This window comes from Acanthopagrus latus, chromosome 8 (assembly GCF_904848185.1).
Source record: "Acanthopagrus latus isolate v.2019 chromosome 8, fAcaLat1.1, whole genome shotgun sequence".
In the NCBI taxonomy this organism is placed as follows: Eukaryota; Metazoa; Chordata; class Actinopteri; order Spariformes; family Sparidae; genus Acanthopagrus; species Acanthopagrus latus.
This window is the reverse complement of record NC_051046.1, coordinates 2,703,964-2,848,142: the sequence shown is the minus strand read 5'-3', so window position 1 is coordinate 2,848,142 and position 144,179 is coordinate 2,703,964. Positions and strand designations below refer to the sequence as shown.

Below are 144,179 nucleotides of genomic sequence, written 5' to 3'. Positions count from 1 at the left end.
ATTTTTATTAGGAACTGCTCGACCTCCACACCAGCTGAGCCACACACACACACACACACACACACACACCGGGGCCAGACGCACAAATAAAATAATACTGACGCTAGAAGGCTATAAACACAAGCATTCATTCACTAAAGCAAACAAATAGGGAAACATGAAAACATGCCAAGCCTGGGAAATAATTAAGCAGCATTTCCTCTCTTTAATATGTGGAAAGTATTCTGAGAGCTGAAGGCCTGAAACAGCTGTGGACGCAGCTTTCACTGAGATGTTGTCTCGGATCTTTATCTAATAAATAAAATGTTAAAAAGGTAACTGATGTGTCTGAATGTTTGGGTAAGACACTCAGCTGAGGTTAACAGGTCACAGGACCGGAGTTACGTATACGTGGGTTTGGAGGGATCAGTTTAAAATACAGTTTCTAGTTACTTGTTCAAGTAACTCAATATCACCAACATGACTTTTATTTAATAAGTCAGTAAAATAGAATTGTAATCCTGTTAATGTTAAGTGAAGGGCATTATGGGACATGTTGTGATGTTGTGGATCCGAACCAACACCAGGCCGGAAAAAAAACATTATGTGATCCAAGAGGTACACATGTTTCTAAAAACTATTTTATGTTTATGTATAATATTGTCAACGTGTTCAGGAGACCCGGCCTGCTTTGAACACGCATAGAGCTGTTGAACTGGTGATCAGAAGGTCACTGGTTCGAATCCCAGCTCCCCTACATCTTAAAGCATTCATGAGCAAGGTACTGAAACGCAAAGTTGGCACAGCGTGTACCCTGGCCTTCGGGTCACAAAATGTCAGAAAAAGAAGATATTTATCCATTTGAATGATCAGTTTCTCTGTTTAAAGAACTAAAATTAGCATTGACGAAGTAAAACCCACCAACTCAGCCTCGGTTCGTCCTTCCACCGTCACCTCTGGTTGGATCTCGTCTCCCGTCCTCGCCTTACATTTCCTCTCGTCTCCCTGGAGGCGTTGTCCTGGTCAGAACTTCTGTAAATCACCTCTGTACTGTGCGCCCCAGTATTTAAAGTGGCAGTGTCACTCTGAGAGGCTACGTTCAGTCATCAGAGGTTGCAGAGTAAACAGACCCCATCTACCTGAGCTACTCTTTATCAGGAGCTAGTTGCTGTTGATGGTTATTTGATGGTTATGCTGCCCCCTGCAGTTTCAGAGCTGTGATTGGACGATGAACACGGGGCCAAAAACACGCCGTATACGACCGTTAGTGCTCGAACTCTCACCTCCCTGTCGGCTCGAGAAGGTGGCTGTTCATTTGTTTTCCTCACAGCCGGAGAACAGCAGCTTGAACTCATTCTGTTAAAATGGATTCCAATAGTGACAAGCCTCCATGGTGGAAAATAAGAAGAAAAAAAAAGAAAAAAGAAAAAGGAATCAAAACACCCACAGGAATTTCTCCATCACGTTGTATAATCCGCTTCTCTGCCGTCTGCCCTGCGTGTTCAGTGCGATCGGTTTCTTTTTTCCCCTGCGTGGGATCAATAAAGTCGATCTTATCTCCTCGTAAAGGCAAACCAGAAGCTGCGTTCGTGTGTCATTAAGATTCCCTGCAGGTGAGCTCAGCCTGAAGGGGTTTTTCTTTCTTTCTTTTTTTTTTTTTTTTTTTTACAAAAGATGACTTACATAACAGACTGAACAGACTCAACCTGCAGATGATAAATCTTGTTAGATTTCATGGTCAAGTGGGCACAAGACCTCAGCGGTGACCTCATCGGGGGAGTCACAGCGGGCGATAAACCAGGAAAGACAAGGGCTCCAGCTGAATCATGGGTAGGGCCCCGGCTCCGAGGTCAGAGGTCACAGTATATCACAGAGCCTGACTGTGTTTCCCTCATGGAGGAGAGCTGCTTCTGTGGCCGGGTCAAGGTCAGAGGGAACCTCAAACGCCATCCAGAAGGAGCAGGAAGTGGACCGGGCCAGAGATTAGAAAAGACAAACAGGCGTTTGCTTTTAAAGCTCCCCACCTCGCAAAACCTTACGTAACGCGTGTTACAATATAACACCTAATGTTATCCAGATTTTCAATTATGATTATCTGCAAAGCTGAGTAAATGTCAGACCGGCTCTGTTGCGTCTCCCTCCTGCTTCACCAAATGATAAATTCTTTTTCCTTCGCCCTCGTCGAATGAATGAGATGAAACACGCGGCCTCGACGAGCGCAGGCTGAAAAACAAACAGGCGTTATCGCACGCTGGTGGATGGAAAATGTGCCCGGGAGTCGTCGAACTCTTAAAGTCGGTTATATAAGCCTTCAAAACTCCTCTGAGTCTCCCCAGCTTGATGCGTTTAGGGCTGATGATTGCTTTCAGTTGCGCGGCGAAACAGAAACCGTCACATTTTTTCCTCAGTAAAACCCATCTTAAGGAAACTCTCGCAGACGCTCAACCATCAGCGGTATGGCAGAGAGCGCAGAGGAGAGGCTTTTTTTTTTTTTTTTTTTTCCAGGGGGGGTTGATGGTGGTGGTGGTGGTGGTGGTGAGGAATGTCAGCATCTGTGTTGGGGATATTTTCTGTTTTATAGCTGTTTTCTCTGAGATGCCAGTAAAGCGCTGTGGTGAGAGTGCAGGGACTGGGCTCCGGTCCCGGCCTCCCTACCTCATGTCTGTCCACGTGGGCAGGAGAGGAAGGGGGGGAAGACACCACGGCAGACATAGTTCTTAATGTAGTCACCGCAACTTAATAAAAGTAGGATTGTGTTTTCCTTTTTGCTCCTGCAGCGCTCACGTCCCTTGTTTACAGAATCCCTCTCTCATGACAGGACGCTGGTATCTGGTTGCTCTATAAATACCCACAGAAGAAGTCCTGTTGATCTTCCGTCTAAGAGCCATGGAAGATATTGTTTCATGGCACAACACTGATCGTGTAATTGCTTTGTAAGCAAACTTCGCTGACGTGACCCGAAGGCAGTGAAAGCAGAAGGAAACGATGTGGTGAAAGAGGCAGAGATCCCTCCATGTTTAATCCGTCTGCTCACGTGGGCTCGCCGTCTCACCGAGGTCGGCCTCGTGGTGTGGAACGTTCTCCCGGGTCGACACATGAGAGAGAAAGGTGTGTGTGGCAGATGTGCAGGTTTTAAACTGACAGGATGTTGATCATGGGTCCACGCTGTGGGGTCACCCCGGTCTCCCCCCCGTAGCTAACAGACCGGTGATGATGTGGTAAAGAGACATTTTGCTCTGGTGGCCTCTGACTCTCCCTGTCAGCTCTGAACGTAACGTAATGTGACCGCTGAAGCTCAAATAAACCTAATATTGATCTGCTTTCTCATTATTCTACACGTTACAGCGGCTTGTCGGATGCTTCTGCTATTTAATTATACGTCCGACACACCAGTGATTTAACACATCATATGTAGTTTGTCAGCACAGGAGACAAAATGTAACAGATAATGTGGTTTTCACGGGAGGTGAGGCTACGTGATGGACTGTCCTCCAGTTTCTGAAGAAATAATTCAGCTCAGCTACAATAAAATGTTTGGTACATTTGCCCACAGTCAGAGATGAAGCAGACTAAACAGTGATTTGTGAGGTTCACAGGTGAGTTCGACGGACAGAAACAAGCTCTCCGGGCTCTTGTATCTGGTCTTTGTATCGTGTTCTTTAAGTTAAGCTAATGTTGCTTTTCCACCAGTATTAACAGGTTTTTCCAAACATGAGTGAACCAGCAAGAAAATCATCTTCACTCTGCAAAATGGTGGATAAAGTATTGTGAGTGTCACAACCTTTTCGCACAACGACTCAGTTTCACTGTCGCAGTTTGAGCCATTCGGTTTAGTGTCGTACGTTTAGATCAGAGTCAATGAAAGCCCGTCTGCTGCAGAGTCAGTTGGTGTAAATGCCGAGTTCACACATCCATATAGCACAAAAGCCCAGATGTTAGCAGGATTTTTGTCTTGAGGAAAAAGGTGATAAAACAACAAGTTTATGAGAGAAGCTTCTATCTTCTCCTCTGACTCTGGACTCTGCAGACATTTTTCCAAACATGTTGCACTTTTCCTTTAAGCCTCATGCTGATGCTCTCTGGTCTTGTGTCCTGTTGATTGGGCAGATGAAGTGATGATGGTCCACATGTTACTGTTAAACGCTCATTAACAGACGCGTGTGCGCGCCGGAGGAAATCCTCCTTCAGACGATTGTTCGAGGCTCCACTTTTGTTTTGCGTGGGGGAGGAGAAAGAAGCAGGGGAGGGAGAGAAAAGAGGGAGGTGTTCCTCCTTAACTCCTCCTCCTCACCCACTATATGCGAAGAAAAAAAAAAACTTGACCAGCCCCCTTTCCATTCCCATGGATCGTATTACTGAAGCCTCCAGCTCTGAGACATCTGCTCCACCGCTAACAACAGAGCGCGTCCCCGCGTCCCAGACCTGCGACCGATCCCGTCTCCTGTGGTGCCCCCTCCTCCTCCTCCGCCTCCTCCTCCTGCCCTCCACCCCACAATTGTGATCTCTCCGTTATTTGTGCTAACGCGGCGATCATGAGGAGCCACGGTGCGTGCGCCCTCCACGTTTTCCGGCTGTAGTGTAGTTCACCCCGGCCCCCTCTGCTCCATCCATCCCGGAGCGAGCAGCCAGGAGCGGCGGCTTCCCTCCCGGTGCCATCGAGCAGGCAGCAGCGTTTCTTTTTGTCTGTGCGGTGCGCAGGCTGCGGGGCTGCTGAGAGGCTTCCCATCATCTCCGCTGCTTTTTTTCGGGGGAAAGAGAGGACGAGGAAGGGCGGATGAACAAAATAAAAACCCCCAAAGCTCTCCGCGTCTGATGCGTAAAGACGCGGATATCTGATCCGATTTAGTTTTTCCGCTCAGTCTTTCTGCGAGCTTTTTTTGTTTTGTTTGGTTGTTTGACACCATGGAGTCGGTGGAGAAGGAGTGCGGAGCGCTGGGTGGATTATTCCAGGCCATCGTGAACGACATGAAGGTAACACACATGTAGATTAAAGTGATATGTGACCTTTCTGCGGGCGCACGATGGCTGATCACAGGCATATTTTTTTTAACTGCCTTTGTCTGTTTCACCGGGTCCTCCCCCCCTCCACACACACACACACACACACACACACACACACACACACACACACACACACACACACACACTGGAAACACCGCTGCAGGACAAACTGAGAGATGAAACATGTTTCCCTTTGTGTTATTTGCATAATGTGCAGCAGGTCCGTCAGCGCCACTGCTCACATTCAAGAGTCCAAATCTGTGTGTGAGAACAACTGGTGTTCAGTGTTCAGTGCAGCAGAATGTGAACATGGTGGTTCGGTTCAGGGGTCAGAACCTGACCCCAACAAGAGGTTATGACAAACAATCATTCATTATCTGCATCTCACAGGAGGAGGAGAGGAGAGATATTAACCCTGCAGGATGATGTTAATGTTGTGCACTTTTCTTTGGTGCCATTTGACCTCGAACAACTGTTCCTCCTGCGCCGCTTTCTCCAGATTAAATGTCAGACACAAGAGGGATGCTCTGACAGAAATCACCCAGCTGCATCGCCTCAGCCCTCTGGACTGAAACCGGCACGAAAGGTTATTGATCGCTGCCCGTCCGCGTGTTTGACCCCCCCAGCGGCAGGAAACCTCCAGCTCCAACAATATGCCTGTTCAATATACGTCTGAAACGTTCCTCCTCCACCAGAATGATGTTTTCAGACAGCAGCTACATGTCTCCCATTATCTTCCTCTCACATGTGTGTGTGTGTGTGTGTGTATGTGTGTTGGGGGAGGGGGTCAAGTCAAGGAAGTTGGAGCAGGGTGGTCTGTTGTTCTCGACAACAGATGGAAAGTGTGAACGTATTCATCGGGGGCCCCGGCTGTGGTGGCTCCTCATTGTGGCGGACGCTCCCGCTGCACAGTGTTCGATGACACTGAACAAGTGAAGCGTCGGCCATCACTTTCCACCCAACAGATTTCTTATTGATCCCTGGCTCTCCGGGGCCACGGTGCCTTCAGACCCGACTATTTATGGGCCCTTGTTCGTCAGGCTCCGATGAAATCAGCCCTCAGCTATTGGCAGCGTCGGGTTGGTTTCATATATTTCTCTTTTGTGTTGAGCCAGAGAGAGAGAGAGAGACGGGGGCTCTTGGAGAGAGGCAGCCTGTGTATTGATAAGCAGTGCAGATGAATGAGAGTGAAGCCCTTAGTCAGCACAGTGTCCACGTCCACTGTCTGAGATCTGACCTCATTCCTGCCGCCTGGCTGGGCCTCGCAAGCCTGTCAGACCGGCTTTAACCCCCCTCCGGGAGCGACGCGGCGGCACGGCTTTCCTGTGCTGATCTCGCTGATTGTGAACAATGTTACAGTATGATGCACAATCACCTACGTGACACCCGTTTGCAGGGCCGCTAAGTAAACTTAAAAAGCCTCGGACAAAATGTGTTGACACGAGCGAGCGCCAGGCGGTCGAAAGGCCACGACGGAGCTGGAGGGAGAGGAGGGGGAGAGAGTCGGATCAGAAAATCAGGAATTAGGTCAGCGATGGATGCCATGCGTGGGAAAGCAACCACCTCCTTCTTCTTCTTCTTCTTCTTCTTCTTCTTTTTGAAACATGTCCTTGGGCAACACTTCCAACCGGCTCCAAGGATGATGCTTTTGACCTCACCCTCCTGTGCATGACGAGGCGTGGGAGGAAGAGCCTCTCTGTCTCCTTCCTTTCCTCTGTTTGTCTCGCCTCCCTGGGAGCTTCTGGGTGTGGATGAGGAGACAAATGAGCCCCCTCCCTCCCTCCCTCCCTCCCTCCCTCCTTCACTGTAGCTCCTCTTTACCCGTTTCTTCTCCCTCAGCTGTCTTGGCAGCACATCCCTCCCCTCCTCCCCCCCTCATGGGAGCCACAGGCCACACAAGTTAATTAGACACCTGTTGGAGTCAAGTGCAGACAGGGAGGCGGGGAAGGAGGTTCATGGCAAATATTTTTGTTCGGGGTGATGTTGGAGGCAGAAAGCGAAATGATGGCGACCGTTTCCAGACCGCACAGTGACTTCACACGGTCAGGATGTGCGGCCCGGCTCGGCTCCTCACCGGGGTTGAGCCCTTCCTCTCCTCTCTCCGGCGCTCGGGCTCTTGCTCTAATGGGATCTCAGCTCCTCGAATGTGTTTCGCGTTTGGCTTCTGCTCTCGTAGCTCAAGGTGGCGTGTGATGATCCCGGGGTAAATCTTAACCAGACTTTATTTCAAAGACTGGCCCGTACTACCCGCCCCCTGCACATAAACACTTGTGATATAAGAGCTTATGCAGATCCAGCGTATGAACACGTGGGTACCAGACTGGAGGGAGGCTGATTGAGGACGATAATAACACGTGTGTGCTCTGAGAAATCACGCTGACCTTTTATAAAAGACAAGTCAGAGCACGGAGCTCGAACAGCAACCTGTGTTTAACCCTCAGGTCGAGACGCCCTCTTTGATTTATCGCAGCTTTATTCCAGCCCAGCATCTTATTAGAGGCAATTATGGAGAAAATACAGCAAATCCAGCTGATTGAAATGTTATTAAACCGCACCAGATTGCACGATCTGTTTTAGAGAACATCGTGTCTCCACGCACTTAAACGTCCTTGTCGAGTTTGTTTATCCATCTCACTTTTCCTTTCAGAGCTCGTACCCTGTGTGGGAAGACTTCAGTGCCAAGGCCACGAAACTGCACTCGCAACTCAGGTGAGACGAGGTTCCAGTGAGCAGAGAAGGCTTGTTGAAAAGAAATCATGCACAACATTTATAGACTTACAGGTTTTTTTATGTGGTCGTGCTGCAGTGAACATGTGCCTCATGTATTTACAGGACCACAATTCTGGCAGCTGTGGCCTTTTTAGATGCCTTTCAGAAGGTGGCCGACATGGCGACCAACTCCAGAGGTAAGCTCGTGTTCTGTAAAGACGCGTTTGTTCTGTCTCTTGCTGAAAATCTCCAGTTACTCTTAAAGTGATGACGGAGTTCCACCAGCATCATGTTCGGTGCTGAGCGGTTTGTGTGAAGCTCGTCGTTGCAGCATCTATTAAAAGACGAGTACTTGCGGTTCTTCCATCAACACACATTTTCTCTTTTCGATTTATTTTGCACGACCGCTCGCAGGTTCCTGTCGTTGCTAGGCAGCTGGATTCAGGAGGCCTCTCACGAATCCACCTCGGCAGGCTGAAGGCTCTACAGTTACATACAGTTGAATAAGTGTTGTGACCTATCGAGTATATTTGTATGATATTTGTTGTCATCCTGTGCGACAGGAAGTGGAATTTTATTTTGAAGTGTTGAGTGCCAGGAAGCTCTAGCCTTTGGATTTCCTGGTTGCGTCACCAGATGTTTTACCCTCACGTCATGATTTCTGCCGCCCAGACCCGCGAAAGTGACGATCTACGCCACGCGATGTCGCCATTTTTTCTCTTTCTTTCTTCTTTTTCGGGCGTGCAAAGAATCTTGGGATATGTGAGGCCACGATGGATCGTAGCGGTGCATCCTCTAAAAAACAGGGAGAAGAAGGAGCAGCTGGAGGAGCCTTCAGACTGGGACAGCCTTCACACAGTGTTGTGATGTAATTGGCCTTCAAATGCTCCTCTGAAGGATGCAGACCTGAACTGAGACACAACAAGTGTGTGAAAGTGGTCTCATGTCGCCCATATGTAGCTATGTAGCGTCATCACAATATGATATTATATGGATTCTTTGCACAGCGACATGATACACGATGTGATTTGTACTCGATGCAGGGATGTGTGATGTCATACGCCCATTTAACACAATCAGTTACATTTAGGAAGAATTACAGGATGAAGGTGCATCTTAACAATGGCGGCGATATGAAACGATGTTCTCACTTTGCATCGATGCTGTCGGGTCGTTGATCATTGAATCTAGTTATTGATCCAGATGGATGTATCATTTCACCCCTCGTGATAACGATAAGAACGGTAAAATAAAGCCACTACAGACGATGATGGACTAATGGTTGATCCAGTCACCTGACATTACTTTCTCTTAGAAACTCGTCGACAGGCAGCAGCAAAGACACAGTTCTGCCCCTCTAAGATGGTGGAAGTGGGGTCAGCTCGGGGGGGGAGTCGGCTCAGAGAAGTGAAAATCTGAGCTTATTGTTTCTTCGGTCTTAACGAGGTCTGCTGATCTGCTTTGTCACCCTGCTAGTGGCAGCAGACAGGCCGGCATGAGAGGCGGCTGATTAACACAGATTTCTCTGGAGCTGATCGTCGACAGCAGTATGTAGGTCAAAAAATCCTGCGGAACCCGGAGCGGCGTGCGATGGTTCCCAACACACACACACACACACACACACACACACACCAGGGATATTCAGAGAGTGACAGCTGGTAGCTGGTCACCTGACCTCGCAGGTCACATGCCAACATGCTTTAAAACAGTGCGCACTGGCACAGCTCATCACTGACCACTTACCGCGGAGAGAAAGATGAGTTTGTGTGCCGCGGCGTTCACACATTCTCACCACTTCTTTTACTCCCAGTAACAGAAGAGTTTATTGCCGCGCCGATAAATCAAGTCACCTTAAGTGATTCCTGATGCGAGCGCGCATGAGCGGTGCGAGATGAAAACGAGGTAGAGCGGGGTCAGCCTGCTCGATGCTGGCAGCTGGCAGCGCCGCTTCAATAAAACATGGGGATAGACTGTTCAGGCGGGGCCGGGCTTCAAAGAGAAAAGAGTGTCTACAGTAAAAATGGAGGAAAAACATCAGAATGATAGATGGACCACAGAGAGATGAGAGAGGAGGGCGTATTGAGTTTTACAGCTGGAGATGCATGAAATCCTCAGTAAGTGTGTCACCCATACGCCCACTCACTCTTCTGCTCCTCTCCCAGCGACATTAAACTTCAGGATTAACGTCATCCTTCTCAGGCCGCGACTGTACGAGGGACGCTGGGGCGCTTCTGTGCAACGAGAGACTAATGAAACACGCTTTAGATTAGTGCTGATGAACGTTTGATGGTTTAAATCTCTCGGCTGGTTCCATGTGATTGTAAGTTGGAAGTGGTCGTAGTGGCGTGTCGGTTTTGTTGTCACTTTGTTTGGCACGACATGTCGTACAGATGTCCACGGCGCTCAGAGGGTGAACTGGAATGACTTTAGAGATAGCCTGATTTTTCATCCAGTGAGTTTAATTCAGTACTTTCTCTTCATTGCGGCCGGTTTAACATCACGATCGATCTCGTAGGTGTCGACAGTCCACAGCTCAGTAACAAGCAGATCCACACCAATAGATTCATGCAGCCAACTAGAGGGCTCTGGAGGACGAACTGTAAATAATGCAACATGAGTTATAGTTAGCAACATGGAAAATGAGGAGTTTCAACCCAAAAAATCTTTAATGCAATATTGTGTTCATTGGTACAAATGGAAAAATTCACAGACTCTACAGTCTTGGTGTTAAGCCTGGATATCGAATTTGCCTCAGATCTATAGAGTTTCGAAGAAATAGTTCACCATTCTATACCAAACTTAAATACTGAGGGAGTTAATCTCATGAGTGTCAGTGAAAAAACACCAGGTTACACCTAGAGACGGTGCTCACCTCGTTCATGTGATGTAATCTTTTGTTGAAGCAGATTTTATGAACTTGGTAACAAAGACAATGTCCTCCAGGAGCCGTTATCAAAGTCAAGGTGTTGCTATCTGGAGCTGGACCTTCTTTTAGACATTTAATTAGGAAATAATTGAAGGTTAAATGATTCTCAGCTGCTAACCAGGGACGAAATATTATCAGAATCACAACATGGCTGAGTGTGATATCCAAATCACAAGGAGGAAAAGATAAAATATGTAAAAACACGAGCCTGGTGACGACTTCTTCCTTCACACCTGGACCACAAGTCGTAAACAAACTTCCACAAGCAGTCTAACTTAAAAACTGACACATTTATTTGTGATGTTTCAGCACTAGACCTCCAGCAGGCATATTAAAAAAAAAAAGGATTTTTGCAAGTCAGACAGCGTGCGAGAATCTGCTCAGAAAGTGTGAAAGATAAAATATGTGAGGAAACAGGATTATAATAATAAAGTAGTGTGGAGCTGCAGAGAGGCTCTGGCCCACACATCGCTTTCTCCAGATGGAAGAAAAGATGTTTTGTCTGATACAGACTGAATAATGTCACATCATCAGGATTTTAATTGAAGGTTAATAGTTTCTTCTGTTGAAAGTGTGATGCAAAAATGATTCCAAGTAAAATAACTGATCATATCGCTGCCGCAGTATCTGTCAAAACAACTGCAGCATAATGTTTTGGTTTTATTTTTTTACCACACTTTGCAGTCCTTATTTTCTATCTTCTGTCCTTTTATTGTAAAATATTTTCAGTTGTGTGCACGCAGCATTAATTGGGGGGTGTGTGGACTGTAATTGTAAAAGACTCCGACAATAATGTCGAGCAATCTGAAGGAGGTTTCACAGATTCAATACGCTCTTAAACAGCAGCACCACTTCACTCCCACTCTTCCCGTGGGAGCCGTGTTAGTCTTTGCGTGCTTGGAAACCCGGCAATTAATTTGGCGGTGGGAGGAATGTCGATATTTATTGGAGCTGGCTGGAAGTGGACTGGGACCTTTTGATCCCCAGGCCGAGGCAACATTTCCCCCCTCGATGCTGACACGATGTCGAAGGTATCCTAAAACATATCGTCATCCAGATGTTTGACTCTTTGCGCCTGCTGACTAACTCAAGACAGTTCAGGAAACGGAGATACATAAATAGACTTCAGAGATTACTTAAGTTTCTGTCCCTCTCTGTCTCTCTCTATCAGTCTTCCTCCACATGTGTGCGTGGGCCTGTCGGCCTGCAGCGATCATGTTTGTCTCGGCGTCTGCAGCACCACATAGGGCTGATTGCACCGCAGGAGACGGCCCTAAGCTATGAACTGTTGGCAGTCGTCGGCGTCACCCCGATTCCCCTCTCGTGTTTGGGGGACGAGCTACAGCTGCTGGCACAGCTGGAGGTTTCATCGCACTCCTCGTCTGTTTCCTTTAAATCTACCTTTGACACACTCACCCCATCACCCCTTAAACTCTCACACACACTCCGGCCAGACGGTTTGCACGTTTCCTTGCCAAGTAAAGCGACATTTTTCCCCCTGTCGTCCGGTGCGTTTTGATTGGTCCAGAGAGAGAGAGAGAAGCTGGTGAAAGAAAGAGGATTTTATGATTTCCTGTCCTGGACTTTTTTGTTGCTGTGTCTGACTGGGAGGGCAGAGCTTTTCATACATGCCCATAACAGCTGTATTATATTTGAGAGCTCCACCTCAGACATCCTCCGCTCTGTGTCTCCCCGCTCAAAAACCTGCCCCGGTCTGCGTTCGCGTTCGAGGCTTCCTCTTGCCCGTGTCGTCCGTTTTTAGAGTTTACGGTCACGGTCATGGCGTCAGCGTCTGTGTTTTATGAAGCAGCTGGAGGAGTCGGCTGCCAGCAGTTTGGCATCGTTTTCCGACAGCGCTGTTACTCTAAGCTGCGCCGATGGATCTGTGTCTAAATGCTCGTCTGTCTCAGTAAACCGGCAGCGCACATCTGGGTTCAATGAAGGTCCGCCAGCCGGTCTATATGGCATCAATGTGTTTAGAGGGTTTTAGCCTTTTTAAAGATAAATGTTTCATGTTTCAGCACCCATCTTTCTCGGGACTTAGTTTGCGGCCCTGCAGCCCTCCGGGGTGTTTTTAGTTTTATGCTGGGGAGCCTAATGGTTTCTGGTGTGTTGTCGAGGCCGTTTCTCTCCTTGAAGTGAAATTGTTGTGTGATGTATTTAAGAGGAGCGGACTCCTCTGGAGGAGAGTGCGCTCTGTGTTTGGTGTTTCCTTGTTGCTAGGCTGGATGACATGTGTGTTTTTAGTGGAAGATTGACTTCATTTTTTTCCCATTTTTGGACATGGTTGAATTAGATGGAGGTCAGTAGGAGCCAGTAGTCCACGGCTAATGGTCCATCAGGGTATGAGATACAAGCTCCATATTTTGGAGTGAGGTGGGTCCGGGGTGGGGGTTGTGATTGCAGTGGGATTTCCACAGCTCTGGGTATCCAGGCTAGGCAGAGGCGTTTAGCTAATCCTCTTAGCCCCACTCTGTAACACACAGACACAGCGTGCCTTCCCTTCCCTTCCTGATCAGCCACCCCCAGCTTTAAAAATTCACACTCCGGGATCAGCGGCCAGACTGCGACACGCTGCAAGTTCAACACTGATGAACCTTCCTCTCTTTTACATCTGTGCGCCAGAGCCTGAAGTCCGCAGACACCGTTACGTACACATAGACACAATGTTCCAGTGCGTCTGTTTCTCTTTCTCTAGCTCATGCTGCCCAAACTCCAGAGGAGGACTGGAGGTATGCTAGTAGATCAGTGTCTCAGTGAAGCAGTAATCTGCTTGGCCTCCTGCGCTGCTCTGGGCTGGCAGATGGGACGGATATCCCTACCCGCCATCTGGACAGCCTGGCATGGACGAGATGCGGTCGTGGCCTAGTGCAGAGCGAGATCAGGGGATTACTGTCGTCCACACTCTCCCAGCGAGCGCAGCTATTTTTACGGACATGTCAAATAATGAGAGTGCGCCCATGTGACCCGCACCGACATCCATCAAGCTCGACATGTTCAGGCCTGACGTGAGCCTGTATTGTACTTAGTGTGTACAAGGGCAGGGATGTTATTTCTCTGCATCTTATGTGGGTTTGACTTCATCAAATGAGCTTATAGATTATTTGAGTGTTTTTGATTGGACGTCACGGATGTGCGGCTACTTCAGCGAGCGTTGCATCATGGTCCAGTCTGATTGCATGCCAGGATCTGCAGCTCAGGGAACATGTCATGCTCATTTTCAGGTTCATTGTTTTACTTTTACTGTCCATTGCTGCAGCTTTCTGTTTTAGCTCCTGTCTCTTTAAGGTTCGAGGTTTAAGTTTCAAGATCTTTTACATGCACAAGAACCTGTAAAACACTGAAGCGAATGCCTGACTCAGTGGAGCTGAGATCTGAACTTCCCTTCATTGGCTGACTTCCTGCTTGACGTGTCACTCTGCCCACATTGCTTCCAAAGAGCGTGTTTACATCACAACAAAAGGTGCAGTTCATAAGAATTGGCCACCTTGAAAATTCATACTCTCAAAAAACAGGGGCAGCATATCACCACAATAACAGCTAACTGCTGTTAACTGTAGTTATATTATACATCCGTGACTGTAGCTACTGTTAGCTTACTAGCTCAGTTAGCCGTGCAGCTAGCTGGACTACCATATTTGCAGAGAAGCTTTGGACCGCTGGGAGAAAGAGGTCAAATTTACATTCATCTGATATTGTTAGTTCATTTTTTTTATGTTTCTAACCTTTTAAACAGCAATTTGTATTATATAAATATCAGGAAGACCAAATTGAACCTCACAGTGGGCCCAGATTTGGCCCTCGGGCCTCACTTTGGGCAGCCATGCTGTAGTTTTTATAGACTTCAACCTCAAAAGTGAACGCGGTCGCCCGGCGAATGTTTTCCAGCTATTATGAATACTACAGTCAGAACAAGTAAAGAGGGAGAAGTGGCTGGAACAATGATGTGAGGAACAGACGCTGAAGTGGGGGAGTAATAATGTGAGAGAAAACAAATCTTTGGCTCTGCGTAACTTTTCATTCTGAGGCCGAATACCAAAGTAAGAAGACAAACACGAGCCTGGAGGAGAACACGGTGTTCAGCTACATCCTGAACACAAAGTCAGCGTGGACGGGGGGAGGAGAGGGCGAGGAGAGGGGAGGAGAGGGGAGGAGAGGGGAGGAGAGGGGAGGGAAACACACACAGGAGGAGGGAGCCTGACACAGGAATTTAAGGGAGGACATTAAAAGAGGGAATAAAAGGGATACATGCATAGTTTTGATGAAGTGATGTGGCACGATTTCACAACACGGACTTAAATCCTCCTTCCTTCATTATCCCGTGCAGGAGGCTGATATCCTCCCCCTCAAAGTTTGTCTGCTACCTGCACAAGTGCTGGCATCAGTGCAACAACACGATTGGCTGATGTGTTTCCCAGTTCCAGCTGTCACAACGCAGATGATTGGCTCTTGGTTGAAGGCGCCGGATACGCGTCACAGCCGCCATCGCTGGCATGACGGAGGTTTCTACTGAAAAGGCTTTAAAGCGAAACTCGTATAAAAGCGCACCAGCCGAGAAGTATCGATCTCCGAATGCGACTTAACATGCATTCTGAGATCGACACTTCTCCACTGGCAGGACGGCGGCGAGCAGAACAAGCTACTGCTAAGATTTGACTCGGGTACATTCACAAAAAAAGCCTTGGTTGCATTTTAGCGAGAGTTTTGCTTTAAGTGTGATGATCAGTAAGGTGATAAGTTTGAACGAAACGCTGAAGTAACATAAAGAAACTTTATTCTAACAGTGATTCTGAATGTGAAACACAAGAATAAAAACCCCAGAAAGCCCAACTGATCTTCTGGCAATGGAATAGCAGATTTTCCATGTTTTCCGTTGTACGTTTTCTATCTTTGCTGTCCAAACAGCGTAAGAGTTCTGTCACAAAGAAACTCATCTTGGTGCAAACACCCACATGGAGAAGTTGTCTCATTATGATGTGTAAAGTTAGTACAGAGTTTATATCTGACGTCTTCAGTCCGACTGGTTCCTCACCAGCGACGATAACAAACCTCCCTGCAGGGCTCGACTCTGGAGGCCACAGGTGGGAGGTGGAGCGTTGCACCAGCAGCACCGTCAGCATTGTTTGCAAATGAGCAGAGCTGCGGGAACTTTGTCGGAGCAGAAATAACGGGCAGAACTAATCGGGGGTGAAGGGGTGTAAAAGCAGGGAACAGCCTGAGTCATCTGATTGGCTCGCAGGGTTTTGCTCCTTTCTCCTCTTCCCTCCTTCCCTCACTCTTCTTGTTTTCGCCCCTCTTTTTTTTTTTTTTTTTCCAGCTCCGATGAAAAAGCACATCTGGACGAGAGGCGGCGGTTATTTTTAGCAGCATTAATGTCCCTGAACAGGAAGCTCCTCCAGGAGAAAAATATCACTTCCTCCTTGTTCTCCTTCTCCTCCTCCTCCTCCTCCTCCTCCTCCTCCTCCTCCTCCTCCTCCTCCTTCTCCTCCTCCTCCTCCTCCTCCTCCTCCTCCTCCTCCTCCTCCGGCTTCAGTCTCGTCCTAATGCACTCCAGAACATGTTTACAGCACACACACGCACACACAGTCTGTCTGAGGCGGTGTGTGTGTGTGTGTGTGTGTGTGTGTGTGTGTGCTGGCCAGACAACAATGGCTGGAGTGTGTGCGCTCTGAAACAATCGATCCTGAGGTCGTTTCCGCTGCCTTTCATGAGCATTGTTGTGAGGACGAAGTGACATTCCACATGACAGGAAGTGACACAAAGGGCCTGGACGCTGTTTGGATTTCTACCACAGACTCGGTACATAAAGAGCACAAGTTCACGCATAAACGCTCTCAAGTTTCATAGCGGGTCAGAGTTACTCTCTGGGTTCACTTCCAGCTGCTCAGATGTGACAGTTTGCTCCTTGTCTCAGTTTCTTCACACTCTGAACGCAACATCTTTTGTTTTTTAGACTGTTTCTCAGGCAGAACGAGCAGTTTGAAGACGTCGTGAAGTTTTACAGACAAAATGATCGCTCAATTAATTAAGAAAATGTCAGACAGATTAATTCACACTGAATATTTGCAGAATAGTCTCGTCTACGTGAGCAGATCTTCATGTCCGTGTCTGTTAGGATGGAGGGCCAGGTCTAAAAAAAAAAAAAATGTATGTTTCATTTTGGGTTCTGCAAAACAAGAAGCTTTTAAACTGGTTAAATTGTTTTAATTAGGTATGTTTTTAAAAACATGTTAGTATTTGGATGTTGTAAAATTGACAGTACAGATGCAACAATTTGCTCTGACAGACTGAAGGAGAAAGCAGGAAACTCCAGAAGCCAATAAAACAGAATAAACACCAAACAGAAAGAAGCTCAGACTCAGGAAAAGTTAAAACAAGAAACACAAGATGTCCACATGAATCAACACAAACAACAAGGAATAAAAGAAATAAAAACAGCAAAAATTGCATAAAATCAACACGGACAGAATAAAAGCAGTGAAACGATGATAAATAGAAAAACATCACGTAAGAGCAGTGGAGAGAATAAAAGGAGAGTCTATAAAAAAAAAAAGCTTTAAGAAGCGATTTTAGATGAAGTTACTGAGTTTGGAAGATTCTTCTCCTCCACTTTGATTCCAGCAGGATCACGTTTCCCTTCAGATTCAAGCTTCGACTTAACGAACCCACCTGCAGATCTCAGGCGTCCGCTGCCGTGTTTTCTTTGGGCAAAACCCGGACGAGCTTCAAAAAGTGATCGGTAATAATATAAATTCCAAATCGTTCAGGGAGCCAGTGGATGGAAAAGCCAGAACTGGAACTGTGAGGCAGGAAGATGACCCGGTCCAGAGTTCTGATTCTGGAGATGGATCTTATTTGAATGAAGCCGGACGATAAACTGCACATTTCTTTGACTGTGAATGACTTTTGGCTCGTTTGGTTCACAGACCGGCCGTATAAGATATAAAACTTTATAAATATCTCCATGTTTGCTGTAATAACAGACTTCTGTGGTTATTTCCTTTATTTTCCTTCCTTTAAAGTTCAAGCCCAGAGAGGGTTACCACCTCAGTATTATTCTACATATTTGGTTTCAGCGTTGTAAGAAATATATCTAGAATTTAAAAATATGGGGCAATTTTGCAATTATTATTATTAATATTATTATTTCTACACATGCAGCAGCGGAGCCAGGATCAACAGCTCGACGGTCAAAGTGAATTCGGGGTGCAGAATTTGTTTCTGTCTCCCACAGAAGTCGTCTCCAGTGCTTCACGCATCCGACGCGAACACGAAAAACAAAGGAACGCGAGCAGCGATGGCCTAGTTTTCATCAAACAAACTCCTTCTCTCCCTCCAATAAACTCCAACACACCACATCAGGCTTTGTTTACAGAGCACAATATACTTCTCATCCGTCTTTAATCCGTCACTTTGAATATATTCTCAGCTGATGAAATATTTACACAGGAGCTGAAGGGACAGAATGAAATGCAGGAGTCTGTATTTCTTCGTTATACCCACATTTTATGTCAGAGCGATTCTGGGGAGTTTTCTCAGAAGGTCGTCTGTCATCCTCTGCACACCTGCGGCAGGCGTTTTATAATCGATGTCCGCGTGTTTTATCCGCTGCTGCTCTCCAACCAGCAGACACGACGGGGGGGAGGCTGCGTTACTTTTTAATACCGTCTGCTCCGTGTGAGCCGCGGCAGCAGAACTCCAGCTGCGCTTTTGAAGTGAGCGTCTGCTGATGTGATGTCTCATCAGTTTTTGTTTTTTAACGTTCAGAAACTGCAGCTACAGAGTGTTTGCTCGACGCGTAACTAAACAAGAGCAGCTCAGCGTCTCTTCTTTGTTTGTTTCCTTGCAGAAGATTGAAGTTTCTAATGACTTGAACTAATTCCTTCGACTCCTTTTTAAAGATCTTATGCTCTGGACCTTTTGTGGCGGTTCCTCCTGGCAGTGCCTGTTGCACCTGCAGCAGCCAGCTAACACTTCCTCTGCCCTCCTGACTGGCCGAAGCCAGTGTGTGTCCTCTTTCATCCTCCCTTCTCACCCCGCAGCTCTTTTTTTTTTTCATCCATCAGTGGCCTCCGCTGTGTCGCTGCCAGTTCACATTCTGTACCACTTAAAATGAGCGAGGGAGGGTAAAAGCAGGAGGCTCAACTGTCTGTGCCAGCTCGGCAGCCGAGGTGCCAACGAGAGGAATGACTGTTGTCTCACGGATGATGGAATTTCCTTAGCTAAGCGGCTCCTGCGTGAGAGCTTAGCAGCTAAAAAAAAAAAAAAAGGACTTCATATTCCTGGCAGTGTAACTGTGAGGATGTTCTGTACCTTTTTCACTCTACAGCCCACATAAACATGCTTTATTGACACAGGAAGCAGAGAGAGAGAGAGAGCAGCGACGGTCTCAGGAGAACCGGAGTCGGGTCTAACTACAGCAGGAGCTCGTCCAGCACGGTAGTCTCGAGTGCAATGAAACCTGAGCCGAGCTGCGAGGGTTCTCAGATGCTGAGAGAGGGAGATAGTTTAGCTAAGCTCCCATGTTGAAGACATCAAGGAACGAGGCCTGTGGCAGTTTAGCTCCTGGCTCCCGGGGCTCCTGGCAGGAGAGCCCCCTATAAAGCAGGCCCATTAAAACGCTCCTCCTCTCCCCCCTCGAGTTAATCAGAACCAGAGCTCTGGATGGGACCACTCGCGAAACGCTTAGACCACACTGAGCTGGTCCTGGATGCTGGAGCTTAAAGTTCCCAACTGAACCCGGCAGAGTGAGAGGAGGGGGGGCTTGACCTTCCCACCAACAGACCCATGTACTCCTCTACACGCTCAGCAGATCTGCGATTTATCGTGGGGGATATATTGAACCAGGCGCCGTCAGCCCCTCCGACATGCACGGCGGTGCTGTTTATAATGAACCACACATTTCTGCTTCGCTGTTCAAGCTGCTCCCAGTTGTTTGCTCCGTGTCTTAAGATATATGGCTGCGTTGCATAATAGCGCTCCGTTCTGGTCTGTGTTTTGCTTCATTCATGCACGTGTGGGTGTCTGCTATGAGGTCGGCACTGCTCCCCCTAAAGCTCCCAGGGGGGCAGCCGGGTCTGCTAAATAATCACTTTCCCAGCTCCTACGCACTTCAGCCAGGTCTCAAGCTCCTACAAAGACGAATACTGATAGATGGAGAGAAGGTCGAGTTCATCCAAAATCACACATTACAGATTTTTATCAGATAGGGCACCAAAACAGGATAAACTCACACAAAACAAAAACACTTTAACAGTGGAAAAAAAAGAAGAACCATCAGGAATATTTCGTCCATCTCCCTCCAGCTTGTAAGTGTTTGTCACGAGCCTGTGCGTGCGTGCAGGGCGCCGTGGGAGTGAATCACTCTGTCGCTGTCTATCCGGTCGAGGCCAGAGGCCAGCGGGGATCGCGGACACGGCCAGGAAGCTCCTGGACCTCCCCAGGATGTAGCTGTCAGCTGATCCCCCTCTGGGAGGAGAGGAGGAGACGGGAGGGAAGAGGAGGGGAGAGGAAAAGAAATTGGCAGGTGTGGATGGGACAGGAGAGGAGAGGGGAGGAGAGGAGAGGAGAGGGGAGGAGAGGGGAGGAGAGGGGAGGAGAGGGGAGGAGAGGGGAGTGGGGCGTTGGGGGCTCTCCTCGCTGGCTGACAGTGACATTGGGAAGGTCTGTTAGAGAGATAAAAGAGGCCACATTACTGCCTCACCCCCTCTCTCCCTCCGTCTCTCTCCCTCAGCCTCCCTCCATCCTGCCAGAGCTGATTTGCAGCTGTGGACGGCCTCCTGTAATGCTTTTAAGGGGAGAGAGATGTATAACCTGCACACACGTGTCCTCTCCTGGCTTCATGAAGAGCGGCCGCCACATGACAGATACTCAACACCCGTCCTTTAAAAGACGGACGACCGCTCTGGCTATTTATATGAAGAGCTGGGCGTCCCACATGTTAGCTCCATCACTTCCTGCTGGTGTTGTAACGCCTGTGTGTGATGCAGCTGGATGACCTTTCACCTCTAACCCGCCCGTCAGTCACCTAGAAAAAAGCAGCGCAGACCCAGAACACATCTGGGTCTGGAGTGAGATGGAGTCCAGATCTGTTTCTCAGTGTGTTTTGATGCTCTTTGAACTCGGCGGTGTGACGTTGTATCCACTGGCGGCAGTAACCTAGTTTCTTTTTGTGATAGCCGGAAAATAGCGCAGATCTCACCGGACAACCATCTGGAGCGCTCTCTCCACTCGGCGCCTGCTGTTTTGAGTCGTGTTTTCTCTTTTCGTTTCACTCTGTGTCATCACTCTTTCTTTTTTTTTGCCTGTTTTTGCAGTGCAGGTTAGAGCTAGTTTTCCCTCTCTCTCTCTCTCTCTGTCCACCCTGCATGAATGGTGTTTAGGAAACAGAGAGAACAGGAAAGGCAGAGCAGGCAGGGAAGAATAGAGGGATATCCCCTTACAAGGTTCCCTCCTTTTCCCTCCAGGATGGAGGGGGTGAGAACTTAGGAAAGGGTGGATGACTGGGCGGGGGGTTGGTAAATCACACCACCTGTCCACGGGCACACAAACGTTCATTGACGATGAACACAAATACAGTCGTGCATGTCTTTTACTCTGTGAGGCATCCTCTGTCTTTCCCCCTGTGTGTGTGTGTGTGTGTGTGTGTGTGGTGAGACACTCAGATTAGCCCTATGTGGCCCAGATTACAACGGGATCAGCGCTGCTACATATTACACCGGCCTGTGAACCGGCGGTAAGACAGCGGGTCAGCCTGGGCTTCATGCGCCGTAAAACCCCCCATTTTAATTACACTTCAGCAGAGAGGAAAAGTACAGTAGGCAAGTCACACAAGCTGTTATTTAGCAGTGTGACGGGAATCTTCACGCACGCAATGCAATGAATGTTTTGTCCAAAGGGATGGAGTTTAGGATTTTAGTTTTCGGGGAAGTGTGTCACAAAGAAATGGGACATTTCTGGGCTCCGCTGTGAGAATCAGCACTCGTCCACCTAGTGGCTGCAGCAGGAAACACGTCTCCAACCAGGGGAGGAAAAAAACTCCCGGATTTACCCGGGGAAGGTCGTTTTTCTTCTGGCATCACATCTCTCCTGTATTTCCCCCTCTTTTAGTCACCAGAACCTGTTTGTGGCACCGGTCCTCCTCAGTGAGTCAGAGACAGACAAAGAAATGTAAAGGAAAGATTATCTGAGCAAATTTCAGACGCACTGGAGAGACGAATTCACGTCTCTCGCTTCAAAGTTTTGAAGGAAAGGAGCTTTCTATCAATCACACGGGTCACACCACATCAAGCCACATGGAGGGCTGACAGATGTAGGGCGAGAGGGCGTGCAGAGACTCTGTGAGAGGCAAGTTTACATCAGAGGGCGAGTTATTCTGGGTTGTTGACGCCGCTGCAGTTTTCTTTATTATTTTCACACGTTAAATGTCACCAGAGAGCAGGAAACACATTCCTTGAACCTCAGATTTCTCAGAGGTCGGTCTCAGGTAGACGCCTCGTTTGGTTTCCCCGTCTTTTGAAGTCTCGAGGTTGTCAAGTTTGCTGACTGACATGAGAGAATTAGACCTTTTTAAAACCCTCTCCTGATGTGTCTCCTCAAAAACACATTTTTCCAGGCCAGGAGGCTCGTCTGAGATTTTCAGCGCAGTCCTCCTGATGTATCACAGGTGACAATTTTGTTCTGTTATCCTCTCCAAGGTGCCACCAGGGACGTGGGCTCGGCTCTGACGAGGATGTGCATGCGACACCGCAGCATCGAGGCAAAATTGCGCCACTTCACCAAGTAAGTGTCATCTGTGTTTTTCTTTTCTTTCTTTCTCCACCCTCTCCGGTGCAATTTTCTCTCCTCTGTTACCTTGGGGAGGATTGCCGCTTGACCTTCCTCTCACTCTGCCACTCTCCGCTGAGTGCTTTTGTGTGTCGTGGAAACAAATCTATTTGTTATTCTCCCTCTCGTTCACTCTCCTGCCTCTCCTCTCTGCCGTGCAGTGCTCTTATGGAAGGCCTGGTGACGCCGCTCCAGGACAGGATCGAGGAATGGAAGAAGACGGCTAATCAGCTGGACAAAGACCATGCCAAAGGTCAATGAGCAGGAAACACACGCCGTCAATAGTTATAGCTCTGTGTATTGGATGAGAATTGACGCATGTTCGGCTTCTTTTCTCTTCACAGAATACAAGCGGTCTCGTCAGGAAATCAAAAGGAAGTCGCTAGATACCATAAAACTCCAGAAGAAAGCAAGAAAAGGTGAGGAAATGAAAAAGGGAACAAGAAACTGATAATTAATAAACCTGTGGATAAAAACACCCAGTACAACTTTACCGAGTCGTCTTGGCTTCTGCTCTTAACAATCGGTTCAGATTGAACTGGCGCCATCTAGAGCCTCGCGCCCGACATGACAACTCCATCAACTCAACACGCCTGGCACAGTTTCAGAGGCTGGATGATTAGTCAGCTTCTCCCTCATAAATCAAAGAAATGATCTTCCTCCCTGGCTGTGCTTGCGTTAGCCCCGACTGCTGGATGTGATTAAATTCCTATTTCAATCACAGACTCGTTCTACACCTGCCGCACGGCCTCGTCATAAACTTCCAGTGTGCCCTGATGTGATCCAGCTAACACTGCCTGTTCTTCTGTCTCCCCTCCCGCCTGTTTCTGAAACCTCTCCTCTGTTTCTCTCTGGCTCTTTTCCCCGTCGCTGTAGAGCTGCTAGGTATGTCTGCTGCGCTGTGTGAACACCTCATGAGATAGTTTTTATTAGAAAGGCATCGTGATCATCTTCAGATCAAACTGCCAGTCAAAGTAAACCCTGTGCTGTCTTTGCATTTTTGGTTAAAAGAAGGAGTTGTTTGACGTTTTTTTTTGTTTTTATTTTTTTTATTTTTGGGAAAATGCACATGGAAATGTGAGATTGATCCCTTACTCCTGTCTGCCACCACCAGCAGGAATTTAGCTTAGCTTAGCACACAGGTTTGAGCTTAGCTCCGCCCACAGGTAACAAAACGCACCCACCTGCTTCTCTCAGGTTCACTGATAAACATTAATCCGGTTGCTGTAACGTTGCAGAGCGAGCCAGCGTGCTCGTTTCCCCGTCATTTCCTGTATTTATGCTAAGCTAAGTTACCGCCTTACAGATATAACCTCGTCTAACTCCCAGCAAGAATAATAAATGAGTGTAAGTGAACAGGTTTTGAAAATAACAAAGAAGGATGAGTTCACCCAAAAATGAAAATTCCCTCACCATCTCCTCACTGCAGAACAGCGTTGCAGCGCTCTCCAAAACATTCGAAGTAGATGAGTAAAAACAACAGAACAAAACAAAATGGCTCCACACAGCTCGGTGTAAACCAGGCTCACTCCAAAGCTGCCGATGCTTTTAGCTTAGCAGCTGCAGTTGCTGAAGGTTTCAGCACTGCAAGCGGTGAAAATAACTATTTTTATGATCTTGCGGCTCGTGGAGTCATTGGTTACACCAGACGAGCTGTAAGGAGCCACTTCTGTTTTAGTTTTGTTTTATTCTGCTTGTCGACATCTACTTCAGTTGTTCAGGAGAACGCTGCAACTCTGTGTTGTTCCGATGCTCTAGAAATGTTTTGTTGGAACCACGAAAAACTTTAATGATGAATGCAGTTTTGTATTTTGGGGTGAACTCATCCTTTAACTATGGCTCTGTTCTATTTATATGCAGCAGTTTTTTGCACACGGATAGTTAGTAGATGTTTTTTAAAAGTAGCCTTCCTTTTTCTAAATGGCAGGAAACTTCCACTAGTTTGGCGACCGATCAGTCAGACAACCCGTCGCTCCTCGGAGTGAGAATAGCTTCTTTTTTTTTTTTTTAACGAGCTGACATTTGGCCCAACGATGGCGGCAAGCGTTTCAAAGTGTTCCACCAAACACACAAACTCCTGTTTCTTCTGGACTAAATGAGATTCTTAATTTAATGAGAGACAAAGACAGATGTAGTGTTCTGCCTGCTGGAGCCACCGAGAGCTTTCTGCGTGACAACAAATCTGAATTCACTCAAACTATATCTTCCTTCCTTGAGTGCTTTTTATTTTAAGATGGAACCAAAAATGCCAGGATACACTGCAGGGTGTGTTTTGTAAAAAAAAAAGAAAAGCTCATTACTGGCAGCACGACTCATACAACCAGTGAAGCATCTTCATGGTCATCTTCATTAATCACTTTGCCTTCGTTCATCCTCCGTATCGTCTCATGTCACTGTGGTATGCAGGCCTTGAACGCCTCTCACACATTCTGTTTACATCCGTGTGTCTGATCGGGTTCATTTCAGGTCATCAGCATCAGCTCATCATCGAGTGTCCCGTCATCCGTCACACACATGAACCGTCTGAGTGTGCTGTTCGTCCGTGCATTGACCTGTAGCGCACCAGCAGTTCATCATGTCTTCTAATCATCTCTCAATGTTTTTTTTTTTTTTTTTTACTCCCTCCTTCCTCCCTCCTCCACCCCTCGACCCTCCAGGCCGGGGGAACCTGCGCCCCCAGCTGGACAGCGCCATGCAGGACGTCAGCGACTTGTACCTGCTGATGGAGGAGACGGAGAAGCAGGCGGTGCGCAGAGCCCTCCTGGAGGAGAGAGGCCGTTACTGTACATTCATCAACATGCTTCAGCCGGTGGTGGTGAGCGACACTTCTGCCTTTTGTCACGGCGCTGATGTGTACAGATGTGCTCCTCTGATTGCTCTAGTCGTTGCTGGTGGCTGTTTTTAACTCGACCCCGTCCTGTTGTTCCCCCTCCAGAACGTGGAGATCGCCATGCTGGGAGAGATCACACACTTGCAGGCCATTGTTGATGACCTCACCGTGCTGACTGAAGACCCGCACAAGCTGCCGCCAGCCAGTGAGCAGGTAAAACCATCAGAACGCTCACAGACAGATGTTTTTTAAATGTCCGAGGCAAACACAATCTTATGATTTGGCTTCAGATTGATTTGACAGACAAACAGCATCGATTTGAACTTACGGAGCCAACAGTCAGCTTGATTTCTACAGTTGTGTTTGTGCCGATATTGTTGGTTTCTAACTGTTGCCGACTTCTTTTATGTAAGCTAACACTCTGGAAACACTCTGCCAATTGTATTACACATTAAAGGGTGTTTACAGGCCTTGTGGATTCTTTGTATGTGGGGAAAAAGTAGTTTGAAACAATTATAATGATGAAGATGGTCACTTACAAGTACTTTCTGTCTGTTCAAAGCTCAATGTAACATTTATTTTTTACTTCATTTACCTTTATTGGTGTCCCTAATTATAGAAAAAGACCTTCTTAGGTTTATTTTTTGGGAGTATTGAGTTCCACTCGCTCCATCCATCTGCTGTAAATCCTCCTGAGAGCACCACGTGGGGATCAGCCTGGCAGAGGAAACAAATGCACTGTTTTTTCCAGCATGTGCTGTGAGCTATATTAACCATCTGTTTAAAGATATTAGATAACCTTTTTTTTCTGGAAGATGAAACTATATGTTAGTAACTAATGAATGAGCAACAGACAGGCTGGAGGACGGTCAAAGGTTTCGTCTTTTCACGACGTTTGTTGGCAGAATATTAGAAAATAATACGCAGATCCTTCAGCATCCTCAGAGCGTTCAGAGGTTGATGGGAGGATTTTTGTGTTTTCTGTTCTCTCTCCCCTCCTTGATCGTCTCACCACAGCCTGGCTGAGCTGACCTGTTTCCAAATGAATTAATCCTCTCATATGTCCCTCAGCACGGCTTAAATAATAACTTGTTCTGTTTGGGGAAATGTTGGAACAAGTCGTAATCCACAGTAACTTATCACAATCTGTCTGAAACAGTGTTGCCCTCTTGTGTTGTTGCCACTGTTGTCGTCACCGCTCGGTCATGTGTTGCTGCTCGCAGGTGATCCGGGACTTGAAGGGTTCTGATTACAGCTGGTCCTACCAGACCCCTCCTTCCTCCCCGAGCAGCACCGGCTCCAGGAAGAGCAGCATGTGCAGGTACATCCAATAAACACACACAATGTAGTGATTGTACATATATAGACGTGGTGTGTTGGGCCAGATGTGTTCAGAGGGGATGAATTATTAAAGGCTGTCATGTGCACCAGGTGACCTCGCTCCCTCAGCGCTCAGCCAGACTATCAGTGACAGTCGACACGCTGCACTCGGTGTATCTTGCCAGCTTCGCGGCTCTTGCTCCTGGCAGATTTGCACTTCTCAAGCTTCTTACAGCCAGATTAGGACCAAAGCTGTGAAACATTACAGCCTGACAGCCGTGAGCCCGCATGAGAACCAAAATCCTACATTTTAGGAAGTCTAATCGTGATAGTTCAGCAATTTAATCAGGCATATAGGTCAAAAGGTGCACTCCAGGTCACGAAACAGGCTTTTCTTTACAAATGAAACCCCGTAATGTGGAGTTACAGGATCTGTGAACCTGGTTATCACACGTTAACAGCTCACGTGACACTTCCTGTCACAGCCTCTCTGATAGCTGCAGCAATTAGCGCCGCCGCCTGTTTTTTGTCTGTCTTTTACACTTGAATGCAGTTCAAGTTCGTTCATAAGCTGTTACTTTCTCAGTTGATGTTTGGAGGGTAAAATGAGGACCTGGCCTTGAATTTTTTTTTTTTTTTATCTCCGTAATGTCAGTTTTTCTGTTGAACTTTACAGAAACAACCTTGGTTTCAGCTTGATTGCTTTTCAGTTCATCCACTAAGTCTGTAAAAGAGTTCTGACAAGCCAAAAGGTCAAAGAGTTTCTCTCTTCTTGCCACGGTGGAGTTATGGATAGGGAAAAAAATGTTTTAAATCCCCAAGTATAACAGGATTTTCTCAATATAACGGTGATTCAGAGACATTTAATAAATGTGATGGAGAGACGAAGGTCTCGTTGCGAGTTCGAAGAACAACAAGGAGCGTTTCAGTGCAGAGAGAGAACGAGGACATACGGAGATCGTCGAGTTACGAATCATTTAAGGTCATTTGATTTGTCATTTTTAATTTGGCACGTCTCCTTAAGCGTCATCCTCGAGGACGAAGATTAAGGAGATATGGTAATTGTCAGATATGTTCCAGATGGGGAGAGAGCAGCGCAGAGGGAAAGGTTGCACATTTTGAAATGCGTGGGCGACGACGACGAGTGAGAGCGACAGCAGAAAGTGTGAAGACAGCTGTTAGTGTTCAGAGGGAAAGTCAAATCAAAGGAGGGAAAAGTTTTTAATGCTCTTTGATGCACCGAAATTAGAAGAACTGCATCATTTGGACTGTTTCGCTCAACGCCGTCTTCATGTTCTCTCGCTGTTGTGATCAATTTTTCATTCCGCTTTTTTGCTGTTTTCTCGGCGGCTTCAACACAAATCCTGCCGCAACAGGTTTCAGAACAAGAAGAGGAGGGAAAAACACCCTTCATCACAGTCCTGTTGTTATTTTACACGAATACTGGTTTTATAGAAGATCTCTGATGCCAAAATGAAAACAAACGCAGCACAGAAATAAAGTAGACTTTGTATTTGTATTGTTATGAAATGAATTTACTGTGACTGATGATGAACACATTTTAATAGAACACTTAATTATCCTTTTGTCTTCGTTCGAGAATAAGAGAATAAATGTTATTTTTTTATTTATTGAAAAATGTCTGATATAGGATATGAATCCTCTTTTCAGACTCGAAACAAATTGGACAACAAAAAATAACCTCTTTATAATAAATATACTGGTAAACGATCACATTATTTTTCATGAACGATTATTACTCAGCTTTTTGATAAAACAAAATATCCTTTGTCGACCCAAATCTATCCAGCCTGGACCCGGATGTCTGTGTTGTGCAGCAGCGTCGACCCGACGAGAAGAAAAGTGCAAAACACAACCGTTATTTTTCCTCATGATAATTTTTTTCTTTGAGCTCTTCCTGAGATGCATTGTCCCCGCCACAATAAAATACAAACAACCGACCAATCACTGCCTCGGGGGCGGCGGGGGGTGGGGGGGTGTTATGTCCAATGAGTGAGGCCCGGCGCTGCTGACAGGGACTGATGGCAGCTATAAAAGACGACCTTTCACATTAAAAGAGGTTTCTGGCGTGGCGGCTGGCTGCAGGGACGTTTAGCACCGACTGCACATCCAGTTTCATTTATGATTGAAGATCCTTCGAACAGCTGACGGTCGATCACAGATGTGAGGCTCCCAGCCGCCCCCGCAGGGAACGCTTTTAATGTGACAGACTGTCCGTCACAGCTGCTGTCAGGTCGTCACCCCCCCCCACTGTGACGGGACACAGTTGATTGTAATGTTAAAGGTGCACACCGTAGTTTAAAGGAGAAGAGGAAGATCTTTATTGACTGAAACTACATAAAGCCCCTTTAAGTTTTTGTCTTCTTTCTTCTTGTAAACTGAATCGTTGCTGGTTTCTTGCTGCTCTCTGCTGGACGACACTGAAATGCTGTGCAACTTTTCAACTCAGGATGTAAATAGATGTAAATAATGAATATGTAAATCTTCCGTACACGTAGAGTCACACACTGATGTGATATCCTGTCCGCAGCCTCCTCCAGATGCCCTCGGCTGGAGCACATCGGCTCAGCAGCGTCTCCTCCCACGACTCGGGCTTCGTCTCCCAGGACGCCAACACCCACTCCAAGCCTCCGTCGCCCATGCCCTCTGACATCACCAGCCAGGTACCGCAGCAGTCTCTCCAGCCGTCACACTGAAGTTCACACTGTGATCAGGAGGGGATGAGGGATGTTACTGCAGCAGGACTTGTTAGCTCCGCGCGTTGCACAAGCGGTGCAGCTGCAGGGGGGGAAGCATGACACAGAAACTGAAATAATTCTCCGTCCGTTTTCTGGCGCCAGTCTTGTTTGTGTTTCAGAGGTAGAATCATGTCAAGTCTCAATAAGAGCTTGATAACCAAACTCAGCCAGAGCTGCTCGCTGCAGCAGAGCTTGACCAGTTATATCCCTGGACTGAGGTAGTTATTCAGGCTCTCACGGTCTGAACTTATTTCTAGTGTACATAACAAACTCCCCAGCACACCGACTGATGCAATGCTCTTTTCAGAATAAATGATCTTACAGGCTACTTTACTTTCAGTCTAGGCTGCGGTGTGTGTGTAGATCCCCTCAGAGACGAAAATACCTCCCTCCTCCTAAAGCTCATCAACTCTCGCCCTCTTCCTGTGCATCTCTCATCTCTCACACCTTTCTCTCCATTTCCTCTCCCCATTTTGTACTTCATCTTCCCGTTACCAGAAATCAACAAGCTCAGCCTCTTCTGAGGCTTCAGAAACCTGCCAGTCTGTCAGCGAGTGCAACTCTCCTACAGCGGTTAGTACTGCATGCTTCTCATCGCTTTATTGGACACACACACACACACACACACACACACACACAATGTGCTGTGCGTTATTACTCACTGTCATCTATATTGTTAAGAGGCCTGTGGGCTCCACTCGACAGCCGCGGGGCGGTTTGACGTGGACTGTTCACAGGTGTTGAGCACTCTGACTCAGACTTGTCTTGTTCCGCAGTTTGGCTCATGCTCATCCTTCGGTACCTTTCGCCCTGCTTTCTCTCACACTGGCACCATCAGGCCTCTCTCTGTCATACTTCCTGCGTCCCCCACATTTAACCACTCCCCTGGATCCAACACCCCCTCACCTACATCAAAGATTCCTAGCTGGAAGGTTTGTTTTCATTTGCAATTTTACTTTTGGGTTTGCCCTTCTTAAAACTTGTGTTGCTTCTTTGCTTCTCGTGTTTTATTGCCTTCATAACGACTGACCTCGCGGTCGCCATTTAGCTGGTGCTCATCGAGCTCAGTTTTCATATCTTTCCTCGCAAAGATGCGCTAAACTGAGACTGCTCTCTTCACTTAACAACGCTCACATAGCCTAATGTCTGCATCAGCTTCTAACCAGCTCATGAGCCAAATCAGCGGCTTCCATGTTTAACCGACTGCACGCCTGTTTGGATGGCGAGCGCTGCAGACGCACGGTGGGGAGACAGTCTCATTTTTCCTTCTGCTACCGCAGGACTGGGCCAAGTCGAGCTCCTGCGAGCCATCACTGGCCAGCACTCTGCAGCGTAGGAGGGAGTCTGTGGATAAGATGAGAGAACTTGAAGCTCCGCCCAGTCCGCTGGGGTATTCTGGGATGCAACCAGATGATCCGCACCGAGCGAGAGTTGGCCCAGGAACCATTGCAGCCAAGGTAAGAGTGAAAAATGTAAATTTAAGCATATGAATATCTGTGCTGTGAGAATATAAGTGTGGTGAATTGCATATGTAAATATGTGCTAATCTTTATGTATGTCCTGTGTGTGTGTGTGTGTGTGTGTGTGTGTCAGCATGGCGAGCCGCTCTCTCCAGCAGCCAGTACCCTCGCTATGGTCCTGACCCGAGGTTTGAGCATGGAGCAGCAGAAGAGCAGCAGGGACTCTCTGCAGTACTCCAGCGGCTACAGCACCCAGACCAACACCCCGTCCTGCTCCGAGGACACCATACCCTCTCAAGGTGCAGCTCTCAGCCTCAGCAGACATTAATAGCCCAGAGTTTCTATTTTCTGTGTTAATGTGGAGACATTGTTGTGTTGTTCAGTAGTTAATACCCCCCTGCCTTCAGCGCTGACACGATTAAAGTAAACAAGCTGCAGAATAACTTCTAGAAACATGCTCATGATTCACTTTCACCTCCAGGTTCTGATTACGAGTGCTACTCTCTCAACGGGGATGCTGACAGTGAAGGACAGGCCGACTTTGACAAGTCCTCCACCATCCCGCGACACAGCAACATCGCTCAGAGCTACCGCCGCATGATCCAAACCAAGAGGCCCGCCAGCACAGCAGGTCTGCCCGCAGGTAAGACCCTGCAGGGAACGCCAAACGGTGCAGGCAGCTCTGGAGCCATCTCGTCGGGGACGGCCACCATCCGCAGGACGCCGTCCTCCAAAACTGGAGTGAGGCGCACGCCGTCCACATCCGGCCCCATTCCCATCCGGCCCCCCATCGTGCCAGTTAAGACGCCCACAGTGCCAGATTCTCCCGGGTATGCCAGCCCCTCGCAGCATCGCGTGGGCAGCGAGGAGTTTCTGTACCCTGATGACCCATCTAGTGGTGACTACATGAGGGCTTCTCCAAAGCGGATGAGCCTCCCTGACACAGCTTGGGGCTGTGGAGGAGGAGGAGGAGGAGGAGGGGCGGACAGGACTGTTTACGCCCAGCAGGCCCCCGGCATGGCCGCCCACAGTGCTGAGGAGGACCCTCTGCTCGCTGCCAACCGCCACAGCCTGGTGGAGAAGATAGGGGAGCTGGCAGCCAGCGCCCACGCCCTCGGTGAGGGCCACTTCCCCTTCCAAAGCTCACTGCCAGGGGATCCGGCTCTGTGTGCGCCCCAGGAGCCGTCCTCCATGACACAGGAAGACAAAGATATGCTGGTGTCAATACGCCGGGGCGTGAGGCTCCGCAAGACAATGACCGACGACAGGTCTGCTCCCAGGATTCTGCGGTAGCTGAGGGGGAGGAAGGCTGTGACGCAGCAGCTGTGGTGCCCGAACTCACAAACTGAAGCTCTGTAGTGAAACGACACACATGAACTGTGGTACAAAGTAACGGAGAGGATGTTAACATGTGGTGAACGAAGGCCAGTTCGGAGTAATGACCATGAACAAATGTCGAGTCATTTCATGTCATGTATGTATTGCGTACGTACAAAGTAATCCATATTTTTTTGGTTTTTAATTCTTCTGTTTGGTTTCTGTTTTTTTTTTTTTCTCGTCTGTGGGCGTCGTGGCTGTTTTCTGTCTGCTCCCCGTGTGACCGCTCGTCTCAGCCCAGTCTGTCCCTTTTCTTTAGAGCCGGCGGTGACGAAGACGTCGCCACTGTTAGGGATCGAACGCTCCCGTGTCTTTGTTTTTGCTCGTATGATTATTCTAATATTGTGCATTTCTTAATTAACACAGCCACCTGTCAGTGCTCTGTGAGCCTGTCTGTATGTTGTGTTGCTCATCATTACTGTACACGTACCGTATTACTGTTTTTTTTTGTCTCATAAGCTGAACAGCAGCTGTGTAAGTCATGTAAAATAGGAGCAATATGGCAGTGTTTTTATTGCTGTACTGTACTGTCAATATATTCTGCAATTAAACAGGCTTTTTACTGTTGAACGGCTCGATTGTCTTGGTCAGAAAATTAAGTGCATTTATTACTAATTGAAAATCATCCGACCGTGTTGTCTAGGATGTAAATAATCTGATAATCTGCTGATGATGAGGTGCACTCCGCTGTACTTGCAGCTGTTATTACTTTATGCACCAATATTATTTTAATTGAAAAGTATATTACAAAATCTAAAGTGGGTTTCAACTGTTTTCCTCAGGCTTTGTTGGGTTTTTTTTTTTTATTCCTTCAATACTTTCTCCACTCTAGACTTTTTGAAACAGTGTAATTTTATTAAGCGCTTTATTTTTTTCCCCAGCAGCGTTCTCCACTTCTTCTTCTTTTTTTTAATGCTGCAGTTAAACCATCAGTGTTTTACGACTCGTCCAGCACAGTCATCTTAATTTTTTTTTTTTTTTTTTTTATCAGTCTGGACGCTGTAATTTCATCTGAAAACCCCAATTTCAAACTTTTTTAAGAGAGTGTTTTATTTTTCCCAGTTAATTTTAATGCGAGATCACAATGTGCGCCACGCTGCAGTACTGTGGGGCGACAGAAGGGGGCGCCAGAGATCCTCCACTGTGGGTGAGTGAGTGTACAAACTGGGGCCAGAACAAGCAGTAATGGAGGACAGCCAGGAAATCACTGCTTCTGTCAGGAAGTGTGGCAGCGAGCAGTGTGAATGAAGAGAGAGATGAAGAAGAGGAAGAGGAGGAGGTGGTGAAGGAGGTGAAGGAGGAGGAGGTGAAGGAGGTGAAGGAGGAGGAGGTGAAGGAGGAGGAGGTGAAGGAGGTGAAGGAGGTGGAGGAGGTGAAGGAGGTGAAGGAGGAGGAGGAGGTGAAGGAAGTGAAGGAGGAGGAGGAGGTGAAGGAGGAGGAGGTGAAGGAGGAGGTGAAGGAGGTGAAGGAGGAGGAGGTGAAGGAGGTGAAGGAGGAGGAGGAGGAGGTGAAGGAGGAGGAGGTGAAGGAGGTGAAGGAGGAGGAGGAGGAGGTGAAGGAGGAGGAGGTGAAGGAGGAGGAGGAGGTGAAGGAGGAGGAGGAGGTGAAGGAGGAGGTGAAGGAGGAGGAGGAGGTGAAGGAGGAGGTGAAGGAGGAGGAGGAGGTGAAGGAGGAGGAGGTGAAGGAGGTGAAGGAGGAGGTGAAGGAGGACGAGGTGAAGGAGGAGGAGGAGGTGAAGGAGGTGAAGGAGGAGGAGGAGGAGGTGAAGGAGGAGGAGGAGGAGGAGGAGGAGGAGGAGCAGAAGGAGGTGCAGAAGGAGGAGGAGGTGAAGGAGGAGGTGAAGGAGGAGGAGGAGGTGAAGGAGGAGGAGGTGAAGGAGGAGGTGAAGGAGGTGAAGGAGGAGGAGGAGGTGAAGGAGGTGAAGGAGGAGGTGAAGGAGGTGAAGGAGGAGGAGGAGGAGGAGGAGGTGAAGGAGGTGAAGGAGGAGGTGAAGGAGGAGGAGGAGGAGGAGGAGGTGAAAGAGGTGAAGGAGGAGGTGAAGGAGGAGGAGGAGGAGGAGGTGAAGGAGGAGGAGGTGAAGGAGGAGGAGGTAAGGACGAACAACATTCATGTTCCACCAGTGAAACACTGGAAACATGTTAGCATCCAAACATGGCCCCAAACTGCTTTAGCTAGCTGCAATATATATAAACATGTGACATGAACTGTTAAGAGAAGCTACACACATTCAACAGTGTTATTATTATTATTATTATTATTATTATTATTAGTGATTATATCTGTTGTAGTTTGTTTTATTAATATTAATATATCAATTAGTGAAGTGAAGCTGTTATTACTAATGTAGCTGCTGTATCCCCTCTGCTCCCATCTCACCCTCCCTCCCTCCCTCTCCTTTCCTTCTCTCTGTTTCTCTCCTCGACTTTCACCCCCCCCCTACCTTTCTTCTTCCCTCTCTCTCTTCTCTCTCCCCTTTCCATCTCTTTCTCCCCCTTCTTTCTCTCTCCCCTTTAATTCCCTCTCTCTCCCCATCTTCCTTCTCTCTCTCTAACCATTTAATTCTCTCCCTCTCTCTCTCTCTCTCTCTCTGGTCCTTCTCCTGGTTTCTTCCTGTTCAAAGTTTCTTCTTCACGAGTTAATCGTCGTCTCTCTATAAGTAAATTAATGCAGTGAGTGAATTTTGGACCTGCTCGGTTTAGAAAGTGACTCTCGGTGCATCGCACGTGAAGATCGATTGAGATCAGCTGAACAAATCGCTTCTATTTATCTTTGCCAGCACCCTATTTAGTAATGTTGGCTTTTATTTTGAAAAACCAAACTCTCAGAGGCAGGCGAGGTGAGATGTGTGTTTCCTGGGAGCCGGTTAAATCCTCCTCATTATTCTTTAAATGATTGGTCCTGCTGGAAAACAGCCTCCCGTCCTCCCTGCTTAAAGCCTTTTCACCCCGGACAATGGTGGTGATGAACGGCGGGCGTACATTCGCCTCTACTGTATGATGTATGAGAACAAGGTCGGTGTAGAGCTGCTGCTGTTATTAAGAGGCCACTTAAACAGTGTGCTCTGGTTAAAAAAAAAATGAGTTCAAAGAATTAAAAGAAAACTGAGTGTTTTTGAGACAGACGAGGATGTAACGGATCTATTTTAGTCCCTCTGGTGCTGACTCACCACCGCTGACAGCTCTCAGTGGTTCTGCTAAAAAGAAAGATGGAGGCTGAGGAGGACCAGATGATGAAGATCACGCTGGTGGATCCAGTTGGGTCCAACCGTGGATGATGGAGTTGTCCTGTGTTTAAGGCTCATGCGTAAACGATACGTGAGATGCTGCGGGACCACCGCGATGAAGAGAAATTACTGTGAAGTTTTTCTTCACGTGGGCCCCAAACGGCTCCCTCCTCTTAATCCTCCCAACCTCATAAATAGCACATTATTAAATCTGCGCTATTAGTTCGTAGCCTTGAACTGGTCGTGTAATGTGAAACCTGCCTAATTGCCGGAGCTCGCTGGGATAATTAACTGAGAAAAAGGGAGTTCGAGGAGTTTTCATCCTGCATCCGAGGTAATATTCACGCCTTTCAAAGAGATCATCATCTCAGCCTCATCCAAAAAAACTCACCTCGCAGTCGGCCGAAGTGCGAGGAGACACTAATTTTCATTTTCTTTTATTTTTCAATGACTGTCTCCGGTGTCTCTTTTTTTCCATGATGTGAGGTATCTTTTAATGTGCTGGTAGGAAGCAGGAACAAAAAAAAAAAAAAACCCACAAAAAACTGGATACTGTTCAAATCAGTGATCATCTTCTGGGCGAGCTAATCACCGAGGGCCGCACGAATCACAGCGTAGATAGAAACCGACGCGCTCCCCGAGACCGGATGTGGCCCTGAAGTTGTGTGTTTCTATCCAAAAACAACAGGCCATGCATTAATCATTAAATTATTTTTAGGCTTTCTCCTTCAAAAGTGGATGCCGTTGTTCTCATTTTTATTTTACGTGCCGAGTCTCCCGATGAACCAAAGTCAAACCTTCATGAGATGTGGCATTTCTAAGAGAGAAGGCGCTCGATAATGAGAAAGTTTGGATTTTTTTGTTTTTTTCGTTTGCTTCTCTCCTGCATCGCTGACCTTATCAGAGCCAAACGGTGCCTCCACTGCTTTATTATTATTGGCAAAGGTGGAGTCTGAACCTGGCTGCACACGATGCACCACGTAATTAATATCCTTATTAATAAACAGTTATGGTTTCTACAGCTTGAACACTACAGTAGGTGGTGGGAGCCTGGAGGGGATCACAGATCAAATCTAATTAGTCGTACCTAATACAAGAGGGAAGTGTCTTTATGTTTGTCCAGCTCCTCTGACTGCTTTTTGCCTGCAGGTCTTGACGAGGGGAAGACGTCCTCAGGGGCCCGAAGATACACGATGAGCGGCTGCTCCTGACGGGAGGTGTCATGGCGGTTTCCAGAAAACGGCCCTTTGCAGCTCCTTCCAGGGGGAACGAGCCGAGTAGGTCTTCCACAAACCTTACGAGAGAGATAAAAGAATAACGGTGTTCGCAGACGAATTGTGTGTGTGTGTGTGTTGGGGGGGGATGAACCAGAGAGCCGGATGCTTAGTCATCCACTTTAACTCGCCCTGTCATAATAAAACCTTTCCTGTTTCCAGCACGCTTAAGTCACTGTCTTCTGATGAGCCATCTATTTTTAACATTTTTAAAAACACGCCACTTACTCTGCGCCATAAACTGCCTATTAAGTGATGTCAGTGCCAGATCCTCTCAGCGCTGCTCTCCATCACTCCCTGTTTGTTTTTCCTGTCCTGCGTGTGTGTGTGTGTGTGTGTGTGTGTGTGTGTGTGTGTGTGTGTGTGTGTTTACAGGAAGAATAACAGACAGTTGTCAATTTACAGAACATGGAAGTTACATTATGGAAGTTACATTATGGAAGCTCCCCCCACCTCAACAATCCCATCATCCCCTGGTCTCTGCGGGACTCACAAGTTAAGGTAGGAAGCTTTAAACGCTACAGAGCTACAACCTTTGCCTTCAGAAGCTGTCTGCCTCCGTTTTGATTGAAGGGAATGGATTCGGGTCAATTATTCATTAAGTAAGCATGCAAGCTTTCTAATGTTGGTCGGCCCAGTGTACCGCAGTGTGATTTCTCTCTTTAATGCCCTGCAGCCTTCAGTTATCAGTTGGAGAAGAGGGATGATGAGACTGTTTCATGATCCCCCCCCGTCCGTTTTTTTTTTTTTTTTTTTTTTTTTTAAATTCATTACAGCTTTGTTGTTTTTTTATGTGATGTGTATGTCGGCGTTTCATCTCAGCAGATAAGTGCTGCAACCCTCCAGTCAACTATCCCTCGCACTCTGGCCCGGGCCCCCGTGATTGAATTAGCCTCTGCTACCAGCTATCTCCCATGCTGGCAGTCACGGCACATTTCTGCCATGTGAGACAACATGATAAAAGACAGGATTTGATTTGTATTCATGAAGCACTTAGGGAAGTTCAAAGAGAAGTTACAGAGCAGAGAAGAAGAAGAAGAAGAAGAAGAAGAAGAAGAAGAAGAAGAGCGGTCCTCTCGCTCAGACACTGTCTGTTTTTAGATGTCACAAATTCACCTTAAGTGACAAAACCACTGACATCGCTTGAGGTAATTTACCAACCAAAGGCTCCCCGTCATAAATTCACTCCGAGGTCATTCCGGAGCGCGTATCTTTGAAACGCCTTTCCCCCTCCTCCGTCGTGTCAGGGATTGTAAAACACTCCAGTGAGATTGGGGTGGCTTGGTGTGTCCTGGTGACACTGCCCACAGCTTGTGCCATGTAAAAAAAAAAAAAAGAATACAGCGATCAACCAATATGAGCTCTGTGCTCTCAGCTGCAGGCTGCGATTCCAAATTGTCTGGAGGCTCGCTGCCAGTTACCCGAGTTATTGCCTGAAAAAAGAACAGTTTACTGCAGAGAGAGGATTCGGATAAAATTGCAGTGATGGATTGTGGTTTCAAATTGATAAGGATCTTTCTGCGAGGTGCTTTGATGAATTTTCAAACTGAATACAGATGTATGAGCGGAGCAGCATCGCGTGGCATTGAATTACACGTCCAGCATAACGTCACACACACACACACACACACACACACACACACACACACACACACACACACACACACACACACACACACACACACACACACACACACACACACACTCCTAAAGCGTATGAATATTGATCTGTGCACGTCTCAGGTAAAGGTTGACATGATGTTGGAGACGGAACTCAAATGGAGCGTACAGCAGTGCTCTCTCATCCATTATTTCCGTATCTTTTTGACAATTCAGAGCCCTCGATGTAATATTTAGTCCTCTGACTTGTCACGTACGGAGCGGTGAGGGGGAATTGGAGCTGTGGGAATTAGCAGTAGCCACCCACAGATTAGGTTTAGAGTGCTCGGGGTGCTTAGCAGAGTGGGAACAGGCAAGGGTGTGCAATCATGGTGACAATGTTAATTTGAACTCCGGTTGTGTGTGCACGTAACACTGGCTGCAGAGCTGCACGGAGCTGTCTTAAATCATCATGTTTACACAGTTTACACTGCTCAGGTCCAGCATTTGCATTTATATTGAAGCATTTCTCGGTGTGTTTTTTTTTGTTGTAGTTTCTCCAAGCTGTGATTTAAAGGTTGTTTTGTGTGGACATGTGACTGCAGGAACCTGAAGTTCAGAGGGGATTTGTGGACAGAGAGGTCGAGGGTTTGATTCCTCAGAGAGGAGATGAGAGCATGTGCATGTGAGTGATCTTGAGCAAGGCAGCTGTTAATGCCTCGGTGGAGTCCTGGTTGGCTTCCAGACAGCGCGTCGATGGGAGAAGCAGCATATGTGTTCAGTCGACTTGGTGCGGACTGGAGGGATGAGTGCTCTCCTCTCTGTCACCACTTCTTTTACGCTGAGAGCGGATTTGTGGCGGACCCCGTCACGCAGCTGGGGAGGCTCTAGCCGTGTGCGCACTGGCTCATCCGCCGTGGAGAGCTAGCAGCGAGGCGAGGACCCTCCTGACCATCTCACAGGGTGGGGTTCACCGAGGAGCTCCGTCCCCGTGCGCCGCCACGCCCCCGCGCTTGGCGCTGTCCGGTGCTCTGGTGCTGAACGCTGGGTACGAACACAGCCAACAGCCTGCAGCGCTGTGGACTGCCTGCACGCAGCCGTGCTGCATGGAGCCAAGAGACGGACCTCCCGGGATGAAACAGCTCTAAGTTCACGGGGTCTCCTGGAAGGATCGTGTCGTGGATCACCATGAAGGGAATGTTTCTCAAGTGTTTTTATTGTCTTTTTTAATGATTTTTTCTGCCAGCTTGGAGGGACGTAACTTACCACCAACATGATTTGGTGTTTTTTGTTATGCTGCCTTCTGATGCCGGCCGCTGGATATCCAACACAGCGGCGCCTGCCTTTCTTTCACGGGCATGTTTTTGAGAACTCCCCGGCAGCTTCCAAAGTGAACGGACTGAGCGTTCCGGTGCGGCGCATCAACGCGCAAAAATGGTGCCCAGTCTCCGGGATGCACTTCAAACTGTACGGGAACGGCAGCGAAGATTTCCGCGCCTTCGCCCACCACAAGCGGGGGAATCTACTGCTAAAAACTTCCCGGGTCTTGGACCGAGAGGCTCGCTCAGAATACCTGCTGAGCGTGGCTCTGTGCTGCCGGACCTGCGGGTCGGCGGCGGCCGCCTTCGAGGTGGCGTCGGTGAAAGTGGACGTTCTGGACACCAACGACCACCAGCCGACTTTTCGCAGTGCAGACACCGTTCACATAACTTTAGATGACACCACCGCTCTCCGCAGCGTGGTGTACAGGCTGGAGGCTGTCGACGCAGACAGCGGCAACAACGCAGAGTTGACATACATCTCCATCCCCAAAAACGGCAGTTTCTATGTTGTCCCGAAAACGGGCGAAGTTTTGCTGGTTGACTCCCTCCTGGGGCTCCCATCTAAAGTCAAATTCCATGTTTTTGCCAGAGACCACGGATGGCCCCCTCTGACCAGTAAAGGTGTAGTGGTGACTATTGCGCCACAGCGGTGGGCGACGCGTCCTGCCGAGTTATCGGGGTCAGGCAGGGCAGGACGCTCCCCGAGGGCTTTACTGGACCCCGGCACCGTGGTGTCCCTCAACGTGTCTGAAGATGCCAGCATCGGCTCGGTCATAACGAGCCTGAGTCCCACCAGGTTTCAGTCAGCCGCCTACGAGCTGATCTACCCGGAGTCGGAGAGCTCCCCGGTGAGCGTGGGGCGCGACAGTGGAGATATCACCATAACCAGGAGGCTGGACAGGGAGACAGAGCCTGCTGTGGAGCTCTCTGTTAAGATTCAGGATAAACGAGGTGTGTAGAATATTCCTCCATTAATCTGCACTTAAGTGAACCCCCCCCTCCCCTCCCTCACCCCCCTCACCCCTCCCTCACCCCCCTCACCCCTCCCTTCCCCCTGGAATTATTTGCATTGTAGTGGTGGTGCCCTATTTTAATGGTGTGCTCCACATTGCATGCACATGTTCAAACTGTGCTGCCATCTGGACACCTCACTCTTCATCAGCGGAGGCTCTTCGACAGGCCTGACAAATCCATCATGTGCATCGTGTCCATATGAGGCTCGTCAGTGCAGCTGCAGCATCACAGGACTCGTTCCACAGGTGTGCCACGTTATCATCTGTACATCGGCACACCTGAAACACGAGCAGCGTTTTCAGGGTTTCATGTCAGACATCACAGGATGCTTGAGATCTGAGGCAGGGAGAGGAGGGAAACGTCGACATTATGTCTGTGATTGACATAGTTTGCGACTGCGAAGTTGTTTTCACAGCTAATCCTTGCAGAGTGGCAAACCACTTTGACCCTCTCCCTCTCTCCATCTCTCTCTCTCTCTCTCTGTCTCATCTGCTGGCATTACCTCTCTAATCCTCCTCTCATTCACTCTCTAGTCCCAGGGATTTGAAGTGGCACCGCCACAGTCAGTCAACCTCTCAAATTCTTGGAGGATAGGTGAAACTCGAGCGCACGAGTCGCTCTTGAGTTTTTCCTTCGTTCTGTGCCACTGAAAGTTTCCGATTTAAAGCTTAAAAAAAACAAAAAACAACAACAACCAAAAGGAAACAAAGATGAAAAATGATTTGCTTTGTAATTGAGCTACACAGTGTGCAGGAAACAGTGTGCACTGTTTTCATTTTGAAATGCCTGCTGCTGTTACATTGCACAGCATGTTCTAGATTGTAATTGCATGTCTGATTGGGACACATTCTTGCATTGGAGGATTTTTTTTTTCTCCTTCAGAGGGAACAAAAATAGTCAGAATTCGCACTTTCTTCTCACAGATGTGTGATAGAATTGAGCCGCTCCAGCCTGACAGATATTCAGATACCTTCCTCCATTTTACCTCCCTCACCTGTGAAACTCTCCTCTCCTGATCAAAGGCATGGCGTGTCCTTTATCCTGCGACTGCAGCTTCCCAGACAGAATCCTGACGGGGAGTCTGGGCGGACAGGCCTTTCTTCTTCCCGTCTCATTCCCAATCCCTGCGTACGCGTCACTCTGACTGAAGGGGTCCATTTCAGATGTCTTTTAAAATATGTTTTTAGAGATTCGGCCCAATCTCTCACATGAATTCCTGCCTGTCTCACAGATGAAGGAGGGGGAAATGATTGAGATGCTTTGTGTGTGCACCTGTCTTGGTGGGTGTTTGTTTGTATGCAAGTGTGAGACAGCCCAGTCATACTAAAACTGACCCCAGGTGCAGTAACAACAGTTTTAATAAGGCCCCATGAGTTGCATCGTCTCCACTTACTTTACCGCGGTGAACTCTCTGTAGCACAGAGCCGTCCGTGCTGCTGACAGTCACCTGCTGAATGTCAAACAGGAAACACCGTCAGGCAGCAGTCCTCCCCGCAGTTCAAAGAATATTCGAGTCAGCAGCGTTCGGTGCCAGCCTGCATAATATTTACGACACAATTCACGTACAAAGGGCTGGACAAAATAATGGGTATACCCTGACACAAAACAGCATGACAAAACCGAGTCCTCAAAAGCGAGAAGCAGAGTTGAAATAACGCCTCTCAGCGAGAGCTGCAGAGCTGCAGCGCTACCTGTGCTGCTGGAACAGTACAGGAAGCTTTCTTGGCGGCATGGTTGTAGGTGTTCTGTTGAATTGTTCTCTCTTCCTTTCATTTTGTCCACCCCAACATAGATCCTGAAGATCCTCTTTTCATTCTGCTGCCTCCCAAATGCTTTTATCACGGCTACTATCACCTCCATTACTATGAAACAATCTCTCGGAGGCCCGTATGTAAATGTTTGCCTCCATGAGCGGTTTTCTCTTCGCAGTCCATCACCGCTCAGTGTTTGCTCTCCTGTATAATTCCAAGAACACACACATGTTCGCTGTGTTGGTGCTTGTTAGCCAGTGAATGCGGATTTTTGCCCAAAAAAAAAAAAAAAGTGTGGTAAACGTGTTCATTAAGTCACTCATTTGGACGTGGAATGCTAATCACACTGGCGCGAGGCTTTCTTATGTTAATAAGTTTGCTGTTGAGCACGGCGTCGTGATTATTAGAGCCCTCAGAAGAGCTGTTATTTGTGCTGTTCAAATGGAGATTAAAAAGTCTATTTGGATGCTAAGATATCTCCGATAAATTATTCTGGCACGTCGCAGACTCACAGCGGTGCTGGATTACTCGCAGCATGGGGCCCATCCTTATTGACACATTTACCTGAAAGAAAATGTGCTTACCAAAAACTCATCCTCTGCCCCCTTCTATCGCTCCGAGACGTGACATGTTTGAACACTAAGGCTTCTTTGTAGTCTGTTGTATTAGCAAAAAACAAAACAAAACAAAAAAAAAACAGTGTTAAAAGGTTTGATTTGAATAATAAAGGTTGTAATGTGCTAATTATGCCATCAAAATGTTTTTGTTATCAGGACAGAGTGTGGTGCCACAGCCGTTTGCACACATTTTACCCCGGGAATGCATAATTTGTCAGGATCCATTTATAAAAATGATGTACAGGCACACAAACAACAAAATGTGGTCGCTTAAAATAAATCTGTAACTCTCATAACTGCTGCTGATTCCCAGATCTGATGCGCCTGTGATCGTTTAGTGTAACGGTGCGGCGCAGCTCCACGTGTGGCTGCTCAGTGTGAACAGTGACATTGTTCAATCAGTCTTGCTCATTTCTGAGCTAATATTCTTATATTACATATATATAAATATCACGTCGCTGTGATTCATTATGCCGCTTTACTCTTTAATTACTCGCCCCCCCCCTCCAAAGTTAGGAATTACTTTCTCTGTTGCGCAAACACAACAAACATTCTCACTTAATTTCCTTTAATTACACCTCGCTCAAAACTTTCTTTTTATGTAACAAGAAAAATGAGGTTGTTTAATTTCGCAGACTAATTTTAGATAACTGTGTGTGTTCTCAGCTCATAATAAGCATGAATCTGAGACAGGGTTTCTCAAGGCCTCCTGACAAGCTTCAGAAACGTCCTCCTCCCACTCTGATGCATCCGATTTAGTAGTATCACCTTGTTTGCCCAGAGGAGTGTGTTTCCTGCTCAGGGGGCCCCCATGAAAGCATCCCCTCCTTTCTCCTTGACTAGATCCCCCTGCTAATGTTTGGGAAATATTTACCTTCTAAACTATATTCGCTGCACCAAAAATCCCCCGAGAAAACAATGATTTTTTCCGACGTAGCCTCTGTGTATCAAACCAACAGTATAAGGGGGGAGAAAAAAGAAAAGAAGGTAAAAGCAATGGAAGTAGGCCATGACTCATGACTCACAGAAACTGGTTATGTGGTGTTGTTGTGAGGAGAGCGGCAGTGAGGGACCTCTACAGCTCTTCCTGTAAAGGATTTTCGCTGGCCCACAGAGGACGTCAGTTTAGATTTGTATTGTTGGGGATTTTTTTTTTTTTTGTGCTTTCGGTCGTCCCGCCCGAAGAATCTTTTTCTTTGCACCTGAGTAGGAATCTGTTAATGGTATTTGACGTGTTCGAAGGAGTATTGAACAAGTGGTGCAGTCCTTTGTGAGTTGGAGTGGTGGTGCTGGTGGAGGTGGTGGTGTTGGTGGTGGTGGTGGTGGTGAGGGGGGTACTGGAGTGGTTTCTCCCTCTCCTCTCCGTTAGGTATCTGTGGGCAGGGTGGCATTCAGCTCATGGTAATCACCTCTTCTCAGCCTGTTTTTTTTGCAGAGAACCTTCCTCTGCTCTCCTCTCGCTGTCCTCCTCCCTCTTCCCATCTCTGCCTCATAGTCAGCATCTCGCCTCACGCTGTCTTTAATCCAATTTCCCCCTTTTCATACTCGTTTTCTCTCCCCCCCCCCCCCCCCATTATATTTGCATATTCCCCTTGTGATGTGAAATGAATTGAGAAGAGACCCGATCTCATTTTTGTTTGTAATTTGTGACTGTGGGGCTGTTTGTTTAAGTAGAAAACAGTTTCATAAAAAGCTGTCTGCATTTATTCAATTTAGTAAAAAAAAAAAACAAATGCCTGTGGTGATTACGCATTATTTTTGCGTGATTGGCAGCCAGCTTGTGGTCGCCTGTGCGTACACACAAACGTTTTCCTTTAACATGCACGAGTCTAATTGTGTAAATCTGTTTGTTTATCAGTCTTCGCCTGTGGTAAATGTTATGATTGTCCTTCAGATACCCTGCAGCCGAGATTCTGAGATGGGTTGTCTCTGTCGACATGCTGTGAAGCTGCAACATGCCTGCAGCACTTGATTTCTTCTCTGTGGTCTCTCAGATATCAAATGAATGTGTCTAAACTACATCCCTGCAGTCGTCTCTTCTACAGTCTTAGCATGTATCTGATGCCATGTAGGAGGGAAGGGGAGTGTGTTTGCCACAATTTTCAAAGATGGGATTAAGTGGAGAGAACAAGAGCAGCGAGAGGAAGGAAAGTAGCTCCTCTTGCATGTAAAACAGATATTTTTCAATAAACATAAAGCATATGGATATGGATTATTTTCAGTATAAAGGCAGAGTCAAACTATTACCATTTTACACCAAGAAGAGGCAATTTCTTTCCCCCATTGCCAGGAGATGAGTTTGCCTTTCTTTGTTTTTTTTCTGGCGGGTATCGTTCGACATCACAGAAAAACAAGGAGCCGTAGAAAGCAAACGCGGAGGTGCCAATGTTACGCTGGTTAATTTTTGATATCTTTTCCTTCAACCTCTCTTTCAAACCGAACACAGACTGAGTAATGTTCAAGTGCCGCTTGAATGGAGACGGATGGAAACCGGTGACACGTCAACGTCTAGAACTTCAACACGCGTCGCAGCGTTGCAGCTGGAGGAGTGGTGAAAATGAGCATTTTCTACCGAGTGTTGTGTCGTTATCATCACAGCTAATCAGGGCTGGAGCCAATAAACACCCCTGACTTCAGCAGAGTCTCTCGACCTTGTGATATAAATGCCGATTGTACCCTTTCTCGCAGAAGGCAGATGTTAGTGGGTGTATGAAAGGGTTTTTTCAAAATCTTCCAATTTACTTATCCCGTATTCACACAGGATAAATTAAGTCTGTATTTTACTTGTGTTTACTGATTATTATCTCCTGGATACGATGTCAAGGCTCCGTACAACTTTTCAGAAGCGAAGCATCTGTTTATCTTCAGCAGCCACGTTATTAAAATAGTTTATAGTCGGTTTTCCATTGTTCTGCATGAGTAACAAGCAGAAACACCCTTGCAGCGTATTCAGATCGAGTCAAAGATGCTTTGAGGATTGTGTGCAACCTTTTGTTGTTCTCACCCTTCTCTGTCAATGCAGCCGATCTCACAGAACAGCTGTTGTATGTTGACATATTAAGTGTTGGATGGACTGTATTTATCCAGCTCCTTTTTCTTGTCTTACTGAACACACACAACGCTTCACAATGCAAGTCAACATTCACCTATTCACATACACGTTCATGCACCGGTAGCAGACACTACCATGTGACGTGCCACCTGCTCACCAGGAGCAATAACCATTCATACACGCTCACACACCGGTGGGAGAGTTGCCGGGAGCGATTTGGGGTTCAGTATCTTGCCCAAGGACACCTTGACATGAAGACTGCAGGGGCCCCCATCACAATTATCAGCTGCGATCAAATTTCTGCTTAGTTTAACTGTCTGACGGCAGAAAACTGCTTTTTTTTAAAAAAAAAGGAAAAAAAAAAGAAAAGAAATACAACCCTAAATCACAGACGTGCCAATTCACACAGGACTTATATCGTTGTATTATCACATGGCAGCTGCGTTTGGTGAAATGTGGGATGCAATTTGCGGTGGAATTTATTCTTTACAAATTGTGGACACGGCTGCTGCGAGATGGCTGCATTAACATTTAAAATGAGTGACAGAGAGGGTCAGGAGCATCAAACGTTCGGTCATATTAAAGCACAGCTACCAAACATCTGTTACTTGATCTAACTCATCTCCATATGTGCGTTAATGCTCATAAAAATGCAGAAAGTTGGTGAAACAACTATCTTATTAATGTGGCTGCTGAAGAACAGATGCTCTGCTGTTGAGACGCAGATGTAACGCAGAGCCTTGACATCATATCTGGGTGCTAAATGTCAGCAAAATGAGGACAAATACACATTTCATAAGAATTAAAACAAACCAGAGAAAATAAAAGTTGAATTCAAGCAAAGTACATAATTTCTTCTTATCATATAAAGGAGGACCAGGTTGTATGAACCATCCACTTAATGCCTGACTCTTTCCAAATTCAGACGTCATCATCTTTCAAATGAACAGATGAAGGTGATTGTGTTGATTTTAATTCTTATTCTCCTCATCACAGAACTGGTAGTGACAGTGTTGGGGTTCAGCGTTTAACCACATATATGTGAGAGGGATTAAATTTTAAAAAATAGGGTCCCAGAAGTTGTTCAGTGCCCTGACGTGCCCAAATCATGTGGCCCAAAGTGGCATCCGGTACATTTGGGATTTACCGTCGGGTGTATTTTCGCTAATCTAGCGTTTGAGAAATGCGGTCGGTGGAGGACTTTGAACTGACGAGGTCCGATAGTTCTTCCCCCCGATGTCCCCTTCCAGAGCTGCTTTGTTGTCCAACCAAGTAAGGGGCTTAATGTGCTGGCTTGTGGCGCACACTATGGAGATTAGGCCCTTCTCATTCGGGTCGAGATCTAAGAAGCAATGTACTGAATCAACTGGTCAAGGATGGAAAATGCTTTTTTTTAGGGAAACACTTGAGTTGCAAGTATTTAAAAAGGTGTAACCTGTGGATGTTATTGTCGCTACATGCGGTGCAGAAAGAGAAAAAAAAATTTGAAGTCTTTGCCGTAACCAAAGTCTGCTTTTTTTTTTTTTTTTTTGTAAGATTGTGTCCTGTGATGCAGGATGGTGCTCAGGGACACAGAAAGGTCAGGCCGAGCTGTGGCGCTGCAGGGCACGGTCAGAGAGCGTGGCTTTAAGATCAAAAAGGTTAAGTGAGGCAAAGGTGAGAAACCTGGTGAGGACCGAGTAGAGACGGGGGGGACGGATGGAGCTACAAAAAAGATGGAGGCAGTGTGTAAAAAAAAAAAAAATAATGTGCCTGTGTGAGATTGTTTTTTTCCTGCGTGCCTATAAGCTTTACTGAAGATAAGTAAAGGGCAGCCAGATCAGAGGCAGGCAGTTGTATACTGCAGATGAGGTCAGCTTGGTGAAACATAATTGTCAGATGGTTAGAGGGCAGAAGTGAGAAACTATTGGGGTGGTAGGAGGGGAATGAGGTGTGCATGTACTCTAGCCTGTAGTTCAGAGTGGATGGCTACAGGGCACCGGGGAGGGCGGGAAGAAATATAGTTGTGCTGTGAAAAGGGCAATGTGCGCTCATATTTGTCTGAAGATTGTTTGTAGGGCAAATGCGGGGAAGATGAGAAGAAAAGTATGATCTGCCCTTTGCAGCGGCAGGAATAGAGAGAGCGCAAAAGATAGAGAGATAGAAAGACAGAATACTGCGCGTTGTCTCCCGATATGATTCCTGCCGGTACTGACCACTGACGTCCACCTCCGATTAGACAAAACAAGATGTTGGTCACTGTCGTAGGTCGAGGATCACTGCCAACCGGTTACAAGTCACTGTTAAACACTTAAAGGCGTCCACAATCTGCTGTTCCGGTGAATCGAAGCGATCCTGGTGTTTAATCTTCTCTTTCTTCTGTTTTCAAACTTTGCATACCCTCCGTTACTAGCAGATCTCACAGTATATGTGCAAACCAGCAGAGAGGAGATGTAGCCACCAACTAGATGGCGATGCTGATTGGAGGAAGTGCTTCATGTTGCTCAAGTGTCATTAAGGATCCCACCGCTTTAATTGCGAGACTTCTGCTACTCTGCCCCTGATTTGCTTTGCTTCCATCGTGTACATACAGTGAAAAGCCTCGACAGCTTCGCAGTCCTGGTACTTCGTGCTTCGCGCATCCTTCTTGTTCTTTCTAACGGGAGAAGGTGAAATAAAATTGTACTCGCAGCCACGAACTGGTGTCTGTTCACGGCTGTTATACCCGCGTCTGCTGCACAAACAAAGGAAGGCAAGGAACAATGGATTTACTGTTAAATCACACCACAAAATGAGACAATAATAAGGGGTTTTATCTGTGTTTTTCTTGCTATTGGTTTTGTAAATCAAACGGCAAGCAGTGAAGCTGAAACAGCCGTTTATGAACTTCAGTTTCCCCTCGGTAAGCTCCATGACCTCTCCGGCTGTAGCGGTCCGGTTTGTCTGCTCTGCCTACCCTGGTATGAGTTCCCCCGAGAGGACCAGCAGCAGACCAGGAAGGGATCCCAAGAGGTTGGTGTGTTTACTGGGGAAACCAAAGTTCAGTTAGAGAAACGCAGTAGGGCGGGTTTAGCAGGAAAAACAGTGGGATCCATAATAACACACTGCAAACCACGCAATGTGATTGATAGCTGGCAGCACGGCAGATGAGATGCTTGTGTAACAAAACTGTGTTTCAATGAAAATAGTTTTTCTTTGCTGAGTATTTCAAAATTGAGAAACTATCTGCGATCATGATTCCCATGAAGTTGTGATATCGTGTTACTCCTTTGACCCGAACACCTTCTCCTGCTCTTTTTGATAGGAAATAACGTGTAAATTATCTGACGCTTTGATGTTTTGAGCACCTGGACCTCGTCACAAGTCACACTTTCTAACTAACTCTTACAACAGCTAGTGGACTCTGTTTCTTGAGCACGACGCTATGCTGCGAGTGGACATTTGCTGAAATGACCGACGCTGTCCCTTCTCCTTTGAGAGGACTTTTCAGGGATTTATGTGTCACTTAAAAAAACTGAGCTGGTGGTCTGCCGTGACTAAACGATTATAACGGATAGCAAAAACACCGCATGTTATCATGATGACATTATAATGAGAATAAGAGCAACTGCATTTAATGTGAATCGGTCGCGTCTCATTTCCTTAATAAGGTCAGTATCGACCCTGGCGCCAGATCAAATCGGCAAATCCCTTCCACCAAAACAACTGGAGGAGGGAGGGAAGAGAAGGTGTTTGTGTCCTGATGTCAGATCAGGATAAGATATAAAAAAAACATGAGAAGACAAAGACGTGGAGTGAGCGACTTGCTGTGCTTTACGACTGTCTTTCTGTTTACATAAGCAAAGCACATCTCATTAGAGCAGAAACCTCCAACACTCGACCTACATAAATTGAGCAAGTTTTTAGTGTGAGGTGATGCATCGGGTGATGCGAGTGCTGCATAAGGCACAGTGCTGCGAGGACACTCATGGCGACAGGGAGTTTTTATCTGGCCGAGGGTCTGCATTATTGATGCCCATTACCACAGACATTGTCAACTCCAGACATTGCACGGAGGCAGGCGCTGTCAGGTAAATGTCTCGCTGACCTCCAATGGCACAGAATCTCAGATTGCCTTCGTGCAACCTGGAGTCTACCTGTGTGATAAATGAGCTTTACTTGCGCAGTGCACACGGCGCTTATCACCACCGGAGACTGTTTTGTTTTATTAAATCCAACCCTTGTGCTTTGGTGACACCAGCTTTGGAGGAGACAACAGTTTGAGGGTTTTTGTGGATGTCATTTAGTTTTTTTTGTTGCAGTTGTTTTAACTGTGATTGGCTATATTTGTAATGATATGTAAGTGGACGATCATTTCCCTCCACACCTGCCATCTTCATCGTCCATTTTAAACTTTAGTGTTGGCTCCACCTTTTCATGCTTGCTAGCCTTTCTGTGGCGCTTTCTCCTGGGAGCTGAATTGATTTTGCGCTATTGATTAACCAGGAGCTGTTTTGCTCGCAGTCACAAAACATCACTTTAAACAACAATTTATATGTTGCAGAATAGGCTGTGACAGACTGTTGCTGATAGTTTACAAACTGGTGGAGAGGTAGGTGTGTGATTGAGTTGAGAGGCTGATAGAACTGTCCTGAAGCACTCTAATGAATCAGCCTTTCAGACAAGCTCGCCTGTAGGCGAGAATGAGCGGGGGAAAATTGGAGCTAGTGCTGGGACATGTCATGGGAATTCAATGCTTGTGCTTATTTATCTATTTGGTCTTGAATTTCTCAACCTTTTGTACCCAAAGGTCCAATTAACTGAGCATAACAATAGTTGCAGTTTGGCTCTCGGTGGCCCAAGGAGGCACTGATAAACACACAGGACGCAGACAAGTTTGAAAGCTTTGCTGAATGAACTGTGAAGAAGGATATTTTTAATGCAGGGAAAAGATCTCATGGCTGGCTAAGTTGCCCAGTGAGATGTTTTGACATGCCATGAACTTTGCTTTAGAGTAAAGTGCACAAATTGCAGTAATTGTGCGACATCAATTTGCACAGCGTGCGTGCGGCTTTTGTTGAAAAGATGAAAATGACTGCCATGCTAAAAGCCATGTTCGAATGAAGAAAAATACTTTTTCTTTAACATTTTGGGCTGACTGATGATCAAAAAGACTATGGAGAAGGCGAGGGAATTGCGGCCGAGATTAGAAAATGTGTTTGAAGATGATGTCCATCTCATGGTTCAGTTATTTAATCAATTCCAGGAAACAGGGGGACTAAAAAGTCTACAAGTCCATCACAGCCGGGAGGATTGATGATTACAATGGCAGGTGTCTTTGATGCAGAGAGAAAATGTAGTGCCTCTCAGGGCTGATGAGTATCCAGGAGAGAGCTCGGGCTACACGGGCTGTTATATGGATGATTTCAAATGTGACTTTGAGTGTGTTCGTGTGTGAGACAGCGGCAGATATACAGAGAGATAAGCAAACACAGGATCCGAACTGAACAAAGGACCGTTTTTTTTGTTCTAGCTTTGTGATCCGTCTTGGACGGACTATTGAATGCTATTGTTATGTTCTTCCCAGATGTATTGGGCCGTTTCTGTTACGTCCGTTCCAAACTTGGCTCATGTGCATGTGGAGCGTTTCTGTGATTTTTTTTTCCTTTTTTCTCTCCTATAACTGTGTTCCAGCCACCAATTTGTGTCTGTTCTCAGTGGAACTAGTGAACGTGCATGGCTTTCTTTTTATTATCCTCGCTGCCTCGACAGCGTAGGGCTTAATTCTGTGGACTAATCAGACCATATGGTCTCTACAGTCTTATGATGTGCTGAGAAGGGATGGGACAGGGATGCTGCTGTGTCGTTAGTAGCACCAGCCTTGGGAAGCACAGACACGCACCACTGCAACACATGTGAGGATCAAGACCTTGAAGTTAGTGCAGAGAGTTCAGCCTTATAACTTCTTTTACTGTAAACTAAAATGAAATAAGATGAAATATGTAACAGATTTCTAAAGATGGAGCGTGAGGATTTTTCAGTTTTCTGTGAGCTGCGTATCTGCTCTTTAAGACTGTGGCCACAGTTTTGTGCGTCATTTTTCACAAGTTATCGACTCGTAATTACCGCTGCCCTTTCTGCCCCGACACCACAGCCGCTGTTTAATCGAGTAATTTCAATAATTAATTGTTTGAATGTGCGTTAACTTGGTTTTGATGGATATCTCTGACTGAGAAATGGCTTGCGTCTGTCAAGCACTAAATTGAGGATCTGTGCCTAAATGTTCAGTTAGCACTGTGAATAATCATGTGCTGAAAGTTACAGATGAGTCGCTCAGCTTGTCTTAATATTTGGATTGAGTGCGATATCGCCATATATTTAAATCCTACTGATGGAGCATTACTCTTTAAAAGTATTACTATGAGCTCATGTTCATCCAATGTGAATTTGTGAACATTATCGCTGATTTGGGGCATTAAGGTTGATTAATGTCAATCTTTACTACATATGTGAAATATAATCAGAGATTTCCGTTGTTAGCGCAGCTTTGATGGCAGATATTATTATAAATCGTGATGCGTTTGGGGAGTTTAACACTTGGTTTCTCTCGAACACAGTGGGTGATAAACATTGATCTTGTTTAATCTTGCTGGCCTGCTGTTAATGACGGCCGATGATGGTCCACACAGGACAGACTGCTCACTGGATTAGACGTCTAAATGAGGACTTTATCCTCATCCTCCCTTCCTCTTCCCCCATTACCAATAAGCCAGGCTGCAGTCACATGCTGTGTTACAGTTTAATGCATGTGACTAGCAGAGTGTGTGGCATCCTTAATGCACATGTGTGTGTGTGTGTGTGTGTGTGTGTGTGTGTGCAGTGCAGACAATGGACAAACCATGTTCGTTCGATGTTTTGTCGGTGTGCAGTCATGCGAGGGTGCCGTGTTTACGTTGGAGGAACGCTGTCAGAGCTCCGGCACACGTTCGCCCTGCTGCTCCATAATAAACTGCTGTATTTCCACAGGAATACATTTGCGATGTGCAACACATTATTGTACCTGTGCACAACAACAGACAGTGATAGGGTGTTCCCAGAGTGCCTCCCTCTCCCCGTTGTACTAAACAAACACAGGCCCAAGTTCTGGTTGCAGTGATAGATTAATGCTGTCTCACCCATACACTGTGGCTTGTTTTCTTATTAAACCTGTGGGCTCCTTCTGTTGCTTCTGCCTGGCTCTGCTCTGTGTGTTTGTGTGTTGGCTGCCCCCTCCATGCTGTGTGTGCTGGTGTTTGTTTGCCTATATACGTATTTCTATGGAAAAGATATCGAAAAGGGCTCCGAGGACAACCCCCATCAATCACCAACTCAGAGGGAAAATGGAGAAAGGGATGGAGGATGGAAAGAGAGATGGGGGTCGCCGCAGGAAGAAGCATTTGGAGAAAAGAAGAGGGGGAGACAGAGGAAAAGTGGATGAATGGATGGAGCAGTCCAAGCTGGCTCTGATTGAGCTGGGTAGTGTAGTTTATATCCTTTAGAGATAAGGCCGGGGAGCACTGCTCAGCAGCTTCCTCCCCCTGTAGCTTGAACTGAGCATGATAATAAGAAAGCGTGAATGGGGCAAATTGAATTAATGCCGCGGCACACCATAAAAGCCCTAACTATAATGCATTTTAAAATCCTATAATGAGCAGAGAGCTAAAATAATTTCACACTCCAGTGAAGAAGATGGCCCCTCTAACAGATTTTGGGCCTGGCTGACACTGCCTGGGCTTTTGTCATTTAATGTGGCCCTAGGTGCTATGTCGGAATGATACTTACTCTTACTTCCTGGGGCACAGCGGCGTGAGAGGCTAACTTTGCGAACAAATAGCCGCAACGCGTGCAGAGCTCACGTCCGAGCGGCAGGGAGCGGCTGCTTTGCCGGCTAATGTCTCGCTCGGGTCAGTTTTACCGTCTCGGGGCAAAACACAGTTGCAGAGAGGGCACATCTGCCGTGAAAGTACTCCCTCATTACTCTCCATTAACAGTCCATTCAGCGGTGGGGACAGTGGTAGAAGTTGGACCCTGTCCCGCTCATTTCCGCACACCACTCGCTCATACGTGAGCAGATACACACAGTGAAATTGGCACAGATGTGGGGGATTTGTTTTTTTGTTGTTTTTTTTTTTTGTCTATGCACACTCAGAAACACACAAAGCATTTTTCACCGTTTCCCGCCCTCACATGCTCTCAGCTCCCCCATCAACATCATTAGAGTCACACCGTCATAAAGCTGAAATTACCTCTCCATCATCAAACCAGGGAGGGAGAGAAAGATGGCTCTCTGACACGCGCTAACACTAACAGACGGGCGCTGATAGAGACTAATGACCGAATGAAAGCCTCTGGTATGAACAGCGAGCCTTTCCTGGCTGGATGGAGGAGAGCAACATGGTATCAATCGCTTTTTTCTCTTCTCTTCTCTTCTCTTCTCTTCTCTTCTCTTCTCTTCTCTTCTCGACCTTCGTGAGCATCAAACCCAACCCTGCTCAACATTCCTAAAAGGAATACATTTTGTTGTTTTTCTGGAGCACTGCACTGGGTTTCTTGGAGCTCCTTACTGTATCCACTTAGCCTCGGGCAGGTGTGAGCTGAGGGCTGCACGGGAGCATCGGGAGCATCTCACTCCTCTGCTTTCTATTGTAGACACACACAGACACACAAACATGTACACAGCCACTCTCACACCTCAGTGCACAAACAACACACAACATGCATGTCCCGCGCTGACATCACATACATACGTGCACACCCAATTACACATGTGTGAGAAGCCCACAGACATGAACACATGAATGCATGAGAGGCGCGGGTCAATAAACCTTCAATACTCTGACATCAGCAACAGAAATGACATACCACACAAAAGCACACACACACACACACACACACGTGGTGTGAACAAGTCGGAGAGGCGTGTGCTCCACATGTTTCCAGCTGCAGGCGGGAAAATAAAAGCCCAAAGCGAGGTGAAAAGTACATTCGTCTACCTTAGAGGTTAGCCAGAGATTGTACTTGAACACTCCATCTTGCTGTGTCGTCTAGATGAACTGCCTTTCCAAGTGACTGGTCTCCGCTGTGATCTGTGCGACAGGGCATACGTATGTGCCGCTGTACATCCATTTTAATATGTAGAGTAGCGGTAGGGTGGGTGGGTAAGTGCAGCGTGCGCTGTACTTCATGCATGCTTGAGTGCATATTATTCCTACAGTGTACGAAGTGTCTGTTTGGATATCAGGGACATTGTTCCATCACGTGTTTGAGAAGAGGAAGCTTCACAGCCAGATCTGATTTAATTATGTATGATATTACAGATTGTTGAGAAGATGCAATACTTGACTGATAATGTAGTGCTTATGTAAATGTTACCTAATACCTGCCTGTAAAGTTATTTCTCCAGTTTCATTTGAAGAACAGATGGGATCACTTGTACTCTGATTTCATTTTGAAATATCCACCCGAAAGCTCCGTTTGTTTATCCATTTATTCATCTTCACCTGCCCATAAAAAGTTCAGAGGAAACACGGCTATGTGGCATTTATAGATATGAGAAGAGAGCTCATGTAGACAACATCCCTGTTTTAGCTTCGTATCGTGCCTCTCCGTCAACGTTTACACTCAAGCTCTTTCACAGTGAATGAGTCGTCCACAGCCTCTGTTAGGAAACATTTAATTTTCGATCTCCAATAATCTTACAGAATAATTACAATTTTATTTTTAAAAAAAAGCTGTTTTTTTCGGGCTGTTTCAGAGTCTAGATAAGAGACAAAAGGTGATCAAGCAACTTAAATCAGGACCTCGAAACTTTGATTCCACTTGGTGAAAGAAATGCAGATGGCAACAGTGAATTGTCCTATAAGACTCGACTGAACACCTAATTATCTTGCATCAACAGTCAACCTGTTACTGCCCTCGTTATGCTGTAGGACGACTATTGATTTGTTGGGAGCACTGGGTCCTGTTGACCTTGATGGAGTATTCAGCATTTGCTGAAATGGTGAATGGAATGTTTTTTTTTGTGTGTTGGTGGTGCTAATCTGCTCTGCGGGTCTTGATGAGGAAGTGCAGGTTCGACTGTGTTGGCATTGCTGATGTTTTTTCAGCAGTTGTAATATCCAGCCTTAAAAAATAAGTATGCACTGCAGCTGCCAAGATTCAGAAGAGAAGAATATCGATATTAGCATGTGTACATCGAGGGGCACAACATGGAGCCAGTCAAGTGAAACCTGGATACAGTGTCGGAGGAGGAAACCTGTTCATCCTGTGAAAGTTGCTCAGTGGTGCGTGAATCCAAAAAGACACTTCCCGGGTGTGAAATCACCTGAAACCTCCTCACACTTCTGCATTGTGAGACATGTAGCGTTAAAGACATCCGCCGGCTAACTTCAGCTTTGAGCACTCTGCTAACTTGGATGGGAATAAAACAATTTGGGATTGTGGGACTAAAAGAAAAAAAAAAACATGTGTCCAGTGTTGTACAGCTTCAATACTTTGTTCAAAATGTAAGCATATGGGAAAAATGTCTGTTTGGGTCGTGTGATGTTGCACCGTTTGTCAAATTTGGGCTCCTGACGCTGTTTGTGCACGAAGACTGAAAGTCTGGGTTAGTAGATGTTAGCTTAGCCCCAAAACTGTGGGGCTCACCTAGAATACCTGTGTAAATGTTGTTATTTGATTTATTACACCATTTGTATAATTTGTTTGCTTTTTCTCAGACCATCGACTCGGACTTAAGTGGCATTTGTAATTTATCAGAAATAATTGTACTGTTAATTTGAATACAAGTCTTGTTGTGCTGCTCCTGCGTGAGTGAGACGTAACGATCGACATCTTTACTCCGGCAACAAACTTTGTATATCGTATATGAAAAGGCTATGAGGAAACTTCTGAATATTAAAGGACTATTCCATTTTCATAGCACGCAGCCAACACAGTATTTTGTTTAGCTGGTACGTGTTTACTTTGGCAGACTGTTATTTCATACTGTGCTATTGTTTATGATAAGCTAGAAATGATCTATACGCTGTGTTGAGTTTTCACGGTGGATTTGGAGAAATGCCTTTGACTAAATGAGAAGCAAAGAAGCCATTTGTGTCTGCCTGCGCACCGAGGGAATTATATAAAGGGAAACGGTTTGCCTAGCACTGTCAGAAGTCAAGCAATTCGCATTTCAAAAACTATAAAGCTGTATAAATAAAAAATGAGTCACCGGTTATTAAGGAGCTGTTCACGATACTGTATTTGTTTCTGTTAAACCTGCCCGCCGTGTGACACGCTGTCACATGCCAAACAGAGCTGCCTCCAGACCGCTCTGTGGATGCTGAGGGATGGAATTGCTCCTGTGCATAATGTGGTTAACAAGCATGTGTGGCGACTTTTTACTGATCATGTGGTCGGCAGTTCAGTCCCCACCTCCACCTCCACCAGGCAAGACCTAACTGTTGGCCGGGCGTGCACCTCGTGTGGCGGCTCGCTGTGAGCCAACGAGCAGCAAAAACACTGCAAAAGCACTTTGGCTGAACGAGATATGTAAATACAGCAATTTGCCATCTTTTTTTTTTTTTTTTTTTTTTTAAATGTCAGCGTTGTTTTGAGAAAGTGCTGTTATGTAGTGAAACGATCGCCCGCTGGGAGAAATATTGAGACGTGGCAGGCGCGTCTCTGCTCGATCCTGCGTGACACACATTTGACATGCAAACAGTAAATATGACTTTTAAGAAGAATAAGAATCCATCAGTTATCATGCGATGTACAACATGGTGATACTCGTACTCTGCATTTAAACCCATCGCCAAGGATGTAGTGGTATGTGTCATGTACTGTGTGTATTATGTGATCCATGAGTTACATCTTTATGTAAATTTTTATGTTTCAGTCCCACTAATAGCTACCATCGGTCCTACGAGAGGTTGAGTTAGTGGCATTTCAGGAAAACATCTGTGCTCGCCCGCTTTTAATTGATATCAGTGAGTCCCTACCTTTTTTTTTTTTTCAGGACTCTCTCTGATAAAATATTTGACAATCCAACAGTTTTCTCAGTTTGTGTTTTTAGTGCTAAGAGAGTTTCATTCACCTTTTCTTTGGAAGCTCTCGATGCCGATATTAACCGAGCCGTAAGTTCATTTTTATTAAATTTTGAAGTACTTACATTAAACTTTAGTGATTCCTTTATGTTATTTAATACCTCTAGTCAATTACATTCAGAGCGAAGTATCTGTAACTTTGACTCCATTAAGTTTACAGCATTACAGTTACTTTTTAAGATCAAGATTTTACACGGGAAAGATTTGATGAGCTCATAAAACACGATGCATTGTTTTGGATTTATGGCCTTTTCAATGAAATCGCTGAAATCACCGTTTCCTTTGACGTTCTATTCATGTCCATGGTATGACGGCTTTTCTCTACGGTGCTGTACATCAGTCTGTTCTCAGTCCAGCCCGTCACACCTCCTCCACACAGAATATGATCCTCCACTGTAAACTCGGTCGTTTTAAAGATGAATTTGTGCCGACCGTTATCAAACTTTTAAACAAAGCTGCTCGAGGCTGAATGGGTTGTGCAACGGTCTCATGGTGTTTTTGTTAAATTTATCATGGGGTGTGTGCAATATATGTTATGTGCACTGTGCAGCTGGTGCTGTTTTTTTGTTTTATGTCGTTGATTTTAATCTGACTTGGAGGAGTTTATGTGTGCAGCATTTGAGTCGGGGACAAATTCCCCCATGGGGACGATAAAGTATATTGAGCTCTGATAACCAATCAAAGAAGCAAGAATTATAGCTGTGTGACACGACACCCCGTTATGATGATACACAAGGATGATCATCCAAAAGACTTCTTGATTTATTGCTCACTATATAACTATTGTAGTGTCTGTTATATACAGATGAATGTATGAGGAAAGTGTAAACCTGCTGTGCCGTCACACGTTTTGAAGGCTGGATTTGGTGTTACGGCCGTCGCCATCTTGGTTTTTAGAAGTGACCGTATGTAGACGACAGGGTTCAGATTTGTTTTTACTCATGACCACACATCGGTTGTGCAAACATAAAACTAAACACCCAGAGCAGTAGAGATGAGGGACGGCACACACTCACGGTTCAGCCACACCGGTTCCACTAATGAGACGTCTTCAGAGAGACGCCTGTGTGCATACAGACTGTAATTGATTGACATCTCTCTGACCCCTTTTTATCATTTCGCTGCACCTGTCGGGACAGCGGGGGTCCACCTTGAGTTTCCTTTATAACTTCATAAAAGCTCCACTGAAGTTCAACCTGAGCTGAAAAGTGAAAACACCTGGGTGTTTTTTTTCAGGGTCTTCAACAACACATTATTCATCCTTTCCACACATTTAACCTTTATAAATGTACATCGACGCTTTGTCACACTGCAGTTTGATTACATTGCGATCAATAGTGCAACCTTTGTGCTTACACATGCATTAGTAATTAGTGTTTTCTACATTGAGGTATTAATAATCGTACTGAAGTAACATATGTGAGTACTTCCTCCACCTCTGGCTGAATGAGGCAATACTCTCAGTGTGTCTCCTGATATTTCTCATCACATATCTCCTCTTTCCAGTCGCTGCAGTTTTGAATAGTCAAGTTTAATTTGATGGTAGGAAGTATTTTTCATTAGTGTAAAACAATTGGCAACACAGATTTTCTGCAGTAAACTGAATGTATCAGTGATCCGCCTCCATTTGTGTCAGGACGAAGCTTTTGTCCATCCATCATCCACATAGTTTGATTAATGTCAGATGCAAAACTCAATAAAAGCTCCGTCGATGGAAACATTTCTGCAAATGACGCCTTATTTGAACAGAAAGTGGCGCCGTAGGTGGAAGTAATAACCGTGTACAGACTCAGCAATGTGACTCAGTCCAAAATAACATCAGATTTCATTTCAGTAATTTATTTGTTCATCTATAATTAAAAGTGCGAGTGGGGATATGGAAGAGGCTGTTAACTGCATTGATAAATCATTATTCTTCATTGTATGTCATACCGGAGACAAAGTTAAAGTGAAACTCCCGCCAAAATGCAATCTAGACTTTTTCTGTGAATGTATATGAGTCAAAAGCATATTTACGAGGCACTTTTAAGATTTGCTGTATTTTCGTTTTCGGGTCAAACTCATTTTCAATGGGAGTGCTACGGGCACTTTTACGATAACATCAAAATCTCTATTTTTAAAACAGTAAGAAGTCTCAACACAACATGAAACTTTGCTGGTAGCATCACCAGGGTCTCTACACATGAACACCAGCACTGAGAACATTGTTTGTGGACACAGAGTTTAATAAAAAGAAAGTTTTTGAATAACTCACGTTAGCAGTAGCTTGTTCCGCTCGCCGTCGTCACTTCTGGGTGGAGTGTATGTGGTTCAGTTGAGCTTTGTGTAGAGATCCTGGTGATACTACCAGCAAAGTTTCATGTTGTGTTGAGCCTCCTTAGTGTTTTAAGAATAGAGATTTTGATGCTATCGTGCAAGTGCCTGTAGCACTCCCACTGAAAATGAGTTTGACCCGAAATACGGTAAATATGGTGAATATTAAAAGTGCATCTTTCATCGTAATTATGCTTTTACATGAAGTTTTGACTTATATACATTTTGCATTTTGGTGACAGTTTCGCTTTAACGTAGAATGAAATAACACGTAACCTTTGTCAGAGGACATGTCAAGAGAGTTAAGTGGCCAAGCATGAATTTATCTTTATGTTTTGACCTTGAGTTTCTTCATCACAGTAACTGTGATAAGTTATGTGAAAGCACAGCAAAGAGTGCCTGTACTGTGGGTGTGATCAACAGACCTTTATGAAGGTCTGAAGTGGGCAGTTCTGTGCATCACTTCCCATTCAGTCACAGAACCAGTTTTTTGTCCTCATAATGATTATCCACAGTCAAAGGCGAGGATCAATAAAGTGTCTTTTGTTTATGAAGGCTGTAAGGAGGAGGAGAGAAGAGACTCATTTATGACGGAGTAAGAACACAGGACGTGTGACATGTCTCGCTGTTGAACATCGGGCTGCAAATCAATATTTATTCCAACACATTAACACCAAGAACACAGTTTGAATTCTGTCGCAGCCAACGCCACCGTGAATCCTCTCGCAACCGCCAGTTCTTTGTGCGTTGGACAGATACACAGACGTGACTAAAAAGACCCGCGACAGCATGACTCACGTTCCTTTTAAGAGCAGGCCAAACATTTTTGCTGGGATGGAAATCGGAACTGGCTCCACTGAAAGCCATTGACTTGAAAGTAATCTCCCCCTTGTGTTTAAATGAACTACGTGGAGATTGTGTATCAAAAAAAAAAAGAAAAACCTAAACGGATTGTGAGGAGGTGGTAGGAAAGTTTTATCTCTGCGGTGCACAATATACAGTTTATTCTGCCTTGCAGCACAAAATCAGCTGAAACTATATGAAGGGGCTCGATGGGGGTTCCTGATCTTATTACGTCTTTAAAGTTTCTGGCTGTCAAAACCTGCACTCTTTAACAACCTGATCAGACGTATGGAGTTTCATTATCCTGGATTAGAGAGTTCTAGACTGTACGTCTGGATGATGCCAGCAGATTTGGCATATGACAAACAGCAAAACATTGTGATGGACGACGATGTCGTTCTTTGGGCGGGTGCGGAGACATTTTGAAGGAAGGCTGCACACCGTAGCTGACTTCCTCACAAGCTCACTACTGCAGTCAGCACCGCTTTCCTCTTTCTTATCTGACGACAGTCTCCAACCGTCTCAGCGAGCAGACAAAACTCTGGCTCCTGTCACCATCGTCCCATCACATTGTTCACTGCTCTCATCAAAAGAACAGTGAACAACGTTCCTTCAGGCTCTGCAGCCCGCCGAGTGCCAGGGAAAAAATTAAACTGCACTGTACGAGTCGTGAAGAGAATGAAAATTTATCAACAGCTGGAGAGACACATTCTGACTGTGTGCGTTACAACAAAGAGGAATGTTGATGTTATATGGCATCTGCCAGCGGCAACACAACTTATCTGACAAGTGACGTTAGCTAACTAGTGTTGGTAGCTGTAATTGTGACCTGCTCTCCCCGAATCAGTCACATTGACCCAAAAACACATTTTGAGATAAGCTAAGCTACAAAAATAGCAGATTGGAGAGTGGGGGAGTTAGTTCGCCCGCCACGTTTGATGTTAACTAAACCCAACTCATTTGTTATTGCTGCTGGAAATGTTGTCTGACAAATGAATCTGAGTAGGCTCGACCATTGGTTCTCAGACTGTGACCTGGGGCCAGCTCACAGTGTGTGTACGCACAAAGACATTGTTTCGCTGTTTGATTTATAAAACCGTGTCCGATTCTCATTTATACGTCCTTGTCATTGTGGAAACAGGCTTAATTTAAATTCCCACAGTCATACAGAAATAGTTCATGTTCATTTCCTCCACATTCTGTTTTTTTCATTTCATTTTAGCAGTAACAAAGTAATATAAGATGTTACTGATTAACACATTCGTTTGGGTTCCAGGATGTCATATGTTATATTTAAATATATTTTGTACGACCTACTAAATCTATCTGGAGAGCTGCATGCTCGTGACTTCTCTGATAACGAGGGCTCTGGTGTGATTGTATCCCATTTAGCAGCTTTGTAATCCAGCCTTGACCTGCGGTGACGTTGCATAATGATAAACAACACTGAAGGTCGTCTATTTTTTCCGCGTTGGAAACAGCTTTTGTTGTTGGTAGCATCCATCCACTGGCAATTCTATGGTGCACTGGGTTGAGTCTGTTGACCAGTAAGTCAACATCTTGTCTTTTCAAGACGCAGTATGATCTATAATATCACTGCTATGTATGAAATGTTGCTCACTTCCATTTACAGCCGTGCACCTCAGAAAACGAGCGTGAGCAGCTTTGATGCTTGTTTATCAGTGACAAACGGATCCGTTCAGCGTTCATTCACAACACCGACTGTTAACACGGCACAGCGAGAAGAGTTCACACATTCAAGCCTCTGTCTGTTTCTAATTGTTGACTGTGAGCTTCTGGAAAAAAAACGTATAAGAAATTTTCAGCGTTGACGTTCATTCACGACTCGTGTTGGGTTCCTGAATTTGAGGGAATTTGATGCGGAGAGCCCTTTAATTTACTGCTTTGAGGTGAGGGATCCCTGCTGGTAGACTGAATATTTTAACTGTTTTCTGTGTTGTTTTGCATACATTTTATACTGCTGTATAGAGAAACGGCCGCACAGAATCCTGCAGGCTGTAGATGCGTAATTTAGTACAAAATGTGTGAGAATAAAAATTTAATATAAGCTTTAATACAAAGCATGCAAACATCTAATGTTCTGCCCACGTCTTTGTTTTCTGGTCCATAGATCAATTTTGATACTTGCAAAATGTAAATTTCCAAAAGCAACTCAACTTTTCTTGGCTGTAAATAGACTAACTTTCATATGGACTTAAGTGTCCTTGTAATATGAGACTCACACAGTCACATGTCAGATACAGTCGGCTTTTCCACCTTGAGGCATTGTCATTTGCTTGCACCTCTAATAGCAGGAGCATTGAGACTTTATTCAGTATCTCTGTCTTGTCACCACAAAGCCTGTTTTTTTTCATTTGACTGAGGTAACTGGGCTAAAAACGAAAGGTTTCCACACAACGGAGAAATCGGTACAGACATGATCACCTCAGTGATCAAAATGTCTTTATAGCTGGCAGGGGTTTGATGAGTCATGTTGAAAGTGACTAACGTTCCTGCCGTTGATGTATTTTTGCATCTCCTCTCTTCTGTCGCTTCACGTTCGAATGATGTCCAGTCATCACGTTGCTTCAGCATCTTACAGCTTACGAGCTTTATACGACTCCATCTAACTGTCGGAGGCGAATAAAGTGACACTTGTCCTCATTTATGTGTTTTATTTTTTCCATTTTTCCATTTTTTCCATACTGAAATGCTGCAGAATCCCTTTCAGAAAGGAATCACACAGCACACAGTGAAACCTTTTCACAGCAGACATTTCAACTTGTCAAAGCAGCAAAGCACAGGTGGAATTAGTACCATTAACATTTAGGCGGGCCGATTTCAGGGCTCTGGCATTGTGCATGCTCGCTCACTGACAGGGTTTACTGAGGCACTTAATGGATTGGAGCTATTGTTAGGGCTGTTTACACCTGTGCTCTTCCTGTTGTGAAAGTCAAAATGTCTGCTGTGAAAAGGGGTGTATTAACTGACCGAGCTGGAGACCCAGGTTCAGAACAAAAAAATGATAGAGCTAGTGCATCAGGACTTTGGAAATATAGTGTCTGAATGCTGCTGGTGTTAAATGTTAGTATTTTGTATCATATATCCATAACTTAACATGCAGGAAAGTACTTAAAAGCCTTATAGAAGTCAAGTTTTCTCCAAAATACGCTCCATGGCTGACAGTTTAGATTCTTCTGAAACATCTTCGCTTGAATTTGAATTTGGATATCCTGTGAAACAGCTGCTGGTGCTGATCTTATGGTGTTTATGTTGAGCTTTTGTGAGGCTGAAATAAAAATCACATTCAAATGTATAACAAAGCAGATCAGTGAAACTGTGTGTTAAAGCAGAACTGTGTTTACAGGTGCTGCTGGGCTCCGCTGCGCATGTGATAATAATAGTATGAAGCCTGTTGTGGCTCCAGAGGAAGCCGCATGTAATCTGATAAATTGCCTCCGGTAATGACAGCCAGTGCCTAAATTGCATTGTGGGTAATGTGTTGTTCTAGCATCAGGCTCCTATAACACTGCTGGACTCACGGTGTTCCGTTTAAAGACAAATTATCCAGTTTGATACAGCAGAACCAGAGATTTTTTTTTTTTTTTAAATCTCATGCGTCCTTCCTCCTTTTCAAGACCTGGTGCCTACATTACCCACAATGCAACTTAGCCACCAAGTGACATCATTGGAAGTGATTCACATATTACGCACATCTTCCTCTGGAGCCACAACAGCTTTATACTAATATTATCAAATATGCATAGTACTCCCCGAGGAATTACCCTTAAAGTAACACATTAATGGACAGTCAGTGCCTACATTGCATTGTGGGTAATGTGCTGTTCTAGCATCAGGCTCCTATAACACTGCTGGACTCATGATGTTTAGTTTAAAGACAAATGATCAAATTCGATACAGCAGAACCAGAGATATCACCTTTTTTTTATTCCTCCTTTTCAAGACCTGGTGCCTACATTACCCACAATGCAATTTAGCCACTAAGTGACATCATTGGAAGTGATTCACAGATTACATACAGCTTCCTCTGGAGCCACAACAGCTTTATACTAATATTATCAAACATGCAGTAGTACTCCAGGAGGAATTACCCTCATAGTGACATATTAACAGGCGTAGGAGAGCAAATTACTACAGCAATGTTATCAATAACTTGATCACCGATGCTTTTATCAGATACTAGTGAGAAGATTTCTATACATGACTTTAAAAGCAACGAGACAGAATATAGTTGACGTCAGTCCAATATCAGATCAATGAACAACATCAGCGTCGACAGTCGATACCGATTATTGGATCGCTGCTCCAGCTCAGGGCCGCGTGATCCGACATTTTGAAGTCGTCCTTCAAGTCTTCACAGGCTCAGTGTTGAAGAGCCGTCACATATGTTTTCAGAGAGAATATTCCTTGTGAGGCATTTTGTGTTTATAGCAGGAACAGAAACACAAAGTAGAGAAACAGTGACAGAGATTACGTGCAGCAACGTGGAAATCAAACTGGGGTCGTCGCGATTGCACAACCAAGAAGCCCGAGTTTTGTTTTTCACATAATGAGTGTTTTTGCCTCAGAGGTCTTGCGTGAACAAGGGTTATCGTGTGTGTGTGTGTGTGTGTGTGTGTGTGTGTGTGTGTGTGTGTGTGTGTGTGTGTGTGGGCAGTGCCTGCAGTTTTTTAAGTTGTGGATGGAGGTTCTGGAGAAGAGCACACATGCCTTCAAGAATCACTGAGGGAATGTGGGTGGAGGTTCGGGGTTTTTTTTTGTTGCAGGCTCTACAGGATTTTGCCTCTTGTTCAAAAGCAACAACTTTGGAGGTAGAAATCAGCGGTTAATCAATTGTAGGTCGAATTCTGTGTTTTCTTTTTCTTTTTCAGCAGAGTACTAACCGTTTTTTTTAGACGACTAGCTCGTTTCGCTTATCAATTAAAGGGGGTTAAAGCTCAGGATTCACCACGGAGCAAAGTCGGTGCATTCATTATTTAACGTGCACCGCATGTGTGGAAAAATTAAATGTGAAATTGGGTTTCAGAAGCAAAAATACTGAAGTAATTCCAAAGCTTCGAAACTATTGTTATTTACTCCAGTCCAGATCCATAGATCATACACATTAACTTTTAGAGCTGCTTAATATATCAGCTAAATTATATTTCTCGTCCCTGAAGCTACAAAGTACCGGTATTTTATTTAACATGATTTAACACTTGCTCTCGTTCAAATCCTCCTCTTGTTTTTTTTATTCTTTGCGAGTGTATATAAGTCTGTAGGGCTGCATCCTCATCTGCTCAAAGCAATAAGACACTAAGGGTTCGTACGTGTTCTGTGATTCTTTTTGGCTGAACTGCAAGAAAAAGTCAGCCAGAAAAATGACTACAGCTGTCTGCATCTGACGGGAGAGAGCCATCCATCTATCCATTTTTTTTTAAGAACCACTTATGCTTGTCAGGGTCACGCAGAGTCTGAGCTCACCCCAGCAAACACCAGAAACACTGAACACTCAGCGGAGGAACCATTAAGACTAATACCAGGAAATAATAAAGTTTGGGCTTCTGACGTACTAACAGCATAACTCTTTAACTCCTCTTGGCCAGTTTTCCCCCCGTCTGCTGGATTGGTGAGTCAGACGTTAATCTATGCCTCCGTTTGTCTGTTTTTCATCTCATGTCATCATCTCACTGCTGTAGAAGTAGCCGAGTTGGTTGGTCACAAAGCACCGTTCATGGGACTCAATCGGCTGAGTACGTGAGGACAAATAAAAAAAAAGATAATTTTATGCACACAAACATGCTTTTTATGACTCTGTGCTGGCGACAGCTGTGGCTGGCGGTGACATGTTTTTGTGTGTGCCTGTCCCATTTTTGTAAAACGTGATGTCTCAGGGATGCTTTCAGGGAATTACTTTTTTTTTGTTTTTTTTTGTTTTTTTTTTGTCATTGTCATTCAGGTCATTGTGACCTCTTATAACACATTTTAATGCCACAACTTAAGAATTAAAAGGCTAGTCCTGACAAAAACTTCACATGTCTAATAGGAGAGCATGGTGAGGGCAAGATGAGCTTCGCTGTGACATGAAAACGTTTAGGGCTGACTGAAATACTTTTTTCATGATGGTGTGGTTAGTGTATCCATCAACTGTAGTATCTCATCAATAACAACACTCGTACAAATGCTGGGTTCTAGCTCAAATTTACCTGTCAGGCCACAGATGACAGAAAGAAAATGACAGCTTGCGGTTCACCTTAAAGTAGCAGCTGGCGCCAGCGAAGCAACACAGTACGTGAAACAAGCACAGCAGAAATCATCAGAAAGATTACACCATCGTGTTTTAGTATCTGTTGACGTTACAGTTACAGCTGAGATTGACAACAGAAATGAATAATATATCCACGCTCTGCAAATTAACCGCCAGTTGCACCTGAAAGTGACTGTTGCTGCTGCAGCGTCACGGTGATTCAGTCTATTAAAGAGACGGAGACGTTGCGTCAGCTGCACCGACAAAGAGGCAAAAGACTGATAAAGAACGAGAACTGGAACTGCTCTGTGGTGTTTGAGAAATCTCTGAACCCACGGCATAGAAAACAACGAGGGAGAAAATTTCTGCTCCGCATGCACAATTTGATCCGGCAAAACACACGGGGCTCTGATGAGAGCGAGCTCAGCCCTCCACTCTCAATCACTCAACACCGGCGCGCTCATTAAGTTGAATCTTGAGACGTCGGAGGCGGGGACAGCGCTACTGTCGAACCTCCCGTCCTCGTTTGTCATGAGACTCATGGTGGAAATAATAACACGTGAATAATGATCTCATGTTTCATAGCTTTTTGTTGCTTGGTATTCAGCCCTAATAATATTCTGCAAAAAATACTTTTCTGGCCATTTTTCAGCACCATGACTCAGGAGCAGAAGTGGAGTTTGTGACCATATTTCACATTAGGTCGGATACTAATCTCAGACGTCTGGCTGTAAAGTGCAGTGACTGATGAGATCTTTTGTGCTGCGGAGTTAAAAAAAAAAGAAAAGGAAAAAAAAAGTGTGTGAATCATCGTCTGTGTTTTAATTTAATTGTGTTTATTCAAGAAGGAACATCTCAGATTAGTAAAACACATTTTAATACACTAATAAAAATGACAAATATAGCCAACTGTCTCTTGGCCACAGTGTTAAAAAAAGGTTTTCTAAAGAATCACAGTTTGTAGTTTCTGAATCAACTTCGTCAGCTGAGCACGTGGACACATCAGGGAGTTTGATTGCTGGTGTTGAGCCTCAGCTGTCTGCTGCTGCAGTCCTCTGCACTAAAAATAGTCTCCAAGTGAAGACAGCATGTTTCTCACCATTAATTGTTAATTTAAATCATACATGTCAGTGTAGTGATATCTTACATGTGGCCCCAAAATAAACTCGATACCTTCTGTTAGATTCCTTCAGGGTTTTCACCACAGACTTTTTGACAAGTTTGCTGCAGTTTGATCGTTTGATGGAGGCTTCCAACCCTGAGGTGTTAATTCTAGTTTTCTTTCTTTTTTTCCATTACCTACAAATGAAAGCTTCAACACAATTCCCTCAGTATTGCTGTTTGCACATGCAGTTGGTTGAAGTCACCTACTGGCCGCTGCATTGATCATTCCTTTGTGCATTTTCTGCAGCGATGCAGATTTCGAAGTGAACAAAAAAATCGAGCAGGACTTGAAGACGTGTACCGTTTGCAGTTGTTCTGGGATGAAATTTGCCTGCATGTGTGTTTACATGGTTAGCGTGTCAGCCCTTCTAAGTCTCAGAGTCCAGGGTGTGTGGTGTTGCCGGGATCCTTGAGTTAATAGATTTCTGTCCCCAGTGCTTTTAGCCCGTTGATCTCCTGCTGACGGCTTCACACTCAGCGTTAAGCACGGAGATTGGGGGGTGGGCGGCTTAGAATAGAGCCTCCTTAACACCGCAAACATTTAGCTAATGTACCTTATTACTCCCCCATTGAGCTGATTTTCACTTTCCATTCACTTGCTGCTACAAAGCACCCCTGAAAGTCCGGGTCTCGCATGGGCCATTGATATTTATGCTTGCAGATGCAATTTATTTAATTCCACACAGAAATATTTGTATCTTAATATCCTCCCTCGCTGGACGGAGGAGGAACAAGGGACCCATGAGAAGACCCTCTGATATTAATTATACTGTATGTTCTCTCCTGATTTCCTCCTCTGGCGGTCTGCGCTCCGCTGCTGTATGTTTTCTTTACAAACACGGATGCTCTCGGCATCTATTGTTGTGATACTCCGTTTGTTGTGCTTCCCTTGTGCTCTTGTCTCTTGCAATGTTATTTTACGTTCTTTGCTCGGCATCACACAGTACTCCTTCCTCCCCGCCGCCTGCCTCTTCCTCCTCTCTGTCTCTTTCTACCCTCTGTAGATATTTGTGTTTCGGTATCTGTGCCTCTCTCCTTCACTCTGTTTCCTCTCATCCCCCTTCCCACACACACACACACTCACTGTCCTTGTACTGTGGGCAGAGTACATGTGCACAGAAGCACTTGAGACAACTTTTTTTTTTTTTCATACTGGGAAGCCACTTAGCAGCTTTATATAGCAACTACCCAAGGAGAGGATTAACAGCAGGAAACATCAACAGAGTCGCTCGCAGTTATATAGAACACACACTTATGCACGAACGGCGTGCGCACACATGCAAAGCCACCACGCTCATTGCAGTCGCTGAGGCAGTGCAGCCCTGTCAGCCACCTTTTTTAAAGATACATTATTGTTGTTAGTCATTCGGCAGATGCTCTTATCCTTATGGGATTGTGGCGTACAGTGGAGCTAAAGCTGCTGCTTTTCATCCCACGGTGCGAGCACAAAGCATATTTGACTTTGAAAAATCCAGTGGAGCCCCAGAGCCTCTGCTTTGCCCGGTTATTTGATCTGCTGTCTCGGTCAGGTGAGGCAGGTTGTGTCAGTTTGGTGCTCACGAGGCATCGCTCACAGACGTTTCCGTTCTTATCTCAACAGATCAGAAGGAAATCGCACACGTCTGCAGACCTAAAACATGCGGCGTGTTCTCTCTGTGCACACAAACCCACCTCACAAACACACACACACACACACACACTGGTACATTCTTCATTATCATTCCAGAGCTGATAGGCTCTAATTATCTGCCTTGCCTCTGATTAGTCTCCCTGTAACAAGCTAATTAGATGGAGCCTTGTAAAATCATCACCACCATTACCACAGAGACATGGTTGGGAAAGACACCAACAAGCAGGAAGCAAGGAATGTGTCTTGCTCTGCTCCCTGCAAAGATTTGATAGTCAACTAAATGTTAAGTGCTGGAGCTCTGATTTCTTTTTGATTAAGTGCCTTTTAAGCCCATCGTCTTTACTAAAGAATCTTTATCCTCTCTCATTATTCATCAGGAAAGGATCGCTCCGTCTTGCAGGGCAGGATGATTTGGCTTAAACTGCATAAACCGTTGCTGCCGACGTTTTATGAGATAGCATCTGAACATTGATTAGTTTCTCTGCCCCCACGATACAGTGGCTATTTATCCAAAACGAACTATCGTCAGATCCGAGTCTGAACTTTCTTCTCTGCAGAGCAACTTTAAAGCCTGAGCAGAAAGCTAGATTAATTTGCTCCTCTAGCTTCTTCTTCCCCTCTGTTATTATCCCTCTAACAATCCTTTTAGGAGCTGTCACACACTTTATAGCTATTGTGCTCGAGTTGTGAACGCTCCAGAGCTACTCTGGAGTGCAACACATTGTATTTTCCATCAAAATGCATCTTAGCTGTAAGCCAGTTAAAAAAGAAATGGAAGTCGGGATCTGGGCATCTGTGTTCTGCTTTCCAACTCATTTGGATGAACACAAGGTGCTGTTAAAGATTCATGATAGCAATTCTCACAATGTGAAGACTTTATTTTCTGTATGCATGTACCGCTCATTACCGATGTACAGTTTTCTATTATCAGCTATAATCGACTTTGGAGAGATGTTATGCTACAGAATATTAGGGAAACCGACAGAGCAGAACTGTTCTGTAGAGCACAACACATCTGTTGAGTCAGCGCTCATCCAGTGAAAGGATGCACCGCAAACTGCAGCTGCTTTTGTCTTGGATTAAAAAAAGCACATATATAGCCTGCGGTCACACACACAGGGGAGCTTTTATGTAATGGGATTTGAAATCCATAGTTACTTTTAGCCCTTAGGTAACTCCCCCCCCATGTGCGTAAGAGTGCACTGTGTCTGTTCATGAGAGGGGATAGAGACAGGAAGACACGTCAACTGTGCAAGCATGTGTCTGGGTGTGACAGGACGACTCGTCTGTAAGTCAGAGCTCTTGGGATTGTGTTCATATGTCTGTGTTTGTCCTGGCAGGGGGTTACTTCTTCTCTGGGGTGAGGCAGATGGCCTGCGTGGATCGCAGCCTACTGAACTGGTTGGCAGCTCTTCTGACATTCCTCCGTGCCACGATGACATGAGATCACAGCCAACAGTCGCGGAAATAGTGTTCTTAGCTCACAATTCTGTGACTTGCTCCATTTTGCAGAAATAGCTTCTGCACAAAAAAGTGCCCTAGATCGAGCCCATGACATTGTCAGGAGTTTTTTGGCTCTCATTGTTTCCAGAATGTATTTAATGTAGATAATGATGCCCCACTATCGGTTACAGCAAAAGGCACGCCACGCTCCTGTCATGGAGGCAGCAACGCAGTTGTACACCACTTCTCCTTGGGCGCTGCTGTGCACTCTCGCTGTCTGCCCCGGCTCAGGGTTAGCGAGTTGGTAATTGGATTCCTGGAATCTTCTTATTCACTTCAGTGATGCAGTGTGCAGGCGACAAAATGCCTGCAGGCATGAGGCATCATCCCGAGGCCCCTGTGGGAAGATCAAGGTAGCCTTACACAGACGGGGTAGATGAGACTGTGGCTGAGTCTGTGTCCCGTGGGAACCCGGGTGTCTGGAAGCCTGGATGGGTCCGATGATGGAGAATGGACGGATGACGTCACATCCACCAGATTCCACCATGGGCTCAAACTGCCCTCCAGACATCAGCTTCTAACAATCTCCCCCGAAGCTGGCAGATATGGTGAAGCAGAAAGGAAGTGGGGAAAGATAGCGCTTGAATTGACATGTTAAAGATAGTGTAGCAATTGAGTCTGACCAAAACTGTGAGCTGAATCCAGACTGTTTTAGTATCAGTTCCACATTGCAGATACAGGAATCACTGAGATTTATTCTAATCCCGCAGCATTATGTTTTGCCATCTGCCGGAGAGGATTTATGTCTGGCATACCTGTACCCTCGGTTGACTCGCTGCTCAACGGCGCTTCGGATTCCCCTGGCTGCTTGTCTCCCGTCTATACACACAGTTACATGACAGCTGTCACTTCCAGTAACCACAACTCCGTCACTATCTCTGCACTATCCCCCAGGCCCAGACTGGTACCTGAACAAGGTGAAGCTGAAGATCACCGATGTCAATGACAACGTCCCTGAGTGGAGTATGAATCCGTACCCGTACCTGGCTGTGGTTTCCCCCGAGGCCCCTGCGGGAACGCTCGTCTACCGGCTCCAGGCCCACGACGGGGATGAAGGCAAGAGCGGAGAGGTGGAGTACTTCCTGTCAGACGGTGAGCTTTTCGCTGTACATACACGCTCTCACGTACACACATGAGATGTATAGCAGTGAAGAGATATTAAAATAGACAGTGTTGTTGTAAAAGTGGGTTGACAGGCTATCGAGTCTTGGAAATAAACACAACAAGTCAGACACCAGCACAGTCGCTGAGACGGACAGCCGCAGGCGTTCGCACATTCATTCATGCATTAATACACTCTTTAGGTGTCCATTAGTTTCTCTGTCTCTCTGTCACCCTGTCGCTCTCTCTTCCTCTTTCTCTCTCTCTCTCTGCTGCACACACTTCCATACAACCACGCAATCACACACACACACACACACACACACACACACACACACACACACACACACACACACACACACACACACACACACACACACACACACACACACACACACACAGCCAGAAGCCTTAACACATTTGTTTATGCGCTCTTGTCTATCTGTCGGCTTCTCTCTGTTTCACACACACACACAAACACAGAAACACACAATCACACAAGCATCCGATGACGCACACACTAACGCACACAGTGGGCTGTTGGACGGCTGCCAGGCTCGCGGACCCCCTGGTGGCTGAGGGGATAGAGGTTTGTTCGCATGTCAGAGATTTGGGGGGGGCGATGTGCTAATCTCACCAAAGGGGCTTTACAAAACGCTGCAGACTTCTCTTTGAGTAAAAACAGTCGGTTTTTTGCACAACTCCCCGTTGTGAGATGAACCACAATTACCACAAGGTGCTCATGATTATAGCTGAAAAAAAAAAAAAAAACTAAATGAGAAACTAATACTAAAACTTCTTGTAAATTGTGAGTTTTGCCACTACTAACTAAATGATTTCCCCTCAAAGTAATCCAGACCTGATTTCAAGAATCCACATGTATTAATTTGACCCTCTTTCCATGTGTGATTAACTTTTAAGACCTCAAGAGGATGAGAGTAGTTGGCCTTTCAATGAGCAAGGTCAGGCTGTCTGATCCCATTTTTTACTATTAAACAGTGGTGGAAAAAAAAAACCAGATCTTTTATTTAAAGGTGGCCTGTGGAGCTTTTTCTTTGAAACAAACAAAAGTTATACATGCAGTATTTCTCACCAGAAACACGCTCTGTGTTTCCTCAAGGTCTTACAAATGTGTTGAATGCATTTCCTCCCTCATAAATGATTTGTATATCTCATTCTTTGCAAATAGTTAAAAGCTCATGTTGTGTGCACTCGTATCTGCTCGCTTGCATTCTTCCTGGCGACCCTGGACACATTCGGCGGCGCGTCACTGCCTGCAGCTGTCAGTCTGCGAGATGCTGCGAAAAGACAGGATGTGAAACACGTGAGTGATGAAAAAAAGAGAGAAAAACTGGAACCCACAAATTGAAACATTGCTCCAAAAGAGAAACCAGAGGGTTCCCTAAAAACATAGCAATACCACATCGGTATCAAAAGTAACAATATTCACGCTGCAGCATAATGAATATTGCTAGTTTATGCAATGAGAAATATTCAAGTGAAGGACTAGAAACAATCTAAATTTGACATAAAGTGTAATTCTGTTGATATTCTCTGATTTTCCTTTTGTTAACAGAGTCCACAAAAGGCCGCAAACAACAATGAATTGCTCCTGAGAGCCAGAATTGTCTCTGTATCCACAACCTGAAACGGTTTATTCGTCTCTGCCAATTACCTCCGCAGACACACAAAAATAATTCAAAGCACATCAACGTGCCACAGCACTGGATAACATCTTCCATTGAGCATGAAAATTGGAACATTCTCAGTGTCAGTATCGAGTTATTTGATTTTGTTGGCCAATCTTAATATTTATGAAATGCTTTTTAGCAGATTTCATTATAACGAGATAGATAGTTGTAATATTATTGTAAGGTCACAACTTTCTGAGCATACATGCCAACAATTGGTTATTAAAAAAAAAAAGAGAGAGATATTTTCGAGGGTATCGGCAAATATTCTATCCCCGCCGCCCTCGACCCCACATTAATAGAATAGATACAAGGCTGTGGAACTAATATTAATTTTCCGTGGTCATGAATTCGTAGCTTACTGTAAAATACATTAAGGAAACATACAAAATGTACTGAAAAAAAAAACCCCATCAAAAGTTAATGTTCATAAAATTTACATCAAAAAGAATATCTTCAGCCATCGTTACCGGGTAGACTTTCAAAAAGAAGAAGAGGGAAAAGAAAACGATTCATGCTACAGTCTGCTGAGTGGTCGCTCGAGGATGAACACGTGAAACAGAAGGCGAATATCGATAGAACGGAAGGTCACCAAGTTGAGTTAAATTTGGAAGCGTGTGTCTTCTTCTTGGGACCCGTTTCATCCATTTTCAGCAGCGAACCTAGCAGAGCGGGGGGCTTGAGCGAGCGCAGCGACGGGAGGCACGCCAGGCAGGGTCAGAAACTTCAGAGAAACTTCCCTTGTATTTGAATCGCTGTGAAATTAGGGGATTAAACGGGAGAAATTACCCGTCGGGAGGCAAAGCAGGAGGAAAGGGTTAAGGATGGGAAGACTGCTGTGAAACCGGGAGTTCTGGCAGTTATGATTTTGAGCCGTTCCCAACGTACCTCATGTTGCCGCTCAAAATAATCCCCAAAAAATGCTCGAGTTACTCCTGTTTGAGTAACGTTTTCTACAAACTACAGTTCCCAGCTGTGTTTATGTCCGTTTTTAAACAGGTTTTGGTGCTGAGATCCAAGGACAGGTGTGTAAACTCAGAAAATATTGAGAAATAAACCAACATGTTGTTAATTTGGATCATTTTATGGGATTTGTTATATCATAATTTTTGTCCTGATCATTTTATGAGCCTGTTGTGTTTTAATTACGCGTGCAGGTGATGCAACCAGCATCCCCGATGATACCTTCACACCATTCCACAACAGTTAATGGGCGAATAAATTTAGCAAGGGGTTAACGGAAAATGTAAAAAGAGGGCTACATAAAATGGATGTTCACAATGTAGGTTGCAAAATATCTTTATTATCTTCATTTAATTGCATTTTCTCGTTGAGGTCACTTCAGTAAGAGAGACAGCAAATATGGCAAATATTTTAAAATGGGCTTTGCAAAAGCTTTTTGACGAAGGGAAGCGCATTCAACATCTTTGTCCGTCCTCAAGGATACGAACAATAAAGGGAATATAAATGTAAGACTCCGAGCACCTTCAAGTGCTGCCGTGAATACGAGGAGCAGGTTTTGTCTTTTCAAATGTATTATTGCATTTTTTTTTTTGACCACTGTACATTCACATTCACCAGTACCTCAGGTAGGCTGACAGAGTTGTGGCTAGTTCGATTTTTCCCGATTTAATTTGAGGCAGATAAAAGCGATGTCGGCTGTCCTCGAGTTTGAAAATGTGGCAGATGTCTTAACAGTTGTCTCATATATTACAGATTACAGCCTCAGTAAAACTTCTTCAATGTCAACATTTCTCTCTTGACTACATTTTTATTGAAAAAATGTTCTGGCAGTTTGAGAATGACAATGTTTTGTCAGTAATTTTGGACTGTTCTGAGAAGTCAAAACGATTTTCAAAATTTGACTTCTTAATCACTTTTTGCCTGCGGAGGAAGAATGCTACTGTCGACCAAGGCTGAATTTTCCAATGAAACTGCACTGATGTCAGTAATAAGAAGATTGAGTTCAGTGAGAGCAAGTACACCCATTCAGCAGTTCTCATCTTTTGGTGGCCTTTGATCAATCCGACCATGAAGTGCTTCGGCGAATCACCAAATCTTCCTCTCCATCCAACCCAAACCAGGCATCTACGTACCCTATAGAGTGATCATTCAAAGGTCCAAGGAGAGGTTGATTATTCGCACATCTCGTCGGTTCAAGGCTATCAGGAAATTGTGCGGATAAAAAGAATGTTACACCTCCGCAGGGTTTAATGAAAACAATGTTTTTAATCCCACAAAAGGAGTTAAAACACAACTTCCTGTCCACTGGGGTACCGCAGGGATCGGCGCTCGGTTCTCTCCTCTTCTTAATAAACACCACCTCCCTCGGTCAGATCATCTGCTTTAACCTGGTTTTTCTTACCATTTATTTGCCGATGATACCTTTCTCTATTTGACCTTCCCTCGGCACGCTCCAGTGATCTATCAAAATGAACGGATAATGGATGAGTCACCTTCAACTCAATCTCTCCAAGACTGAACTCTTTGTGATCCCAGACAGTCCTTCGATTGAGCACGACATTAGTATACAGCTCAGCTCTGACTTGCTCTCTCCGACGAGTCTGCAACAAATCTGGCTGTCATGACTGATTTGAACCTATTATACTCAGAGGATGGTTGCAGCGAAACAATATGATGAATACGTACAGTATATCAGCTTATACAGTACTGTCTGCTCTGTGTCCCTCACATGAAAACACATTGATGGCATATTGTTTTTTTCATATTGGATTGATCAAGAGAATAAGGAGGTTTTCTTTGCACAGCTAACACTGCAAATAGCAAATAAGAAACCTGATTGTTGGACCATCTGCTTCACTGTCACTTAGAGACGGATTGTTTCTTGTTCTGTTGTTATTTATCATCTCAGCACGTTGCACATTTGCACAGGCACATTTATATATATTGCACATGTCATGTACACACAAGGAGAGTTACTGTATAGTATGTTTACCTTTATTCTAATGGTTTTTATTATGTTTTTATTTAGATTTTTATTCTGTTCTTTCCAGTATCTCCTTATTATCGTCTCTGTTTCTTGAGACTTACTCTTGCGCTGCTACTTGTTTCCCTCTGTGCCTGTGAATTTCTCCCGAGGGGGATCAATAAAGGAACATCTTATCTCTCTTATCTCTAATAATGACAAGGATGAATCACCACTAATAGTAATAACTTGGGACAGCAAGGTGCTCCTTTCATATATGTGAAGTAAATGAGATATAAAAATCACAAGGTGGAGAGGAGGGACACTATTAAAAAACTGATTTCTGGGAGACAACTCAGGTCCAAATACCAGTTTCAGCCTGGCTCACATTAATTTTAAACCACTGATGGTTGTCCACAAACAAGGCACCCGTACCTGAGCCACCTTATTAAGATTTACGAGCGTTCCTGCGACAGCTCGTCCTACTGTTGCTTGTTTCAGGTGAAACATAGACCCGAGTGTTGAGACAAGTATTCTGAGAGGCTCCTCCTCGACCTATTGTGGTGCTTAATTTGTGCGTGGTTTGGGACAAAAGCGGCTGCCAAGTGAATTAATTGTAAATATAAATGCAAATTCATTTTAAACTCACTGTTGAATGTCTACCATACAGCCTGAATACAAAATAGAAATTAAAGAATAGATTTAATAAAGCAGCTTTGAATATCTTAATCCACTGGGACTTATAGTGGAGAGTGTGCTGGAATGTTTTATGTGCCCATACCATTAAGATCTTTTGATAAATGAATGAACTGCACAGAAATATATTGCATTTAAATGTTAACTTCATGTGTTCAACCTTAACTCAGCAAACCCAGCGAGACAGAATCGACCAGGTGCTCAGATTTCCACTTCTGTGTTGATATTCACGCCAGCAGTCGGTTAATATTTCAACCATTGGATTGGTTTGCATCCAGTGCATCGATGTATCATTGTATTTCCCTGCAGGCGGCGACGGCTGCTTTGCAGTGGAGAAGAAGACCGGCCAGGTGGTGACCACGGGGCTGGTGCTTCAGAGGGACAGAGAGTACTTGTTAAGCGTGGTGGCTCTCGATGGTCTGGGCAGCCGCAGTGCCCCCGCCATGCTCTCCGTGGTGGCGGGAGCCAGAGCGCCGCAGTTCACCAACGCCAGCTACGCCATTTCCATACCAGAGAACACACCTGAAGGACAGCCGTGAGTACCGTGCTCCCGACGTTCACCCACACATACATAATCAGGGATGACTTGGGGCTGTGTGATACAGGCAAAACATCATAACACATCTTTTTTCTTTTGTCATTTCCAACATCGTGTGACAGTATTTGGCCTTTTCAGTAGAAATTGCAGTGATGTTGTATCTTTCAGTTACGCCGGGGCTTTTATTCAAATGTGCCCTATTCCCTTTTGTGGCTATCACCAGACACTCTCTGTCACCGATGACTCAATAGTATATTGAAGTGTAATTGCTTGAGACTGAGGAACACAATGCGAGGAAGAACAATATTAAAAACGTCGGTACACCTCATGTCTGTAAACTGTCTCACACTCGGATGAACGAGAACTGATTCGCTGACACGACGGCAGTTTTACACGTGCATCCCTTTATATTAAACCTACATGTGCGACAAGTAAAACAGAAATGCATGCACGTAGAGAATATCTGTCTTACAGTAACTAATGCAGACATGCACAGAGACGCTTGCTACCTGTGAAGATTTATGTTGATGAATATTCATTTGGTCACACCGGAGCACTCGCCCGTGAATTAACAAATCATCATCACACACCATTAGGACAACGTACACTCTCTTAACCGTAAAAACAAACACTGATATCTGCATAATGGTACGACATTATTACACAGAACTGACAAGTACTGATTGACTGTGTTTATAGCACACAGTCAATGGGCCATACAATAATTGATTCCTTTACAGCGTGCTGCTGATGTAGGAATAGAGGATTTCGATATTAATTCAACATGTGTGCGCCTAGAATCGAATAGTAGAGACTGTTTTTCCTTTTTCTTTTAATCACTTTCTCTTTGTTCGGCAGCTTCCTGGTGGTTTTTGCCATTTCCTTCCAGAAGCAGCCGGTCAGCTACAGCCTGCTGATTAATCCCAGCAGCCTTTTCAGCATCCGGCAGGAGACGGGGGAGATCAGTCTGACCAGGACGCTGGATTATGAGAGCGACCAGCGACGCTACCTGCTGATGGTGCGAGCGAGCGAGGAGCCCGGCAGCCTCAGCTCTGCCACAGAGGTTAGTTTAATTAGAGCGTGATACAGGCGCAAAACGTGACTCACATACGAGTTTTTGTGCACTCGGGTCAACTTAGCCCAAAGCGGAGGTCCACTGTGATGTTTCATTATTGTGGCTGTCACACAAGCGTTTACTTTTGCTGCTGAGTTCAACTGAAATAAAAAAAAAAATAAAAAAAAAAATCTGCCCTGTTGCCGACATTTTCTGCCTCGTGTCCTCCCACTGGACTTTTCGCAGAGCTCTCAGACAGACCAGTTCTCACCTCAGTGTTATGCGGCCGGTATCGGATGACAAGGCTGCATTAATGGCAATGATCTGGTCTCGGCACTGACCTATTGACATCACACTACTTGGCAATAACCACAGAGGGAAAGCAGCAGAGTTTGCGGCTGTCTACAGGAATGGCACAGCTGAATGGTTCTGAAATGTTAACAAGTGGACCGCAGGGGCCCAAGTGTTCTTTTTTTTTTCTGTGCGATTTGTTTCACCCTTTTTGTTTCTGTGTCTCAGAAAAGGAGCCTTTTTTTTTGCCATCTGAAGATGAACTATATGAAATATAGAACGCACTCTGAGGCGCCTGGCGTGAGAGCTCCCAAAAAAAAAAAAAAAAAAAAAAAAATCTGAAAACTTCATTCACAAACGAATATTTCTAGCTTAACTATTCATGAATTCAGTATCATTTAAATTATTAATTCCAAAAGATTTTGTTACCCAATTATCATGTCAGGCACTCAGTTCGTAGCACAGATTTAGTGCGCAGAAATCTCCCTCTGCTCAGCTGCATGTTGTGGAGTCGGAGACGGAGACTGGGAAAACCTATCCCAGCTATTTCAGGACTATTACTCAGCTGTCACTTCACACTTTACACACAGTGGTGACAGGGAGCTTGCAGGGCGGAGGGCGGCTAAGGGCCTTTGTAGAATACACACACACATGCTCGGAACATTTTCTATTTTTGACTCGGGAAAATCATGAAGTGGAAGATAAAGGATGTGTTGAACTGGCAACTTGAGAAACTATAAAATGCAATTTAGATTAAGTTTTGGGGTCAGCGTCCTGTAGACAATTTTCTACGGCTGTCTCCTGGATTTGAGGGTTTTTAAGGAAGCTAATTTTGTATTCTTCTCTGATTTCGACTGTTCTCTCTCCTCCTCCTCCTCCTCCTCCTCTCCTCTTTCCTCACTGGCACTAATCAGGTTCAGGTGCTGATAACGGATGAAAATGATTGTGTCCCAGAGTTCCTCCAGTCCATCTACAGTGTAGATGGAGTTCCTGAGACTGTAACCACCGCCACGTCCCTGCTGCAGGGTGAGTCTCCGCTGACTCCATATTTCACATCCGTCTGTTTCATTGTGAAGCGAGGAGGGAAACTATCCAGAAAAAGTCAATCTTTCTAAAGGAAAAGACCAGTTGTATTTTGGGAGAAAGCCAAAGCTTCTATGCGGACGTTGAGTCATTGTTTCGGCTCATAGAACCGTAATGCTCCCGTTTTGGCATGCTGAAAGAAACTAATAGATCCTTCAGATCTGCTAACGTAATCACAATTATTCTGAGCTAATCTACCTGCTACAAAGACGCTGTACCATTTTATTTTGATTTATTATGTACTGTATGAATAACGGCATATCGATTTATCTGTAAATGCCTGAGGCTACCTTATAATTATTAATTATGAGGCAAAAGGCAATGCTTAAATAAATACGCTCCAATAAAGAAACACATTGTGCCAATGGAAGTGTAGATATGTTCTCTACTGAAGCAGGTCATGTGTGTCTGTTAGGTGTTAATCTTGATCAGCTTTAGTCACGGGCACCTTTGCTTGTTGGCTGCTTGAAAGAAAGACATTTGAACCCATGAAAATCAGGTGTTTTTACCTTAAACGAGAGGAATATTTAGCAACAGCCTTAAATAGAAAAGTATTTCAACAGGGCTGAGAATCTTTCAGTCTTTGCCTTCATATCAGAGGTTCAAGGCAAAAGTTCCCTCAGTTCAGTAAACCCAATGCACCATAATTCAGCAGAATTATTTTCAGAATCCACCTTGTTCACGGTTTAGTTCTTGTCAAATGTCTCTGCACCTGTGGGATTTCTGTCCCCCATGGGCTGCCATAGGTGATTTGTTGGGAATCTCTAGCTGGGTGATTGTTTCGTCTGGATTCTGGGTGAGAAAAACGGAACAAATTCAATCTGAAAACGTTCGAATACACAGCCTAGAGCGGAGGAAATTGTTGGCACGGCAGAGCTGGCTCTGGGAGAAAATGGCGCCCAATATAAACCAACGCATCAACAAAAAATAATTCGGCAGTCACCGGCAGGAAGATCTCCATGGTGGAGGGATCAGAGTGAAAACAGGGAGTCTTGTGACAGAGGAACCAACAGAAGAGTTCGATCTTCATGCCACAGATAGACGGCAGCCGATCCACCATGAAAGTGTGCTTGACTTTAGAAGCTCAGGATGCCCCGAGACTCTGAAACAGAAGTGAGAGGAAGAGTTAATTTCTTAATCTGGTGGACTGCACCGCTCGCTAATGAAATGTCAAAGTTTTGCGGCACCAAGGGAGTGAAATCCCCATTACCCCATCAGCTTATATTCTACCCGGGGGCAACGACACAGATGAATACTTCAGAATGAAGCATCACCTCAACTTTGCCCTCCGAAGTTGATGGTCGAGACGATATAAATAATCTTTAGCTGAAGCTGTTGCGGTTGAAGGGGAAACGCACCACCTCGGTTCTTTAACATTTAATGAGACGATCACATTCTTCAGATTATACAAAGAGTGCAGAGTAAATTTCCAGTTGAGATGGAAGGAGGGTGAAGGTTTGAGATGCGCTGGCTGCTTGTGTTGATGCCTGACACAGAGGAAATGAACACATCAAAAGAATATGCAATATGCGAGTGTTATGAGCTGCAGGAGCTTTGTATGAAACAGTGAGTTTAAGTGAAATTCACCGAACAGCAAACTTAGACTAAAATGAGCTCTTCAACCAAGGGTGTCAATATTTGTGTCTGTAGCTCTATAGTTTTTTTTTTTTTTTTTTCTGTGTAATTACCTCAAAACCAAATCATTTCCGAGCACACTCTGCAGGAAGAAAAGAAAAAAAACACAGCTCGTTCATTTCATTTGCGCTCTTTTGCTTGTCTTCGAGCTCATTTCTGCAAATGATGGTTTTAATTCTGGAGGGTCACGGCGCAGTTTATGTGCCTGTAATTGTAGCTGTCAGAGCTTATGATCTATTACATGTTTAGCAGGGCCATAAAGAGATAATGATGTACACAGATGTCAACATATTTATCAGCTGATGTCATCTCATCAGCTCATTTTCGATTAAGTCTGAATTGATGGTTCCTAATGTGATGTCTTATCCCCCCTCCCCCGGGGCAGTGCTGGCCACGGACTGTGACTCCGGGTTAAACGCTGAGCTCACCTATTACACCCTGAGCCCGGATTTCAGCATTTCACCACATGGGACCGTTTTCCCTGCCGGCCGACTCGACTACGAGAGACCCAACCATCTGTATGAGTTTGTGGTGATGGCGATGGACAGCGGCGACGAGCCTCACTCGGGCACCGCCACAGTTCGCGTGAGGATGGCAAACATCAACGATGAAGCCCCTGAATTCTCCCAGCCCGTGTGAGTGACTTCAGCACTTAAGCTTTATACCTATAATGGAGAGATAATCCATGTGAATATAGGAATAAATGGGAATTTCACGTCTGGTCGTTTATGTGGAACAACTCAGACACGTTAACTAACAACGAAACAAACATTTAGGCATGTTAGCCCACCTTCATCCAGCACAGTGCATCAACACATCCAATAAAAACATAAACCTCAACAAAATAATAACCCTCCCGGAGATATGCCACAATGAAAATACCACAAATATACAAACATCCACACAAACATCATCACTGCTTATTTAGTACTCACAATGAAATAGAAAGGTGCAAGGCCAAGACACAAAAGTGCTATGATCGGATCAATAAGCTATTACAAAAGGTATTCACTCTGTGTATGTCTTTGTGCATATAAATGTTGCTTCAATAATACATTTATTATATGCACTTTTTATAAACAAATGCAGCAAGCTCAAGGTATATTTCTTGGCTTACATGCGTTGTGACTGTGGCCCAAATCATAAAAGCAGAAAACTTTCACATGTCATCGCACCGAAGCTTTGCTCTCCGAGAAGTCAAGGTAGTTGCATCACAGATATATAGGTTGTTACATCACACATCATGGACCTGCCTCCCTCAAGGCTATTCATCGCAGTAATATTTGATGCTGGGAGTGCTGCCATGAATAGTGGCCAGCTTGCATCAACACTGCTGTAGTAAAACCACCAACAGTAAGACAAACTCAGTATATTTTAATTGGCGTGTTAATCTCAGCAATCTGGCGTCAAAACGATCTGTTCTCGCTCCTCACACACACAGTGGGACACAGTTGCTTTCAGAGAACGTTCTGGAGATTTACTAAAAATATTCTTTCCTCAATATTGTAGTAAACAGAGCTTTCAAATGTCATTGTTTGGGGTTTATTTTTGGCCTTTTCCAAAGGTATGCCGCAGACTGACTTATGGAAGCAATCCGGTGTGTCCTCGACCGCCTTTTTTGGCCAAGCAGTGTGAGTGGGTGGGCAGCAACTGTCACTGCCGCTCCGCTGCAGTTATTCCCCCAAACGAGTAAGCCGGTTGTCCTGTCAGTCATGTTTCAGTGACCTTCACAGAAGACCGTAGCCTACCTCTTTTACTCACTCTTGTTGCATTGTCAGGTGTCAGTCTCGGTGGGTGGCTCGACACAGAGCCCAACAAACAGGCAGTCGGAGAGGTGGACATGTGGGCAGGCAAACATAAAAGTGAAGAGAAAAACACAGTGAAACATGGTTGCAGGGCAAGCCACAAGAGGATACCAAAACATGCACGGCGAGTAGACAGGAGACAGCCAGTCAGATATGCAGATAAACAGAGAAGCCTGTCGGCAGTCAGACAAATACTCTTGCCAGACCAGCAGGCAGATAGTTAGAAATTCAGGCATTTTGCCAGAGAGGGTGTGTTGGACGCTTCATCATCGTGTGGCTTACTGAGATGTAGATAAGTGCTGTGAGGATAGAAGAGGAGAGAGCAGCCAAAAACAGCACAATGGCAGACATGTAGAGGTGGGCTGATGGATGCCGTGACGTTTATGAAAATTAATCTTCCAGTCAGACTAATTGAGATATCCCGACATGTGAGTGGACGGGCTAATGTGTCCTGGCATGTCCTCTCACTTCACATCCGAACGAGCTGTAAAAGTGACTGAAGTGAGGGAAGGCCTGCGAAATGCTGTCCGGCAGACAGACAGGCGGTCTTGCTCCGTCTGAGTACAACTTCACAGTTCAGTGAGACGCAGGGGGATGAAAGCAGAGGGAGTGTATACGTCTCATCCCGCGGAGATGCGGAGAGGTGGCCTCTGAGCCGGGTGACAGATTACAGGTCACTCATGTTGCCACGGAGACTGCCGCGACTGGCGGAGATGAATCACCCATCAGCGTTCTTCTGTAAACCATCAATCACCTCTGACTTTCTCGCCACAGACACCGACACCGCCCTCCCCACGGACACACATAGTTACACACACACATTAGAGGAGGATACGGCACAAAATCTCACAGGGGGGATGAGTTCTGCTGACGAATCAACTCAAACTTCTCGTGAACGCCGCCCCCTCTCACATCCTGCACCTCTCTGTCTATCAGCCGCCGTCTTTCCTCCCCACTTCCCTTTTTCTCTCTCTCTCTCTCTCTCTCTCTCTCTCCCTCCTTCTCCCTCCGCCCTCACATATCACTCCACCTGTCACTTCTGTGCCAGCCTTCTTTTCTGTCACCTGCTCCTCTCCCTCTCCCTTTTCCTCTGTTTTCTATCCCTCTTCATCTCTGCGTCCTCCAAGTCACGCAGTTCATCTCCACCCCATTGTGCTTTGTAGCACAGTGGTATATCAGTCTCCCGTGTCTGGCCGGGCATCTCGCTGCCCAGCACCACAGAGCAAGCAAATCACTGTTGACATTTTAAAAGGCTCTGGATCAAATGGCTCACAGTGTGCCGGGGTATGTGGAAGCACCATTTGTTCGATGACTTCAACATCCCAGTAGACATTATCATTTGTCTCTGGTCTGGCCGGCAAAGAGGATAGGTTAAATCATCCTGACAAGCAAAAGCCACAACCATAAGTCTAATCAGCCTGCTGATGCTTTGGACTGTGTGAAATGATTTGTATCTCCTGTCCGTGTGTGTTTCCATCATTGACTTCCACGTGTGCGTTGTCACTTTCTGGCTCTTGTTAAACTCGAGTTCCTCCTTGCAGATATCGAACGTTTGTTTCCGAGGACGCCGGCCCCAACACCCTCGTCGCCACAGTTCTGGCCAAGGACCCAGACGGTGACGGTATAATCTACTCCATAACTGCGGGAAACGAGGAGGGAAACTTTGTCATCGACAGCCAGAAAGGTGATACTTCTTAATTTTCCGACCAGACTCCGCATTTGCAGCTCTCAGTCTAATTGACAGGCTTTCCGTCAAATCACACATTCAATTTTCCCTAATACGTTCCTGCTACAGCGGCGCGCAATGAATGCCCTCTACTTTCAAAGTCAATGTGGAAAGATATTGAAAGTTGATATTAAAAGCTGTAATTTCAATATGAGAGCTGTTCTTTCTATTATTGCAGTCATAAATATAAACGATGACATTATTTAGACCATTTCTGCACTTAGGGTTTTCTATTTTTTTTATTTTTTTTTGCAGGTACTGAGAGAAATGTTCCCTGTGTTTCAGAGCTTTCCAGTACTGGCGACTGCACAGTTTATCTTTTTTATTTACCCTTTGATCCGAAACCAGTGGCAATCGCTGTGACATTTGTCACCCAACCCTTTCAATTCAATTTCACAACAACTGCTCTATCATAGCTCACAATCTTCAGGCTGCGCTCTGCCAGCTCCTCTTTCTTTTGTGTCATCTTTTCATATTCCTTTCCACCCTTTCTGTGTATCCGCACCGCAAGAAAAATGCAAAAGGCTGATATTCTTCTGGCGCAGGGAAGAATCACTGTATGGCTTCCCACTTACTGTATATAGGAAGAGCGAGGGCTCATTGAATAGCTGCTAGAGCTCGCGCCGCATTTGTAAACAAGGTTGACATTTTCAGCCAGGATAATTACGGTGCACATCCCACAGTTCACTTATTTTAATGTAGTGGTGCAGCGCTGTCAACGTCACACATTGTCATTAGGAGCCGGGGCGCTTCGCTCCTCTGTGGGCTGCCGGGATCACAAGCAAATTGGGGAGAGAGGAGAGTCAGGCACTTGCATCTGTGTGTCAGCATGCTGTGTTGTCTTTAATCAAGAGCACTGAAAGAGATGAATAGAAACACAACGAGAGGATAAAAAAAAAAAAGAAAACCTCCCGATGCTCTTCACTTCATTGCGTTTCCCCCCACATCACAGGCGTCTCGTTCGTCCTGCTCCCTCTGATGTTTTTGTATTGCTGTTGACGAGAAATATGTTGACTCAGATGCTGCGCTCTTTTATCCCACCTTTGATCTTGACTGTTACATGAAAGCAGACAAAGGGGGGTGAGACAGAAACAGCTAATAGGCATCTGCTGAGCCTGGTTAACTTCTAACCCGAGTCACTTACTACTTTATGTTTTTGCTCAAGTGCTCAAACTGGATGGGCATCTTTGGAGGAGAGCACGCAATTATTAGATTAGAAATGTGACAAAATCACCACTGTGAAATTGCTTTTGGATTTAGCCTGCATATCTGATTTTTTTACCGTTGCGTGGAGTTCTGAGGTGGATTTTTTCGACTACTTGCTATCTCGCTGCCGACTTCTAGAACAACAACATCCAGTCTGCATTTACTTTCTGCTCTGTTTTTTATTGACAGCGCATCCTTCACCATGCAAGGCCACAGTGCCATTAAACATCCCGCGTAATGACTAATGGAATGGTAGCGCTTACTGTGTTAGGAGGGACGTTTCATAATGTGTAATTGAATGGGTCTGTGGTCTTTTGTAGGGTTGATTCGTCTCCGCTCCACTCCCCTGCCCAAGCTTCAAGGTCTGGAGTACGTCTTGAATGTAACGGCGACGGACGACAATGCGTCAGGTGGGCCGCACTCTCTCTCCACCACCGCACGGGTCATCGTCGGAGTTGACGACGTCAACAACAACAAACCCGTGTTTGAGCAGGTGAGGATTTTATTTCTATTCTTAAGAATGGCCACAACTGTGACAATGGGACCCAGGTTTTAAAAAAAAGACAGGAATTCCCCTTCAGTGAAATGTTCTTCTGGGAAACCACTGGGTCCACACAGCTGACACGCACCACCCATCAAAACACAGTTGGTAAGCAAGAAGACCTCCTCATGGCAATGACAATCCCTGATGGCAGTTACCCGCCTCATTAGGACGTTGCAGCAGGAACGGACATGAGCCCAAGGTGTCGCTATGGCCTGGCACCGCAGGGCACCACCAGCGGTCCTGTGTCTGAGCCGCGATAGATCGTATGCAGGGTTAGCTTCAGGGGCGTCCTGTGGTGTCTGGTGCCGTGAGACCCTGTGACTCCTGTGGATCTGATTGGGATCAGGGGAAACTGGAGGCCCAGTCAATGCTGTTTGTCACGATCCTCACACCATTCCTGAGTAATGTGGTGTCAGATCCTGCTGGAGGGGTCAATATATGGGAGTGCTGTTGCTGTGTATGTGTGTGTGTGTGTGTGTGTGTGTGTGGGTGTGTGGGGCACTTGGACTTCAGCAGTGTTTGGAAAAGGCGTTGCATATCAAATGGCCTCCACGTGAATGCCAGCACCAACGATTTTCCCCAGGAGAACATCTCATTGTAACAAGATGATCAATTCTGTTCACTTCACCTGTCAGTCCTTTTTTAATGTTTTGGCTGATCGCTGTGTATAAAGATGGATGACATGACAGCGTCCCCAGAAGTGAAGCCGGAAGATGTTGATCAAACCGATGTGGCTGGATCTGGGTTATAAATCCTGCCCCGTCCATGTTTGCGGATCTGACATGGGGCTAAAAATAAATGTTTCCCAAAGATGGTGTCTGTCACTTGAGGTAGTTTTTATCACACTGATGTATGTTCAAGTGTCCCTTTTCTGATAATTTGGGTTTAAGTCTGTTATTTGGTCCTATTAAAAGGAAGTTAGTGATCAAGATCGACCGTGTTAATTTAGCTCCACCAGCTGATCACTGCTGACTCCGAGTGACGTCACCAGGGCGAGATGGCGGTGCTTGGTTTAACTTCTGTTAAGGGTGAGAAAAGGGATACCTTGTTTTGATTTTTTCACAGCAGCTAGAACACATTTCTTGAAACCCTCCACAGTTTTCTCGCAAAAAGGGGATGGACAAAAACCAAATCTTCAAACCACATTTACAAAACCGAAATAAGAACAAAAAAAAAATCACCTTGAGACAATTTTATCTGTCCTCGAAGTCTTCGTCTCGGAGCATATTGTGTAGTGAGACTTCTGCAGGTAATACAGTGATGCGGACGAGGGATTCACTCTGCCTCAGCATCTCTTCTCAGGCAAAGGTCTCTTTTTCCAGGCGACGGGGGATAAACCCTCTGGTGTGCCGGATCCAGCCTTGACAAGACTCTACACCTGTGTCACTGCAGGTCAGGTCTAGTGCCTGTTGGAGGTTTTCCCAGGTGTTCTCTCCGGTCATAGAACTTTCACCGGCATGCAGAGAAAAACAATCCTATATTGAGTTGAGGAAAGGGGGAGCGTACCTGAAGACAAACCACAAAATCGCCGGTTGATATTGTAACGCTGACATTTCAGGACACCACCGTGACAACAAAGACTGTGTTCAGATGTTCAGGGTTATATCGCGCTAAAGTGGAATGGTGGTGGAAATTACTCACGGCTGCACGAAGGCTCGTGCTGCCCCACATGCTGATCAGGGTCTCTGCTTCTCCTCTGCTTCAGATTGAACCAAGCTTCATCTCCATCAAGTCCAATTTCAAACTATCCCTTTAAGTGAAACAGATCAGAAGAAGGTGTTTGTAAGCGATGGATTTACGTGCATTAGCGATCTTTGCGTTAGAAGGTAAATAAATAGGTGCACTGTAGAAAGGCTGATGACATTCACATTGTCTTCAACAGCTCCGTGCTGTACGTCACACAGATGAATGGCCTTGTCAACCATAAGAGCCTCTTTCCGTTCGGGAGGAACGTATAAAAGTCCTTTTACCCTCAGTCTGGCAATTCAAAAGACACATATACAGCGAAAATAATAATGGGTTTGACTTCAATAAAATATTGCATGGCGAGAAATACAAACATTGCTTGTCCTCTTCTGATTGTCCATCTCAGATTATGTTGTCGTCCTGTTTGTCCTGGTTCCCTCAGAGTCAATCCATGAAACAGGAACATTGCCCATCACAGGAGCCTGATTTTCATTTGAAATCGCTGTCATTGTTCACGCTTGTTCTTCCTTCTCGCCCTCCACCTCCCTCACGTACTCCTCCACCTCTTCTGCCTCTCGGATTTTGTCCGTATCGACGTTACCCCGAGCCCTCTGAACTGTCTCATATTCTGTTCAGTTGGTTTAATCGCATCATTAGGAACGAGCGTGATTCTGTTTAAACTGCGCTGAACAATTGTGAAAATCTGTGATAGCTTACAGCGAGTGTTTGGTCTCTAATCAAACGATGTGCGTACACGGTGTTGTTAAATCTTTCTCAGCTGTCTCGTCTTCTCGGGCGCTCGTCTCTGTCCATCACTCCCTTCCTCCCTCTCTTCATCCCGCTCTCTTTCCTTTTTGCCCCGGCGTTCTCATTTCCCTGGCCTCCGTCTCTCCCTGCTCTTGTTTTCCCAAGAGTTCTGATTAGCCCGCACACCCACTCTATCTTTAGGCGCTCCACTGGGATTTCAATTAATTCACGAACGGAAAAAAAAAAAAAAAAATGCAGTATCATCACAATATACCATACCTGTTTAATTAACTTCCTCCCTAATTAGGTTTGACTTGAACTTCAGCGGGAGACATATGCACGAGGAGCTAAGAGCTCCGCCGGTCTTTCAGGTTGGGGCTGGATGTTCCCAGAAGGCAACTGTTTAAATATCAAGTTATGCCTCAGAACTACCTCGGCGAGCGTGACCTTCTGTTTGATACGATGTGATTTTTATGAGCAGCTATCGACAGGCCGCACCGTCTGAGCCATCACCTCCAATATAGCCTTGCACTGTATTTCCTCTAACACTTTTGCAATTGTGCAAGAGCTACATTGAGAGCAGGAAGAAAAAAAAATAATGAAGTCCTCGTGGAGGCAGCCATCTTGTGTGTTACGAAAAGAGTTGTCATTGTTCCAGACATCAGAGGTTGTTTCAGCTCCCTGTGGTTGAAATGCATCGATGTCCACACATTTGTTTTCTTCCACATAATTAAAGGTGTGATGGTCACTACTCCCAAAAAAAACCAAAAAAAACCCCACCAATACAGTCAAGTAGAGTACAGTGTTTGATGCACTATCCTCATGTGTTCGCTGGTTTCCTTTGATCCATCTCTGTGCTGCTGTTGTCTCTCGCCTATTGTTTTTCTCTGTTCACGGCCGTTCTGTTGAAAGACTTGCTCGCGTTTATGTCTGATTTCAAAAAAGAAAGACTCCAGAGAACAGCTCTTTATCTGGGGCATATATTCATTAGGGGAGGATGGATTCCTGGCTAAGACAAAGCTGTTCACTGCTGGCTCTTCAAAAGGAATCTGCTCAAGTGTTTCCATTTTCACAGATGTGGCCTGTTGTATCTATAACTTCCATATTGTGTTTCATGCTCAGTTCCTCCTCCCTGTGTGTGCACACTGACCTTCCACATAATGAGTTTATCTTCTTTGATCCCCGTGTTCTCGTATTCTGACGACATAGTGTCATATAGGAGATTCATTTCTTGCGTATATGTCTCTCTCTCTCTCTCTCTCTCCTTCTTTTTCTCTCCTCTCTCCTCATCTCAGTGCCAGCAATATCGTGAGCAGGCTTCAGTGCTGGAGAACCAGCCAACGGGGACTTTTGTGTTGCAAGTGCATGCCGTGGATGCAGATGAGGGAGCAAATGGAAAAGTCAAATACGGCTTAATGCACAGAGACAGCGCCGTGCCCGCCTTCAGAATTCATCCAGACACAGGTAGAGCCGTCATGGATTGTCTGGATGGAAAAAAAGAAAAAAGACGATCTCAATTAGATGTCGAGCACAGAGTTTACTGTAGATGGACAGTGCTGCATGTTGATGTTGTTGGTAATTGACATTCCAAATGGTCAGTCAAGTTGAACTTTGATCTGAGAGGCTAGGAAGTGTTCAAATTGCTATTTTAAAGAAGTCAAAAGCCAAAACCTGTCACAATCGATCCTCAATTTGTGTAAACCTGCCAGGCTCGACGTGACTTGTCAGCGTGTAAGAAAGACTCTACATAACGAAGGGGGATGAAGAAAAGACAAGCTGCTCCGAAGTCCGAACACGTGGCGTCAACATGTTATTCTGTCAGTCATGTCCTTTAAGGCTTCGCCTCTATTTTCTTCATCTCAAAATTTAATAACAAAGTCGCCGTACTTGAAGGGAATGGCTGACTCGCTCAGAATGAATTTATAATTGTTTACTTGCTTCCTTGATTTATGGTTGGATGGTTAGATTGATGGCTCGACGGGTGGATGGGTGGTTAGATAGATTGATGGATGGACGGTTGAAGGCATGCATAGATTGGTGAACCGGAGAATCACTGAATGGGTGGATACGTATGTACGTATGTATTCATGTGTGCATGTTTCCTCTATATTTACAGGAGTGATTGTGACAGCCCACCGGTTCGACAGGGAGCGGCAGCGAGAGTATTCAATTACAGTAACGGCCACTGATTGGGCGGAGGAGCCGCTCATAGGCATCTGCCAGCTCACCATCCAAATACTGGACCAGAATGATAATAGCCCCAAGTTTGAGAATCTGCGCTATGAGTGTAAGTGTTGGTTAAAAATGGTGCAAGTTGATACAGCACACAGGCATGACACGGACCTCAAGACTACGTTTTTATTTGAGAAAGAAGAAGAGATCACATTCGTACCTTTGCTTAATGAACTGCATCTCTGTGAAAATATTGGAAATAAACAACGTGTCGATACACTAAATCATTTCTGCATAATAACTTTGCATGACCTTCAGCAGCCTTTTGCCCTCAGCCTGACATGTCTCCGCTCTTAGACTTGCAAGAAACTGAGTGCACGTACATTATTTATCCCCTGTAGACTTCCTGAGAGAAGACACTTTGGTCGGTACCAGTTTCCTTCGCGTGGCGGCTCACGATGATGACTTTGGCACAAATGCAGCTATCGCTTACTCCATGTCCCTGGAGCCGCCCGAGTACCTGCGGGTCAACCCTGTCACAGGATGGGTCTACGTTAACCAGCCCATATCACAGGTCAGTCAGCAGTTATTAACGACCTCTCTCTCTCTCTTACTCACCAAGCACACACACTCAAACACACACACACACACACACACACACACACACACACACTCGGTGTCTGTATCACATGGCAGCCTCTGGGTCTGTGTCAACAAAGTTAATGAATAAGCCGCCTCAAAGTGCCTCCGTCTGCTACTTCCAATCTAGAGTACGTGTACTCACAGAGGTGCCGCATGTGGAAAGACCACAGAGGACGCCGACGCCGGGGAGAGACTAATTCAGCACAAACAAATGATTTAAAAATACATTTCAGCGACTTTGGATTCCCGCGGTTCTAATTGATGACCACAGTTGCTAAAGACATCAAATATGCATAATAATAAGTCCCCTAACGTCAAAACTCCCCCCACCCCCAAAAAACAAGATACTTCATACTTTAATGGACGTCACAGTTTTTTTTTTTTCTTATTTCAGAACGCTAACTATCACAAAGCAGGACCCATCTTAAATACGCTGGCTTTGATTTCATGGATTAAAGACTTTAATTTTAATTTATCATCTGAGACTTTGATAAGGAGACTGACAGCACGCAACAGCTTTAGATGAGTATGTTTTTTTGAAGTCATTTAAATGAATCGATTCAGCTTGCAGAGCGCGGTTACCACCACGCCAACAGCTTCTCTCAAAACTGAAGTCGTATGTTTTTTTTTTTGTGGGGGGGGGGAGCTGCTGCAGAAAGACGGCGTCTTCCCTCAAGATAAATTAAACACGTCTTCTTCAAAAGTGAATTATATTTTGTTTCATGAAGGATTGTGTTCGACATGACTCACACGTCCTTTGCTGGTTTGTCAGCAGCAGTAATGTGTCGGTGATGTAACACATTTCTTTTTCTTGCATTTTTGATCGCTGCGTTGTCGACGTTCATCTTCTCTGACGTGTATCAGCTTTCGCCTTCCTGTTTTTCACTTATTCAAATCTAAATGTTGTTCTTTGGCCAGAAACTTGCTCCAGCACTGTGGAGACATTTATTATTTAGTATACTTTTTAGTGCACTGGTGTTAAAAGTCTTTGGGAAATTTTGCCGCTGACTCATGTAAAATTGAAAGTGTTACGCCCCAAACCTCACTGAACAAAGCTGCTGCATATTTAAAAGTGGTTTCAGAAGCTATTTGAATCATCCCACATTCCTTGTGCTGTAACTAAGATTGCAGAAGCACTTCATTAAATGTTAAACGTCTCTGTTGGTCTGAGACATTGTTCCTTTTTTTATTTTTTTTTTTTATTTTTTGGGATTTTCTCATCACAGTTTCTGATTACAGTGAATCACGAAGGACACATTTCCACACCGAACTTCAGAGTAAAGTGTGCAAACGGAGTTCCCAGTTGATTTGCAGTCTTTCAGCTGAAATTTGAAGGAGATTGCACAGCAGCACTTCTTCTGTTTCTCAGACTAGTAGAGCCGGAGCCGGCGTAGTGCAGCGTCATCAAACCGCACAGTACAACCGCACACAGAGTTGAGTGGAGAATACGGGAAAAAAAAGGTTGCGACCATAACCGCACGCTTCAGATCTGATACCATTACCGCAAATTTAATTTGAAACCGTGGTTGAATATTACCATGAAGTCAGCCAGCCATTAATGTATTGTAGAAGCTGCAGCTGCTCGGTCCACGTCGCCGATCACAATCTTTGTTCCCGGCTATCGAGCTTCGGAAAAAGAGTTGTACTTGTTCACAAAATATTAATTGGATTGTCCCAGGAATAGAACATGTAATTGTGAAGTCAAGTAAGATTTCTTTTTTTAATCTGGCACGATAATAGAGTTGCTAGGCCACAATTTGCATTAATAGAATAATGCAGCTGATGGTTGAATTGTTACATCGTAACAAAGGAATTCTTATTTGAGCCTTTATTTATTTTTTTTTTCATTAACAACGTGCTGTAACCATGACTTGCATTATCTTCGACTGTTAGTGGTTGAATTAAATACAATTACCTCGTCTGGGCCAGAGGAGGCATTTTAGAGGGCTTTTAGGAGCTCCGCTGCGGTGCGAGTGTTATGTCGATGTAACACATTGTCTCATTTAGATAAACAGAATCAAATACTCTAATGACCTCTCAAGGAAAATGTTCAGCTTTCCCCGCAGTGTCCGCCTTTGATGAGATACAGTTCCTCAGTCAAATTCACCCTCTTATTTCCTAGTGGTTCAATTAAAGCACAATAAAAAAAAAAAAGAAAAGGAGAGGAGAGATTTTTTTGCAACCTGAATTATAGCTTAATAATGTTTGGACGGCTCACCGTGCCGCCTCTGTTGTTTCTCTGCCTAATTAAATGATTTCTGCGATGGCGTTTATACGGCAAGTTTCGGTTGAGGCGGGACCTTTTCTACTGCTGCAGAGCGAGAAACAGACACAGTCGTACGTTTGTCCAATTAACGCAGTGTGCTTTAACAGTTTATCTTACTACCATTTTCACGATACATCAGGTATATCCTGCAGATATATCCTGGGACTGTGTATTTTACACTTATATTAAGTGGCTAATTAGAGCTATTTGAGACTTTGTCATATCAACACCCAAACAACGCAAATACCGTAGTTTTAGAAATTTGAGAGTTGATTCATTTCAAACAGTTGCTTCTCTCTCCTCAATTCATTTTTACTGCTCTGACCTCTGCGTACACACATCTATCACAAATACATAGAGGAACAGATACACAGGGACTAACACAAGTTCATGCTCATCGTGCACATACACATTCAGTGTGCTGCCATAGGGAACATACTCACCCACTCACACACATTTGCAACACGTCTGAAGAGACTGTAATGTAATGTAAATTATTGAAAACAGAATGAGAGTGTCACTATTTATTATGTGCTCAATTTAACTAATGCACCCTTGGTAAATATATGTTGTGGCCTTGTTTTTGATATAAAAGCCGTACACGGGTATGAAGCGCTCCAGCCGGCCTTGGCTGGAAATCATCTCTGTATCACGATTCTGTGACTGAGCTAAAAACGTGCATTTATACCTGACTGAATAAACTGTTTACTGTTGAACACAGAGGACCTATATAACGCGGGACATCATTGCGACCGACGGGGGAAACCGAAGCACTTCTGTGGAGCTGTCAGTCACGATTACCAACGTGAAGAACCAGCCTCCGCAGTGGGAGACGGAGAGCTACAGCGTCGTCATCCCTGAAAACACTGCCAGGGATACACCCATCGTGGTGCGTCTGCACGCAACTCGCTCAGTTGTTTTTCTTTGTCTTGCCAGTTTGAGTTGCTGTAATTGAATCGTCTGAGCGTTTGTTTACTTACTCCCTTGCATTTGTGCACTTTCTTGTGTGTAATTCAGACAGCGTTCTCGCTTTGTGCTCAAAATACGCCTTTGAAAACTTGTCAGTGCACTGGGAAGGTCTGTAAACTTGTTTTAGATTGATGCTGTAGGAGATAACTGACATTGAATTGCATGTGCTTAGCAAGTTTCAGGACTCCGGGCTAATTAAGTCAATCCAAAATGTCTCCTTTGATGTGAAAAATATATATATATATACCGTAGCTGTCAATCTGAAGAGCACAATTTTTTTTTTCCCAAGGTCCTTACAAGAGGATTCACTTTGAGATGAGAGGTTCATTCAGGACAAGTCTGACTCTCTGCGTACTTAAAGCAAAACTCTCACCAAAATGCAGCCTAGGGTCTTTATGTGAATGTGCACGAGTCAAACATTCATTTAAAAGCATAATTACGATGAAAGAGGCACTTTTAAGATTGACCGTATTTTCATTTTCTCATTGCTCATTTTCAGTGGGAGAGCTACAGGCAAATACTATGCTAGCATCTATGTTAGCTATTTTTAAAACAGTAAGAAGTCTCGACACAACATGAAACTTTGCTGGTAGCATCACCAGGGTCTCTACACATGAACACCAGCACTGAGAACATTGTTTGTGTACACAGAGTTACTAAAAAGAAAGTTTTTGAACAGCTCATGTTAGCAGTAGCTTGTTCCGCTCGCCGCCGTCCTGCCAGTGGAGAAGAGTCGATCTCTGAATGTGACGTAACCTGGAGGACAGTTAAGGTGGAACGCTGCTGAAGCTTAGTTCCATATAAATGCAGGATAATTTGTTATTTTGTCGTTAGTGAAAAACAATATTGACCCTGAAGTTAAAAAAGGAGCCTCATATAAGAAAGTTAAACAACTGCTAACATGAGTTAGCGTGAACGTAATATTTGCCCGCAGCACTCCCATAGAAAATGATTTTACCTGAAAACGAAAATACGGTCAATCTTAAGAGCGCCGCTTTTGTCTTAATTATGTTTTAAATGAAAGTTTGACTCAGGTACATTCACAAAAAAAAAGCCTAGGTTGCATTTTGCGAGAGTTTCACTTTAATGTTTCTTTTTCGACATAGTCATCATGCTGAATGATAAAACTTGCTTCTTTCAGACTGAAAAACATAAAATACTGTCTGACAAATCTCTTGTTTAGCTTGAAAAGACGTTTCTTGACCTCTCTCAAACTAAAAAACCCTGTTAATGAGAGCAATACAACAACTTTGGGAAATTCACCTGTATGCTCTTTTGCACGATGTGGATGAGAAGATTGATGCCACTCTCAGCTCGCCTGTCTCAGACCAGAGTTTAAAAATGTGACAACCAGGAGCTCTGTAGCTTTTTCCTGGCTTCTAGTCTTATTGCTAAGCTGAGCTAATTCACCTCACAGCTGTAGCTCCGTACTTTACTTAACTTTCGTTAACGTTAGCATTATTAAGCTCATCGTCCGTTCATAGGATGAGGGCAAGCGTCCTCGGTATGGTACCCATCGGATAGAAAACAAAGAGGCGGTGTCGATCATACAGCGGCGGTTGTCGAGATATTGTTAGTTGTGTTGTGTTTTTCCTCTCAGCACACAAACGCTTCATCGCAGCGCTCCACCAGGACCTTTTCTGCCCCCCAGAAAAATGCAATGTGGACACGAGCCCTTAACCCTTACAGACTTGTGCAAGGTATTGCCAAACTCTTGGCACAAAAGAGAGTAAGAGCATATTCCCAAGTTGAAAACGATCCCCTCAAGCCCAGAATAATAACCTTCTTTTTGGTGTTTTAGCCGCTCAAAGCCGTTGAGCTTTTTGAGCTTTCTCTCAGCTGAGGGCTGTTTTCTGTTTTTTGCATCAGTTCTCTGTAATTTTTGTTCCCAACCTGTCGTGCTTTTCAGCCTGGCAAAGAAAAAAAATCACGATCTAACTTCTCATGTTATTCAGACAATCAAGGCGACATCTCAGCTGGGTGACCCAAGGGTGACGTACAACCTGGAGGATGGGATGGTCCCCGAAACCAACATGCCAGTTCGTTTCTACCTCTCCCCGAACCGCGAAGACGGCTCCGCGTCCATTCTGGTGTCCGAGCCGCTGGACTACGAGACTACGCCCTTTTTCTATCTCCGGGTTCGAGCTCAAAATGTTGCTGCAGTGCCTCTCGCTGCTTTCACTACAGTTTATATCAACGTAACAGGTGTGACTCTTAATGTCTTTCCTTTTGGGTTTTTTTTGCTCTTTACTGTTTGTGTAAAACAGCTCATTTATTTTTCTGAGGTGTGAGAAAGATATGTAACTTAGCCAAAGGATCATTTGATTGTCTTTTTAGCCGTAGGGTATAAATGTTCGGTTCATTTGCCCAGAAAGTTCAAGTCAGCAGCTGCAGTAAGCAGTGTTGCACTTGAAAACCAACCCTGTAAATCTTTTATGTGCACAGATAATGCTGCTACAGTTTAGGATGCTGGAGAATGTATTACCTAATTACAGTCTGGAAATTAACACATCATCAATTTGCTGCTAAATCTCTCTTCTCTCCCAAGATGTCAATGACAACGTGCCCTTTTTTACCTCCTCCATCTACGAGGCGTCGGTAACGGAGGGAGCCCAGATCGGCACTTCGGTTCTACAGGTGTCGGCCCATGACAAAGATCTTGGTCTGAACGGAGAGGTGTGTGGTTATCTTCTTGTCGCGCAAGGAACAAAAGATAAAAGATATTTATAACCATGTGGTATAGACTCCATATAATGCTAGAAGGAGTATTCTGTAACATCACACCACAGTCCTACTTTTGTGGAAGCTTTTTGCATGTAGAGTTGTCAAAAGTGTTGTCAAAGTGGTCTTGGGAACTGTGCCATCGCAGCTGTGTGACTGACTGTCACAGTGGTGGAAGAAAAACAAAAAAGCATTGATCTGTTTTTGTCTAGAATGAGAAGAGAGACTGTGGCAATGTGATAGAGACCTCCTGACATTTTTCAGCTACAAAAGCCTTTAATTTCTGCTATTTCTGCAAAATTATTGCTCAAAAGAGTACTGTGGCTTTATTTCCAAATTCCCTGTGCGCCACAGATCACGTACTCTCTGCTGAGTGACAGCAGCGGCGACCATCATCTGTTCCGCATTGACCCGGATCACGGGATCGTCTACACAGAAGCTGTGTTCGATCGAGAGGCCCGCAGCTCCTATTTGCTGGAGGTTCAGTCGGAAGACGGGCAGGAGTCAGCGCGACCTGGCAAGAACAAGAAGCCCAACTCAGGTTGGAAACACATTTACTTTAGCATTAAACTCCTGAATGAATTTTTCTCCAGGAATAGTTTGTTTTTCTTGAAAAGAGTGAGACAGGAAACATCAGATTCTGCTCTTGTGCGGAGGCGGTTCACTGACGAGGGGAGAGCTCAGAGATTACTTTTTAACTTTTGTGTAAAAAGTTGGTTTCATCTTCACTCCTGTTGATCAGCCCGACTGCAGCAGCGTTCCTGGAGCATGAATGTAACGTTACAGAGAGAAACAAGAAGAGAACTGGGTCAGTGCTGAGTTTAGTGAGAGGCCGTTGCTTGCTAGCTTCCGGCTCATTGCACAGCGATCTGGCAGTTCAGGGTGAATAAACAGAAATGATTGCGCGTTTAAAATCTTGTGAATAATGTCAAGGTGTAAATTGTTGTTTTAAGTCTCATCGACTGACTTTCTTCCTCACTCTCATCCTCATCCTCTATACTCATCGTCATCTTAAACAAACTTGTGGATTTTTCTGGGTTTGTTGGAAACATTTTGGATAACGTAAAAACTAAATGAAAGAGATAACAAACAAGTCAAATTTAGACAGTTTAATGCAGACAAGTTGCATGATATGATATCTTGAAAACATCCAAGCTGTTTCCTCCTGTTTCCAGTCTGTATTCTAGCAGTTATACCTGTATAATTTGGCTAAGCTGGTGCGAGCTTCACAGTTACCTGACACACCTGAGACAGGTGTCAGTCTCCTCATCTAACTCTCAGCACGACTCTGAATAATCCAAAAATGTCATTCTCAGCCCACCTCAGGGTTATAACTTAATAAACAAGTGACTTACTGTCACTTTAAATTCAGCGTCTCCTTCTTTCTTTCTGGTTGTTGTTTTCCTAAGAAACTATAGAAGTTGGCGTTGGAGTTAACTTTGAAGTGACCTCTGGCCCGATGCAGAGTCCCATTCATAAAATACAGCATTGTTAATTCCCCACGAGCCCACAGGGAAATACTGGGGGGAAAAAAAACCTCATCTAGGAGGAGTTCTTCGTCTGTGCGCTGTGTTTTAAACAGACTGCGCTGGCATGACATTACATTCATTTATACCTTGGGACTGACTTTGAAAAATGAATCTTAATTTGATTTATTCCACTGCCATGACTAGACAGCTTCACTCGGTTCCATGTGAAAATAGCTCAGAGATTTCTTGGCACTTTCTTTTTGTGTTACCCTCCCGCCTCCCCAACTTTTCAGCTTCTGACTTTTAATTTTCGTTGTTCAATATTTAACCGGTACGGCCCGTGTTTGTTTATCATGTTCTCTTTGTGACATTTTGTGGCAGTCTTAGAACCACAGTCTGTTTTTTTTTGTTTCCGAGTGGCATAATATGACTTTTGTATTCAGGAGCTTTTTGCAAATATTTGTGAGGAGGGTATTAGGGGGGGTAAAGGGTGATGTTTCTGAGCAGTAAAGCCTTCTCTCTCCAGAGTTGCCAGATCTGCTTAGCATTTGGAATGAGCCTTAGCCAGCGTCTCATGTTACGAATCTCCCACATCCAGAAGGGCTCATCCCCTCTGCAAACATTACCTGTCTCTCTCTGTGTCACCACTGGGACACACCAAGAGGAGGAGGAAATGTAGGAAAGCGAAAGCTGAGAAAAAAAAAATAGAGCCTCCTTCCCCTCCGCCGTCATCTCACACCGCTGCAGCTCCAAATTAACATGTCACCCGTGTGTTTCTGCAGGCGGATAATTTACTCTTTCTAACTAAAGAAATAAACAGCGTAATGAGGAGGGCACAGATAAGACACAAACACTTGTCATCTTATAAATATTTAACCTCCCCGGTAGAGACGTTCTTTATCTGCTCTCAGCAACAACAAAAAAAAAAGAAGAAGAAGAAAAAAAGGTTTAGCCCCATTACTGTTACTGTTCTTCCTGGTGAAAACTGTTACCGCCGTTAAAACAATACACTCTTGACAAAATGAATAATTTATGTAATTTACAGCACTTCCTTGTGAATGATGTTTTTTTTTCTGATTTCCATGTGAATGAGGCACATTGCTTTGCGGGTTAAGTGCCTCTTCCCCGCTAAAGAGTGACAATGAATTGTAGAATCAATAAACAGATGGAGGGAGAACACACACACACACACACACACACACATATACAGTGTCTGGATAAATGTGTGTCTGAGGTGTGTGTGTGTGTGAGTGTGTGTGCTGCGCCGTTTAATCTTCTGCCATTCTGTCATTCCTGCAGACACAGCGTATGTGAGGGTTTTCATCAGCGACGTCAACGACAACAAACCAGTCTTTGCTCAGCGGCTGTATGAAGTCGGCGTCGACGAGAATGCAGATGTGGGCCTGGCCGTTGTCACCGTTAGCGCTAATGACGAGGATGAAGGTATGCTTGATGAGGCGGCGGGCTGAGGAAGGTCCCGCGGAGAGATTTCACCGATGCCACTCTCTTGAAATAAAAGGGTTAACAAAGCTAGCCATCCAAAACCAATACAGAAGTTTCTTGCGAGGTGCTTTGAAACTTTACAGCAGTTACCGGATTTATTTATTCCTCATCAGACCATCTTCCCTGAAATAACAGAAATATTCTGGCAGTCTATCAGTCAGATTTCTAAACAGTGAGCTGTTTGCCAAGTAGGCACCTTTTTTTTTCCTGCAAGATGGCCTGCATTTGTAGCAAATATGCATAAAGTGACCCTGCGGGCAGTCTTTCCCAATCTGGCCTGAGCTCTGCTGAAATCATGCGGTGTGCTAGATTTAGCTGCAGTCATTTAAGTGCTTGGTAATGCACTGTAGCACATATGTTCCAAAAAGAGTGACACGCTCCCACACAGTAGGTGGGCGGGATTTAACCAATAAAGCAGTTGCTCATCCTCTGTACAGCGGTAGCCTAACATCCCTTTATCAGGCATGTTTAGGTCCGTTAATCAAGTATTTATGGCGAGCGGGGGTGCAGCTTAGGCTGTGCTGCGGCACTAATGATGAATTGCCGTGGAATAACACCAACCCCCGACATTAAAGTTGCAGCACTGTTGCACTTGTGTCTGAGAGGCTTCGCTCAATCCGTCTTGTTTAAAAACTCCACCCTGGGCTTGACTGCTGTAAGCCTGCCCGATCCCTGTGGGAGGCAGGGAGCACTTTGTCAGCCGGGGTTGTGTTAATAGTACAGATTAGTGTATTTACATGGGATTGTAGCTACTTTAAACCAACAGGATGATTGAACGCGAAGACTGTTCATTCCAGGAGATTATCTTATCTATTCCAGTGGTAAACCCGTTGGACTGGATGGTCTCCATGGAGACACGGTAGATAAGTTCAGATATTGACTTCCTCTTTTATAAAAACCACCACCGGCCCCCCTTCTCTCAGTGGGCCTCAGACTCATTCCCCGGGGGGTCCTATCACAGAGCATTACTGTACGCCGCTTTTAACTCTCATGCTCCCTTTTACTTTTTCGGCACTCTTTTCTTAATTAGTATCTGATTAAAGCTGAGGAGACGATGTACAACGTTTCCATTTAATTAAGTAATCAAAACAAGAAAGGGATACATGAAAACCTACTAATGGTCAGACCTCGGAGGAAATGAGGTGTAATACCCCCGGGCTCCTGCCGTTCTGTTGTTGCTGGGATAATAGTGAAAGCAAGGAGGAACAACAACAATCCTTCAGCACGCAGAGACTTGAAGGAATAATAAGTCTGCTGCCTTCTTAAAAAATGTTGCTGTACTGGTGTTTTACCTCAGATTGCTCTAACCTTCTTATGAAACCCTTTTTTTATTGGCACAATCAGAGGCTTCACATTCCTAATCGTGCATTTTATCTTTCCTGCCCCAGGAGCCAATGCCAAGCTGCGCTACCAGATTACTTCTGGCAACAAAGGTGGTGTTTTTGACATCGAGCCAGAGGTGGGGACAATCTTCATTGCCCAGCCACTGGACTATGAGCAGCAGAAGAGATACAAGCTCCTGGTCCTGGCCTCAGACGGGAAGTGGGAGGACTACGCGGCTGTGGTGGTTACTGTGGTTAATAAGAACGACGAGGCGCCTGTGTTCTCCATGAATGAGTACTATGGATCGGTCACAGAGGAGCTCGACGGGTCGCCGGTGTTTGTACTGCAGGTGAGAGGCCGAGACGATCACTGCATCCTCAGTCGAATTACTGTAATCTGCAGACTGGTGAAAGTCTTTCTCTCTCTGTTTTTGTGAGTGTAGCTGTATGCAGAAGCTTTCAACTTTTTAATGCAACCAGTTGTTTTAGTGTGTATACTGTTTATACGCTCGCGTAGTTTTAAAACATGTGCAATTATCATTCCTCTTCGGTAGTGATGGATCTTGAGTGGGGAAATTTCAGCAGTGAGGCTGTCAGACAGTCTGAGGCCAGATGCTCGAAACATGTCTGATCAGAGCTCATTGCTTTAATTTAGGCGGTCAGGAGAAAGTGTGCACACTTAAATGGGCTGTCTGAAAGAATCCACAAGCAAAAAAGACCCTGTTGACGGCTGCAAGGAGATAACAGGAAGCAGCCATTTGGGTTTTGACTGGATGAATGAATATCCATTTACTGTCTGTCTCTCTGCAGGTGACGGCGACAGACCCAGACAAAGATGCCGACCAGGGCGCCATACGGTACTCCATCCACGGCCAAGGGGCAGAGTCACACTTCGTGATCAACGACATCACGGGGGAGATGTACGCCCAGCGCACCATGGACCGAGAGGAGCGGGCCGTCTGGCGTTTCGTTGTCATGGCAACGGACGAAGAGGGTGAGGGTCTCACCGGCTTCACGGACGTCATCATCAACGTGTGGGACATCAACGACAACGCTCCCACCTTCACGTGCGCGCCCGACAACTGCCTCAGCAGCGTGGAGGAGAACTCGCCTCCCGGAACGTTTGTTGCGGAAATGACGGCGTTAGACCTCGACGATGCCGCCGTGGGCCAGAACGCAATCCTCACCTACCGGATTACTGAGAATGCACAAAACACAAACAACGCAGACCTTTTTACTATCGATTCCAGCACTGGCACCATCTCTGTGGCAGCAGAGGGTTTGGACCGGGAGTTAGCTGAAAGCCACCATCTGGTCGTAGAGGCCCGGGACGGCGGGGGCATGACGGGGACAGCTACCGCAACTGTAATGGTAACTGACATCAACGACCACGTGCCGAAGTTTAGAGAGGACTGGTGCGGCGCTCGTGTTTCTGAGAGCACTGACGAAGATGCTCCTGTCCTGGAGCTGAGCGCCGAGGACCCTGACGGCAGCACGTACGGACAGCTGGCCTTCAGCGTGGTGGCGGGAGATCCAGAGCAGCAGTTCTACATCGTGAGCCACAGACAGGAGCAGACGGGCACTCTGAGGCTGAAGAGGAAACTGGATTTTGAGAAGCCAGCAGAGCAGCGCTTTAACCTCACCATCAAGGTGGAGGACTCGGACTTCTCCAGCCTCATCCACTGTTTGGTTCAAGTGGAGGACGAGAACGACAATGCTCCCTCGTTTGACCCCAGCTCCCATCTCCTCCCCCCGTTATCTGAGGACATAACCGTTGGCACCAGCATCATTCAGGTGTCAGCCGCTGACCCTGACTCAGGCCTGAATGGAGAAATTCTGTACAGCATTCTCCCTCAGTCTGACCAATATGGACATTTTGCAGTCAGCCGAGCCGGCGTGGTCACAGTTGCCAGGCGGCTTGATCGGGAGACGGTGGCAGGTTATGAACTGGTCGTCATGGCGACAGACCGGGGTACCCCGGCGCTGACTGGCAGTGTTACGGTCCACTTGTCGCTGCTTGACGTGAATGACAACGGGCCAGAGCTGGAGACGGCCTACGCTCCTGTGTTGTGGGAAAACAGTCCGGCACCTCAAGTGGTTTGGCTCAACGGGAGCTCAGCTCTGCTTCATGTTGTGGACAGAGACTCCCCAGAGCACGGGCCTCCATTCCTGCTCTCTCTGCCTCCACATCACTCTGTCGACTTCCACCTCCAGGATCACGGGAACGGCTCTGCCACGCTCACCGCCCTGCGGAGGTTCGACAGGGAGAGACAGACGGAGATACGTTTGCCGGTGATTATGATCGACAGCGGCGATCCGCCAATGACAGCCACAAACACTCTCACCATCACTGTCGGCGACCAGAATGATAACGCCCATCAGGCGGGAGAGAAAGATGTCTATGTGCATAGCCGCAAGGGTGAGTGTGCTCGCTTCCCCTCATTTCATTCTCTTTGCCCCCCTGCTTCCGCTACAGAGCTTTTGTCTTCAGGCAGAGCTTGAGTGAAGAGGGGAAACTGAGGGTATAGCTGACGGGAAAAGTTTCACTCTATACCTGCTCGGTGTAGTCTGGAATTCATAATTACATTCTTCCTTTTACATTCTAAAAGTGTTTTGTTGTGGTAATATCGCTGTCAAATCCGTTCTCAAGCCCTCAGCACATTCTTCCCTTGCCAGCCTTTTGCCTAAACCTCTTCTGAACGTCACATTATGATAAGGATAGTGATTCTTCTTATTTTTGTAGGTTTTTTTTTTTTTTTTTAAATTCCCCCTCTGGGTGAGTTAGTTAGATGCGTTGGTTTGTTGGTGTTTGATTGCACACTCAGCTAAATGGCAGTTTTGGTAATTGTGGAAAACAGGAGCGCCGTGACTCATCTAGGCTGCCATTGTTTACCCAGCTGCAGTACTCTGGCACTGCAGGTCGATAATAACATAATCCATACTGAGATAGCCCTGCTTCCTTAAGCTCCACGCTCTCTGAAGTGGAGCACTGAGAGTCTATTCATTCCAGCAGTGGGGCTCCACAGTTATGAGCATAATAAGTAGAACAGAACACAAGAATGCAAGATAAGGAGAAGAGGGGGACGAAAAAGATAAGTGTTGGCATCAGCAGATTCTGTCCAGACGGAATCAAAGTGTGTGTATGTGTGTGTGATTGTGTGTGTGTGTGTGTGTGTTTACCTTGAACAGGAAGGATGGCGAATGCGGCGCTGGGGAAGGTGTATGCCCCAGATCCTGATGACTGGGACAACAAGACCTACACTCTGGAGACAAGCGCAGCCAAGTAAGAGCTGTGTGTCAAAAATGCATCTAATTCTTTGTGAAAACACGCTGATTTTCCAAATGTGCAGCACCAGTTACAAGCGCTAAAAGCAATACAGTACCAGAAGAGCTGCCAAGAGTGTAGAATTTGGAAAATAAAAAGAGAGATGTGGACTCAGCGTGGAGGATGTATTTCTCTAACAAGGGCTCTTTCCTCTCAGTGAAATCACACGAGCCTGAAAACACGGCGAGCAGATACTTCTGCCGAGCTTTGATCCAATTCCCCCGGCCTGTAATATACGCCGCGCTTTTTTCCGAGAGGGGACTTTAATCGCAGCCGTCAATAGCGATCGCATTTCTGGAAGAATGCAATCATATTTAATCTAACGAAGCAATCGCAGTTCACCTGTGTGATTAGGCTGAGATGAAATGGCCCGTGCAAAGCGCAGCGTGACTCCATCAGGGACCTTGTGCAGCTATTCAGCATTCACACCCTCAAGATCAGATTAGAAAATACCAATTGCATATTTGTTTTATTCACATAAGAGATCCTGACAGTTACCATGACAACCATCAAGCTCTTTTGGAGTCAAAGAATTTGCTGGATTTTTCTTTTTTCTTTTTCAGTGTTGTTGCTGTTTTTTTTTTTTTTTTGTTGCTTTTTTTTTTTTGTTCAAAGTCAATTTATATTCACTTCCTGCTGGAGTAAACTCAGGTACTGCTGACCGACGCTCTGCTTGTCTGTCTGCCAGCTGTCAGGTGTTTTTCCCATGAACAAGGTCTCAGAGACAAAAGATGATTCTCGCCATTTTTTTTTTTCTCTCTCTCTTCTTTCTCTCATCCTTCACTGAAGCCGTTCTCTGCTACTTAACAGCGCCTCTTGTTTATTTTAATTTTTTTCTCAGGTACTTCAGTCTGAACCAGAGCTCAGGACTGCTGACCGCCCGACAGAACATCCCTGCGGGCAGCTACTGGTTGAGGGTCGGGGTGTCTGATGGGGTTTGGCCCGACGTGATCTCGGGGGTCAGAGTTCACGTCAGGGACCTGGTGGAAAAGGCCATCCTGTCGTCCGCCTCGCTGCGTTTGACCGGTAAGGTCAGCGGAAACACCGACTCACCTGTTGGCTTAAACACTGTGTTAATCTGGAATCATTGGCCGCCTGCAGCTGCGCAGGTAGACGCTGCAATCCAACTCTGACTTTACCTGTTATGTCTCCGCGTGACCCCCAACACCATAAGTCAAGACAATATTGAGTTTAATAGTTGTTCAATTGGATTCCCTGCTTCAGTCTTCCCACATAATAGAAAGCTTGCTCTTTGTCGCCGCTGCTGTTGTTCAATTTCTTTGTGAAGCCGATGTTGAAAGAAACACATTCTGCCACAGGCATGAATTAAGTGGTACTTTTCATTGAATGATTATCAGGTTGTCAATCCAGTTAGCGCTGAAATAATAGGCTGTCAGGAGAAATTTTTATACTTGTATTATTTAGCATTTCTAAGCATTGCGAAGCAAACCGTTCAGGGCGCTGGTTGGTTAATAGTTTTTTTTTTGTTTTTTTTTCTTTTCCTTTAACACTGAAGTTTAAGTTAAAAGCCTTTTTCTTCCCGACTGTCAGTCTCTCCGAGCAAATTGGAGTTATAAAGGTCAATTTGGAAGTGTCAGGTAAAGTCCTTGACATTTAAAAAGCCATTCGGCGAGCAGAGTCGAAACGCTTTTATGGATGCTTCTGACTCCAAGTCATTATCATATTTGGAGATTAAAGATGACTGCCCCACGTTCTCCTGATGTTATTGGTGGGTGGCATCGCAAATGAGATTGATTATCATGTCATTAAAATGTTTTGTGCGCGGCAGTTCGTCGAGAGACCTTAACTTTATCTCAGTGAAGAAATAAACGATTTTTCCTCGACTGCGTCATGACTCGTTCACTTGGATGATCCGGCGAGGGGGGAGGATCGATAGAGGGAGATGTTAGGCTACCTCTTGTGCTAATGGAATCAGGAACTCAGCAGACTTTGATCAACTCAGAAGTTGTCATTGACGAGTCGGTAGTTCTTATTGCTTGAGCCCCCCGCTCTCTTTTTTTTTTTCTCCCCAAGGCATTACAGCGAGAGATTTTATCGACTCTCATGTCGAGGGGAAGAGTCGGCTGGAGACGTTCTGGGACTTCCTGTCTGAAACGCTGTCCGTCAGAACGGGGAGCGTCAACGTTTTCAGCGTAGCAGACAGAGAGGAGAACACAGTGGACATCCATTTCTATGTGCAAACTGATAATGGCTACCTACGCCCAGAGAAACTGCACGCTGTCCTCGCCGCACATAAAAAGAAGGTATATATACCATCCCGTTTGATAGATAAAGATCAATGCTCATATATCAAGTGATACACTCGGGAGCTTGGGGGGAAGAGATAACAGCTTTTTATCTGCCCTTTTATTTTCACACCAACTTTCTGTCTGTTTACTGCCTGGCCCTGTCATGTCTCTTTGTCTCTCCCATTAATTTCCTCTCTATGTTGCCTCTTTTATTTATTTATTTTTTTTGAATGGCTTCTGCATCGTTGTGATTCCTCTGTCATTCCTCACTACATGTCAATGCTCCGTTTAAAACAATCAGTTAGAGAATATTAAAAAGCATTTATGTAGATTAGGCCTCGCCTTCGTCTGTTATCCCTCCAAATCTATATCTCTGTTCACCCCTCACCACCAGCATTGGAGATACAAATACTTGTATCTTCACTGACAATTGTTGTAATTCCCGTATTTGTCTCCCTCATCTCCTCCCTTCTTCCCCTCTCTGACTCTCTGCAGCTGCAGTCGCTGCTGCGTCTGAATGTCAGCCAGGTGCAGGTAGATGAGTGTGTGCGTACAGACTGCAAGACATCCGGCGGCTGCTCCACACAGTTAAGCATCAGCGACTCGCCCACCCTGGTAGACTCAGGTGCTTTATCCCTGGTGTCAGTGAAGGTGACATCCTCGGCTGTGTGTGGCTGCGCTGCCAGGGAAATGACCCACCAGCCCTGCTCCTCCTACCCCAGTAACCCCTGCCTTAATGGGGGAACCTGCGTCGACACCCAGAATGGATACAGGTGAGCCGTAGCTGCAGTCTTTCAGGAGAAGGACCGGAGCTTTTTAAAAAGATGGGAAATAGAAATAGGAGTTTGCTGATGTGCTGCAGTCTTCTCTCTCATCCTGTTAGAGTGGAAGAGTGACACATCTTGAGAAATGAGCCCCGCACCCCTTGTGAGAAAAATCTCCTTCACCTGCAACTTGACCTAACTTGCTTGAGCTGCTCTGCTGTGCTGTCAGCTGAATGTAGAGTGGCGGGCTTTTGACTATTTTCCATGGAAGCAATGTACATTTATGTGCATATCTGAGTGTATCTTGCCAAGATTAGTAAATGAGGTCTCTAGATTTATAGCCTGATATTGAATTTTTAAAACCCTGGCACGCCATCTTGCAGTAAATAGCGAGCATAGGCTTTGAATCAAGGTCATTAGCCAATACTTAAGATATGAGCCCTACATATTGACGAAGGTTTGTAGTCAATATAAAGGCCTTCGAATTCAAGTGTATAGGTTCCATCACAGAGGGAGCAGCACACGTCTTATTTCATGCGCACACTAATGCCCAGATTAAATAAATATAGGGCAAGGGGATTAGAACAACACTGGCCCCCCACTACGCTCACAACTTCTCAAAATCCTCATTAAAGGGCATGTACACGAACATGCAAGACAGTCTTCAGAGAGAGAGAGAGAGAATGTAAAGAACTTTTTTATCTTTGATTTTATCTTTTTTGTACCGTCTCGGCTGCCCTTGATCTGCAACACTGCTAAAGAAAGCTCTCGTTCTGTGAGAAGAATATCCCCCTCACATGTGCTATACGTGCCCTCGCGTGCGATACGAGCAACCATCATAAAGAATCCAATTTTTAGATCCGTCCTCTCTCGACGGAGCTTAACAGGCAACCCCCAGTCAGCAGCTGATCAGATATTGTCAGTCAGAAGTGTGAAAAACATGCCCTGCCCTCCTTGATTTGAATTGGCATCACTCTCATGAGTCGCATGAGAAAAAAAAAAAGAGAGAGAGAGAGAGAGAGCAGTGAAAGAGCGAGAGGTGATGCCGTGTGCATATGCATGCATAAGGCTACACTCTGCCTAAGCCGTCCCTTTTTGCCACCTATGGATCAGTATTCCTGACATGCGTTTGCCCCTCTGCAGAATAAACAGCGATGGGGAGAAACAGCCCCTAACAGCCTCGGTACACACAGCTTTCCACAGACACTGCATGAAAATAGATGGCTTTGACATTATCAGCAAAGCCAGCTTGTCTCACATGCCTGCAGTGGCGAGGACGGGGTGAGATCAACTGGTCCCCTCCATCCTCGACCATCGCAGTGATGGAAGGGCCTGTTTTTCATCGCTGCACGTATCTCTTCCATTATGGTGCTTTTGTGCGATATTATATTTACTATTACGGTCTCATACACAAACACATTGTGTGGGGGGGTGTGAATGGCGAAAACATTTAATTTCAGCGGGAGCCCTGATCCCTAACACTCAAGCTCTAATCAAAGGAGATAAATACAAGAAGAAGGCAGCTGCGTATCAAGTGTGTAATACCTTAAGAATGAGAAAACGGGGCCCGTGGTGTTGATAAGTGTGAAAAAAAAAAAACTCCAGGAAATCTGGTTGGTGGTACGGCGCATAGAAAAGTGAGAGAAATAGAATTAATTATCTCCTAACAAAGGAGATGTGATGTGCCGAGCCGTAGCAGTCTCCAGAGGGTTGAGCTCGGGCAGCTGTGATAGATAAAGAATAGGCCGGAGTGATGTTGTGTTCGTAGCTAATTGATTTAAAGTAAAGCTGAATATTCAGGGGCTTCACGGCTAATGCAAACAATTGATTGATAAGCTGCTTTTTCTCTGCGTGTCCCTGAACAAAGACGCGTTGTCTGTGTGAATCAACAAGGATGTCACGTTTCCTCCCGAGGAGAACTCGCCACGCGCAAAGATCCAGAAGATTCCACCGAGCGCAAAAATGAAAAAAAAAAGAAAAAAAAAGATGAATGAATGACAGTGATTGTTTCTTTCCTCCGTGTTCTACCTGGATTTTCCTCACTCTCTCCCTTCTTCACGCTGCTACAGGTGCCACTGCCCCCCACAGCTTGATGGGCCAGACTGTCAGCAGACCAGACTTCGTTTCCTTGGCAACGGCTATGCCTGGTTTCCCCCCATAAGGCCGTGCTTTGATAGCCATCTTTCACTGGAGTTTATGACAGAGGAAGACGACGGGCTGCTGCTGTACGCCGGCCCGCTGGCCACTCTGCAGTCTGGGGAGGCTGAGGACTACATGGCCATAGGTAAGGGAATGAGTCTCAGTAATTAGTTGTGTGCCGAGAGGCCCGCGGGTCATTAGTGCACTAAAAACTTGGAACTTAATTTTGTGTGTTTAATCACTGGGTGGTGGCTAATCAGATATATGAGGCAAATTTTGTTTCGTTAGCGCGCTGCTGGGAGATGTAAGAGCTCACACTCCGCCGACTTGAACAGTGAGTTTCTCAGCCTGGTTTCACTGTTGGTCGTGTGTGTAACGTTTTTGTCGTGTGCCATACGGAGTTGTGTTTCTGTTTAACCCACCCATGCCTCAGTGTCAGAGCGGCAGCGGCTCTGTTGGGCCGTTAGACGCTCAGAAACTCCCTCAAGGACAGATCAGCTGGGTTTATTCTCACTCTATGAAAAGGCCCGAACTTGAATCTTCCAGATGAAGGACAGTAATAAACATGTTAAACTGAAAAAGGTGACCGTGTACAGTTCCACTTTCATACCGCTTATATTTCTGATGCGAGCCCCCCGGCGCACCAGCACCAGGAGCCAACTTAACGACTGCAATGAATCATGTTCTTTACTAGATAGTGACCTCTTTTAATGCAGATGTAAATAGTAAAAGTAATGAATCAGACAGAGTGTTGTAGAGTGCTGCTGCTTATTGTTGAAGTTGTAGTTACAGGATAATAGGTAGAGGTAGGTGAAGCAGGTTTAGGCGAGGTTATAAATGTTGATTTATAGGTTTTACAGCGACTGGTCTGAGTCACATATTCTTGTGCTGTGCTAAAGTTATCGAGGAGTAAATGTGGACGCTGTCTCACTTTTTGCACACAAACACACAGATATATTAAGTACATTTTGTTTTGTTGTTGGAATAATTAGAAAACCGAGTCCTCGACTGGGATGATTCACCTGAACGCCTCATTAAGTTGGAACAACAACTCGGAAAGTTGGCATGAATCTTCAGCGCGCAACTTTTTGAGTTCTCCCGTTTACATAATTTGTAATCTGGCATTCTGTCGTGACGAATCATTAACCACAATTAACCCTGATAACAAGCTGCTTTAAGCAATATTTTAGCGGTTTTATGTGATTTACTGGTGCAGCAACAGAAAAATCACTTTGTTACATGGAAACTTCAACAATCAACGATAAAATACGGCACAACTTCTGTGTTACAACTCAAATGCTAATGAACTCACTGCAATTGGGTGAATGACTTCCCAACATGAGAAACGGGACCACGTGTGAATGCAGCAACAGAAATAACCAAGTAACATATTTGAAATGTATTGAAACCTGCATTGTGTGATAATAATATTCAACTATTTTCCAGTAAACAGTCACTAAACAGTTGGTAACTTCTGTCTAACTTCCCGTCAGCAGGCCACTGAGTTGAAGTGAGCTGTTTACCAGCTAGTTGGAAATTAAAATGGTGAGATCAGCAGATGTTTGCAAGAAACTAGTTGGAAATTATGCAGCAATAACTCACTTTAATTTTGGTTTCCTGCTGAGGGGAAGTAAAACAGAAACTAATAGGAAAAGAGTTTATTGGAAAATACCAGAATATCATCATTACATATTGGTGTGGTAATATTAAATACATTTTAGATGTGTTAATCGTGGGTGTTGTCACAGAAATCTCATATATATTATCTGGTAATTAACACCTCCCTTCTGTGCCGTGAACCTGTAGAACTAACTGTTACGCAGGGTTACAACATATACTGTCCAATTATCATTTCCTGTCACTTTAATTTAATTTTTTACACTGAGGCTAACTGGGTTGGTTCATCCAGACCATACCAACACATTTTTCTCATTTACCACTCGGTGATATCTAACCATGCAGACAGTTTTCTGTTTCTCCGCTGAGCTTTTTTTTCTTTTTGGAGACGTCTGCCTCTCGTATTATGACGAAGGTGAATTCAATTTAATTTGTGGGGGGCTCACATCATTTAAAAATTAGATTTGAAAAAAAAAAAAAAAACATTCCAGAAATAGTATCGTCATTACTGAACGATTCAGACAGCTCAGCGTGAGCAGTAATTTGGCCGAACCGACACGTTAATTGATTTTTTGTTTCTTGTTTTTTTCTCACAGACAGCATGGGGCTGTATTTTACGTCACCTTGTCTCTGGTGTCATTCAAGTTCCTGGTTATAATCCAGCGACATTATAATGTGTTGTTGATTCTCTTTAGTATTTCATACTGTGTGTATCTTAGTCTTGAAACAAAATGTTCTCCTGCGTCCCTTGGGTTTTTATTCTGGTTTGCATAAAGTGGTAATTTGCAACTTGCCCGTTTTTTTTTCCCTCCGTTTGTTTTCAATATACTTCGTCGCAGCTTTTCCTTGACCTTGCAAGAACATTTTTTTCTGTGCAAGCAAGTTAAGTTGTTTTTCTGTTATACAAATTTGTATGAGAATTTTTCATTCAGGTATAATAATAATCTCCTGTCTCACTCTCTCTCTCTCTCTCTCACTGTGTCTCTCTCTCTTCCCTCAGAGCTGATTGGTGGGACACCCAGTCTGAAAATTAACCACGGTTCTGGGACTCTGGTCCTCCAGTTAACAAATAATATTGGGGTCGCTGACAGACGCTGGCATCGCCTTGACGTGAGGAGCAACAATAAAGTGAGAGACGTGGATTTGTGGTTACGCCCTTACATGCAGTTTCTCCCCCGTGCATGAAGAAGACGTCAGTTTTAGATAAATGATGTGATTTGCAGAGAAAGCCGTGCTGCACAATATTCACATGTCCGCACTCTGTGCAGCGGCGATGACCTTTCCTCACTCTTTCTCCCCAATTTAAAGGAAGTGCGCTTCACCCTCGATCGATGTTCCAGCGCGATTATCATGGAGACGGAAGGCGTGGACTCATGGGCGATGACAGAGGACCGTTCATCCTGTGAAATCCGAGGGGTCACACCCAACAGGGACAAGTAAGATCAATAATTAGATGAAACGGGTCTCACAAGCACTGTGGACTGCAGAAACCAAGTGGCTCCTTTTGGTTTTCTTACCTTCGCTGTTGTTAAAACTGAAAGGATGCGTGACCAACGTGGACAACAATCCTATAAATTGCCAGCAGTCACAGTCACAGAGGAAGCAGTTTGTAAGACGGTGGAAGTAGGAGAATAAAGAATAAAGTCAATTTGTACATACAGATGTAGGAGACTGGATTCACCCAACAGCAGCCACACTGTCAGGTTGCATTTATTAAGGGTTCTGTTTTAGATTCGCGCCGTAATGATTAATCCATCAGACATCGACTGTGGATAATTGATTTATCGGTTTGAGTATAAACATCCAAGTTTTCTGGTCACAGCTTCTTTAATGTGAATATTTTTTCTGGTTTGTTTACTCCTCAAACACAGCAGACAGAGTTTCTTTGGCTTGTGGACAAAGTAAGACGTTTGAGCTTCGGGAAATATTGATCCACTTTTTTTTATAAATCATTTTCTGACAGTTTCAAACCGAATCTTCAGTCAAGAAAATAAGCAACAGATTAATCAACAATGAAAATGATCAATCCCGAGATTAGACAAGGCATCCTGACTGAGGTGGGAGTTAAATTAAATCATTTTCAAAGTTAGTTAGAACTGCAACTTATTGATTGATCAGAGTGTCATCTTCAGATTACTTCTTCTGTCTAACTACCAGTTGGAGAAAAAAGAAGTTGTTCCTGACACCAGAGATTTACTTAATAATTGACTTGAATGATTAATTGATTATCAGGAAAGCTGGAGCGTCCTCAGTGGCTCCAGTCCCTCCAAAGTAACATTTGCACTGCCCTTAAGATAAAGCAGATTAACGTCCCTGCGTTTGGTGTATTATTACAGTCTCGTAGTGCCGGTTCACTAAATCGTATCTAAACGGGCGTTTATGTCCGAGCTGCTTGGAATCATTTATTGAAATCGAGTCAGATTGTTCTTCACTGCGCTGTCCTGTCCGTTGATGAGACCTTCAGACATCAGACTTTTTAAAAAGGCTGGACTCGTCTCTCTGACTGTGTCCCCCGGTACAACGTCGGTTCTGCAGCTGAGTTTGTTTTCTCCCCGCTGTGGCCTCGGCCCGCCGCCGCGCTCGTTGTTTTTGTTTTTGTAATTATTATGCTGTGAGTTTTAACAACGCACATAAGGGCTTTACCACTGCTATTAATTTTAATAACGTATACATTTTAAGTACCTTCAAGAACTGTTTACTTTGATCGCTGCGTTGGAGTTTCGACTCATTAGGTACTTATGTCATTAAACAAGCATTGTGCCAGTTAACAAGCTAAAATTAGTGCTGAGGAACGTTCAGTGTTTTTTATCCCCCGCGCGCAGCCACTTCTGAAACAAGTTGTTGTGCTGAATCGGTTTGTGTTTTTGATTACCCATTGTGTATTGTATTTCCTTTTCCCAATAAGGGGAAGGGAACATGAAAAATATGTCACATATTTGTTGTCACAAAGCCCTGACACCTCAGCAGCAACAGAACCAAACCATGAATTTTAACCTTGACAAGTGGCGCGCTCCCTTTCTTCAGCTCGCCTGCGTCCTGCCTCTCTCCATGCCGAGACGTGTGTGTGTGTTTGGAATTGCAGCCTTGAAAAACTTGGAGCCTGTTCACTTTTTTCATTTGCTCACATTCTTCTTTCTTTGTTCGCTTCTTGTATTGAGGTGTTGCTTTCTTATTCCCAGGTATCTAAATGGAAGTCATGTCATGCAGCTCGGAGGGGTCAATGAGAACATATCGTACGAATACCCGCAGCTGCAGCACAAACACTATACTGGCTGTTTGAGGAACCTGCGTGTGGACACCAAGGTACTGTGTGGCACCTGCAGGATTGATTTTACACGCCTGTGGATGAACAGATTTCCGTGCTGCGTCCCTTTATGTTTAACCTGTTTAGACGACGGGTCATGTACTGTATGTGCTGGAGGACTGCGCTTCAATAGCAATGTACGTTTGGCCTCGAAGCTACACTGTAAAACCTGAGGAATGCTGATGTTGCTCCCTCTTGACTGTTTCTTCTGCTGAAATTGCTTTTCGCTCCCAGTGTGAGTCTCTGTCGTCCACACGAGGCTGCTGGGAGTTTTCTTGGTCGTTGCAGATGAACATGCGTCACCGCAATTAGAATCTAGAGGCCAAACGGACGGATGGATGAAACATTTTGATTATTTACCTTGTTTACGAGTGATGCATGTAGAGTAGCACTTTACGGTTCCCTGGAGAGTTTCTATTATTAAAATATTCTGCTGTTTAAATTCAGCGCTGCTCAATCAGAACACACAGTGTGTGTTCATGATGGCAGTCACAAACATGTTGAGGGTGTAGACTGTTTACTGAGTCAGTTATTGAACATCTTGGAACCGGTCATGTTTACATCCATGTTTACCTGCTGGCAGTCTTTAGGTGTGTGTACCGTGTGTCAACACCGGCTGAATTCAAACGTCCAACCTCTGGATCGAGCCCTCTTGGACTTTAGTTGTAGATTCTGTGATGTGTTCACTTTCATCACCTCATGAGACTGACAAGGCTGTACGAGGCGCTGCTAGAAAAACTTAAACACCACAAGATTAAAACACTTCTACAGTCAACATGTCGTCATATTTCTGTCTCGCCATGTGGGTGAGTATTAATTCTGGCCAACACGAATCAAGTAACGTCTCCATAAAGTTGTTGGGTTTTTTTTTACACATTCATAATAAGTTCTACACATCCTGTTCGATTTGGAATGAGCTGTGAGTGATTAACAGTAAAGTCTGGTGAAGATTGCGCCACAAACGAGCGCTCAAGCAGAATAAATTCATTTTCCTTGAACACTGCTGTGTAGTTTCATCTATAACTATACATTACATATATAAAAGCTGGTTCTATTCATGTATGTACAGTCTGTCTACATGTATAAGTTGCTTTCTGCTGCGCTTCTTTTGTTTTGTGTAATAACCTTATTTTTATGCTGCTAACGCTGACCGCCAGACTAGATTTCTGAATTGCAATGTTATATATAAATCCATGCAATCACATTTCTTTTTTACTCACTAGCTGTGATCGCAGGGACATCTTCCCTTTCATATTTCATCCTTTTGCAAACATTTATCCTCTTGTTCATCTTCCTTCCTTTCAGCTCTACGACCTCGGTTCTCCAGCCGAGTCCTCCAACACGTCACCCGGCTGCGCTCCTGTTGATGACCGCTGCAGCAGCGCGGAGCAGCTTCCCTCCTGTGGAAAGAGGGGGCGCTGTCACAGCAGCCGGGGCTCCTTCAGCTGCCTGTGCGAACCGGGATTTACAGGGCCTTCGTGTGATCAAGGTGAGCATTTAAGAAAGAAAGAAAAAAAATACTTTTAATTGGCCGTGAGGTCGATAGAAAAAGTACAGTGAGATCTCTGTGGAGCTGAGGATTTTTAAGCCTCACAAAGTGTGCAATCCAAGTGGGACTTGTGGGCAGTTTGGTGTTCTCAGACGTCACTTTGCTGCCGTTGGAAGATAACCTCGCCTTCACATGAAGTGCCTTTTGCAGAACGGCACGTCCTGGCTGCTATATCCTCGTGTATTTCCCATGCGACAGCTGAATTAATTGAACAAGCCTTCTGTGTTTTTGATTGACAAGCGGCTCCAGAGTTCTCCTTCGACGGCCGGAGTCACATTCAGTTCCAGCTCTTGTGGTCGCTGCCTGCGCGCCAGACGAGAGTCCAGGTCGGGCTTCGGACACGTGCCGCCGCCGGTGTCATCCTCAGCCTGCTTTCTCAGGAGCAGAATGAATACCTGCGCTTGGAGGTGAGTCATGAATGGTTACTCCCCCCCCCCTCTGATTGACTTGTTGTGGGCCTAAGAAATGATGATTAGCGCCCCAGACAATGATTGCTGTGAATGCTGGCAGGCAGAGAGTGAATAATATCAGGGTTGGAGACATATGGGCGGATACAGAGGGGGGCGGTGATTGACATACGTATGTTCTCGTCAAGGTCTTTCAGTAAGTCTGCAGAAAGCTGCTATTGAGAGGCTCTTATTTAAAACATTAGGCATCCTTTTTTCAAGGTTATTTCTGTCTCTGGCTAATGTTTAAAGCACAACCCAGTGTCTCAGGAAGGCAACGTTGTGCACAGTTATATTTGGGGCAAAGTGTTCTTAAGTGAAGGTCAGAATTCCAGCTCTGTGTGGAGTGATTTGACACGGCTCCCTTCAAGTGTCGAGCTCAAACTCATGCCTGCATTCATGCTGCTCATTTTGCCAAAGCTGCGGTGGAGTGGTGCTCACACGCACACACACACACACACACACAGCGTTTTCTTCAAGAGACAACTTCACTTTGCCAAAGATCCATGATAGCATGCTTCTCCTGCCTGACACATTCCTGAGTGGATATGAAGCCGGTAGTTCTTGTCAAAGCCTTTCGTCTCACTGACTGACGGGCCAAGTGTGAAAAGCACCTGGAAGTAAATATCTCTGTTAGGACTGTCACTTTGGGCTAACTCACAGGTCAGCTGTTGGCAGTGAACCTGCCTCCATCATGGCAGCTTCCACACCACTGGCCTGTCGTTGAAAACATCCTTTCTTTGAGCTAGTGCTTGTTATTTGTGAGACGGCATTGTTTAAAGTGCACGTAGGCCTTTAAACTACACGAGGTAAAGCAGTGCTGTCCTCTTTCCTTGTTGCAGTCCCACTGTGACAGGAAAAGGAAAAGGCTGTAGCCTTTTGCTGTATGTGGGCCGAGGAGCCTCTCCCTCTGTGAAAACCCCCTCCGGAGTTGAATTGGTGAGCTGTATGAAACATGTGATGTCTGCGCCTAAGTATTTTCAGCCTGGTTGTCTGAAAGCTCTTAGAAACACTTGAGCACAAGCCTGTTGTGTTAGCTGACAACAAGCCTTAATTTAAAGGGTTGTCTCTCTCCCCTTTTTTTTCTCTCTTTCTTTCTTCGGGGCAGATATGGGATAGAGTGCACACTGAATAAATAACCACACATTCACACAAAGGTTACGAGGGGCTAGCGGGGTATAAACAGCACGCAGCTCTCTGAGGAGCATGGTGTCTCTGTAAAGAAAACATTTATCTAATGCGGTCTGTGAAGGAGAGTTTCTGAGAGTCAGGCTTCTGTCAGAGACCAGTAACCCTTTAAGAACAGTAAAATCATCACTTTACTTGTTTTGCATCACATGTGATTTTAAGTTTATAAAGTTCTGTAGAGCCCGGAGCGTTTTTGTGCTTAATAGTGATTTTGTGGATCTCCAGGGGCGCCGCAGAAAGTCTCCATAATCACATTTTGGTTTTTTCCTTTTTTTTTTCCACAGTATTGATTGAGTCCTTTTGTCCTTTGCTCATTTTTGTTGTGGACTTGAGGCCAGGATGAAGCAGTGGACAGAGCGCAGTCAGCTTTTCACCGTGTGTGTGTGTGTGCCTGTGTGTGTGTGTGTGTGTGTGTGTGTGTGTGTGTGTGTGTGTGTGTGTGTGCGTGTGTGTGTATCCAGTCGGGGGAGACGCATTGGAGATGCCCATGCTGAGGGAGCAATAGTTAATGCAGGCTGCGCTGAATGTGAATTATCTTGCCCCACTGTTTCCAATTAAGCTCTGGACATGTACAAGCTGCAGTTATGGGAGCTCCTCCGTTGGTCGAGTCCATTGTGTTCGCTCATCCTTAGCTGCTAAAGATAATTGTTGTTTTTTTTTTTTTTCTGTATACCTTCCCTTCGGGATGACTCTGGCTTCTGCCTCGCGCTGATGTGTGCGGCGGCTCTGCAAAAAAAAAAAAAAAAAAAGCATCATAGCTGCAAAATTGCTGAATTAATTTTGCCACTGAAATTTTCATGCTATTTTATTTTTCTGGCAGGTTCACAACACAGCGTCGGTTTTTTTTTTTCTGGGTAGTTAAATTGCACAAGTCTTTCCTGGCCCAACCTTCGCTGCCGTTTCTCCGCCATGGGAGCTGGCCTACTTCTTAATATGTTGTCTCGCTCAAGATCTGTTTTTTTTTTTTTTTTTTTTTTGCCAGTCATCGTAGCACAATATGGCGGGAGTCCAGCTCTGACAGTTTAGAATTTGTGTCACCTCGTTTTGAGAGTTTTATTCAGAAAACCGTCAAGCCTTGAAATCCAGATTAACTTGAAGCGTGTTGCTGCAGCTGTCGACAAAACCAGAGCAGCCTGGATGACTCAGGGATTGAAAAGTCTTCCATATGGAGTCAGGAAGCAGATTTTCAACTCATCCCTCCCAGAATGTTCAAACACCTTTATTATGTTTCACTTCTTTGGTTCTCCTCTCTTGTTTGAATGCCTGAATTTCAAATCAGCTGCAGTTCTCTGTGTGTCCTCTCAGGTTATTCAGGGTCTGCTGGCTGTTTTCTACAACCTCGGGGACGGAGACTACAACCTGACACTGCTCCACCACCGCCTCGATGATGGAGAGTGGCACGAGGTGGAGCTGGATCGGTACGGCAGAGAGTTCACCCTGCGGCTAGACGGAGGCGGAGGGAGACGAGAGGTCACCGCCTCTCTGGGGCAGAGTCAAGAGATCATTATTGACCCCTCCGCCGTGATGCTTGGAAACTCTTTCCCCTCGGGACACAACCGCAGCTTCCTCGGTAGGTGGCTGCTGATGTGTTTTGGCAGAAAGAAACCGAACGGACGGATACGAGGATGAACGAGCGAATGAATGAAATAACTCTGTTAGCAGATGAGGTGATTGCTTATAAATACATTAACTTGCAAACACAGACGTGGAGTGGACTTCACAGATAACTTCTCTAATATTAATGAACACATAAATGATTCAGTGCTTATCTTTACCACTTACTGGTGCGTCCACATCTCACGATCCAGCCCAAAGGTGTTTTGATCCCTCAGTTTCATGCAGATGAGAGATAGTGAGTCAGTGGGACTGATCGGTATTTAAATTATGTTTTAGGCCGCGTTGCTACCCACAGAGTGAGCAAACTAACCAGCAGAGAAAATGTCCTGCAAAAAAAAAAGAAAGCGAACCCACGCTGACAGCTTCGCCTCGGGCTGTTTGGGTGTTTGCATGCGTGTGAGTGTGGGTGTTTGTTGGTCTGCAGGAGTGTCGGTGAGTCTGTCTACGTGTGTCGATGGGTGTGTTTATTGGACTTTACACCCTTGCCATGGTGTAAACGTGCGCCGTAAAAGATTTTGCCCCGAGGACTGGTGTCTTGCCGTGTCTTTTGGCATTGTTAACTGCTCTTTTTATTTTACTCTCTCTCTCTCTCTCTCTCTCTCTCTCTCTCTCTCTCTCTCTCACACCACCAGGTTGTTTGCGAGATGTGAGGTTTAACGGCCGCTCCGTTCCTCTGGATGGCGAGCAGCCCTCGGAGGGGCTACAGGTGGTCACGTTGCAGGGCGTCTCCAGCGGCTGCTCCTCAGATGCCTGCAGGAGGCACCACTGCTCCCCTCCGCTGGTCTGCGTGGACCTCTGGAGACACCACGAGTGCAGGTGCTGTAAATATACAGAATATATATATATATATATAACCCAGAATGTTAATAAGGGCCACTCCTAGTGTATATATTTACACACAAAGACGTGGACTGCATACCACAACCTCAAATTAGCAGCAGCAGAGCTCAACATGCAAATTGTGTTAAGAAATGATGTCAAGACCCAAACAGCTGCAGAGTAAGGAACTTTAAATGGGTCATTAATTGACAATATGGAAAAACTTGTTGCATATGTGAGATGCAGTATTGGATTTAATGTGGTTTATTATCATTTAATAGCTATAAATAAGGTCTGGCAATCAGCATTAGTATGGAATTATATGTATGAATATGTGGTTTGTGTATGTGGTTTAAAAATACAAATAAGAAGAAGAAAAGACGACTTTTTAGAGCATATTTAGCTTGAAGTGCTTTAATTTAAGAGTTAATACTAAAACATTTCATTAGAGTAAGTAAAGTTGGGAAGTAAAATAATGCTCAGGGTTTGGAGAGTTACTGTTTTCCTACACAGTTACTAATTATCTTCAATAAAAATGTAGTCCTAGTATCACCGTACTTAAGTAATGTAACATGACTTACTTTTGGATTACCTCAACAGTTAACATGTGTGAATAAGAACTTTTTCTTTTGTTGTTCAATGTAAGTTTGATGCGATTTACTAATAAGGAAACCTGTTTAAAAGGCGCTTATGAATGAGTTTATTCATCTTTTTGGGTTGTTTGGGTTGCCAGTTTGTGAAAAATCCCTCCAGGTGGCTCTTCATCCTCTTCCATCATGACATGACTTTTTTATGCCTTATTGAATATGACTTGTTAGCTTTTTTGCAGAGGTCCAATTATATTTATTAATGATTATTTACCCAAACCGATAGCTGGCCTCCCTAAAAGTGTTTTATAGTGACCCATAGAATTAGCAAACCATTTACTAACAATAATGAAGTCATTGGGTGTAATTGTTAAATCCACATGCACATACTGCAAAATTTGACACATATTAATCAATACAGATGATATATTTCAGTACAGTTGGTTCCTCCAGCGCGCTGGATATCAAAGCGTCCACCAGATGGCAGCTTGGCTGAGCTCAGCCTGGTTCCACTGTGTCGAATCGAGTGTCAACCTGAGAGAATAGTCTATAACAGGCAGGGACCGTCAGAGTCGTTCAACTCCACAGGACCACCGAGTGTCCTGGCAGTGATTTCCACACTCCGAACCAGCGTGAGACTTTTCACTGCGGTTGATGTCCGTGTTCTGTGAATGCAGCACAGCCGCAGGATGAAGCATTAAGAGACGCAGGCGGGGCAGAGGTGAATGATATTCAGGAGATATTTTCCTCCAGACATACTGAGGGACGACTGCTGTAAAGCCAATCTTCCCAGCTCTGGTTTTTCTTTTTGTCTTTTTAAGAGTACAGTCGACACTGTAACCTTCAAAGAGCACATCTTTGAATCTGAAGTAAGAGGTGTATCTCCTGGGGGATTTATTTTTTACACTGTCAGCTTAGGTTATATATCTCCGTAGAAGTCGCTGCTCCTTTTATCTGTCAGCTTCCGAAGTGTCTCTTGTCTCTGCTTTTAACTACTCGTCTCGTCTCGTCTGTGCTCAGGTGTCCTCCGGGCCACATGACCAAAGAGAGCTCTCTGGGTAAAGTGTGCGTCTACACGCTGTGCGCCAGCCGGCCTTGCCGCCACGGCACCTGCGTGGCCCACTCTCCGTCTCGATACTCGTGCCGCTGCAGCGAGGGCTACCGAGGACGCCACTGCGAGGTGACGCTCGCCATGTTTCACAACGAGGACAACAACAGCCTCAGCCTCAGCTCCATGTTCGCCATCAGCATCTGCGTCATGGCGTTTCTAGGTAGCTATGTCGACTACGTCCTTTTCTACCTGTGGTGACCGAACACTGTCGCCATCTCTTCTCCACCCTCATGTATCCTGTGGGGTCTTTTTCTTTTCCATCCACGCATTGACTCTCATCCTGATGTATTTTTATGTGTGTGTGTTCACATCTCCTCGGTATAATTCTTGCATTTTCTTTGTTTTATTTTTTTTATCTGTAACATCCGCTGTTTTTATCTTTTTTTTTCTCTCACCTCTGTTTGGTTCTCTGAAATCTGCATACACCTCTTGTCTTGTACTGATATTGATCACTGGAGTTGAACCAGGATGACATATATTTTCTGGGAGGTTTGTGGAAACATGAAAAAAATATATATATCTATATCTGCAGTAGAGGAGAGTCAGGGAGGGAAACATTGAATGTCTTAATTTGTGATTCACAGGGAAGCTGTAGACGTCCCCTGGAGAATCTGCTTTCTTTATGTCTTTTTCTATATTTCTCATCACTTCTGTTTCCCCCGTCTCTTCCGATGTTACGCTCCGACTTCAGAAGTCAATTTCACTCTCAGCCTTACTTTTTATCTGTCCAACTTATTTTATATCCCACCATCCACTCATTTTACTCCCCTGATATTTATTTATTTTTTCTCTTTGCCTCTCCTTCCATTTCTGTGTACATTTCTGTTTTCCCACGTCACCCTGAATGTGACCATATTGTGCACTTCAGCGTTATGTACAGCACACGGTGTGGATCCGGAATCAGGGATCTTCTACTTCAAGACACATCTCCAAAGGAAGGACGGTTTTCTTTCATTGTCGCGCATTTTAACCCAGTTCATTCAAGGTCAAAGGTTAAATTGAGGTGAAGTGGTGTTTTTACTTCATAATGATCAAGATTAAAGGGATAGTTTGGATTTGACACAAGTGTGACACAAGAGTGAGCACCATACAAGCAGCAGGAGCAAACTAAAACATTTTATACCAAAGTACAAAATGCAAAAAGACATTTGAACCAGACACAACAACAAACAGCACAAAGGAAATATAGCTCGAGTTAATTTAAAAAGAAGAAAGCTCACAATATGCAGAAAATTACCTTCATTAGCTGCCCAACAAGTCCTCACAACAAAGGAGGAAGATTATTCTCCAAAAATCAATTCAAGAAAATATTAACAATCTTGAAATTACTCATTTAAACTTACTGATAAAAAATCTTTTTAATGTTTTTATCTTTAATCATTCATTCTCGGCTTTCCAGTCCAACAAGTCTCATTTTAAGCTTGGTTACAATTAATTTCTGAGATAGCGGCCGGTGGCTCCCGGATGAATTCAATCAGCAGCGCAAGTAATTTAACACATATATCTGAAATAATTCTGATTAGTCAATTGTACCCATACAGTTCCTTAACAAAAAACAAACACAAAAAGTCTTGTTTGTGTAAAAAAAAAAAAGATTCCTCTGATGAGTTATTTTAAGGTCAGTTGAAAAAAAAACCAGTCTCGCAGCACATTCCCGTCTGTGGTGCGACATGCAGTCAGCACAGAATCAGGCTGCACACTTTTACCTCTCCGACCTTTAAATAAGTCAGGCCTTTGACTGACAAGTCTGCAAGTGCAGCTGATTAATGATAAGGGCTCCTGCAGTGGAAGCACTAAATCGCCAGTGAAGAATAACGTGTATTAAAAGCAGAACAAGCTTCTTTTTTCATGTCTGTCGAGTCAAAAAAAAAACAACAAAAAACCCACATTCACATGTATTTTATTCATTGTGTTGAGGGCAGAAACAATGGAACCCTATACCATTCAAACTGCTGACTGCTGAGAAAAAAACAGCCATATAATATATAAAGTTCAGAAAATTAGACGGCAGTACAGAGCAGAGTGGAGGGAGAGCGTGACACCGAGGAAGGTTTTTATAAAATGCATTTAAAGGCAAAAATCTGAATTGGATGGCCTTGGATGGTATAAAGTTTGTGGGCCCATCACGACTTTGACTCAGTGAATGATCTGAGGCTGCTCTCTGACATATGAGGGGTCAAGAGTTCAGGGAAAATATGTTGGAGAGTGACCATCGACTGCTTTGTCTGCCAGGACTGGAATCTTAAAATACCTACGTATAAGAGGAGGGCGGCGTGGTCTCTCTGCCGGTCCTGCTGAGAGCTGAGCTGCTGGATTATGAGTTTCATGACTCTGTGCGTTGTGTTTCTTTCGCTACGAGGTGCAAACGCATCAACAAAGTGTTTGTTTTTGGTTCGGTTGATCAGAAATATGGCAATGAGCCCAATGCAAGAAAAAAAAAGAAGAAGAACAGGAGGAGAAATCCACAAAAATACATTTTGTGCCAAAATCAATAAGACTTTAGTTTGAATTATTCACAAGAACAAACATCATCTACGTGTCGACTCTCAAAGCTGAAGCATTTGGAGGAACTAGTTTGTTTTCTCGTGGATTTTGAAATGTTAGTAAAAAAAAAAATAAAACACTCATCACCAGCTGCCAAACAGACGACTGCGACTTTAAAACAAGCAAGTGATTTCTGTTGCTGTGAAAAGGTGAGACTAGTTTCTACATTACATTTAAGAAAATATGTAGAATATATTCAGAAATAATCAAATATTTTTCCAGGTATGAGGTACTTCTTCTCTGCATCAGAATGTATTTCAGTTCAGCACTCTAAAATATTAAAACATCCGCCTCGTTCCCCATTTGCAAAATGCTTCGTAGGCTGATGCGGTTGTGTGTCTGTTCATAAGACATTATATTTTTATATTACATGGGTGCTTACTGAAAAAATAGAGGGCCTAGAATATAACCCTGAGGACCACCACAGGTTCACTTTTCAGATAAAGACATGCAGTTGTCATCATTAAATGTTTAAGCTCAGTTTTCTCCATGAATCAATTAATCATTAAATCGTGAGAAATCCTTTTACAGCAGCCTAAAAGCTAAAGAAAGAACATTTAGAGAAGCTGAAATGATTAATCGCTCATCAGATCGTATTTTAATCAGAGAGGATGATTCAGGCGCTCTGACTGCTGACAACACAGACACTCCTTGTCTTTAACAGTCTTAATAAAATCACGTGGTTGATGTCGTGGTGTCTTAAGCTGTGTTAATATAATAGGATCGAGATGTAACATCTGCCCACATCTGCCAGCGGCACCTTTTTTTTAAATGTATATGCATCGACGTCTTTTACAGGAAGCTCCACACTTGTGTCAGAACAGATGAACTATCGATCACTTCCATTGTTAACGCCTAGAAGAGCTAATTGTGTTAGTTTCAGGCATTGCAGCGAAGGAAATCTGATTTTTCTGGTCCTGTCAGTGACAGAGGGACATTATGTGCATATGTGTGTGAGTTGCATGTTGTTGCAGCCTCTCTGCAGGGCCACATTGCTGTTTATGAGTCTTGCTGTCAGAGACAGGCTTATAAAACGCTTGGGCAATTCAATACACTGTCCCTGCCTCTATTACTGACTCAACATTCCCTCCAGGGCATGTGGCGGGTATTGGGACATCAGTTATTCTGACACTTGAGAGTGAAACATATAAAGCGGTCTTCAATATTTGATAATGAATTCAAAGATGATAAAGTGGGTCGCCGGCATCATTCATGAAAATTCATGTGTCGCTAACTATAAGAAGGTGGCGTCTATTTGAAGCCGCTCGCCCGCCGCCGCTGATGAGGCATTTATATTCAAGGCTCAAACTTCGCACCTCGACGAGAATCGCTCGACTGTTCCCTTTTCGATATAATTCAGATCAGAAATATCAGACAATCTTTGGCGACTGCTGCAACGTTCTCACACCTTTGAAAGATGGAAGAAAAATGAGCTAAACAATGTGTTCTCTCAAAGTGAAAATGGGAAAAAAAAGAAAGAAAGAGTCACGATAAACAGCCCTGAATGTGGAAACAGAATGATGAGAAGATGTCGGCGATGGGGTTTAATAAACAGCTGGTTTTACAGTATGTAGTTGTTTAATGATGACCCTCATCAACACAGGAACCACAACCATTACTGCACGCTCGCACTCGAGCGAGACTGCTAGCTGGGTGCTAAATTAAAGGGGGACTCCAGCTCTGCCTCGACGTGCATTAAAAGTTAAAATGATCATCCATTAAGTTTTACATAAGCCATCACCGGCCGAGCAAGAGTGTGAGTTGAGTGCATGCAGTCGTCGGAGCCATACGACGTCTGTCCGAGTCTTATTAGCCCGGCATCAAATCTGACATTCAGCAGGTTTCTGAGGAATGGAAGAAATTAGCTTCCCATATGGGGCTCTGGATGCCAAGCGATCATGTAAAGTGCCTGTTCTTTTTATTCCCTGAAAGGTTTATAAATAAAAGATTTTTGTTCTCAACTCTTCCCCCATCTCTCACCTGTCTCATTTCCTTCTGCTCCCTCGTCAGTTTTCTTTACCCTCCCACCTCCTTCAGCCTGCCATCCATGTTTTTCATCTGTCACAGCTCAGTTTTTCCTCATTACCTTCGTCCCGGAAGCTGCAGGGAACGGGTTAAGTTGTTACCGTCAGGCGATATATATGTAGGCAGCTTGTTTACGCACTCGCACTCTCATTCATAATGCACAGACCGGGTCCGGGCTGACATCATAATGCCCAGTTCATAGTAACGGTTAGGGGGCAAAGAGGCAGCAGCATTATGGATTGATGAATGACTGCGATGTTTGTTCTCCATCCTGAGTGGTATTGATCTCACCGGAATGTGCTGCACACACACACACACACTCGGTAGTATAGCTGCAGGCAAAGGGGTAAGACTTTGCAACAGGTAACCAGTGTGTGTGTGTGTGTGTGTGTGTGTGTGTGTGTGTGTGTTTACCTCGGCCTAATTATGTGTGTGTGTTGTGGAGGGGTTCTGCTTCATCCCCTCTGCGCTGAGTATCGACGCCTCCCCCATGGAGACGTGTTGAATATCAGCTCAGGTGATGTCGGGGTGAGTGCAGGCCTGCAGGCAGCGCCTCGGAGCGGGTAATTCTGGAGGTGAGGGAGGCTGGGCCTGGCGTCTGCCCGGCGCCGAGCCTCATCGAGATTCTGGTGTTTTCCGCGAGGGCGCAGCGGAGAGGGAGCCCGGGTCAGCTGATCAATACCGCTCTCCCTCAACCCCATACTGAGGACAGCCGAGCTGAGGAGCGAGGGGGGGGGGGAGGAAGCTTACAATCTCTTCTCCTTCTGTCTGATATGAGAGCAGAATAGAAATCTAGAAAAAAAAAAAGTGCAGCAGCCGAGGTGTGAATAAATAGAGATGATGATTTTTAATTGAAGCGTGTTTTCTTTCTTAATGTCGACGAGCTCTCGGGGAGTTGTTTTTCTGTCTTTGTTTATGAACACCTGCCTGTTAGTGCGACCCCGAAGAGCCATCGGAAGCATTATTCTCTTTCTAAGCAATTACTTTTAAAAAAATTCCAGTCTAATGTGATTACCTTGCATTTCTCGGGAGATTTCCAATTAAACCGATACTTAGCACGCGCCATATAAACTATCCGAGTTGAAATGGATCCCATCAAATGCGGAGGAGATAAAAAGCCGAGGCCAGACACGAGGCCGGAGAAGAAACTATAAGAAGAAAAACAGGAGCAGAGAAAGTCTTAATGACAAGAAGAAGAAGAAGAGAAAACAAGGAGGAAAGCTCCAATACAGGAAGACAAAAAAAAAAAAAAAAACAGAATTAAAGAGAGGAGAAGGAGCGAACTAGTAACGACAAGATAGTGAGGAGCGGGGACAGAGGAAGAGGGATGGCAGATGGGAGAAAATATTGGTTGAGATTAATGGACTTTAAAGGTCAGTCCAGCACGTTGTATAATTCAGCACACAATAGCTGTGATTGATGTGTGTGCTTTAGGACCTTTTCTCGCTCGGCACCCGCAGTATTCCTCCCCGGCGTTCAGCAGAGCCACCGAGGCTTTGAGTTTAAGCTGGGAGGAGTACAAATTCATTTAATATGTTTCCCAAGGAACTGCAGTCTTTGCTAAAAAAGATAAGAATAATAATAACAATGACTTGATTTGTCTGTAACCTTTCGAAAACAAAAGTTGCAAAGTGCTTCTCATGTGAAACAAACAATAAGACGTCAGTGTGATCCAGGAAAACCCCCCCAAAAAAAAGGATCTAAAACAAAACAACATGATTTAAACTGAAATGGAACGAGAGGACGTCTTTTATCAGCAAGTCAAGATGTTGAAACAACAAGCAGGTTTTTGTCAGAGGATGTCCAGCAGCGGCCGGGCTCACAGGGAGTTAACGGATCACAGGTGCAGCAGGAGACCGTTCCAAGGCTTTCAAAGCAAGCAGTAAAAATCTTAAAATCAATTCGAAAAAGCTCACGAGTAACCAGCGAAGGGCAACTGAGATTGGTGTGATGTGGCAGCAGCCGTCGTCGTCTTTGGATGTTTGTGCTCCTGATACCTGAACAAAGTGCTCTGCAGCAGTCAAGTTCGGAGGAGATAAAGCACGAGTGACCTTTTTCTGAATCTGCAGAGGAAAAAAGGGAACGACCTGATCTCGGGTAAATGTCTTGAGTTGGACCAAAAAAAAAAAAACAGGACTGCAGCACTTTTGTCAACTGTGCATCAAAAAATAACAGCCTATTTTTTTTTTTTATTTTGTTGAAACATTATTAAATGAGACACAGACGAGACGAGAGGTTGTTAATCCAGCTGGTGCCGGGCCCGGAGGGGATGATTATAGTCATATCTGATTGGAAGTCTGTCAACTGCAGACAATTTTTTGGACCATCCAGTTCTTAATTTTGGGAAAGCAGGACATTAAAACAGGCCTTAAAGGGACAAACACAGGGGATAAAACCCAACGAGGTTTCTGTTAGTAGGATTTATACCATTGGCTGGGTGAATACTCGATCCTGATTGGCTGGAGGGTCATTTGTTTGTGTATTTGGGGACAGTGACGTTGTGTTGTTCAACATGCAGCTAAATATATTAACCGTGTGTCTTAACGTACGCAACGTTACTGACATCAAATCTTGCAAGCAGCTGAGCCGAGGGATCAGGTTTATCTAGTTTATCTCCCGTTGCTAAGTGGTAACTAAGGTCTGTTCTATTTAGTGGCGTCTTGAACGAGATGTTGCCAGGGAAACATTATATTTTGTTTGCAAAGTAAAAATATACTTTCTTTAAGGTGTTCATGTTTCTCTCTTTGGCAAGTGACAGTATAAGGGACACCTGTTCAGATATTATCCCCTACTTAATGGACGAGGAGGACGCCAGGGACGTCGCCTCATTCGTATTCACCTACATCGTGGTGTAAGGTTGTGTATCATCCGCAGAGAAATGAAAAGCAATATCGTGTCCATGCATGATCTGCCCCGGGGGTGGCATAAAAACAGTAGACCCAGAATAGAGCCCTGGGGGACGCCGCTACAGAGAAGAGCATGAGAGGAGGAGGCATCTCAGAAAAATGAGCTGTAGGACAGAAAGGAGAGAAACCAAACCAGAGCTGATGCCAAGTCAGCATCAATAGAGATATTTGGAAAGGCGGTGCTTTTGTCTCCACTTTACTTTTAACTCATATGTGACGGAAAAAACCCATTTGAAGTCAAAAACCATCTGGTGCATTGACTGAATTGGCGAAAAACACCTGCTGTATATTCAGAGTGTTGTTTTAAGCATTTTTGTGTTCACATCGTCTCCTTCCACTCACGTCGTCAACATCACTCACACTCAGATTGTTTTGTTTTCAGCTCAGAATCTCATTTAATCATCCCCGACTCTTGTTAACCTGCTCTCTGGCACCCCTCAGTGTTGATGCTGGGCCTGTTTCTCTACTCCTGCTGGAGGAGACACAAAGGTCTGAAGGAGGGCGTCTACCACGTGTCGGCGCACCACGGCGAGTGGGAGGACATCCGGGAAAACGTGCTCAACTACGACGAGGAAGGCGGAGGCGAGCAGGACCAGGTACACATGCATGTATCACACGACCTCTGCACGTTAAGCTCTGCCGTGAAACTATTTCTGAGGGAGATTTTAAAGGGATAAGAGAATAAAAATAAGATAATACAGAAGCTGAACTAGCAACACTTGAAAAAGAGAGTGCTGGTTGTTGGTGCCTTGAAATGAAAACCAAATATCAGTTCCCTGGAGGTCTGGGAATGTTAGTCAATTAGCTGAAATTAAGCAAGTAGACAGCAATGGCTGTTAATGCCTCTGTTTTAATAGTGCTGGTAATAGCAGTTCTCCCCGTTCTGCAATCAGATAATTAATTACTAGGCTAATCAATGGTGCTGTTGTTGCCGGCGTCGCTTCCTTCTTGGTGGAGCTTCTTCTTCTTTAGTCTGAGGAGTGGGTTCATTTGCTAGCAGAGGCATTAGCTGAGCTCTGTGCACAGATTGGTGTCATGTGGCAGTGTTGTTTTTCATTATCTCTTGAATTTCAGAAAAGATTGCACAGGGGGGAAAGAAAGAAAAAAAAAAACACTATTTCTTCTTCTCTGTCCTCTGCTCTCCTCTCTGATGGTCTCTCAGAATGCCTTTAACATGGTGGAGCTGCAGCGCTCCCTTCAGCCCAGCCCGGCGCAGTCTCTCCGGTACAGCTACCCGCAGAGCATCATCTCCTGCCCGCAGACCAAGCCTCCCCAGGACGGCAACAAGAAGGGGCTGTCCAATGGGAATGGCAGCGCAGCCATCGCCCTGCGTCTGGCCATCCCCCCCTCGGAGACAGAAACCTTGCCGTCCCCTTTGACCTTCCGCCGCTCTCAAAAAACCCTCTCCTTCTCCAGCCAGGACTTGGCCCGCTACCTGTGCGAGGTCATCAGGGACATGGAGCACCCGGGGGAGCTCAGCACCATGACCACACCGCGCCGCACCTCCGGAAAGGAGCGCGGCATGGCGGCGGTGCGCTCCCTCAGCTCCCTCAGTGCATCTCAGGGTTCAGAAGTCAGACTTCAAGCAGCCCAGAGCTCCCGGCTGGACAGGTTCAAAACCCTCCGAGCCGTGGTGAGCGATTTGAGAGGAGACTCCAAGACTCCTGAGGGCCAGAAAGACAAACTGAAGGAGAGCAGAGGGCATGTGAACTGCGAGAAGAGCGGGTGAGGCTGCACTCGGAGAAACAGAACTGAAGGTTGCAGAAAAGCAACGCTAATCAGAAGGCGGTGGTGGAATTCCAAGGGGAGATAATTAAATGTGAAATACTCTGAGACTGGGAGGTTGCCCAGGGTCTATGTGAAGTCTGCTATAAATGTACTGTATTGATGAAACTTTGAACACTTAAGTTCTTTGATATAAAACATGTTTACCAATGAATGATCAGATGTGATGTATTGTTTACTTGGCATTGCACTGTACAGTATTCACTCCACGGAGAGCACTTTTCGACAAAAAAAAGGCGCCCTGTGCAGAAAAAAAAAAACAATTCATGTCATGAAACTCACCAGAGAAATGTCTGCGAGCGAGACGGCAAACGAGTTTCCTTGTGGGAGAACTGGATTCCCTTTTTTTGCTGTTAATGACTCATGAAATCGTTTATGTGACAAAATGATTTTTGTTTCATTTGTATTATCTATTTCCTTTTAAATAAATGATTATCTTTGATAATATTGCGAGCTTGATGTTGTTCAAACACGAGTTCACAGTGCCGCTCGTCAAATGCCTGGTTTTTATTTTTTGAAGTTCAAGCCAACTTTCATCATCAAATGTTGGTCTGGCTGGGTTTCTTTTCTTTTTTTTTTTTTGTTTCAAGACAGAATCCTCAGCAGACGCAACGTAAAGGAAAACTGTCTCCTCACCTACATTTGATAAATCCTTCTATGTATTTTTCATTCATCTGTCTTCCATCGTTTCCGGTGATTAGCGTGACAACGTTCAGGACTTCAGAATAAACCCGGAACAGCTGTTCTTGTCCGTCTCAACTAACAGTTACCAGCACCAGGAGCCTCTGGTGAGAAGAGCAAAGTCGATCTCAGGATTAATCATTCATGTCCCGAGCCTGCAGCCTCCTGACCTGAGCTCCTGGGAGTCTCCAGTCTGAACTCACCAGCGTGGGGGTCCCAGCAGGTCGCCCTACACCAGACTTAATTAGCTGGCATTACCAGAGTTAAACAGATGTGACACTGGAGCGAGCCGCCGGGGAAGCTCCCAGAGCTGCTGCGTGCTGCTGACTTGATGGTCTTGATGTCTGAATCCGGTCCACCTACATAATGCATCATACATCTGGGAGGGGAGAGGAGACGAGAGGGAGAAAAGGTGGTTTCAAGTATGACTCTCGGTACCAACACATCTCCCTGTGTGAGCTCAGAGATCACATTCATGCTGCAGTGAGTCTGTTCCTCCACCTGCGTATTAAAATAATTACCAGATGATCTGTATCTGGTCGAGGTTTGTTCAGTCACAATCTCTGAGACCAAACATCTTTGCATGAGTGCACACTGCCACCTGCTGGCAGGCTGGTGGCACCACGTTCGACACGAGCTGCAGCTCATTAGTCCAGATTTACTGTGCAGCACACACACACACACACACACACACACACACACACACACACACACACACACACAGTCGACTTCCCCACAGTGGGAGCCGACATCCTTGGACGAGTTCATGGTTTGTGTCTGGAATCATGAATTGTAATTGGGCTCTAACATCATTACATTTATTAAAAAGTCGTCCGAGTGCTGTTTGCATGATGGAGTGTTGATTTCAAATGCAAATTCCACTCGCTGCCTTATTTTCTGCTGTAAACAGTTTCATAACAGAGCCCAGATTTGAATTAAGAATGAGAATTATCTTGTGAATGGGGCTCCGGGTCTGAGGCTTCATACATTTTGAGAGGCGATGGTTTGAAATTCAAAAATTGAGGAGACGGAGGCGAGCGGCTGTCCAGGTGTGACTGTGAGCAGGAAGAACAGAACAGAGCTGAAGCATCCCTGATAAATAAAGGATGAGATGAGAAACATCCTGCATTCATTTATTTATTTATTTAAATAGATGTCATTTGCCTTTCAGCCATTAGAGGACACTGTAAGTCCATGAGCAGCTCCAGATCTGAAGAAATGAGAGGAGAGAAGCAAAACTGAAGGATTTTATCTGTACAGAGACGCTTCGGCTGGTCTGAGACCAGTTAGGAACTTATCAGAGATCAGACATGTTGGAGATCGCTGTCCAACCAAACTGTCATCAAAACACCAGGAGGGAAAGAGGCGCTCTCACAAAATGAACTTGTGTTTTTTATGCCGAAACCAACTAAATAACCAAACTCTCTTCGTTTTAATGACTGAATAAACTGAATAAACAAACTGACCTTAAAGGACGACACAGTTTCATACTGTTTTACTGTGTTTGTTTGTGGCGGACCCTGCCACCTTCTCCAGCTGTTCTGGAACGTTATTTTCCTCAGAGAACAGCTTGTGTGTTCAGTTACTGAGAAAACAAATATCTCTGAGTTTGTTTTATTACCTCAGCTGTGTCGTTAATATTAAAATTCAGAGTTCGGAGTTCTGCTCCTCCAGTGCCCCTTTAAAGGTGTATCATGCAGGTTTTATGAAACAAAAACAAAGCAGACTCATACAAGAGTCGTCCCTCTTATTTCATGAAGATGTTTCCGGGCGACAGTAATTCTGGAGTTAAGATCAAATACAGATGCTTTTTGTTTAGCGTCAATATTTGACTGCCTAGAAAGAAAATTCAGCGTTCAGCTTCAAATGGCGTCTTTATAAACAGCTTCTGAAGAATCCTCTACAGTACGTCTTTAAAAAAAAAAAAAAGTCTTCTTCGTTGTTTGAACAAGTTTTCTGAGACTTCAGCTCAACTTCTCAAAACTCTGAACACAAAGTCAAACTGATGATACTGCTGTCGTCGTTTTAACTCCCTGACTGTCCTCCGTCCTCTCCACGTCACCACATGAGGTCCAGGACAAACCGGAGGATCCTGCTCTCTGTGTGTTCTCTGTCCTGATTGGATAAAATCAGTATACCAGAACATGTCTTCTCTCTTTTTGCTGCATGAGCAGGTTCAGTAGAGACGCGTGTGACCGATCAGTCACCTTCAGAGGTATCCAACCTTATTTCACTTTTGTGTTTCTCTTGTCAAAGCTCAAAGGAAACACTTAAAGCAGGTTAACCATGTTGTTTATTCTGCAGAGGTCTCAGGTGATCAGGAGGTATCTGGAGCACCTGAGACGTCCTCAGCTGACTGCGATCAGCCAGCTGAGGACGGTTTATATAAGGAGGTCGCAGCTCTCCTGCTCGCTGGGTTTTGTGTTTCCGGGGAGTCGACACCATCAGTCGGCTTTCTGTGTTCAGCGTGTTGGAGGTTTTTCTTTTGGGCGGCTTCCAAACATTTTGTTTCTCACTTCACCTTTGTTTTTTCTGGGTCAAATCCTGGACAGCAAGGGACCGATTTGTTTCGACCCTTTCTGTGATTTGTGCAGCGTGTCTCCACCAGCGAGCTCTGTTCTTTAAGGTTTCTGCTTCCTGGGGAAATGTAACAGAAGTGAACAAGACGAGCTGTTAATTAGCGTGTGGCGATTTGAAGGGCAAGTTTTCTTCGAGACGTGTGTCAGAGCTTTTCAAAAATACGATTTGGGGTTGTGATTTGTATAAAAACAGTGGGATTGTGGTCAGAAGTCAGCAGTCTAGAGCAGTGACGGACTGGGAACCAAACCGGGCCTGGCATTTGACACACGTATAGAACACGCACTGCTGATGGACCCAGGGATGGTGAACGTAAACTCCCCAGCTCTAAACAACTGAACCAGAACGAAGCACAACCACAATAAAAACAAGTTAATGAATCATCAGAGCCAGTTGCTCCATAATTAAAACATGTCTTACTATCACAGTTATCCAAGTCTCCCTCTTCATCCTCCTCTTGCTCATATTCCTCTCTGTCCTGTCTCTCTCCCTGGTGTGTTGGCTCAACTGTGTCGCTAACGTTAATGCTAGCAGTGTTAGCACTAGTGCTAGCTGAAGCTGCACTCGATTTTAAAAACATATCAGTCAGTTTGCAGCATTTCTCACCGTCAGCCAACAGCAGTGCTCTCTGAGACTTCTCTCTCTTTTTCTCCGCTTCCCTCTTGTGTCGCTTGATGCCTCGATTCATCTTTTTTTGCTAGCTTAATCTCAGTCAACTTCCAACAACCCTGCACGACCAGAAGTCATTACATTATTTTAACTTTTGCAAACAAATAATCAAATAAAAAAACTGCAGGTTGATTTGTTTTATTCGAACCATGCAAGTTTTTGAACATCTGAATAAGAAATTTTGCTACAAAACAATGCAGAAAAGTTTGTGACTATGAAAGGTAACCATGACTGTGATATAGAGACTCGTATGTGGTATATAAATACTGATTAGACTCCTGCATCCCTTTAAGTGAAGGAATTGGAGAAATGTGGCTTTGATTTAGTGCAAGAACATTATTGGCGCTTGAATGTGGGCTGAGAGAAATAATCCTGGGGCCGTTTTCTGGTCTGGTCTAGAGTTTTTTTGTTTTTCATGATAGAGGTTTGAATTTTCAGACTTGTGTCAATGATTACAACGTTTGTGTTTAAACTTGAGTTGCACGAGGTGGAAATGATTATTAATCTTCTTTACTCTGAGATCATCGGTTTCCTCGACTTTGTCAGATTTTACAATTCACAGTACAGAAAATCTGTAACATTAATGTCATTAACAGACTGTTGATGTCGGTGCATTGATGCTTTAGTGGCTGTTGAAGTGGATCAAGTTGTAACTGCGTTAAATGTTGTTGGCTTGTTTAGTTCAGTGGCTCTCGACCGTTTCACAGGTCACAAGATAAATCTGAGGGGTTGTGAGATGATCAATGAGGGAAGAGGAAAAAGAAAAAAACTCTCTACTCTTTTCATTTGTTGGACTTTTGTCAAATCATTTTGGTGAAATATTGGACGCAGTACTTTGAACTGTTTGGGTCGATTGGGTTCAGTGGAACAGTTGGAGAGGTTTGGAGGTGAAATCACAAGTTAAAGCCGTCTGAAACGAGACGATGTGTTTTACTTCTGCACCTCTGATGATTTATGGGAAACAGTAGTGAGATTAACTGTGACTTTGCTGAAGGAAGACTAAAGATTTAAAGTTGTTGGAGCGCTTCATCTCGGACGACTCTCAGTAAATGTGGTCCAGATGCAGCAGAGCTCAGAGACGTGGAGCTCTGACGCTGTTGTGGACGCTCGTCTGACTGAGATACTTTGTCAGCTTTTGTCACCATGTCTGGAGGTAATCATGAGAGGAGGTTTGATTGCTTCTCCCTGAAATGACCAAAGTCTTCACATCCAGTCTGTGATCATTAGAGAGTCGCTGAAAACCCACCGACACATTCAACACAATGACGAAAACAGTGTGATGCAATATTTACTCGGGGACCGTCATCAGCATGGGTGATGCACTGTGTCTGTGTCCTCCTGCTCTACAGGCTGAGATGAGATCTCAGTGCAGAGGACGGTGGTGGGGGTGGGTGTGGGTGGTGGTGGGGTTGAGTCTGGAGGCGGAGCAACGCTGCAGCGGAGTGTTTGATGTGACAGCTGGAGATTGTAAGAATGAGGGGTGACACAGAGCTGCAGCGTCCTCGGCCCCGGCCGGTCATCCAGCCTCGACTGTCAGTCAGTCACTCTCCCAGATTCCAGCTCTGTTTACTCTTGTGTTATTAACGTGTGCGAGAGTGTGTGTGTGTGTGTGTGTGCGCGCCCGTGTTTATCCTCAGGCAACGGATCTGGGAGAAGTGACAGCGTGGCGTGGCCCTCTGTCAGTCGCCCAGTAAAGTGGCATGCGTGTCAGCTCTCCTGACAGACGCTCTCATCCTGCTGGCCAACGACGGCGGCTGCAAATGTGGGACATGTCTTGTGACAGAGCGACACAGCCTACACGACAACTCGGCGTGCAGACGGGACACGAGCAGTCAAGTTTGATGTGAGGGGGTCACCGCTGAGGGCCCGGGCTCTCGGAGGGTGAGTGAAGGCTGCAGTGATCTCTGCACAGCTGGAGACGCAGCGGCCGCACACACACCTTCACTTACAGCCTTTTGTTTGTAAGTGGGTGTAAGAGGAACCTGTTTTTGTCATCGGCGGGCTGAAGGGGTTCTTAAATGTGTCACGTGCAGCATGTTAACATCAATACGTCAACACTAAACTCATATCGTTAACAAACAGGGCGATGAGTGAGAGGATTCAGCCCCGACATGACTGTCTTTACTGTTATTATCCTCAAGACTTCAGTCCTGCTCGATCCACAACATCCTGTAAATTATTAGAATCATTTTCTGTAGATGTATTTCTGACGAATGGTGGCTGTGACCAATACGTTGCGTATGCTGTGACTTCTTCACAATAAAAGCCGGCTCATATTTTTGCCAGTTGGAACAGGAAGTGTTTGGTAAACAGGAAGTTAATACAGCTCTGATACAGAACTCAGATCTGATATCAACGAGATAAAAAGTGTGTTGGATGGATCCTGACCAGCACAGCGGTTTGTCAGTCGTCCAGTTACAGACAAACTGGTGTCAGCGAATATCAGAGCTACTTTTTAAAGATAACAACACAAAGTAACTTGTTGTTATACAATAAAGATAATTGTTAAACCATAAATCAGTCGTCAATATGGGAATTTCTTAGAAGTTAACTTCAATATCGGTTCCCAGAATCTGGTTCTGGCCGGCCGGGCTCTGATCACAGAACCACGTGCTGCATCATTTTCTGTGAATCTCTCTTTTTTTTTTTTTACGTGTAGGAAATTTGAATCCATTGCAGGACTGGCGGACTCCGCCACTGCCAGTAAAATTCAGGAATTCAGGAAATTAGTGAATGTAAATGCATTTAAAAAATGACAGTCATTTATACAGTAGTATCAAAATTTGGGTTTGAATTCATGAAAGTGTTTAGAATTATATATTTTGCTCTGCGTCTGTTCTGTTGCTCATTAGTTTTTATTTTTTATCTAATTTCTAATGAAAACAAAGAAAATCTGGAAATAGTTTTTAATTCGGTTTAAACTAACACTAGTTGTTCAGTATCTTTGTTTACGTTTGATTAATTTCTGTATTTTTTGTATTTCAGTTAACTCTAATGTTCTCACTCCTTGTTTCAGTTGTTCGTTTAGTTTTAGTTGAACTATATTAACCTTGTTTCTGAGACGCAGTGGGAATTCAAACTCTCAGAGATTCTCACAAGGGCAGACAGCAGATGGAGGGAAAACGGCAAATAGAAAATCAATTGAAACTTGTTTGCCCTCCTCAGAACGTCAATGAACCACCACTGACTGGTAATAGAAAGAAATTACTGTCCCTCGTGAAAAACATAACACACGTCCAACAGTTTTCACTCAGATCACACGCAACAACAACGTTCAGTCTGCGGAGGGTAAAACGAGTTGTTCCAGCCGGGCGTTGCATTCAGGGACGATGAGTTTGTCAGGTTTTCAGTGTCCAAATAAAAGTATAATAATATAGAAGTTAACTCGTCCTCCATCACAGTTCCATCCCTCTAATCGGCTTCATCAGACACTAAACTGTATCTTCAACACTGTAATTTGAATTCCAGCTTTGAAGCCAAAGTGAGAAAACAGTCTCAAAACAACCGAGGGCAGTTTCTGTTGAATTAAAACTCCTTTTGCTCAGGTTGAACCTGAGAGATGTGCTTCAGTCTGATTTGTTTCACACCATCATGCAGTTCCCATCCTCCGCCCACAGGTGGAGCTGTTTGCCACACCTGAGTTTGTGTTCACTCCACTGATCTGTGCTCACACCACAGATCCTCAGGTTTCTTTCTCCAGACCTCAGACAGTCAGATGCTTCACCCTCTCCCTGCTCTGTGAGGATGCACCACGACACCTCGGCAGAAAAGCACCGGCCGCAGTTTATCATCGACTATATTGGGAGCGTTTAATGGCACAATCGTGATGGATTCTGCCAGCGGTTGATTTATTGATCCCGTGTCCTCGGCTAAGCTGTGAATACTCAAAAAGTTACCAGTCACTTCCCAGAAATCACCTTCCCACACTGCCTTTCTTCTCAGGGGTTGTAAATGGTTTTTGCTCTGCGCCACAGGTGACTTTGAGACGATAATTGATGGAATATTTGTGGGGGTGGGTAACGTAACAACAACTGAACCCGTGAGCTGTGTTTTTGTGTTGAACGCGGCCATTTGAGGCTGTCAGGGGCCTTAATGCATCCATCATTGAGGAAGAGGAGGGCTGAGAGCAGCTAGTGGTGGCGAGGAAGAGGGGAGAAGCAGAGGGCGCCTGACAGATGGGCTTAGTGAGTGAATCATTGACAGCGGCCTGCTAACCGATGCTGCTTCCATCAATAGCTCAAAGCCTGCGTGATGAATTACTGCAGACAAACAATGCTGAGTAAGCAAATGTGTGTGGGGTTTTTTTTTGTTTTTTTTTTAACAAAGCCAGGTGAAAATATCAGAGAGTCAAACATCAAGACACGAGCAACGGGTTGCAAGAACTAACAGCAAACATGCAGCAATTTAATATTTACATCTCGTGTATTTATTTATAATTCTCTTTTCTAATTCGTGACAGTACTTTGTTGCACACTTTTCTTTTTCGGTAAAGCATCAAACATTCGGCGTCTTGTTGTCTGAATATGTGACAACTGGAACCTTCTGAGTCTTAAACAAAACAAAAAAACACTTAAGGTTCATGCTTTTATTCTGAAACTAATAACAGGTGGGAAAATTGGGCAAGTTATTACAAAGTGGTGTCTTTAAATGGTTAAAAACATCAAATCTATGTGAAATAATTTACTACAACATGACATGATAACACTGAAGTAACAATAGTTTTAAGATTTTAATTAAAATCAAGTTCCACTTTTTTGCAGACGGCATTTTTCAGTGTTAGTCAAACATTTACTATCTATCATTGTTAGTGGCGGGGTCCGCCACCTCCGCCTTGCTTTCAAACGATGACAAGTTTTCTGCGTACAGTTCACCGCACTCAGAATTCTGGGACGTGTCGTATTAAAGCAACATTATGTAGAAATTGGCATTTAAACGCACTTTGGTGCCTCCCACAGTTCCCAGGTCTGGAACAGATGTAACGTTGGTCGTGACATCATGACAATGTCACGTGTTGAAGTAAGAGACACAGTTCACTCTGACACAAGACGCTGCACCATCAACATGATGCTGAAACTGTTATTTTAAGTTTTAAGTTACACACCGTTGTTTTAAAGCACATTTGCACTTACCGAGATATCACAAAATCCTCCAGGACTGAGGGAAAAAATCAGATAACAACTAATATCAAAATTCAAACTTCAGCTTTGTTTCAAACTTTCTCCTGCTGGAGGATTTTGACGCCTCCCTTTTCCCGCACTAATCCTCCCTCCTGCCCTCCCCCCGCGTGTCTCCTCCTCCTCCCCATTACTGCAGACAGAACTCCACCAGGTGCTGCTGGAAACAATGGCTGGCCCATACAGGGATCAATGCCAGGCCACTGATGGGCTCTCATTCCTTCACCAGCAGATGTGATAAATGACATGGCCCATATGTTTCAGCAGCCCAGACTCTCGCCGCCAGCCTCCTTTGTCTCCACATCTAAAGGGAGTTATGCTGTGAAAAATGTAACGCACACACGCAAAACAAAGCCCACGCCGACACACACATACGCCGTGGCTATGCTGAATTCACTGTGCTGCATATCTACGTTTAGACAAGAACTGATGACAAAGACGCACTAATTGGAGGCAAATCCCCATTGTTTATGATAATAGATGTTAGCGACGGCAGTATGTGATCCTCCTGAACACTCGTGAACGCTCTCTCTCTCTCTCTCTCTCTCTCTCTCTCTCTCTCTCTCTCTCTCCTCGTCTTCCACACTTTCTGTTTCTTCCCCTTCTCCTTGGCAGCAGTAAATCCTGATGTCTATACAGGTAGAAGTGCTCTGGCCCCTGCCTGCCGAGTCCCAGGTGTCTTGTCAGCTGTCAGAGACGTCCGACAGCAGACAGGGATGGCATGACCAGCGGGCCGGGCCGTGTTGGACGGGTCAGCCGTCAGCGTTGTGGACAGACAGGCATGTGGCAGTGATCTCCCTGTGACAGGCTGTCAGAGCCACCGGAGAGCCACCAACCAGCACTCGCCCCCTGTCATCCCACCTGACTACAGACAGAGGGGAGGCTCTGAATTCTCAACCTGGCACACGGACTCCTCTGCTTCCCCCCCTGCACATTACAGCCACTGTGGCTTCTTTCTAAATTCAGTCGACTCCTTTATCTGCGCGGTGCATCGGTGTGGTGTCTGGCTCGGTGATGGCGTTTTGATATTCCTGCTGAATGTTGTGAGAAGGTGATCCAGTTCGAGTGCCTCGCCTCTTTAGAATGTGTTCCTCCAGGGCAGACGTGGTGAAGTCGTACAAGGAGGAGGCGATGAAAACCTGTCAAATGACATAATTGGCATTTTATAACAAGAGACGTCTCTGCAGCTCCTGATCCGAGTGTTGGATTGAGAGAGTGTGTTTACCCCCAAACCAGTCTCCGCTGCCCCCTCCTCCCCATTCTCCGAGTCCCCCGTCTGACAGGTGACATTTGGAGTGGTTCAGGAGATGTATGTGCCATTTGTATCCATGGCGGGGTCAGAGCATGTTACATGACCTGCAGGACAGCGAACTAGAGAAAAGATACTGATCTCACCAGCGAGATCAATACGGCACAGAGAGGCACTGATAATTGGCTGCTGTCAATCAATCAGCTCTGTGTTTGCGCAGCCATTAAAAGTCTCTTTGT

At 45.1% G+C, this 144,179-nt stretch overlaps 2 protein-coding genes and 1 long non-coding RNA gene across 8 annotated transcripts; 2 read left to right on the top strand and 1 right to left on the bottom strand.

Annotated features, from left to right (window-relative positions):
- The first annotated feature begins 4,316 nt into the window (after nt 1–4,316).
- mtss1la (MTSS I-BAR domain containing 2a) lies at nt 4,317–32,751 on the top strand. Of its 4 annotated transcripts, XM_037107952.1 has the most exons (16): nt 4,317–4,950; nt 7,628–7,689; nt 7,813–7,886; nt 22,312–22,396; nt 22,603–22,694; nt 22,786–22,860; nt 23,318–23,326; nt 25,099–25,256; nt 25,377–25,484; nt 26,495–26,592; nt 29,143–29,275; nt 29,849–29,923; nt 30,127–30,282; nt 30,631–30,807; nt 30,944–31,109; nt 31,292–32,751. In XM_037107952.1, exons 1-16 carry the CDS (start codon nt 4,882–4,884, stop codon nt 32,101–32,103), a joined length of 2,349 nt encoding a protein of 782 aa, XP_036963847.1. In that variant the 5' UTR covers nt 4,317–4,881; the 3' UTR covers nt 32,104–32,751. The 4 variants fall into 4 exon arrangements, with proteins under 4 accessions (XP_036963847.1, XP_036963848.1, XP_036963850.1 ...); XM_037107953.1 differs by lacking the exon at nt 23,318–23,326 and having other exon boundaries at nt 4,318–4,950; XM_037107955.1 differs by lacking the exon at nt 30,127–30,282 and having other exon boundaries at nt 4,318–4,950.
- Nucleotides 32,752–36,375: 3,624 nt separating this feature from the next.
- Nucleotides 36,376–134,035, top strand: LOC119024887 (neural-cadherin-like). 3 transcript variants are annotated; one of them, XM_037108086.1, is made up of 35 exons: nt 36,376–36,390; nt 36,560–36,687; nt 37,090–37,185; nt 72,717–72,914; nt 78,546–78,771; nt 79,633–79,837; nt 81,034–81,145; nt 83,223–83,472; nt 86,184–86,326; nt 87,895–88,067; nt 91,847–92,015; nt 92,668–92,838; nt 93,125–93,297; nt 96,353–96,520; nt 98,556–98,805; nt 99,149–99,276; nt 99,676–99,862; nt 102,090–102,233; nt 103,682–103,965; nt 104,426–106,034; nt 106,805–106,898; nt 107,782–107,966; nt 108,975–109,204; nt 109,685–109,962; nt 112,023–112,237; nt 114,710–114,837; nt 115,018–115,145; nt 116,889–117,012; nt 118,319–118,502; nt 118,803–118,969; nt 121,502–121,766; nt 122,446–122,629; nt 124,240–124,490; nt 132,247–132,401; nt 132,968–134,035. In XM_037108086.1, the coding sequence occupies exons 4-35, from the start codon at nt 72,788–72,790 to the stop codon at nt 133,532–133,534; spliced, it is 7,674 nt and encodes a 2,557-aa protein (XP_036963981.1). In that variant the 5' UTR covers nt 36,376–36,390; nt 36,560–36,687; nt 37,090–37,185; nt 72,717–72,787; the 3' UTR covers nt 133,535–134,035. The 3 variants fall into 3 exon arrangements, with proteins under 3 accessions (XP_036963981.1, XP_036963982.1, XP_036963980.1); XM_037108087.1 differs by lacking the exon at nt 36,376–36,390 and having other exon boundaries at nt 36,565–36,687; nt 37,060–37,185; XM_037108085.1 differs by lacking the exons at nt 36,376–36,390; nt 36,560–36,687; nt 37,090–37,185 and adding an exon at nt 38,592–40,556.
- Nucleotides 88,380–90,247, bottom strand: LOC119024889. Its single transcript, XR_005076630.1, has 3 exons — nt 89,760–90,247; nt 89,300–89,624; nt 88,380–89,137 (listed from the first exon to the last, which is right to left on the bottom strand). It is a non-coding gene; the product is annotated as an uncharacterized LOC119024889 (long non-coding RNA).
- Nucleotides 134,036–144,179: the final 10,144 nt, after the last annotated feature.

What these genes read in the sequence shown, in the direction of transcription:
- LOC119024887 (XM_037108085.1), top strand. Translation starts at nt 39,557, where the DNA reads ATGATTTGGTGTTTTTTGTTATGCTGCCTTCTGATGCCGGCCGCTGGA. An exon ending in CTGGAGACAAGCGCAGCCAA is followed by an intron (nt 106,899 to 107,781) that starts GTAAGAGCTGTG and finishes TTTTTTTCTCAG; the next exon opens with GTACTTCAGTCTGAACCAGA. An exon ending in AGGGCCTTCGTGTGATCAAG is followed by an intron (nt 118,503 to 118,802) that starts GTGAGCATTTAA and finishes TTGATTGACAAG; the next exon opens with CGGCTCCAGAGTTCTCCTTC.
- mtss1la (XM_037107952.1), top strand. Translation starts at nt 4,882, where the DNA reads ATGGAGTCGGTGGAGAAGGAGTGCGGAGCGCTGGGTGGATTATTCCAG. An exon ending in TGCCGCCAGCCAGTGAGCAG is followed by an intron (nt 25,485 to 26,494) that starts GTAAAACCATCA and finishes TGCTGCTCGCAG; the next exon opens with GTGATCCGGGACTTGAAGGG. An exon ending in CAAAGATTCCTAGCTGGAAG is followed by an intron (nt 30,283 to 30,630) that starts GTTTGTTTTCAT and finishes CTGCTACCGCAG; the next exon opens with GACTGGGCCAAGTCGAGCTC.